The sequence below is a fragment of the Acomys russatus genome, chromosome 6, assembly GCF_903995435.1.
Source record: "Acomys russatus chromosome 6, mAcoRus1.1, whole genome shotgun sequence".
In the NCBI taxonomy this organism is placed as follows: domain Eukaryota; kingdom Metazoa; phylum Chordata; class Mammalia; order Rodentia; family Muridae; genus Acomys; species Acomys russatus.
The window spans coordinates 85,566,044-85,710,222 of NC_067142.1; the positions used below are offsets into that span (position 1 = coordinate 85,566,044).

The 144,179-nt window shown below is 45.8% G+C and overlaps 1 protein-coding gene across 2 annotated transcripts; it reads left to right on the forward strand.

Annotated features, from left to right (window-relative positions):
* Positions 1-40,517: 40,517 nt before the first annotated feature.
* Lpgat1 (lysophosphatidylglycerol acyltransferase 1) lies at positions 40,518-101,362 on the forward strand. 2 transcript variants are annotated; one of them, XM_051148150.1, is made up of 8 exons: positions 40,518-40,664; positions 41,787-42,051; positions 79,544-79,662; positions 82,740-82,835; positions 85,994-86,267; positions 89,524-89,650; positions 97,054-97,160; positions 99,288-101,362. In XM_051148150.1, exons 2-8 carry the CDS (start codon positions 41,814-41,816, stop codon positions 99,437-99,439), a joined length of 1,113 nt encoding a protein of 370 aa, XP_051004107.1. In that variant the 5' UTR covers positions 40,518-40,664; positions 41,787-41,813; the 3' UTR covers positions 99,440-101,362. The 2 variants fall into 2 exon arrangements, with proteins under 2 accessions (XP_051004107.1, XP_051004105.1); XM_051148148.1 differs by lacking the exon at positions 40,518-40,664 and adding an exon at positions 40,923-41,027.
* Positions 101,363-144,179: the final 42,817 nt, after the last annotated feature.

The window sequence follows — 144,179 nt, forward strand, 5'->3', positions numbered from 1 at the left end:
TCAAAGGAAGGGAGGAGAGGTGACCAGTTTGCTGTTGACTTAGGTCCCAAGCATGAAGCCTTAGACCTGCCATTCCATGCACTGAAAAGGCAGTGGTGCTTTGTGTGTCCAAGCTTACCTTACACACACTCACATACACAAACACATACTCATTTACCCTTCTCACCCTTCTCAGTGGTGTGCATGCAACCCAGAACTGGCAAATCGGATCCCTCCCCCTGGCCTTGAATACATATGGATACTGGAAAAGAGAAACCTTCTTTCCCTGAAGGTTGCTAAGCTCAAGTTATTCGCAACCATCGCCACCCCTTGTACAGAGGAGTTTATATGTCTGTCTGTATCTGGCACCTTTATTATCTTCTGGATTGTCATGTTTACTTGTGGCTAGAAATACTGCTGTGAACCAATTTGTGTGTGGAGTGTGTAAGAATACTTGTTTGAGTTGAGTCCTCCTGGACTCCTTCAGTGCTCCTGAGAATCCTATGGGGCTGCTGAGGCACAGAGTGGCATGGGCTGCACAGAGGAGCAAGAGCTCCCAGCAGACCCCTCTGATCCTCAAGATCTGCAGCAAGTCCCTCTTACAAGCTGCGTCTCAAAGATGGCAGCCCTGGTCCTGCCCAGAGAAGCACAGCTTGCAAGCAAAGCTAGAGCTTTGTGTTGTAAAGGCAGCACAACGCTGTCACAGGCACAAGTCAGTCAGGCTCCCCTGGGGAGAATAATTTTATACCAAATTGTAACTTAGTTGCCCCAGCCCAATTTGGGGGATTCCAATTTCCCGGGATGCCAAAGGAAATGCCAAAGTGACCAGCCCCCCAAAGGCACTTCAAGCTGTTAGGGGCACTGGCCATGGTATAGCCAGCAGCTTTCACAACCTTCAGTAGAAATAGTTGCACCCTGTAGCCCCCTTCTGCAAAGCTGGATGCTGTGTGCTCATATCTGTAGTTGCTCTGGAACCTTTGAAGGGATTCCCTCTCAGATCCTGGAGTAGGCAAACCACAGCCAAGCACTTGTTTTCACAGAGGGAGACAAATTAAAGTGGCTGCTTTTTGACTCAGGCAGAAAAACAGCAGCCAATGACCTTACAGGTGTCATTTTTAATAAGAGAAATAGGGAGGTCTGTGTTAGAATGGGCTCTAGGGTGAATGGTATATTTTGATTGGGCATGTTGATTATGGTAGCCAAAAGGGGGATTTGATTGCTAGACTTCAATACTTTGATAGCTGGGCCTTGGTAACCAGCCTCAGGAGGAGGAAGTGGCCAAATAAAGGAATAGAACTTGGTGGCTAGCTTCAGGAATGCAACCTGACGGTTTTTAGCAAGGCAGAGGGAATGGGAGAGAAGGACAAGGTGTGCAGAGCCAAACGCTTGCCAGGCCCGAGCTGGCTAGAGTCCTTTCACCTTTGCTCCCAGGAGCAACCACCTCATCCCTGTTGATTCCCAGTCACTATTCTACGTGTTCATTGGAGCCCATTGCTTCCTGCCAGAGCCAAAGTGAGCCTGCAGCTGAGTAGGAGATGGAAAAAGTAAATATGTATTTTTATTATCCAAACATCTGCTGAGAGAAATTAATTTGAACATGTCACTTGGAAGCCATCTGCAAAGGTGTACAACACACTCTGTTGTTTTAGCTTGGTTTTCAAACTTTTCTTTCTTTCTTTTTTTTTTAATTTTTTGAGACAGGGTTTCTCTCTGTAGCCTTGGCTGTCCTGGGCTTGTTTTGTAGACCAGCCTTGAACTCACAGCGATCTGCCTGCCTCTGCCTCTGCCTTCCTAGTGCTGGGATTAAAGGCGTGCGCCACCACGCCCGGCTCCTCTGACTGTCTTTCGAAGGTTCTCGTGCTCAGAGTTTGTTTCCCAGTGAAGCACTGCTGAGCCTTTGGGGAAGTGACTGGATCAGGAGAGCTCTGACCTCATTCATGATTAGTCTACTGATGGGTTCAATAGTGTGATGGGCAGGCTCTTAGGAGGGGGAGGCCTAGTTTAAGGAAGTCAGGCTTGGCAGGGGTCCTATCCTGTCCTCTATACTTACCATAGACCCACGGAACCACACCACCGCAGACTATACCTTGTCAGTGTCAGCCAGAACAACTCTTTTCTCCTTTAAGTTGGTTTGTTCTTGGGCATTTTGTCATAGTACTGAATAGCTGACGAGCACATAGGGTACATGGTTTCCAAATACTTTAGCTCAAAGATTATGGAGAAGATTTGCTTTTTCCTGAGTCACCTTCTAGGTCATATGGGCCTGGGTAGAAGGTGCTGGGACACTAAGTCATTCTCAGGAATTTCAGACAAGACACTTAGACCAGAGAGGTTTGTCACTTGCTTTCCTCTCTAAGAGTTATTGCAGGACCTCAGGCACTAACTGAACCTTCCAGCCTGGCAGCTTATTGCATAGGTTTAATGTGTCTTGGAAGGTTGCATCCTTGCTAATTTAAAAAACATTAAGTATCTCAGAGCAATGAAGATTGAGATTGGCAACTCACAAAAGACTTGAACTATTTTAGTTGTGGCTTAAAAATTAACCGGGGGAAAAATGTTAGAGAGTAGTTTGGCCTCAGAAGGTCACTGTGCCTGGGCATTTCTACCTTAGAAAATAACACTTTGCCACTATCGCTTAACACGTCAACTCGAGAAGCACATTTGCAGGTATTGCTGAGTGTGCAGAGAGCAGGTGTGACTTCTGGGGTGAGCTGGGGTAATTCACGACTCGTTGACCTCCTTTCCCTCCTTCCTTTGCCCCTCTCCTCCTGTCTCCTGGGGTTTGTATCCCCTAGTGTTGCCATTTCTCTCTTGTTCACTTTGCTGTTTCTTGGTTTCTATTTTAATAGCTCTCTTAGCTTTCGGCCAGCCTCAGAACAAGCCGACAGACCTTTTCAGGGTTAATCAGAGTCCAAGAAGCTGCAGATCCTGTTCTAATCCAATCTAGACTTTTTGGGTCTGTTCAAAAATTTCTCTTTCCAAATGAGCTAGGCAGCCTTCCATGGAAAGCCCTTTGTTTCTAGACACATCCTCAAATAGTGAGTGGGTTTGTGCATTGAAAGCCAGTGGTATAGCCGGGCGTGGTGGCGCACACCTTTAATCCCAGCACTAGGGAGGCAGAGGCAGGCGGATCTCTGTGAGTTCGAGGCTGACCTGGTCTACAAAGCCAGTCCAGGACAGCCAAGGCTACACAGAGAAACCCTGTCTCAAAAAACCAAAACCAAACCAAAACAAAAAAGCCAATGGTGTGTGAGGTATGCCATCTACCTGTCTAGCCTCGATGTGCCAGCCAGCACACGCTGCACAGTCTAAGGCTTGAGTAACTGGAAGCTTCTTACGGGCTTCCTTGTGCCCCCCTCTCCAGATTCACATCTGAAGTGCTGACTCCTCATTAGGAACATGACCTTAGACTAGGCAAACAGCCACGTAACATTGAAATGAAGTTAAAATGAAGTCATACAAGTGAACCCTCATCTAAATGTTGCCTATCTTTCTATAAAGGGGGGACTCAGGACACAGCCACACACAGAGGGAAGGAAGACGGATCATGTGAAGGTACAGAGAGAGGACAGCTACCTAACAGGCAAGGAGGGAGGCCTGGGGCACATCTTTACCTCACGCTCTCTGAAGGAGTCTATCTGCATTTTCATCTCTGACTCCTGGACTCCAAGATGTGAAAAAATGTAACTCTATTGTTTGTCGCGATGGATATCTTATGCCACAGCACAAGCTAGCACAGCGAGCAGCAGGGCACAGCAGTTTTCTACCTTGTCACAGGATTGTTCTAAGAACGACACAGTCTAAGAGGGATAACAAAGTTCAGAAATAAAGATGTAGTGAAGATGAAAGAGACTGATACTTGTTTTGGAAAGACTCAGTGTATAAGAGCTACCTGGGGGAAAAGAGCTACCTGAAAGGGAAGGTGTCAAGACCCTATAAAGAAAGGCAGACAAGCCCCAGACTGCACAGAGTGCATGCAGCAGAGACTTATGGGTGAAAATGTGTCTTGAGCAACAGCAGGATTCCCACATCTCAAAGAAAGAAGAGACTTGCACGCTAAGTTGGACAAAGGTGGAATGTGGCCAATTGGAATGTGCGCAGGCTTTCTTGGGTCCGGGTACAGCATGAAGCACTGGGCTCTGTCAATGACTGCATTTTATCCTTCAGGTTTGGAGTACATGTCAGGGTCACCTGATGTCAAGCAATAATGGCTGGCACGATGATTTAGTGGTGAAGGCACCTCCCACCAAACCCGAGCTCAATCCCCAGGACTCCCGAAGGCTGTCCTCTCACTCCACATGGGTTCCATGCCACATGCACAGCACCACAGACATAAACTAAAAGTATAATTTTGAAATGGCAGTCATATCCAAGATGCCTATGGTTTGCTCGAGCCAGGTTCCTACTGTGCTAGCAGAGTGCCCTTTGGCACCATGCTCGAAGTTTCTCTATTTAAAACGACTTCTATTCAGCAGCCACACCTTAATGCCTTTCCACGGTTTTTGTTGGTCTGTTTTTTCTCTGTATAGCATATCATCCTTTAACAGGCTGTATGCCGGGCGGTGGTGGTGCACGCCTTTAATCCCAGCACTCGGGAGGCAGAGGCAGGCGGATCGCTGTGAGTCCGAGGCCAGCCTGGTCTACAAAGCGAATCCAGGACAGCCAAGGCTACACAGAGAAACCCTGTCTCAAAAAACAAAAACACAAAACAAAACAAAGAAGCATCCTCTAACAGGCTCTGTTGTTTGTTACTTGTCTCTTTCCACTAGAAAGTAAGGTCAGTGAGGTCAAGGCCTTTGGGTTTGTTTGCTGCTGTCTCCTCAGCACTTGCCTGGCCCGTGGAGGGTCTGTACTGGCCAGGGTGGACTCCACATTGACCTGCTCTCACCTTCAACCAGCCATACACACTTACTGATCCTTTCAGACCTGTTCCACCTATCTCCTCCCAGGCCCTGCCCCACCCTAGTTTAGAACTCTTCTTTCTTTCCAAGGACATTCCCATCGTCCCACTGAGCACACTGCATTTCCATAGTGTCTGCTTTCTCTCTGGCTCTCACCCCACCCCCCAAACTCCCAATCACTTCTCTCTCTCTCTCCCTTCCTTCCCTCTTTCCTCCCTCCCTCCTTCTTTTTCTTTGTGGAGACTGAACCCAGGGCCTCATGCAGGCTAGATAAGTGACCTACATCTCTAGCTCCTGTTTCTTCACTAAAGTACCCAAGGCTGCGCAATTCTATAAAGAAAAAAATGTGTGCTTATCTCCGAGTACTGGGGGCTCAAGAGCATGGTTCCAGTATCAGTTCAGCTCTGCTGAGGGCGCAGCAGGAATGCATCACAACAGAAAGTGGGTGGTGGAAAAACTCCATCACTAGATAAGGTAGGAACCAGAGTACTCCAGGGTCAAGTTTGGACTTTCATAAGAACTCACACTGGCAAGAAAACTACTAATTATAGGGGCCTCACGAGAATTTAATCCCTTCAGGAAGCATAACTCCAATGGCCTCAAGACTTCCCAATAGGCTCCACCTCTTGCGGGTCCCAATGCTTCTTATACTGTCACGTGTGCACCAAGCTTTAAACCACAGCAACTGGTAACTGGGGAGCAAGCAGAAGGCGGGGATCGAACAGGGCTCTCTGTGAGGTACTGGCCTTATTACATAGGTCAAGCCCACGAGCTGAAGCAGCCACACTTGAGCATGTGAAAGGGAAGCCTGAGTGGTCCTTAGAGCAGGACACTGGCTAACTCGGACCACGTGGAGTCAATAAATCAGAGCAGAGACTGCAAAGCCCCCTATCAGATGGAAATGAAGGTCTCCTGATAATGTAAAGCAGGGCGTCACCTGACGTACATGTGAACACCTGGGACTGTGATGTGGCACGGCAACTGTCCCTTCAGAAACCTTGCTAGGAAAGGGAGCAAAGTAGCTGGCCTTGGGTCAGGCTGATGGGAACTAAACCCCAAAGCTGGGGGAAGCGTCCACTGGACAATGGAAGTGCTGGGAGGCAGGTGGTTTGGAGGTGGTTCTTGGCTGAACCTTTCTCTGCTCCTTGAATCACGATGCTGTTCACATTTTAAAGAGAAGAAATCACAGGAGAGACAAAGCTGTGAGTGTCTCTGTTCTGGGGGAAGAAGTAACGCTCTCTGGCTGATGTTTCTGATATGGCGAGAATGAGGACAGGCTAGGCTTGCTTGCCAGAGCAGCAAGCCTGTGGGGTTTCATAACCCTGGGGTGGAGGTGGGGGAGGGGCAAGAGACATCATCCTGCCTGTTCATTCATTCAGTCATTCATTGAAATGTTTCTGAGCAAACACTAAATCCTGAGGATACAAAAGTAACTGTGCACAGCCAATCCTCCTGGGTCTGTGTCACCGCAGTGCTGTCAGCTGGAGCACGCGGTTCTCTGGCAGGAAGTGGTTAGGGAGCATGACCCAGCCCGCCAGGGTTCGACTAACGCTCGGGAGGAGAATTCTCCTGTATAGGGTCAGAACACAAGACATGAAGAAGGAGAGCAAGTCTTTGATCAAGCTCTCAATTTTTATTTTTCAGGTAGAAGGTTTTATAAGGCAGGGGGCAAGGAACATATTGCTATGGCAACCAGACTGCAGGCTATCTCAAGATGCAAGGAATTCCAAGCAGGTCACAACATCCTGCCACACTGAATATTTTGCTATCTTTAATCTAATTGCTAAACTACAACAAGGTGGCTCCATCCAAATCTTATCTTTAGTCTAACTGCCAAACCACGACAGGGTCAGCTGATTTCTGATAAATGACAGACTGCTGGAGAAATAGGAGCCTAAAGGTGTAGGCTCTGACAAGATGGATGAACATTGGCCATATGGCCGACCGTCCCCAACAGGAGCATCTTTCCCTCCGCAAGGCTGACCAAGCTCTAGTCCAGTGGTGCAGTCAGGAACTACAGTAACACAGGTTCTTTCTGGGGATGTTGACAGGAACTTAGAGCAGAAATACAGCTCCAATTAGGCTACAGGCACATAACAGTCACTCAGCTGAAGTTGTCATTGAGCTAAACAAGGAAGAAGACTTCATTAGACGGACCTTCTGAGAGGCCTGCAGAGGCATGAGAATTGTTCCCTGCCTGCCTACACCACTTCTCCCCTGACTGGATCACTGCCCTCCAGAAGCAGAAAGTTGAGCCCAGGCTGTGCCACAACACCTAGCTTTAAAAATACCACGAATCACTCCAGGAAGCCCTGTTGCAAGGAAATTCCCTAGGCTGTGTTCTTTGTCTATCTGGTAGGTGTTTGGCATAACAGAGATGAGAAGATGCTTGTGTTTATTTTGGATGTAAAGAAAGCACATCTTTGAGAAAAAGAGAAAGTTGTGACACATTTGATCTTTTTATTTATTCTCCGAATAACAAAACCCTCACCTTCACTGATTTCCTTGGGTTCAATATACCACGTGATAGGCTGGCCACTGGCAAATGCTGTTTTTTATCTCAGTCTTAACTACTAGTTCTCAGAGGATGCGTTACACATATACCATAATTCTATCTCTTTGTGTGTTTATATGCAGGCTTTAGAATGGCTACAAAAGGGTTGAAAAAGCTATAGTAGAGTTCAAGTTCAAGGAGGACTCCCTGGCAGAGCGGAGGACGCCTTCAATCCTGGCACTCGGGAGGCAGAGGCAAGTGGATCTCTGTGAGTTCAAGGCCAGATTGGTCTACAAAGCAAGTCTAGCACAGCCAGGGCTGTTACACAGAGAAACCCTGTCTCTAAAAACCTAAAAGACAAAACAAAACAACCTGGGAGGCAGAGGCAGGCGGATCTCTGTGAACTCGAGGACAGCCTGGTCTACAAAGCGAGTCCAGGTCAGTGAAGACTACAAGAGAAACCCTGTCTTGAAAAACCAAAACAAAAAACCAACAACAAACAAACAAAAAACCCGAACAAACAAAATCAACCAACCAAAAAACCCTGAATTACTGCAGTGTTGAGGTAAGAGAGTAAGAAGCCAGGTGCCATCGGGTGTCAGGGTCTCGGCTGAGCTGCAGAGGCTCTGGACCTGCAGAGGCAAAGTAGAGGACCAGATAGTAATTTGAGTGGGCTGCATCAAACATTGGGGGCTAAGCTGAGCTGAAGCCTAGGGAATGAACAGAAGCCTTCTGCTCATCCCTACATACGCACACAGACACACAGACACACACGCACAGAGACCCACGCACCCCCTCTCCCGCCCCGACACACATCAGGTGGTCAGTGACACTCTGCAGAACCACCACTCTCATGGTATGAGGTGTCTTCCTTCTCATGGGCAATACCAGAGCATATAGAACCCTTCAGTGATCTGCTGCTTGATAGGTTCTTTAACCTATATTCTGATTTGGTTTTAATTTACCCATCTGTTCAAGTGTTCCAAGTCTACTTTAATACATTTATAATTGGTCTTTACTTTTATGTATCAGTTATTTATTCATCTGTGCTCATGAGTGGCATGGAACAGGTGGTGGTGTCTCTATCTGCACTCAAAATGGAATCAAATGCTACTAACAAAATGGAGTCTACCAGAGCTGGGCGGTGGTGGCGCATGCCTTTAATCCCAGCACTTGGGAGGCAGAGGCAGTTGGATCACTGTGAGTTCGAGGCCAGCATGGTCTACAAAGGGAGTCCAGGACAGCCAAGACTACACAGAGAAACCCTGACTCAAAAAACAAAAAACAAAAACAAACAAACAAAAAAATGGAGTCTGCCAGAGCAAGGCACAGCCTGAAAGCCACAGATCCCCAGAAATAACTCAGAGCAAGGCACAGCCTGAAAGCCACAGATCCACAGAAATAACCCAGAGCAAGGCACAGCCTGGTCTATACAACAGTCCTATTTCTTGTCCCTCTGTGCAGCACCATGCTGGACTCCAGGATGATGGAGCAAGCTGAAAGGCGAAGGCAGGCAACAGATATCACCTACATTATTGATTACACATGTGTTCCCTACCTCTGGAATGCAGCTAATTTGTTCATGACAGAAGATCTTTTTTATGTCATCTTGATTAGATTTGCAAGGGTTTTGCTGAGAACATTTGTATCTCTGCTCTTCAGGGAAACTGGTCTGTAATTTCCTTTTTGTTGTTGTATCTTCAGCTGGTTTTTGGTCTCACAGTAATACTGGCTTCACACAAAGAATCTGGAGGCCTTCCCTCCTTTATGGGATAATTTGAGTAATGTTGGTGTTAGTCTTTCTTTGATGCTCTGGTAGAATTCTGCCGTCAGTCTTTCTGGTGCTGGCTTTTTATTAGTTTGGAGACTTTCAATTATTGCTTCAATCTCATGCTGATTATAGATGTTTAAATTACTTGTTTCATCTGGCTTAATTTGTTTACCTTTTATTGTATGTGACAATGTTGGGCTCACAAGACTTGACCACCATTTCTGTATCTCAGTCTCTTGTCATCATTCCATCCCAGTTTCTTATCATATGCCTTGCTAGGTTCTCTGCCCGCAAGGACATGGTCAGACACAGGGCAGCACTAATGCAGCAACAGAAACCAGAACTTCAGTAGAGAGCCTGTTCTGTTCGTCAAAATGTCAAATATTCTCTTGGAGAAAGAATGAATTTAGAGTGAAGCTCCTGTTGCTGGATATTTGATCCCATTGTGATCTCTGAGACTCTGACCTGTAAAAACCTGTTTCTTATTTGGTGAGGTTCAGTCCTAGCACACACCTTTAATCCAAGAGCTTTCTATATACAGGATTTAATAAAATTAAGCCTAGGTCAAGAGGTGGAGCAAGAAACCAGCTGACAGGGATTAAAGAGTAGGAGGAGCCGGGCGTGGTGGCCACGCCTTTAATCCCAGCACTCAGGAGGCAGAGGCAGGCGGATCGCTGTGAGTTCGAGGCCAGCCTAGTCTACAAAGCGAGTCCAGGGCAGCCAAGGCTACACAGAGAAACTCTGTCTCAAAAAAACAAAATAAATAAACAAACAAAACCAGCAAGCTCCTGGAGGACAACGTGTGGTAGCTGCCCAATGTACTCAAGCTATAGATAGGTGCCTCTGTCCTCCTAGGAGGCCGGCACGCTACACAGACCAAGAATAAATGCCCAAGAGATGGAGATCAAGCTTGGTGTTACAGTGCTTGCCCAGCACGCGCAAGGCCCTAGGTTCAGTCCTTAGTAACCTCCCACACATGATGATTAGTCCAACATGACGTGCTTTCCCAGGGGAGTCCTGGCCCTGTTCCTTGTTCTGGTAGCAGCAGTGACTCCAGGAAACCCATTCCTTCAGCTTCTGCTCCCACCCTGCATCCAGGTAGGGCACTTCCCTCCCTTACTAAGTGAGCACTGTTCCCTCAGAGGAGGGAACATCTACTCATCTACTCCACTGAACCACCTCCCACCCCTGAGCGCATAGCAGGCTCCAACCGGTTTCTCAGAGTCCGGGGTCTCTTTGGATAGCTGTGTCTCGCCTTAGATTTCTCTAGTTGATGTTGGAAGTAGAGCCCAAATTGGCCACAGCCAGACTTGTCTGGCCTTCTCATCCTCACTTGTGTACTCTCCACTGCCCACTCTTGAGGAAGGCAAAAGTGAGATGCTGATGATGGTTGCTTTTGAGGGAATTCATATCGGCTTTTCATATTTTTTTAATGTGACTCTCCATCAATATGCTATTAATAATTAAAACAGCAATAACCCATAAATATCTATAATTGCTACCTTACAAGATTGCAGAGATGTCTAAAGATAATATGTATCAAGTCCCTGACACATCAGTGATATTTATGAAAGAGTAATTATTATTGATGTTATGAATTTGCTCCAACTCGGGTCAGACAGCCCAGAGTTGAAGCTGTAGCCCTGAGTGTGCAAGACTGAGTAAGTCAGGCAAAATATAACCCTTCAGTCTCCTCATCTCCAAATGGCAGGAGGCAGCTCCAGCCTCACATTGCTGTGATGGTCTGCTGAGAATGACCACTTAGCATTGTGCTCGGCGTCACGTGTAATGACTAGGCTGTAGTGTTGTGCTTTTGATATCTTGATGTCTTTATCGTTATGCTGGCTCTGGATGTCACACACTGTCTCCTTGCTAAGGTTATATACATCCTTTCCTCCCTTTTGAGATATGTACATTTTTTAAATTACAAAGTCTATTTGGAAGAATCCCCTTGGAGTCCTTCCCTCTGGTCCTTGGCACATTGATTTGGTTGCTAAGTTCTCTCAGTCATGATCTTTGCTTTTGTTCTAGTTCAGGCCTTTTCTGCTGCAAGCCTGTGTCTCAGATGCAGCACGGTCAGTGACATGGAAGCTCTTGTTCAGTAGCAGCCATGCCCTTGATGATGGTCACACTGCTTGATTCACGTCTGCAGCTGTTTTCTCCAGTCCACTTGCCTGCTCTGGAGCCAACATTTAGTGTTAGTGGCCACCACCTTCCTTCACACTTTCTCAACAGCATCCTTTCAGAGTACTTGGCATCCACTCACTTGTAACCTGTCGTGTCCCTGTCTGTTGCCTAAGGGTCCTTTCTTCTGCTTCTGTGCCTTCTTTTTCTCTGTAGTCTCTCTCCCTCCCCCGCCTTTCTCTTTGAAGCTGTAATAACAGGTTCTTAATTTTGTGCTATTTCTCACAATCTAGTTTCTAAAATATACTAAATGTCTTGGCCAGTAGAAATATCTAAGTATATTATTTATATACAAACATACAATGATTATGGTCTGGGAGTCTTTGTTTTTGTTTTTTCAAAACAGGGTTTATCCGTGTAGCTTTGGCTGTCCTGGACTCACTTTGTAGACACGGCTGGCCTCGAACTCACAGAGATCCACCTGCCTCTGCCTCCCTGAGTGCTGGGATTACAGGAGTGCCCCATCATGCCTGGCTCAATGATTATGTTTTTATAGCTTATAATTTGATGCCTTTGGCGCCTCCCTCTCATTTGCCTTGGTTTTATTGTTGCTTAGAGACAGGAACTCAATTTGTATCTTGACTTTGAACTTGTGATCGCTCTGCCTCAGCCTTCTGGCTACTGGGATTACCACTATACACCACTACGCTCAGGTTAGTTGAGTTTTCAGACGTTATATTTGCTTCAGACATGGCAGGAGATACTTGCTCACTAGTTTATGCCGATGAACAAAAGCATAAAGATGTTGATGCATTTGATTTATAAACCATGTGGGCTTATGATGATCAGAACTACACACTCAAAAGTAAAAAGAAATGAAAGAACTTGCAGCTTTCTGGTCCAATGCTCATGGGTTTTATGTGGCAGTGCAGGGGCTATGGGCCGCGTGTAAGGAGCAGAGCGCTTGCCTGGCACACGTGATGTTCCAGCACCACATGCCACAGCAAACACTGTAAATGCATAGGTGGAGCATATGGGAAAATACAGGTGACCTTCGGCTTGGGAAAGAATTTCTAGGCACCCTGGTTGTGGCAGTGCACGCTGGTAGCATTTGCTGAAGGAGGCAGAGGCAGGAGGATTATGAGTTTGAGGCCAGCCTGGGCTACACATTTTTTAAAAAAGAATTTTTAGGCACATCATCAAAGCCATAATTCATGAAAAAGTATTTGACAAGATAAGGTGTATTAAAGCTAAAAATGTCTGTTTTCATCTAGATATTATAAAGTAAGAAGACACTTGCAGAAAATATCTGTAGAAGACATTTGTGACAAATGCATTCAAAGCATAAAAAGAATCTTCCAATAAGAAAGCACCAGACTGATTAACAAAAGAGCAGAAGATGAGGTCTGCGGATGTAAAGGACATGGGCCATACTCAAAGTGAGCACTAGCAGCGTTAACCACCACTGTTGCAGCCACCATGGCTTGTACAACTATGGCAAATGGTGTGGCTACCATGGGAGACACCACACCCCAAGCACATGAATTCCAGTTTCACTAGCTATTACAATGGAAATGGCATTTACATTTAGTAGGCTTTAGTTAATGCCCCCCCCACAAGTTTTTCTTTGAAGCTATTGATAGTAAGTATAAAAGATTACACATTAATTTGGTTTGTTATTTATACACAGTATCGTCTTGTAAAAAACAATACTATTAAATAATAATGATCAAGTATAAAAAAATTTTTTTTAAAATTAAAAAATAATGATCAAGTAAATGATAAGTAAGTGATAAGGAGAAAAAAGAGGAGAAGACCCAGTGCCAACCTTACGTAAGAGGAGGCACATATACAGAGCATGCTCACAAAGCCACGCTCACAAAGCCACGCTCAGCACTGTAACTATCAGGGAGACCACACACTGCCGCTCCAGCTTCAGAGAGGCCATCATCCCAACCACTGATGCCACCACCACCTGAGAGAGGCCATCATCCAAACCACTGATGCCACCACCACCTGAGAGAGGCCATCATCCCAACCACTGATGCCACCACACCTGAGAGAGGCCATCATCCCAACCACTGATGCCACCACACCTGAGAGAGGCCATCATCCCAACCCCTGATGCCACCACCACCTGAGAGAGGCCATCATCCCAACCACTGATGCCACCACCACCTGAGAGAGGCCATCATCCCAACCACTGATGCACCACCCACCTGAGAGAGGCCATCATCCCAACCACTGATGCCACCACCACCTGAGAGAGGCCATCATCCCAACCACTGATGCCACCACCACCTGAGAGAGGCCATCATCCCAACCACTGATGCCACCACCACCTGAGAGAGGCCATCATCCCAACCACTGATGCCACCACCACCTAAGTGTGTGTAGAGAAAGGCACTCCTGGCTGGAAGGAGTTCGAAGACAGTCTGTCCATTTCTTGTGAAACAAAAGGCAACTTTACCATAAAATTCAGTAAATAAGCTTCTTGGCATTAGCTAAAGAAACCCAAGGTTTATACCTTTACAACACTACACAAGCATATTAACAGCAGCCTCATTCATTATTGGCAGAATCTGGAATCAACCAAGATCTCCTTCAATATGTGAATAAATAAACTGTGATATATTTAGACCATAGACTTTTATACAGCACTAAAAAGGAGTGAGTTATTAGGCCATAAAGACATATGGTGGGAGTGGAATTTAAAGGCATATTAGTATGTTTTGTAAAGAAAATCTGAACACTATAGATTCTAACTTTACAACACTTTAGAAAAGATAAAACTATAAAGACAGAGAAAAAGATCAGTAGTGTAACTTCAGACTCTGAGATCCTGATGTTCACGTCTAAGGGTCTTTTTAACGCAAATTCCAGGCCCTTGACCTGTTTGGTTTGAGAGTTTTTAGTAATGCTTTCTCAAAAGTTGAAGGTGGGCGTGGTGGCGCATGCCTTTAATCCCAGCACTCGAGAGGCAGAGGCAGGCAGATCTCTGTGAGTTCGAGGCCAGCCTGGTCTACAAAGTGAATCCAGGACAGCCAAGGCTACACAGAAAAACGCTGTCTCGAAAAAACAAAGAAAAAGAAAAGTTGGTGTTTTCCAGTCAATCCTACTTTTGCTAAGAACACACCATAAACCCAGATGACTTTCATTTAGAAAATGCACTGTAGCAATGCATCAGTTGGTATACATTGCTACAATATATGAACTAGTATATGAATGTCATATACTATTTTTCATAACAAATAGTCATGAAAACAGATGTATTTAGAGACATGTTTAGGATTCTACATTAGACCAGACGTAACTTGATATGGGGACCACAAAAAAATAAACTGTCAACAGCAAGAGGTTCCTGACCACAGTACCCTAAAATTAATTGAAAACCCAAACCACAGTGAGCCTGAGGCATTCCTACAGCACTTGCTTCTGTGGCCTCATGGGTCTCCACTGCATCCTGTGTTCTGAACGCACAGCGCCTGTGTAGCCCCTATGACTGCCGCCTGAAACGCCTGGCTCAGACCTGACACTACTTACTATACATATTTTTATTCCAAATACAAAGTGTCTGCTCTTATAGAAATAATGGTTTAATTATGGAGAACAAACACTGTTAATATTTTCTACTTTTATTTGTTAGAATGTATCAAATTAGTTTATTCTTGTATTACATTAGAATGCTTGATTTATAAAGAAAAAATATCTGGAGTTGCTGACTTGAATTTCATTTTGAATGAAATTTGAATGAATTCAATTCGAATTTTGGCTCTGGATTAGAACAGAATTTCTAACAATTTCTGAAATGGCCCTAAATACATTTCTGCTATCTTGTATTATGAATTTATGGAAAAAAAGTATTCTCTGCATTGAAGGCATAAAACCAAATATTAGTCAACTCTGAAAAACTGAAGATCCTTTGTGTCTGTATAGACTAAAATATTTGTGCAAAATGTAATTCTTGATGTAAAAGAAGCACAGTTGGCGTAACAGTTGCAGCTAAGCCTACCTCCTACTTTGGCTGCCCCCCCCACCGTATTCTGAACCACCAAGGGATTAAGTCATTGATTAGTTTAGCACCCTTGTAATTTAGCTTTTGTCTCTGGAAATGGCAATCTGATGAGGTGGGCTGCCCTGATGCCTTAGGCTTGTCTTTTTGGTTTTTTGAGACAGGATTTCTCTGTGTAGTCTTGGCTATCCTGGACTCACTTTGTAGACCAGGCTGGCCCCAAACTCACAGTGATCCCCCTGTCTCTGCCTCCCAGAGTGTTGGGATTAAAGGCGTGCGCCACCATACCAGGCTCCTTCGGCTTGTCTTAATCCAATCAAGCTGACAAATCAAAGTAACCATCCTACTAAGCATCCTTCAAAGAGAAAGGACATGAGTGTGGAGAACCTAAGCCACTATGCTATACTTTGCTGGGGTGGAGGTGAGGGTGGAATGTTAAAGAGTGTAGCACACTGTCTTGGAAAATACTCTCAACTGTTCAAGACAGAGTTACCATGTGTCCCACAATTTCACTCCTAGGCATACATTTAAAAGTATTGAAGACATAAGCCCTCAAAAAACTAGTTCACTCATGTCCACTGCAATGTTTTCATAACAGCTACAAGGCAGAAACAAGCCAAACATCTACCAGTTAATGAACTGATTAACACAATGTGGTATCTCCAGACAACAGAGTATTTAGCAATACAAATGATGACGTTCCAATGCCTTTTACAGCACAGCTAAACCCTGGACAAATATAAAAGACGGGAAACTGAGGCAAGGCGTTCACATGTCTGAGGTGAGGGGAGGCTGAGGACGGGAACGGCTGAGCGGGAGGGAAGGCAAGGGGAGACGGGAACGATGACGAATGGGGGGGGGGGGGAAAAAGACCGGAAAAGGGGGGGGGGGAGGGGGATGCGACAAACGGGCGAAAAAGCAGGGGGATGACGGAAAGGAGGGAGGGGCACGGCGAGGGACCACAGCCCAAAAGGACTGAAGACACACGGGAGAGACAGCGCGGGAGAGAGGGGGCGGGAGGGAGGACAAGGAGGGCAGGAGAAGGGAGGGGGAGAGGCGGAGGAGGGAGATAGGGGGGGAGAGACACAGGCAGAGAGGGAGGGAGGGGACGGACACAGACACACAGACAGACAAACAGAGATGACAGTGACATGACACACAGACAGACAGATAGACAGACACACAGAGACAGACACACAGACAGACACACCGAAGACACACAGACAGACACACAGACAGACACCGACAGACCGAGACAGACATGACAGATGACACACGACAGACGACAGAGAGACACACAGACAGACACACAGACGACACACAGACAGACAGACACACAGACACACACAGACAGACAACAGACAGACACACAGACAGACACACACACACAGACAGACAGACACACAGACAGACAGACATACACACAGACAGACACACAACACACACAGACAGACAGACACAGACAGACAGACAGAGAACACAGACAGACAGACAACACAGACATACAACCCACACAAACACACACACACAGCACTACAACCTAGACATACATACAGACACACACATACAGACAGACATACAGACACCACAGACAGACAACAGACCCACATTACACACATTACATACATACAACAAAAACACGACATACATACATACACACATACACACACATACATACATACTACACACACATACAACACACCACACACATACATACACACACACATACATATATACACATACATACACACACATACATACATACATACACACACATACATACATACATACACACACATACATACACACATACATACATACATACACATACACACACATACACACACACATACATACATACATACATACACACACATACATACATACACATACACACACACATACATACATACATACCACACCACGCCATGCCATACCATACCATACACACATATATATCTTTCAGGACTGGGTCTTTTCTCCTTTTTCATCAGCTGATCACCCACTGTCCTTTACTATTTAGAAATCTGATGGTGCCAGGCATGGTGGCGTATGCCTTTAATCTCAGCACTTTATGGGTTCAAGGCCAGCTAGAGTCCAGGACATACAGGGCTATTACACAGAGAAACTCTGTGTGAAAACCAAGCCAAACCAACCAACCAACCAACCAAACAAACAAACAAAAAAAACAAAAAAAAAAAAACAAAAAAAGAAAGAAAGAAAGAAAGAAAGAAAGAAAGAAAAGAAAGAAAGATGATAGTCTATCTATTTTTTCTCTCCTTTTTCATTGAGACAGGGTCTTCCTTGTTTCGCTTGCTAGCCTGGAACTCCCTGTGTAGCCCAGGCTAGCCTTGAACTTTCAGTATGCCTCCTGCCTCACTCCACCCCCACTGTGCTAGAATTAGAATCATGTGCTATGATACCCAGATATCTAATGGTATTTCTGTGGCAACACAAATTGTTTAATGTATCTAGAGAAACGTGTTATAACTTGTCTAGTTGATGAGAAGCATATAAAGATGGATATACAGAGATGCTGGGTGTAGTGGCACAGCCTTTAGTCCCAGCACTTGGGAGGCAGAGGCAGGCAGATCACTGTGAGTTCAAGGCCAGCCTGGTCTACAAAGGGAGTCCAAGACAGCCAAGGCTACACAGAGAAACCTTGTCTTGAAAAACCAAACAACTAAACAAACAAACAAAAAAGATGGATACAGAGAGATTCTATTTGGAGACAGGAAGACTGGGGTTTAAAGAACAGATGCTGATCAATCCATACATTAAGACTATCATTTGAATAAAAACACATACACTACAGTAACCTATAGAATATCATAGCTTTAGCAACACAATCTATGGTTGACTAGGGGTGCACTGACTACCCAGCATCGAGAGTATCGTGCTCCATGCCACTTGTCTAGGAAAAAGACTCAGAACTGGAAGCTGTTCCCGCCTACCACACATTCCTCTGCTGTGGATATAAAGGGCTTCCTCCAGCATTCCAGTGGAGCCTCGAGTTTCTTGTGCTCCAAGCACAGACTTCACACCTGGACATAAGCAGCATGAGACAACAATGAAGGTTTACTCTGAGCATCAAGTAAGCAGAAGCAAAGCAAACCATCCAGTGTAGAGGGCAAGTCAAGTGGCAAGGGCATGGTCTTCGGCTGACATCTGCCTGTTATGTCTTCCGCTACCATTTCTCTTCCTGTTGTGTAGTTTTGGACAATCTAGAGTAGTTTCCTGGAGTTGGCACAAGCTCTCTTAAAAAATGTCCTTATTAGCCAGGCAGTGGTGGTGCACGCCTTTAATTCCAGCACTTAGGAGGCAGAGGCAGGTGGATCCCTGAGTTTGAGCCTTGTCTACAGAGTGAGGACCAGGATAGCCATAGTTATACAGAGAAACCCTGTCTGAAAACTCAGGAAAAAAGCAAGCAAAAAGAAAAGCAAATGTCCTCACACACAATCCAGTCGGTGACAACTATTGCATTAGATGCAAGAACATGTGTAAATGTGCAGTTTCCCGTAAAGCTGAGCTTGCTAAGGAAAAGGGCGACCATGTCACGCTGCTGTTCCTCAGGTTGGGGGCTTCATAGGAGCTGGCCAGAGCTAACCAACCTTGAGCCCTGCCCTCCTTATCTGGGCAGCACGGCTGTCTTCATAGCCAGGCAGACACCTTTTTATTTGTCTTCATCACTATTCCTGCCATTTTAATCCTAATGTGTTTTTTAACCACAGCGACTTCTGCAACATTAAAATTTCTAAGCCAAATCATCATAATTTGGGGGTGTCAAAAAGACAATAAATTTGACTTGAGACATATGGTGTGAAAAGTTGGTCAGAGAGCTATAAACGAAAACCCAAGAGAAAGACTGAGCCTGGAGGCCATGTTATAATGTGTAAGGCACCTGTATCACACTGTGAGACATTCTCAGTTTGGTCCAAGAACTTCATGTTGGCATAACAGTTCTGCTGGCAAGGTACAACGTAAGAAGCAAAGAGAGGGTGCCACTTTGAGGGGGGCAATGAGAGTGATTAAAGTGGCAAGAGAGGCAGAGGGAATGGAAGGTAGAAGAAAAGAAAGTGGGGCTCAAAGCAGCAGACATGAGGGAGTGAGGGTGGGAAGAGAAGGAAGCTGTGCTCAGAGGCCAGCAACAGAGCTGGGTCTCACCATCAACGCAGTTATGGGGCAACTACCTCCCAGATGAATTTGAGAGTGGGGTGTTGGTGTGAGTGCGACACACCCCTAAATCTGCTTCCTTGGCTTCTAGACATTGAGGCAGTATTTAGGGCTTTTTTGTTGTTGTTGTTGTTGTTTGTTTGTTTGCTCATTTTTACTAAATCAGATTCCCAGGAAGGAAAGCAGGATTTAATCTACCTTTAAAGAGTGGAGAAGCTGGCTGGGCGTGATGGTACATACCTTTAATCCCAGCACTTGGGAGGCAGAGGCAGGTGGATCAATGTGAGTTCTAGGTGAGCCTGGTCTACAAGGGAGTCCAGGACAGCCAAGGCTACACAGAAAAAAAGAAAGGAAAAAAAAAATAAATAAAAGAAAAGAAAAGAAAAATAAAAAATGTTTTAAAAATTGGAGAAGCGCTAAATAAATAAATAGTGGAGCAGCTGGGCACAGTGACACACACCTGTAATTCCACAACTAGGGAGGCAGAGGCAGGAGGACTGTGTATGGGAATCTTGATCTGCATAGTGAGAGCCTTTTAAAGATCCACCTGTCTCTGCCTCCAGAGTGCTGGCATTAAAGGTGTGCACCACCACCCAGCTTTATACTAAGTATTATTTTTACAAAGAAAGCATATACACTTTAAAAATTTGTCAGTATGCCGGGTGTGGTGGTGCATGCCTTTAATCCCAGCACTTGGGAGGCAGAGGCCAGACTGGTCTACGAAGTGAGTCCAGGACAGCCAGGGCTACACAGAGAAACCCTGTCTTGAACAGCATAAACAACAAAAATTTTTTGTCAGTATATGTTCACTGTGCTGTTTTGGGTTTCATAAAGACAACATCTTTTAAGTATGTTATATGTTCCCTTTATACCTCTTAGCCTGACTTTCCTCCTGCCTCCTCTTCCCTTCCTCTTTGTACTTATTGCTAGTCTGCTTGTAATTTATTGGTCAAAAATAAAACAAAACAAAAAACACTGAAGGTTCTTGAAGGCTTATTAGAAACTTTAAATTAAATATAATCAGAGAAAAACAAACTACAAGGAGATTACATGTGCCCTTTGATTTTTTTTTTTCTCAAGACAGGGCTTCTCTTGGTGTGGTGGCACACGCCTTTAATCCCAGAACTTGGGAGGCAGAGGCAGGAGGATTGCTGTGAGTTCAAGGCCAGCTGGTCTACAAAGACATCCAAGGCTACACAGTGAAACCTTGTCGCAAAAAAACAAACTACTACTATTCCTACTGCTAAAAATAATAATAATAGTAAAATTAAATTTTTTTTAAAAAGACAGGGCTTCTCTGTGTAGCCCTGGCTGTCCTGGTACTCACTCAGTAGACCAGGGTAGCCTCATCCTTAGCGATCTGTCTCCTCTGCCTCCCAAGTGCTGTATGTAAAGGTGTGAGCCACCATGCCTGGCCCATCTTTTGAGTTTATAATATCATTATTTAGCCTTGTTTGCTTTGCTCACAACTCTAGCCTCCTACCTCTTAAGCCACACATTAGGTTTATGGCATGTAAAAGAATACATGGCAACTGAAGAGTTAGGTGAGTTGTTGTTAGACTTACTAAGAAAGTGGACTGTCTTAAAAGGGTGTTAAAAATGATCACAAACACCGATAAGCCTAAGTAAGCAATAATTTCCTTAACTTCTTCAGGACATGAGTTTTGAAGCATGACAGAAGTAAGCCGTTAGTTTGAAGCCTAGTTCTCACACCAATACAACGTAGTTAAGTAACTCACAGAAGCCACTGAAGCACTCTCCAGTGGGAGGAACAGCAGTTAGAATGATCCAGGTCAAAGAGTTTCTTGGCCTTGTTTCCAGTGAATCTGCTCGGGTTAGGTGTAGGGTCAAGCTATCAAGACTGTTTCCTTCTGGCACACACCGATCTGAGGTGGTTTAATGGCCCTTGCCCAAGGCAGCAGTTAGACAGCCACAATTATTTCCTTTATAACCTTTGACTCTTAAGCCTGGGCACAGTTTGAGATTTGCCTAGGATCTACTGTTGTGTTTTGATTATCACAACAATCTAGAGCAGCTCTGTGTGGTGGACGCAGGCTTCACTCTCCTGCCCAGTTACTCCACACGGTCTGGGAAGTGGTTTCGCCTACTCTCATCATGTCCTGCTCGATTTTACCTCCTCCACTTCTATCAAGCCATCTTCTCTGAACTCCACTGCCCCACTCCAGCATGCGCTAGTGTTCTCTCTCTTGGCTAGAAGCTCCTAAGAAACCTAACCAGTCTCATGTCTTACAAACTGCACCACAGCCTGCACGCTATTACTTTTCTACACAGTTGAAGGGGAGGGGATGATAGGAACAGGAGAGGACATCAGAGCGGTGGGACAGACCTGCAGATGGGGCAGCGACTGCATGGTTAGACTCTTAGCGCTCTGAAACTTGAGCCTGCAGGATCATTTGCTTGAGGCTAGCACTGGTTCCACCGCAAGATGCTGACAGTCTACCCAAAGTTCCCTGTCATGCTTGGAGTACAGCCGCCCTACCGGCCCCCCAGACCCCAGAGCATGCCTCTTGCCTACCCCTTCAGGCTGCTCTTGTTCCCATAATTCTGCTCTACTCTTGTTGAAGAAATGCGTGTTTGCCTCCTTTTGCTTACCTAAGCCAGGTCCTCCTCTGCCATCTGGGTTAGTCCTACCCCACTCGTTAGACCCTGCTATAGCCTCTCTGTCATTACGTAATTGTTCATCATTAGTCTAATAGCTAAACCAGGTATCTTGGTTAGAATTTCTATTGCTGTGATACGACACCATAGCCAAAAGCAACTCGGGGAGGAAAGGGTTTATTCATCATACAGGGAAGTCAGGGTAGAAATTAAAGGCAGGAGTGTGGAGTGAGGAGTGCTGCTCACAGTTTGCTCAGCCTGCTTTCACAGAGCATCCAGGACTACCAGTGCAGAGGTGACACTACCCACTGTAAGCTGGGCCCCTCCCACAACATTCATCAATCAAGAAAATACACCACAGGTCAATGTGGTGGGGCATTTTCTCAATGAAGACTCCTCTTCCCAAATGACTCTAACTTGGTTCAAAGTGAAAGAAACTGGGCAACACACCAGGCCATGAACTCTACATGACTTTTTTGTGTGTGACCTACCAACCCCTCCATCTCCTGTAAACTCTGTAAGAACTATGTATGCTTTTGTTTATCATTGTGGATTTAAGTGTGAGAATGTGCCTGGCATCCAAGGGGCTAAATAAACATCTACGCTGGTTCTACTTCAAATGCCATAAGGTTTTGTTTTTTTAAAGATTTATTTATTTATTATGTATACAATGCTCTGCCTGCATGTACACATGCATACCAGAAGAGGCACCAGATCTCATTATATATGGTTGTGAACCACCATGTGGTTGCTGTGGATTGAACTCAGGACCTCTGGATGAGCAGTCAGTGTTCTTAACCCCTGAGCCATCTCTCTAGCCCCAGATCAGAGTTTTGAAGCCTTTTCTGTTTCTAGTCTATTCACCTTCCAAACCATAACAGTCACTGCTGCCATGACAGTCTTTCAGATGTGAATGCCTTCATTGAACACAGCTGGCATCTTCTAGCCTGCTGATCTGTCCCTCCGCATAAGCAAGACGGACACTGTTTTACCTGAGAGGAGATGAAGGTTAGCGAGATTAATAATCCATTGGGGTCAAAGGCTCGTAGGAGACAGACCCAGGGTTCTTGTTAGCTTTTGACACTGAGCCCAGATAAATCAGCTTATAACGAGAAAAGGGTTGTTTTGCTTTGCATCTCTGAGAATTTCAGCCCATGGGCTTGTTACTGTGGTGAAATCATGACAGAAGGGCACACCCCTGTGACTCAACAGCCTCCTACTAGGCTGCATCACTTCCCCATAATGCTACAGATTAGGACCCTTGCCTTTATCTCATGGAGCTTCGGGCAGTGGTTCTCAACTAAAATAATTTGGTTTCCATAACTAAAGCAACTTGTTTTTCTCGATTTCCACCCTCCCTGTCCTATGCTGCTCCATCTGCCCCCATAATGGCTTCCCAGGAGAGATGTTTATCAGTCGCCTGACACTCACCCTTCCTTCCCTAACTACACTTAGAGTCTTACAGTGGCCAGCCACAGGCCAAAAAGAGAAAGTTTTAGCTGCTTTCTCACATCTCCCTTTCTTCCCTGTTTTGGTCCCAACCTGGATGTGGTTCCTGGACTGCAGTGCCCTTTGCAGGTCTTCTCCTGATGTAAGCCTGTAAGGTCATGAGTAGCTTTTCCCTCTGTCCTGCCTGCTCAGTGACCTCACAAGCCCATGCTTCATTAACAGGAAGAGAAGGTATAAGCAAAGGCATGTCTCCATCCTTTAAAGCTACGTCAGAGAAGTCATGGCCAACCTTCTGCTTATGGCTCTCGGGCAGGGACACTGTCACATGCTGTCGCTGCCAAAGAAATGCAGTCTGTTTTTCTCAGCCATGACGTCAAGGATTATTTATATTTTGTATTTATTTCTTAGTTATTCAATGATGATGATGATAATGATGACAACAACGGTGATGAGACAAGGATTCATGGCCTCCCTCCCCCTTTTATGATGAGAAGGGAAGAACAGATGTTGTTGAAAATAATCAAGCCCCACTTTCCCTTCCTTCTTGTTCCTGACTAGATCTCTCCTTCTCTTCCACAGAGGCTCCTCTGACTGTTCCAGTTTGCTTCTTCCCCTTCCTTGAAATCCAGCTGTAGGCCTGATGTGGTGGAACACACCTTTAATCCAGCTGCAAATGTCAGAGAGCCACAGAGCTAGGGGCATTTCACTAGCCCTCTGCTAGCTTTCTTCCCCCCAACCAGAATGAGAGAAGCAAAGTCTAGATACACAGCAAACACCTCCTAAGCATTTATTGATTACTATGTAGAGCATGCCTACCTCCTATACCACTTGTCTAGACCTCTGGTTGGCCCAGGAGATTCTGTCAATACACATTAGCATATGCAATGGGACTTCTGCACTCCTTCTGCTATGAAAATAGACCCACCTGACAGATACTTACTGAATGCTTGTGACAAGCTCCATCAAAAAGACTCCCCCTACGTTAGCTATACACAGCTGTCACTTGGTTCCAGTTTGTGAACTGATGACCTTAGACATCCTGGGACCACATGGGAATCTTATTAAATGGAAGGTCCTGGCCCAGGAGATCTGCAGTACAGCCTGAAGTTCTGCATTTCTAAACAAACTCCCCTGGTGACTCCATGATAGAAGAAAAAAAAAAAGCAATTCTTTGGAGATGCTACACCAGCACCTCAGGAAGATATGCCTAAAAACCAAAGCTCCATAGCTTGTCCTAGGCCCTCAGAATCAGGACCTTTGGAGTAGGGTCCCAGAATCAGGACTTAAAAAGTGTTCCCAGATAGCCACATAAACACAAAGTCTGAGTTCTGAAAGAACTGCATGTGATGCCTATGACATGGCATGGCGAGTTCTGGAAGAACCTTCTAAGATAGAGAAGCTGAAGTTATCAGCACTTGATGCAAGAACCTACACTTATAATGATTCAATTAGAATTGTAATAAGCTTTAAAAATCCGTTACTTGGGGCTGCATAAAGTCTCAGTGGTTAAGAGTGCCCACTGATCATTTGGTGCTGGGCACCCACACTGGGCGACTCACTAGCACATGTAATTCCAGCTCCTGAATCCTGTGCTCTCTAAGGGTACATGCACACACAAAGCCTGGGGTGGTGGTGTACTCAAGCACCCAGGAAACAGAAGCAAGTGAATCTCTGTAAGTTTCAGACCAGCCTCCTCTACATAGTGAGGTATTTTTCTCAGTGAATAAATAAATACATCTTTAAAACCCCCATACTTGAACCCCATACCTCTCTTTACCCAGAGCTTTAAGTCTTAGCATTTAAAATAGGAGCTGACCCAGCTCCCCAACCCTCCCAAATCCACCTCCCGGCCCAGTCCAGTTGGTAGCTTCTCAACGTCGTTGGGCTACCAGTGGCTGATTAAGTAAGTTAGATCTCTACTTTAGTTGATACTTTAAAGAGAAAGTTTGGGTTTTTGTTTTGTTTTTAGACAGGGTTTCTGTTGTTATAAAGAAAAGTCCAATCATTTAATTTTACCAATAAAGACTCACAAGGAAGATGTGGAAACATACTAGCTCAGAGAGACAGAGAAAGCACCCAGTTGGCCTTCCTACTCTACTGACACCCCAGAAGGAAAAAGCCAAAAGCGTAAAGCTAAAAACTCCAAAAGCCAAAAGGCCAGAAAGTTATTTTTTCTTCTCCACACAGTCTTAAAAATGCTTTTCTCTATTTCCCTCCTTTCTGTTTAATCCCTGTCATCTAGATTCTTGCCCTGCCTCTTGACCTAGGGCTAACTTTATTAAATCCTATGTACAGGAAACTCTCAGATTAAAGGAGTGTGCTAAGGCTGAACCACACCAAACAAGAAACAGGTTTTTACAGTTGACAATCTCAGGGTTCACAATGGGATCAAACATCCTGCAACGTTTCCCCCTTTTTGTCTAAGTAAAAGACTTTTCTTTAGCATCAACAAACTGCGTACTAACTGGTAAAATATACATTCACAATGTTCAGCCCATGTGTCTAGCAGCCTTGAAGGAAATACTCTTCTGTCTACCCTATGTTGGTGTGTTCAAAGTTTCGTACCTAACTCAATTTCCATCAACGCTTGCGTTACCAAAACAAAACAAAAAACCTTTTTAGATTTAAAACATCTTCTTAAATCCTAAACAACTTAAGCTTAATTGTAACTATTTAGTCTTCAACCCCATCAGAGAATTAAGAAAGATAAATGTTATCTGAATAAACAGGAAGTAGAGAACAAGCAGCTTCCAAAACTATAGAAATGACAGAGACTGCGGCTTGCCTGGACAGTCACCCAAGATTTCTCTATAATGTTGGAGCATTTTCTTCAGCCTTCTGACTAAGAATGATCTGACAGACTTTTCTGCGATGCAGGTAATATGAAGGACTTCCCTACCTTGTCCTTGCGAATCTCGGCAGTCAACTTTCCTGCATCCACTTTAATCCAGTATTCTGTCTGCAGCAGAAGCAAGGGCAATTCTTGCCCAGTGGCTCGCTTACCACAGTGAGGCCATCTCCTAAAGGAGAAATTTTGATGCTCATCATCTTCTTTGAAGTCAAAAAGAGGTGTTGCCAGGAGCTGACATGTCTCATTATCAAAAAATTCTTAAATTCATAAAATATCTTTAAATGCCATATTCTGTAGATGTCTGAGGTTTTTAAAGACCGTCTACCCATCTCTTGTATATTTGAATTGCTTATTTCTAGCTATATACTGATTAACTTAGAAAACCTGTGATTAACTAAACTAGTAACTAACAAAACCACAAGTTTGATTGACTATTAGTTTGCATTTCTTAATTATCCTAAACAGCTTGTAATAGTAGCTTTCAACAGGTCTAGAACTTCACACTGCATTTTAAAGAATTACATAGGTACAATACCTTAAAAAGAGTTGATCACAGTTTGCTGTAACCAAAATATAACCTTAATTTTGTATCAATATACAAAAGAGTAGATTCAATAATGCACCCTTTTTTCTTATTGTTCCTATACTATTTCTATATCTCTCTTTTTGCCTAAACAAAAAGGAAATATTTTAACTCTAATACTATAAAACTACATACAAAAATGAAGCAATTTTTGCTAAGCTGTCCACAATGCCCAGCTTGGTTGTACTGGCAGTTTTAGGATTAAGTATTTTCTGAGTTCCAAAGTTCTGTAAAATGTTCATGTTATTCTTATATGCACTCAGCAGTTTGAATGTCCTAAGCAGTCTGTAATGTGAAACTGGTCTTTGATGGTGCTTATCAGCTTAGAGGCAGAACATAGCAATCAACTCAGAGGTGTGCGCTGTGTGCAGAACCAGGCGTAAGAAATGCGGAGCAGTTTTCCCCAGTGGTTGGTGTTACATAGTCCAGGTAGAGTCATGGTTAGGGGCCCTGTCATCTTGGAAACCTAAAAGGTTACTATTAGTAGTAGTGAAAAATTTAAATGCCATGTTCAGCAGATCTCAGAAAGGTCTGAGGACCATAATCTATTAAGAGCATTCTAGGCACACCAACTTTGCTCCTTGTTACTTGCTTCAGACTTAAGCCTGGAAGCATGTACAGAAAGCTGGGTGAGGCTTATTTCTAGAGCTGGTCAATACTCTGTAAGACTACTAGTAGCATGACAAAAAGTTTATATATACATAATAATCTTATATACTTTGAGATTATATTTATACCTTAAAAGAAATTAGAGAGTCAAATGAAAACCAAAAGACTATGAGATCAGTGGCAATAGAACAGTCCCTTATGTTTTGTTTTTCCCTGTCCCATGCCAGGTGGCTCTTATGATATGAGACAGATTTTGGATTTTCCTTTAACAAGCATGCATGGGTTTAAATAAGGAGAGAGCCTCCCTCCAACCCTAAAGGAGGGGATTCCTTTGTTAGATGTTTTGGTTTGGTTTGGGTTTGGGTTTTTCAAGACAGGGTTTCTTGAGACAGGCTGTTCTGGACTTTGTAGAACAAGCTGACTTTGAACTCACAATGATCTACCTGCCTCTGCTAGGATTAAAGGTGTGTGCCACCATGCCGTGGGCTTGTTTTTATTTTCCTGAAAAGATAAAAACAAAACCTTGCTCCATCCCCAATTCTGGGGGCTTCCTTTTTTGGTGGATTATATCTTTCCTAGGGCAAATTTATTTATTTTATTTTTGTAATAGAAAGAGTATTATCTTTCAATTGAAATTTAAAAAAAATTATTTTGGCTCTTGCTTTCCCTTTCTCTTACCCCTCTCTACTCTCTCTCTTCTTCTTACCATCCCTGTCTCTGTCTCTCTTTTATCTCTCTGGGGTACCCCTCCCCCATTTCCCTCTCCACCCCCCCCCCATGCTCATTTAATAAACTCCTCTACAACATAAAAAAAAAAGAAAATTTATTTTGAATTTTTTGTTTTTTATTTTTCTTTTTTTGGTTTTTCAAGACAGGATAGTCTTGGTTGTCCTGGACTTGCTTTGTAGACCAGGCTGGCCTCGAACTCACAGAGATCTGCCTGCCTCTGCCTCCAGAGTGCTGGGATTAAAGGCATGTGCCACCACACCCAGCATTTGTTTGTTTCAAGGGAGGGTTTCTCTATGTAGCCTTGGCTGTCCTGGAATCACTCCATAGACCAGGCTGGCCTCCAACTCACAGAAATCCACTTTGAATTTCAACCTGGCTTTTTGCAAGTGGCATTTATTTATTTGTTTGTTTATTTATTTAGGTTTTTCAAGCCAGGGTTGATCTGTGTAGCCCTGGCTGTCCTGGACTGCTCCGTAGACCAGGCTGGCCTCAAGAATACTGGATTAAAGGCACGTGCCACCACACCTGGCTTGCAAGTGGCTTTTAAGTTTAATCATTGTAGGGTTTTTTTGCTTGTTTTTTTCAAGACAGGGTTTCTCTGTGTAACAGACTTGGCTGCCCTGTACTCTTGTAGACCAGGCTGGCCTCAAACTCAGAGACGTGCCTGCCTCTGCCTCCCAAGTGCTGGGATTAAAGGTGTGAACTATCACCACCCTGTTCACTGTGACCCTAGAACTTAGAAACAACTAACTTACAGAGATCACCTGTCTCTGCTGGGATTAAAGACACGGGATACCACTGCCCTGCTCAAATACTTAGCTCCAAATTATTCCAACTCTTACAGATTCAGAAAACAAGTTTGAAATTTATTAACCCTTTGAATTTACTTAAAACATTTTAAATATCATAACCTTTTAATACTAAACAACAAAAATATTCCTTTTATTTAAGAGAAAACTCAAAAGTTGATATTCAACATGGTGTGGGCCATGTGGCAATCTACAGTCTAACATTCAAACACGTGGTTTAAGAAAACCCATTGCTCATTAAGTGCTAGTGAGCAAGTGTGCCTTCAGTAAATTATCATTAAAACATTAAAAAAATTTTTTTTTCATGTTTGATTAACCATCTTAATGGTAGGGCAGTTGGTATCTTTGAAAGACCAACAGATGTTGCATCCTGTTTATGGGTAACCTGAACAGTCTGACTGTTTTTGACACTTTTTTTCTCAGAAGCATTCTTGATTTTATGGTTTGTTTCTGAGATTGGAGGAATGTTAATCTGTATTTTCCAGTGCCATAACAAATCATGTTCCCATAAATTCATGGCTATATTGGCCACATATGGCTTTAATTTTTCTATTTGTCTTTCTGGCCCTATACACATGACCCATCTTATGCTTTGCTTTACCCAAAATAAGGTTCTAATCTCTAGAAACTAGATGTTTACTTCCTGAAGAGGCTAATCTGGATGCCGAGATCTTGGTGAAATTATTGTTACATCTGGCCAAAATCTTTATTTTGTAGTCTTTCTTGAACTTTTTAATCTACTGATGCTGTTCCATCCTTGATTACATCCAGGCATTAACTCCTTCAATTGCTCTGTGGTTGAGTTTCTCCTATGATGACAAGGAACTGTGGAATCAAATTTCATGTTGGGGTCTTCGGGGGGGGGCACCTCAGGTGTTTCCTGATGGCCAAGGGTTACCTTGCCTGTCCCTTGTTGACCTGCATTCATTAGTCCAAAGCCGGCCTTTGCCACACCTCCTGAATACTCCAGAAGGCTTGGCCTTCTTTTTGGCTCATCTCTAGAAAAGCCACTGTTTCTAAGAACACTTTGCCTATAGCCCCTTTTCAAATGGCCTTGTTTACCACAATTAAAACACATGCCATTTTGATTTTTTCCTAAGGCTTTTAGAAATTATTTCTATCAGATTAGCATTATAGACACGAGTTCCAAATATCAGCTGTATCTCTAATTCATATATCTCTATTGGTGCTGATTTTGCCTTTAAAGTTCTAATCACGCTTTTGCATTCTGAATTAGCATTTCCAAAAAGCAAAGATTCAATTAGACTGTTTTAACTTCTGAATTTGATACTGTTCTATTTACAGCTGAAGTCAATCTTTGCAAAAAAAAAAAAAAAAAAATCAGTAAAGGCTTCTTTAGGCCTTATATAATTTTAGTAAATGACTCAGACCTCTTTCCTGATTCTTCAACCTTATCCCACGCATTTAAAGCTGCTAGATGGCACGGTGCCAAGGTGTGATCATCAAATTCAGGCTACCTTTGTAAAATCAGCATATTGACTTTCACCTAGCAACTGATCCCGGGAAACACCAATACCTCTGGCCTGATTTCATTGTTCTATGGCCTTCACTTCCTTTTTCCACCATGATTGCCATTGAAACTGAGGACAAAATTCCAATATTGATATTGCTAAATTCTTCTAGTCTTCGGGAACAATCCTGTTCTGAGTTGCCCATCAACTTAGAATCTGCTTCGCAGAGGACGGATGCACGTCATAGGAGATGACTGCTTCCTTCAGTCTCTTCAAATCTAATCTGTCTATAGGATTCCATTAAATTTCATTGTAACCTTGGGTGTGTCTATCATCTCCTCTATGTCTTGCATAGTAACAGGATAAACTATGGTTCATTTTCTAACAATCTTGGGCCACTCCATTTCAATTTCATTATGCAGTGGAGTGGAAGGCTCTTGTCTAAACTCCTCTGTGACTGAGGATTTTTCTTATTCTCGCTTCTCAGTCTAATTTTACTTTTAAGGCTTGTATCTTAGCAATGATACAATTTCTTTGAGTGAGTACAGAGAGCCATTATGGATATTAAGAATGAAGTATAAAATACCAAAATGATAATAATCATAATTGGTATTGGAACAATTTCAGCTAAGCTTTTCATTTTCTGCTTCTTTTTTTGAGCCATCTGGTGTAGCACTATATAGGGTTCTAAAGCCTTCTACCATGGTACTTCCTGTCTTTACCTCCATCTTTGAGGACTTCCCAGGTGACTTACCAAATCTAATGGCTTCTCAGTTTGTCTGTAGCTGGAGTGATCTCCCTTTGGGTCTTGTCAGTCCCTGGAGTGCCAAAATGTTGTTGTTAGCGTCCAGAGGAAGCCTCACAAACGACTCAGACACTGATCTCAGTTAGATATGGATGGTTTATTGAATGCAACAACCCAAGACTGACCATGGCCAATGACAGAGTGGATTTGGGATCCAAACTGTGACACTGTTTCTAAGAGTTAGTTTGTAAAAGCAAAAATCACAATTATCTCATATGGGGGGGAAGGGGGACAGTAGAACAGGGTAGTCCCCTCTGACTTAAGTTATTTTTGTTAAATAGACAAAGCAGTTCCAGCTGACCTTTAATTTTATTGGTCCCAAGTGGAGTTTATAGTTAGGGCCAGCTGTGCTTACGGTTGGGGAATTTCCAGGAATAGCAAGGCCACAGAGTATATTGAACATACATATAGATTTTGGTCAACCTGACCTTGTACAGAGAGATTTTTTTCTTTTTTGTTTTGTTTTGTTTTTTTGAGACAGGATTTCTCTGTGTAGTCTTGGCTGTCCTGGACTCTCTCTGTAGACCAGGCTGGCCTCAAGGTCATAGCAATCCCCCTGCCTGTGCCTCCTGAGTGCTGGTATTAAAGGTGTGTCCCACCACACCCAGCCCATAGAGAGATTTTTTTCTGTCTCAGCAGCAAGCTGAGATGATGTGGCTGGTAGGCCTGAAGTGAAAATGGCTATAGCTGCACTACCCAAATAGAGCAGGCCTCAACAGTTATAAAAGAAAGAAAATTCTGCCCTTACTTTTGTCTCTCTTATTCTCTCTTTCTCTCATGCACTTTCTCTGCCCTTCTGGAGCACTCCTCCCTTCCCCACTTCCTTGCTCCCACGAGTCTACAATAAAGCCATATTCATAAAAAGGAAGGAAGGAAGGAAAGAAATCCCAATTTTTCAATTTTACCAATAAAGATTCAGGAGCCAGATATGGGGGTGAAAAACCTGCTAGCTCAGAGAGGCAGAGAAAAAGCCTCCCTACTCAGCTCACTTCCCACACAAAAAAAGCCAAAATCCCAAGGCCAAAAGCTTGCTTGCTCAGCTGACAGCCCAGGAGGAAAAAGGCCCGCCAGCTCAACTCCTCAGGAGGAAAAAGCCAAAAGCCACAAGGCCAAAAAGCCAGAAGGCCAAAAAGCTCTCTTCTTCTCCACATGTCTTAAATACTCTTCTCTCAATGTCCCTTCTTTCTGTTTAATTCCTGTCAGCTGTTTTATTGCTCTACCTCTTGACCTAGTGTTAACTTTACTAAATCCTGTGCTCAGAAAGCTCTTGGATTAAAGGTGTGTGTTAGGGCTGATCCCTACCAAACAAGAAACAGGTTTTTACAGTTCACAACTTCAGGGTTCACAATGGGATCAAATATCCTTCAACAAGTTTCTCTTTGTATAGCCCTGACTGTCCTGGAACTCACTCTGTAGACCAGGCTGGCCTTGAGAGCTCAGAGATTTGCCTGCCTCTGCCTCCCAAGTGCTGAGTTTAAAGGTGTGCACCACCACCCCCTGGATGAAGAGAAAGTTTAAGAGAAATAAGGAATATGAAAGCATGTTTCATAAGCTACATCTAGAAGACATTCCAAGAACAAGCCAGGCTGAGCAGGCCATGGGGAACAAGATAGTACGCAGCACCCCCATGGCCTCTGTATCAGCTTCTGCCTCCAGGTTCCTGCTCTGCATGAGTTCCTACCCTCACTGCTTTTTGGTGATGAACTATGTTATATGGAACTGTGAGTAAAATAAATCCTTTCCTTCCCAAGTTGCTTTTCATCCTGGCATTTCATTGCCGTGATAGAACCTTAGCTATAGACAAGTCATATGGAGTCACCAACCATTGGCCAGGACTAAGGCATTTTTTTGTGTTTGAGACTTTCAATGCAAAAACTATAAAACACTGGAGAAAATCAGGATGTCTTGGTCACCATATGGTCCAATTTCAATACATTCTGTGATGATTTCGTCCCTAAGGTCTGCACACCTGAGTTCCCCATACATAAATGGCACTACTATATAAGCCAAGCATGGTGGCAGAGGCTGTCATCCTAGTGGGACAGCTGAGGTGGGAGGATGAACAGCTCGAGACCAGCTGGGCACAATGGTGCACACCTGCAACCCTAGCACTCAGGGGGCAGAGGTAGGTGGAAGTCTGTGAGTTCAAGCCCAGCTTGTTCTACATAGGTCGATCCTGTCTCATCCCTACTCTTGTCCAATTAGGATTAGCCTGTGTTCCTTAGTCAGGAACTCATTTCTATCATTAAATGCCACCAAGCCCCACTTGTGATAAAATTGGAGAGGTAGGGTACTTGTAAATACCCTCCTATGCTGAGATGAAGCATCTGAGGCCTTCTGGGGGCCAGAGTAAGAAGAATAAGGAGGGTATAAATTGGTTCAAGCCTGTTGCAGTTATTATATCAAACCAGTCAAGGAACTACTTATATAAAGGTCTGCTTTGGAAATGCCTGTGGCCAGAGTTCAGGCATATTGCCAAGTTGGAATTTAGGTGACTCTAAGAAAACTCAAGAGAACCCCGGAACTTACTAGAGCCAGCTTTCCCAGGAGCCAGGGAGATTGGCCAAGACTTGGCTTTAAGCAGGAAGGTGAAGTATGGGGTACAGGAGCAGACTGACTGGAAGGATCAAGGCACAGGAACCAGCAGATAGAGAGGCAAGATGGGGGAGGAGAACATTTAAAAAAGAGAAAAGACATGAGCCAAAAAGGAAGACGACATGGAGGAGGAAGCATAGTAGCAAAAGAGGCTAGAGAGGAAGGAGAGAGAACTGAGGCAGGGGGACAAATGGCACATGTTTTAAAATACCTCAATAAAACCCAGTGTTTTATATGCTAACATACATTTTTTTAATTAAAAAAAAAAAAAGAATTTCCAGCCAGGTCTGGTGGTGTACTCCTGATCCCAGCACTCAGGGAGGCAGAGGCAGGTGGATCACTGTGAATTTGAGGCCATTCTGGTCTACAAAGCAAGTCTAGGGCAGCCAGAACTACATAAGAAACACTGTCTCAAAAAATGAAAAAAAAAAAAAAAAGAATGAATGAATAAATAAATAAATCTATTTCTTATTCCCACACAACAGTGCTGCTCAACCTTCCTAATTCTAGTTTCTCATGTACTGGTGACCCCATCCCCCACCATAAAATTATTTTGTTGCTACTTCAAAGCTGTAATTTTACTATTGTTATAAATTCCAATGTGAATACCTGATATGGGAACTCCTTTGGAGGTTGGGACCCACAGGTGTGAACCGCTGCCATTCAAGTTATCAAAGTAGCTGGAAAAACAACAATGAAAAATGTAGGTGCTATGGAACCCTCATGGAGAACCTTAAGTTAGTCAGCAGAGCACTAAAGCAGGGAGTGTGGACAGGGTGCCGTTGACTTTAGCTGAACCATAGGGAGTGGGTGTGACTCACAGACAAGGGAAGGGAAACCCATGAGCTTCCAGATGCAGAATGCCAAGCCACACCCAGTCCTTCCATCCTCCACGACGGCGAGTATAATGGAGGGCAGAGCTGAAGGCCAGCAGGAGAAAAGAATGAAGAGGCTGGAGAGATGGTGCGAGGGGCGACGTGTTTGCTGTACAAGCGTAAGGACTTGAGTTCAGATCTCAAGCATCACACAAAAAGCTGCGTGTGGTGGGACACGGGTGTGTCCCAGGGCTCAGTGGCCAGCCAGTCTAGTCAAAAAGGTAACCTTCAGGTTCAGTGAGAGGCCACTCTCTGGCCTCCACAGTGCCCATACACAGCCACACTCCACACACATGTGCTTGTTACCCTAGGGCTAAAAGGTGGAGGTAGGAGGATACCTGGGCTTGTTAACCAGCCTTATCGACCAGGCTAGTCCTAGAGACAACACCAGATGTTGTTATCCTCTGAACACACACACACACACACACACACACACACACACACACACACACACACGAGAGAGAGAGAGAGAGAGAGAGAGAGAGAGAGAGAGAGTGAGAGAGAGAGAGAGAGAGAGGGAGGGAGGGAGGGAGGGAGGGAGGGAGGGGAGAGACGCTACAGATACACACACACTAGAGAGAGGGGGGGAGAGGGGGAGAGGGAGGGAGGGAGAGGAGAGACACTACAGAACTACAGATACACACACACACGGGGGTGGGGGGTGTGCTTGTGGTCAGGAGCACATCCTTGGAAGCAGGGAACTGAGAACTCTGCCACTTGCTAAGTGACCCAGGGTAAATTGCTGTATGGATTTGTTAATTCAGAACATGGTTCTTCTGGCAAGAGATCACATCCAAAGATCTTCCAGGCTAGGTCAGTGTGATCTGGCTGGAATACAAACGTGCCTTTAATCCAGGAGACAGACAACAGATTTAAATTCAAGGCTAGCCTGGTGTAGAGCAAGTATCAGGTAAAGAAAAGCTTAGGTCCAGGAGTGGTGATACATGCTTTTAATCCCAAACAAAAGTAAAATTAATTTGTATAAGGAAGCACCCATGTTTAAAAGTGATCTCTAATTGAGTGGCAGAAAAGGGGACAAATTAGAGAAGATTTGACAGAATAGGATACACCCAACTGTCACAAGAAGAGAGAGGAAAAGGAAGCTACTTAAGAGACAGTTTTAGCCGGGCGTGGTGGCGCACATCTATAATCCCAGCACTCGGGAGGCAGAGGCAGGTAGATCGCTGTGAGTTCGAGGCCAGCCTGGTCTACAAAGTGGGTCCAGGACAGCCAAGGTTACACAGAGAAACCCTGTCTCGGGAAAACAAAAAACAAAAAAACAAAAAACAAAACAAAACAAAACAAAACAAGAGGCAGTTTTACCAGAACAGTAATAGATGAGTTGCAGAAAGAAAGAACCCCAGGTGAAGACTGAACGAGCCAGAAAATGAGAAGAAGCCAGAAGATTAGGGCAGACTGACGAGTTAGTTTGAGGCCAAGCAGAGCAATTCTGGGTCGAGAGAAGCCAGATTGAACAAGCCAGCTGGGAGAGAGATTTGAGTCAGAACAGCTGAGTTGAACCAGCCAGCCCAGAGCTCAGAAAGAACAAGAGTGAGCTCATTAAGCAGTAAGTCTCAGAGGCTGAGAACATTCTAGGCCTAGGTTAGATTATACAGAGGCTGGAAGTTTCCAGGACTAGGCCTAGGGACAGCCTGCCAGATAACAATTGAGCGAGGAGAATAAAAGTTACTTTTACAAGTTGCTTTATCTCTGCATTTGTAAAAAGTGTGCAACAATAAACCTGAAAGCATGGTTATGAGGCTTAGCAGAATGAGTGCAGTGTGGTGACCCATGCCTGTGACCCCAGGCATACTTAACAGAGGTTTGAAGAGTGTGATTTCCAGCCCAGACTGTGCTACACAGTGAGAAGTTACCTCAACAAAAATAAGTAGCCAAGGAAACAAATGTTGAAAGAATGGGGGCCCAGTGAGATGGCTCAGCAGATAAAGTTGTTTGCTGGGCCAGAGTTTGATCCCCGGAACCTTCTTATGTGAAAGAAAAGAACCAGCTGCACAAAGTTGTCCTTCGACCTCCACAGTGCACTATGGCCTACAGGCCCTCACCCCCATCATGTGTAAATAATAAAGTTATTTTAATGAAGGAAGGAGTGCACAGAAAGCACTGAGGATGTGCCTAGGAACATCTTTTGAGTATGTTCAGTAGAGAACATTTTCACACCTAGCAGCTCTGTGTTGATGTGCCTTATCTCAGAACACAGCAACATAGTGTTGCTGGGAACAACGCAACACTGGGCAGAAGATTCTAGTTTAAGGTGCTGTTTATTGGTGGGATCAGTGTCTTACTAGGGCCCTAGGGATACTTTTAGCCTGAGGAGAAGAAAAAGGAAGCCAGATGGACAGTGAAGAACCCAGAGAGCCAGGCCTGTCTAGATCACAATATCGTTTGGGGAGAGCCCTGTTAAGGTTAGTTACTGAAACGTTGCGGTCAAGGCTCGAGGGTCTGGCCCACCTTGTCTAGACACCCTGAACATCACGGCCCAATAGGTTTTATATAAAACAACTATGGCTGTCTTCTCATCCAGTCGGAGGCTGGCTCTGACAGCAATCGTGATGCCAGACTCTGTGGGGTGGCTGACTTCTCGGTTGTCGCTGTTTCCTAGCAATCTGGGGCCTGTGCCAAGTCACTGCACAGGCACAAAACTGCTGGTGGGTTTCCCCTAGAGAGGAAATAGTTCATTGGAGCCTCACTGTAGGAACCAGCACAGGCAGGTAAAATGTTTTTATAATTGCCACTAGGAAAAAGACCGTGCCCAGGAGGGATCTTCTACCCGAGGGGCCCCTCTAGTTACAGCCTAATTTGTTGTGCATACGTGGATCATGTGGGTGGAATTTATCCTTCTGAGGTGTTAGGCTAGACTGTTTTCAAATGTGTGGAGACTTGGAGAAATGGAAGTTGTTGCATCTTCCCATTATGCTCTGTGGTTCAAATGAGACGTTTTGAGATAGAAACTAGGATACCTGTCGCTATGAGGTGGGCTCCGTTCCCTCTTTTCCCTATTGGAGCTGTACACAAAGGCTCTGCAGTTCTGGAACTGAGGTTTGTGTTTTGATAAAAGACAGCTCTAAGGTGGTAGGACAGGGAATTGGGTGCTAGCTGTCACTGAAGTTTCTACAAAGGTTCTGATCTTCCTGCTAGGACCATTCAGGGAATTTGCATGTGGTACAGTGCAAATAAACCACAGAAAAACCTCAGCAGGTTAGCGTTAAAAGGTGCCAAGACAAAAAAGTTTTCTGGCAAGAAGAAGGTATTATACGCAAGGTGAAAAAAGAATGCAACATGTACAGCTGAAATCATCTTTGAAATATAAGAAATAGGTATAAACCCCATCTGAAATGGTTTCCTGAATAAGTCAGACCTAAAAACCATTTGTCATGCTCTACAGAGGCTTGTCTTAAATGAACACAATTCTGTGGTCAGAAAGCTAAGATAAGCCCCTTCCATGTAGCCTTGGCATATTTGAACCTGTAGTGCGGTGTGGTTGCCTAAATTTCTAAATTTCAAGGAACATTTAAGGGAAGGCTAGGGCATAGCTAGAGCTGGAACGTGCCTAAGCCTGAGGCCCTGGGTTCTCTCCCCACTGACAACAACTACCAAATAAACAAAGAAATCTTCCTCGGGTGAAGCTAGTTAGCAGAATGAGATGGTGGAGGAGACTGGGCTTCTTGGTCCTTTGCTGAGGAGCTAGTAAAAGACAGGCTGTGGTGTGAACAACGGGATGGCTCAACAGCACCCCAAAATTTCTTACACTAAGCCTCAACTGCTTCCTCAGAGTGCAAATAGACCTAGGGCCTTAAGAGAGACAACTATTTTGAAATGCAGCCATTCGTGTGGACCCTGATCCAATCAGACTGGTTATCTTGTAGGAAGTCTGGCTGGGTGTGGTGGCTCATGCCTCTAACCTCAGCTTTTGGAAGGGGATAGTTCTGCAGAGCACCGTCTGAGCCAAATAACGAGTTGAAGGCCAGCCTGCTGGATGACTTAGCAGAAGAGGTTCAGACGGAGAGGAGGCAGATGTGCACAGGGAGGTGACAGTGTGAGTGCAGGGTAAGAGAGGACTCTGCAGGCCAGAAGAAACCAAACCTGTCCACACCTTGATTCCTGGCTTTAGCCCCAGAACTTAATGACAACTAGTGTCCGTTATTAGGCGCCACACAGGCATTTTGTGTGGTAACCGTTGTGGGCTAACACAGACAGAACAGATGTGATCTATAGTTGCAACTAAAAGGGACAGAAAAAGGTTGAGATCATCTCGGCTGCCTCTAGGATTCAGGTTTCTTAAAGTCTATAGACTATCAAAATCAGACTTTCCCATTAACAGTTTTGGGTTAGTTGGTTGGTTGTTTTGAGGCCGAGTCTCTACCAAGGCCCAGCTGTCTTGAAACGTGGCCCACCGCCTTTCAGTTCTTTTTTGTTGCTGGGCTTTATCATACCCTGGGCCTTGAAGATGCAAACGAGCTACATCCCTAGCATGCCCCATACAATCTGTGAAATAGATAAATGATAATAATCGCTATAAAGGCTAAACATAAATGGAAAGGATGCATATTCCATATGGGTTCTGTGTGGAATGTGAGGATGTATTTCCATATGGCTTATGGCAGCTTTTCTTTCATTTCTAAATCAGAGAGGGAGGGAGAAAAGAGGGAGGGCTGATGAAAGCATGAACATTTTGGGGGTTGTCTTTTGGACAGCTCTATGTAGCCCAGGCTGGCCCAGGATTTCTGCTTCTCCTGCCTTAGCGTCTCTAGTATTGATGTGTACCATGGGACTTGAACATTTTCACAGTAGACAAAATAACTGATACTCCTTCAAATACCACAGTCTCCTAGAGATGGGTGAAAATTGCCATCCTAGGTGGGCATTCTGGTTCAAGCCGGTAATCCCAACACTGGTGAGACTAAAGCAGGAAGCTTCCTGTGTGTTGGAGGCCAGCCTGAGCTATGTTATGAGTTCCAGATCAGCCTGGCCTGGTCTTAAAGAACAAATTGCTGCTCTATTCACGGGACTTTATTTACAAACAGGGTCTCACATTGTAACCCGGGGCGCTTAGGGAGCTACCACACCCAACAGGAGGCTCTGGGTCTGTAGGGACTCTAGGTTTTGGTGGCTTGGAGTTCCCACGGCCACGGTATTGGGTATCAGGTATGTGGCGTGTGTGTGTGTGTGTGTGTGTGTGTGTGTGTGTGTGTGTGTGTGTGTGTGTGTGTGTGTGTGTGTGTGTGTGTGTGTGTGTGTGTGTGTGTCGGGGATTGAAAACCTTGTCACTCAGGTTCAGGTGCTTTCCAGACATACTTTCTGGCACTTAGAAGAACTGATTTAAAACGCTAGACCGGTAATACCTTGGGGGAAGGTTCAGAAGAAGAGCCCTGGGCTCGAGCGGAGAAAGAGCGTGAAGGAGCCTCCACAATGCAGCGCGGCGGCCTTTCTGGCTGACAGGGGTCCCGGTGCGCCGGGAGGGCCTGCGGTCCTTCCTGACCCGCCCGGGAGTCCCGCTCGGCGAGGTCCCGGGCCTAGGCCGGCGTCCCCGGGGCGAGCGCCCTCCACACAGCGGACCGCGGGGCTCCGGGGAGGGTGAGGGGGGAGCGGGCGCGCCTTCGTTAGAGGGCGCTCGGGGGCGCCGCCGCTTCCTCCCGCCAACCCTCCCCGCCCTCGCCGCGCCCCGGGGAGGGGGGAACCGAGTCTCCTCGCCGCCCGGGACCTGGAGCCCGGAGGGCCGCGCCGCCGCCGCCTCCTTCCGCCGGCCATGCATTCTTCCGGCTCCCGCAGCCCGGGCCGGGCGCCCGCCTGCCCGAGGTAACCGGGGCGGCGCTGGGGGCGGGGAAGGGCGCCTGCCGTTGGTCGCGTGGCCTGTGCGGGCGGCGGCGGCGGCCCGAGCGCCCAGGGCGCCGTAGGCCCCGGGGAGGAGGCGGGGGCGCGGGGCAATCGCCCGCCTCCCCGGGACCCGCCCCGGTGACAGGTCCGGCCTCTGAGTCCCCGCCGCGCCTCTGTCCACAGGCAGCCGCGAGGGGACTAGGGCGCCCGCGCGCCCGCTCGAGCGCCGCGCCTCGGGCCGCCGCAGCCGCGTCCATGACCGCGACCCCCGGGCCCGGGACTCCCGCCGCCGCCGCCGCCGGCCCTGGGCCCTGTCGCCGCCGCTCGCCGCCCGCGCCCACTGAGGTGAGCCCGCTCGGGAGAGGGAGAGAGAGATTCCCGGCTGAGGCTACCTGGCTGCGGGGAGGCGAGCCGGCTGAGGCGAGCGGCTGAGGGGAGGAGAGCGGCCGAGGAGACCCCGAGGCCGCCCGGCTCCTCACCTGGGGAAACCGCTGTCCGAGCCTCAGCCGGGCGTCGCGGGCTCCGCATCCCTCGCCCCTCCGCTTCACCTTCTGGGTCCTGCTCCCCTCCATCCCCCATCCCCTCCCCGCTGGCTTCCTCTCACCTCCATCCTCCTTCCTGGGCCCCTCTTCCTTCCTTCCCCCTCAAAGACAAGGAAAAGCGAACGCCCCGCCGCCGCCGCGGACCAGCCCCTGGGCAGCCCCGGCGCAGGCATGGCCGGGGGTTGAGCAGCCGCCGCCGCGGCGGGACCCAGGGTCGCCGTGCGGAGCCGCGGACTGTGGCGGGCGGAAGCGGGTCGCGCGCGGGGCGGCCCCCCGGCTAGCGGGACGCCCTGAGCGTCGGCTAAATATACTCGGCGGTGGCCCGCGCCCCGCGGAACAGCTCCCTTGACCTTGTGCGGCTCCTCCCTCCTCCCTGTCCCCCCTCTGGAATTTGCCCTCGAGATTTGCGGCACCCGGGGAGCTTAGACCCTCGTGTCTGTCTTCTCGTATTTTCCGCGCCGGGGGTGGGGGAGTGGGGGGGGGGAATCGCTGTGCTGCCGACTGCTTTAGATGGCGTTGTATCCGTTTTTCCTTTTGAAATGATTTTTCCTTTCATCCCCAGAAAGACGGCGCCGACGCCAATGTGAGAATGGCTGTGACCGTGGAAGAAGCTCCGTGGCTGGGCTGGGTCGTAGCGAAAGCCCTGATGAGATTTGCCTTCATGGTCGCCAACAACCTGGTTGCTATCCCATCCTACATCTGCTATGTGATTATACTGCAGCCCCTCCGAGTGCTGGACAGTAAGCGCTTCTGGTATATTGAAGGACTCATGTACAAATGGCTTTTAGGAATGGTGGCTTCCTGGGGATGGTACGCTGGATACACAGGTAAGATCTACAGCGCTTTAATGCACAGGAACCAGTTTGCAATGCTGCGCCTAAGTCAGGAGCCATGATTGAATGTATGTTATGCTTTTGGTTGAGAATTGCTTGAGAGTGCTTTGGCTACCAGGAGGAAAAAGTCTTGCTGGATTTCTCATCAGAATCTCAGCTAGGAAAGCCTGATGTTTTCGGAGTACAATTTTATAATTAAGTATTGGTGATTCCTTAAATAGCGTATTTCTAATGCGATCGATACCGACATATTAAAATTGGCCTGTAAAAGCTTTCCATAGAGGAGTAGGAATGCATTCTGTAGGACTTGAGGGCTTACACAGTGCAGGTGTAAGACAGGTAGTGCGTAAACACGGGGGATTTAGACACACCTTGGAGCCATGTTCCTGCTCAAACAGTTTATTAAGGTTTTTTTTTCAAGCAGTGTAATTCTGCACTATGTTAATGTTTTAAGGCACGCTCCCCTTCCTCGTTTCTGTTAAGTATGTTTCTTTTGTTTTCTAGAATTTATATTTTATCTCATAAGTCTATTTTTATCTCATTAGTAAGTTTTTTCATGTGTTAAGCAAATTAGCCCTGAGTGCCTTAAGTGGACTTTTGTTTTTGCTTTTAAATTGCGTTGTGGGGAGACGGAACAATACTGTGGTGAAGTGGACTTTCATAGCACTCAATGAGAAGTGCTGTTCATTTTCTACCTATAAACTACATATTTTGACAACTTCCATTTCGGCTCAAATGTCCTTTATTTTCTTTCATTGACTTATTTCTTCTTTAAGATTAAAATAAGGGGTGACGTTTCTAGCACTCGTGAGACGTGGAAACTTCTATCATGGAAACAAATCTGGGGGACAGATTCCTTAGCAAGTATGCTGCCGTTCATAGCCAGAAAGAGTGGAGGGTATTTTAAGGGTCAGGCGGCAAAACGGTTCTCCATTTTAAATTCTGTCTCCCTCTTGCCTGCACTGTCTGCATCGGCATCCATACACAGCAGAAAAGGGTCTGGCAGCTGCCTGCTGTGTGAGAACATGGCCTCTGTCGCCCCAGATGAAGGCTTTTTGCGTCCACCATTGCCATCTATGTTTCTGTAAGCCCCTGGGATAGAACCTGCATTGCTTCTTTGTAGTGAGCTGTTGAGATGCCAGTTTTTTGATGCTGTGGGTAGCTTGTCCTCTTCAGTGCCTGGTAGCAATGGTAATGGCAGAGAGAAAAATGAAGTTCCTGCCTGTAGTGCTGAGTCTCAGCTGCGCTGCTGTCTTGAGTCTGGCTTTGCTTTCCCAGGTACCCTATATAGTAACTGGTGGGTTTGTTCTCCGCACAGCATGCTAAGTTTGCTTGTTCTAAATGAGCTTATAGGATTTCAATAACAGCTTCTATCTTTTTTTTCTCCTAAAGAACAATGAAATAACTGAAATATCTGTACTTGTAGATAATATATTTTTATGTGTGTCAGCCCAATTAAATAATTAGTCATTGACCTTGAGACTATGAGACTTACAGTGCTGCTGCCTGAAGTTTGTACCTGTCGTCACAGCTCAGCTGCAGTTGTCCTTTAGTTGCTTGTTTTGTTTATGTGTCCTAGGCCACCTCTGAACTCACCCTGTAACCCAGACGGGCACTGAACTCAGAGCAGAGCATGTCCCCTGCCTCAGCTTCCCTAGTGCTGACATTACGGTGCTTGCCTCCAGCTTAGTGGTCATGCTGTGACCTCTGTATTTCAGTCTCTCTGAAACATTGGCTCTTCTGGGCTACTGCATGTTAACAGTCTGACCAGTTTCTCCTCAGGTTTTAGTTTGCATATTCTTATTGAGTTTTCTCATGAGTACAATACTTGATTTCGGAGAGTCTGGTCACAATCGGATCGTAGCAGATCAGTTAAGTCAAACAAAGTAGGAATCAATTTTGTTGAAAGCCTGAGTGAGGGTTAAAGATGATAAACCTACACAGGAGTCCTGAGCTCCTGTCTTCACATTATGAACCTCATTTCTTCCCTTTCTGTCAAGAGGACAGTAGGCATTTGCTTTTCTTTCACAGATGGAAAATTGAATAATGTCAAAGGAATTCTCAGAAGATCTGCTCAGTAGCTTGGTGTTAGGACATTTGCCTAACATAAACAGATTTATGACACCAAAAACAAACAAACAGGGCTCCTTACTAGTGTACAGGAAGATTTACAGAAACTCCATAAAGAGGCAGACATCATAAAAATGGCTCCTTCAGACACGCATGGTTCTTGGCCCGTGAGCCCGTGAGCCTTGGTTTGTTTTTAGATCCTTTTGTTAGTGCACCTGTCATTATCACATCCTGTGTCTCGTGACTGTGTTCTGTTAGGGTCATACTAGCAAGTCCAGTATGTTCAAGTTTGTAACGAAAACTGCCGAAATTTTGTTGAAAATCCACTTAAAAGGAAGTTTTAAAAAAAGATTTATTTATTATTTATACAGTATTCTGCCCCCATGTGTGCTTGCACACCAGAAGAGGGCACCAGTTCTTATTATAGATGGTTGTAAGCTACCATGTGGTTGCTGGAAATTGTGACTATTAAGTACGCTGCCCTGTATGGAGCAACTAGGTGGATGTGAATTAATTAATTCACATTTCCTCACACCTACAGCGTTTCAGCTCTCAATACTGGGTTGCTTAGGGGCTGCTGACCTGGAAAGGGCAGGTATAGAGTGCATCATCAGAGAAAGCTCTGCTGGGCAGAATAATTAGTGCTTTGGCTTTTTTCCTCTCTGAGGAGAATTGCATTTATTTCTTATCAGGAGAACACCTTCTTTCTGATCTAATGGATTTCTGGGCCAGGGATCTAGCCTAGTGGTAGAACACTTGCAGCATGTATAACTAAATAAACAGGCTCCTTGGAGATATACAGGAAGATTTATTAAACTTGTGTAAAGAGGCAAACAAAGTGAATCCTTCAATTACACCTATGGTTCTTGGATGAGAGCTGATGAGGCCCGTAAGCCCCGGAGCCTGTTCTGTTCCTGTTGGTTGGTTTTGAGAGAGGGCCTCGTTATGATGACACAAAGCCCTGGGACTTGTGGGGCTGCCGCTCACAATGAGTATCTTTACACGGTTGAAGGTGCTGAGACTTTACCAAACTAGGCCGGCCTTGAACTCACGGTGACCCTCCAGCTTCACCGTCTCACATGCTGGGCTTCACGTATGAGCTACCACGGGCAGCTTCCCAGAAGTTTGTATTTGGTTTGTCTTCTCAGAAATGGACAACCACCTGTAGACACAGGAGATGGGACGGGGATTCGCTGGCCTTTCTACCTCTTCCTGACTTTGTCTTGTCAGGCGAACTCATTTCTTGAAAGGACTCTAAGGACAAGGAGGGGGTTTGTGCCGCCTCACTTGTGACTAGGAAGTGGTGAATATTGCTACCACCAGCTCCTCAAGGGCAAATAATATATAGACATTGCATACTGGGGACAAGTTCAAGTTATATTGCTTTGCCCGGATACTTTGAAGGCAATCTGAAAAAGAGACTAGCTGAACCACTGATGTACTTCTGTGTGCATTCCTTGGACCTGGAGTAAATTAGCCTATCTGTTCTCCAACTCAGTGAAGACTGACAAATCTCAGAGAGAGATTGTATTTCAAAACAAAATGTGCTTGTGTTTGACTTTGATTCACTTATTTTGGTAAAGTCATTGTTATCTGTACACATTTCATTGAAGTCTTAGTACATTAAACAGTGTAAAGATACTCATTGCATTTCTCTAGAGGACTGGGGCTTGGGGCTTTGTTGCCAGGCTCGCTTTGCTTAGCAAATGCTGGTTTCCTTAGATTGGGTGTTTACCTGTGTTGGCTGTAGGGAAAGCTGATGCAGATGAGGTTTGGTTCCCCTCAGATCCCAGGCTTTGATGGCCATATAGGTTCACCTTTGTGGCTTCTTTGACTGTTTGGTAGTGTGCGTCTGTGCCAAATCTGTGCCAAGTGGTGATGCAGAGTGTGGTGGTTTTGTTTTTTTGGTTTTTTTTCTGTTACTTTAATTTTATTTTTTACTGTGAGTACAGAGGCATGTGGGCAGCATTATTATTCTAGTGGGAAGAATACTGCAGCTTGTTCCCACCACTTGCTGGCGGGTAGGGTGCTCGTCTCTGTCTTACCACAGGCTCTTTATGAGCCTAGAGCCTGACTCATTGCCTGGTGTCCATGCGGTGCTTGGTCAGTGTTTTATATGTATATGTGAGGTAGAAGTCTCGTGTTCCAGGCTAGCCTAACTCACTGTGAAGGTGAGGACGGCCTTAACCCTCTGGCCACACTGCCTCTACCTTCCAGCTACTGGGATTATAAACGTGTGCCGCTCCCTAGGAGCTGGGGTTGGTTTTTCTCAGGAGATAGAAGTTAGGACCAGACACATGCTTTTTAAGCCCTTGAGTTACACCCCCCAGCCCAGCTGTCTCTTTCCTAAGTAACTGCTTTTCTTTCTTTCTCTCATTCTTTCTTTCTCTGTCTCTTTCTTTTTTTTGGTTTTCTGAGGATTTCTCTATGTAGTCCTGGCTGTCCTGGATTCGCTTTGTAGGTCAGGCTGGCTTTGAATTCACAGAGATCCTCCTGCCTCTGCCTCCCTGACTGCTAGAATTAGAGGTGTGTGCCACCATGCCCAGCTTCTTTCACTGAATGCCTTCCTGATACCAAGGTGGCTACAGGCTATACAATATGAACCCTGAACCAGATTATATGAAGTAAGTATTTGTTCGTTTAATATGCTTGTTTGTTCTTAAGCAGTGTTTTGCTATGTAGCTTTGGCTGGCCTGGAACTCACCGTGTAGGTTTGTTTGCCTCTGCTTCCCGAGTGTTGGGAATTAAGGTGTACAGCACCGTGCCCAGCCCTCATTTGGTGTTTTTACTGAGCTTGTACTGCGTGTAGCAGCAGGGGCCCTGGAGGAGTGATGGAGCTCACAGCAGCACAGGTAGGAAGCTAGTGCTCCCAAGAGGGAGGTGTGCTGTGTGGTGCTGGTGGAGAGGTGCTCCTGCTCCTGCCTCATGGTGGCAGCTGTGGCAGGTGCTGAGAAGGGAGTGCGCACAGTACATAGGGAAGGAGAGGGAGGCTTCAGTTTTCTGGTGCGGTGTGTGGGTGTGTGTGGGGCGTGGGAGTTGCCACTGCCCCGTTAGGGAAAGTTTTCTCTGTAGGACCTTTCCCCCCTTAATTCTATCATTGGCACTTACAGTAGACTTAGAATTTTGAATAATTTGTCAGTTAGAAATTTGCATCTTTGCGGCAACAACATTAGTTAACACATATTGGAACATAAAGTTAAGTAGCTCTGAGCACTTCCCTTTAGTGAGTGCGCCGTTTTACTCCACTTCCCTGTGTAGCCATGTCATACTCACAGCAGTTTGCTACTGTTGTTATCCCCTCTCCTTTTGTTACTGATGTTGAAACAGAAACAGGTTTTACAGTTACTTCCCCTTAAACATTAACTGAATTGATGTTTGTCACAGTTTGTTTCTGTCTTCAGAGAGCCAGTATTGATCTGTAGATCGTGTTCCTGCACTGTTTCTTAGTTTCACTGTCTTCTTTGCCCTTCCCTTCAGAGGTAAGCTCTCTGAAATCATTCCAACATCTGAAAGCAGTATTACAACTGTATTTCTGTAGAAGCTAAAATAGTGTTACTTAATGTATAATATATTGGAGATTTATAAAATCACACTTCCTCCATATTTTATATTTTCATATATATGTACATGGACCATGTACATACACAGATGGTACATGTACACATATATGTACAATTTAGGTCTTTAACTGTGCCTGTTCTTTAATTTTGTTGTTGTTGTTCAGATATTTAAGAAGCTTTGTATTTTTGTCTCATTTCTTCATATCATATTCTTAGTTCTCTATTTAATAACCCTGATGAAGAAGGGTGAAATTCTTGTTAATCCTCCTTTCTTCCTGTTTTCCATCTCCATCACTCGATTTTAGTCATTTTCATGAACTTTTTTCTTTTTTTAAACGAGACAGGGTCTCACCTTGTAGCTCAGGCTGCCCTGGAACTCACTGTATAGACCTGGTTTCCAACTCAGAGGGATCTGCTTGCCTCTGCCTCTCAAGTGTTGGGACCTACAGGTGTGTGCCACTATGGCCAGCTGATTTCATCATTTAGTGTGCAGAACTCTATGGTTATGTGTGCTTTTATGTGTACTTTGATTTGTGAGCTTTAAGGCTATTGTCTCCCAGCTGTTACATTAAGGTGTCCCTCTTGAGTTTTCTCCTCACAATTTTATTAACTTTTATGTAGTGTTATGGCTTGTAGTTTGTTCTGCTTTATCAATCTTTGTCTGTTCTTGTCTTAACTCTTCACTCACATGTACGTAATGGTCACTTAGCTATTGCGGGAGCTTTTCCCAGTCATCCTGGGTTGACAGAGACTCATCTTCTAGTACAGATTGAGCTTTCCAAATCTAAAAATCCAGAGTCCAGAATGTTCCAAGATCTAAAACTTTACACCTGATGCCACAGGGGAGAACTTCTTATCTGACTTCATGTTTTTTTCTTTTTCTTTTTCTTTTTAAAAGATTTATTTATTTATTACATATGAGTGCCTTAGCTGTAGAAGAGAGCATCAGATAACATTATAGATGGTTGTAAGCCACCGTGTGGGTGCTAGGAATCGAACTCAGGACCTCTAAAAGAGCAGGCGGTGTCCTTAACCACTGAGCCATCTCTCCAGCCCCATTCTTTTAGTTTTTCGAGACAGGGTTTCTCTGTATAGACCAGGCTGGCCTCAAACTCATAGAGATCCACCTGCCTCTGCCTCCTTGAGTGCTGGGATGACAGGTGTGTGCCACCACGACTGGCTTTCATCTGACTTCATGTAATTAGTCCATACAAAAGGTTTGGCACACTAAAAATGGTTTGTAAATCTACCTTCTTTTTTTTTTTTTTTTTCTAGACAGGGTTTCTTTGTGTAGCCCTGGCTATCCTGGACTCGCTTTTGTAGACCAGCCTGGCCTCGAACTCACAGAGATCTGCCTGCTTCTGCTCCCCGAGTGCTGGGATTACAGGCGTGTGCCACCACGCCCTGCTCAAATCTACTTTCTTATCTTCAGGCTATGCTCAGAAGGAATATATGGAAAATGAATGACTTTCCTATTAGACATGAGCCCTATTCCTCCTAAATTTCATTGTAAAAACCAAACCCAGTAAGCTGAACTCTAACTGCTTCTGATTACAGACATTTTGAATAAGTTATGATTAACCTGTTGTTTCTCAATGAGGGATCATGGGAATAAAATAAGGACATTTTCTTACAATATTTTCAGAGCTTCCTTTATGTTACTTTACTTTTAAAGGACAACTCAGCAGGTTATAAAATTCCTGGCTCACAATTTGCTGTAGGAGCTTACACTACTGTACACATGCCTTTTGCCATTTAGTAGTACTGCAGAGGTGTTGGACACTGATTTCTCATTCAAGTTAGTGATTTGGTCGTTTTGGTTTGTATGCCCAATGGAGCCTCTTTATTCTGATATGTAGTAACTTTACTAAGATTGCTGTGGTGGTTGAACCCTGTTTTTCCTATGTGATCTTTATAGATTTAAGTATTTTTGTTGTCGTTTTATTTTTTGAGATAGGGTCTCACTATGTAGACCAGGCTAGTCTTGAATGCACAGAAAGATCTGCCAGCCTCTACCTCCCAAGTGCTGGGATTAAAGGTGCTAAACTCAAATATTTTATTTCAAATTTATATCTTTAAATTTTTTAAAAATTTGTTTATTCACTTTACATCCTGGTCATAGCCCTATCCCTTCTCCCCTCCTGGTCCTCCCTCTCTTCCGTTCCCCCTCTCCTGCTCCTCAGACGAGGAGCCTCCCTCCCCTCATACCTATCAAGGCACGTCAGGACTGAGCATGCCCCTCCCCTGAGGTCTGGCAGGCAGCCCCGCCCCGCCAATCTTAATTTATTGCAATTCATTGCTTTGGTTTCCTGCAATATCTCTTTGTATGTTTTTTATATTAATTAGTTTCTACTTAATTATCTTTACTTTTTTATTGTATTGTGTGTGCATACATGTGTGTGTAGACGGTGCTGGGTGTTGGTGGCGCTCGCCTTTAATCCCAGCACTTGGGAGGCAGAGGCAAGTGGATCATTGTGACTTCAAGGCCAGCCTTGTCTACAAAGTGAGTCCACGACAGTCAAGGTTACCCAGAGAAACCCTGTCTCGAAAAACAAAACAAAACGTGTATGGTGTGTGTGTGTGTGTGTGTGTGTGTGTGTGTGTGTGTGTGTGTGTGTGTGTAGGTCAGAAAACAGCCTGAAGGATTAGTCCTTCCCTTTTACCACATGGGTCCTGGGGATCAAACTCAGGTGGTCCATCTTGGTAGCCAGTGCTTTCACCCACTGTGCCATCTCCCAGGTCTTTCTCCTTGAATTCCTTTGTTCTTATTATTTGAGACAGAGTCTCATTTAGCCTAGGCTGGCTTTGGACTGTGTGCAGCTGAGAATGGCCTTGAACTCCTGATTCTCTCAAGTGCTGAGAAGGTGTGTCACACACCACAATTAGGTTTTCTCTTTGATTTTGACACTTCTTCATTTGTTTATTTATGTTTTTAGTATTTGTTTTATGCAATATCTTTTGTTCTCCTTTATATTTCTATAATTAAAATTATTTTCCATGTCTTCGTTGAATTCTGCCAGTCCTTACTTTTCTTATTACTATAATCTGGACATTCTCCCTTGAGTTCTTGCCTTTTGTTTTGTTGTTGTTTTGTAGTCTTATTCATAGGAGTAGTAGTTTCATTGGTTGTTGCAAATCCAGGCAAGAATACTTAGTTCCAAGTTTTACTTTCTCCATTATAATTAACCTGAGGAATGCTCTCTGGTTCCCATTGTGTTGCTTCGTGCTATGCCAGGTACTTTTTTGTTCCTTATAATGCAATTGCTTGAATTTTCTGGAGTTGTTATTGTAGAAGGTTTGGATGAGGCCAGGTAGGTTTCTAGATTTCTTCCTTGTTTTGCGCATACAGCGCCTGGATGTGTTTGTCTGTATTGCTCTAAGGCTTCTCTCTTCCTAAGTCAGGCTGAGTCTGGGAAGCCTTCTACGGCCCAGTCTGTACTCCACACTCCTTCCCTTGCAGCTGTGGCTGGGTTGACAAAGCCCTTACCCAGCAGAGTCAACCCCTCCTCGGGGAGCGGGTTGCTACTCCTGCTTTCCTCCCCTGAGCTGTTTGGACTCTTGATTATTACCAATTACCATAGTTAAGACTTGTCTCTTCTGGGCTCCTGTAAGGAAATGTCGTCAGGTTGAATGGAAGAGATGGTACCTTTGATACCTCAGTAGGGGATGTGATGAGATAGGAAACTAATATTATTCTAGTTCTGGTCTGTTGTCTACCTCAAAAACTGCAAGGACCACCATTGTCCCCTAGTTTTTCGTGATTACTATTCCCAATATAAAATTCAGGTTTATTGTGTACCGTATTTTTTGGACCAGAAGACACACCAAAGTGTGTGTGTGTGTGTGGGTGCAAATTAATGTGCACCTTATGGTCTGATTGCTGTTTTTACTGTTTTTCTTGTTTTACTGCTCTAAAAACTGAGTACATCTTATAGTCTGAAAAATATGGCATGTGGCTTTTGTTTTGTCTTGGTTTTAAGTCAGGATTTCTCTGTGCAGCCCTGGCTGTCCTGGAACTCACTTCTAGGCCAGGCTGGCCTTGAACTCAGAGATTTGCTAGTCTCTACCTCCTGCGTGCTGGGATTAAAGGTGTGTAGCAGCACTGCCTGGCTGAGTACTTGGCTTTTATGAGTTCTTTGTAGTTTGTAAGCTAACATTCATATTTAGCGCTTGAAATGCTTATTTGATCTTGGCGAAACTTAAACTTAGAAAATAATTGTCAAAATTTTAAATATAGGTGTATTTCATAAAATAGTGAGCTGCTCTTAGAAACTTAGAAATTGAGCAAAGCTCTTGGCTGGAGCTGGGCAAGAGGTCTGCCCTGCATCCTCCAGTTCACCAGTGTCACTTCCTTCTTTGTCACAGTCACTGTGGTCCGTGGCTTCCCTGCCTGGGTCCTGAGACCTGGAGTGTACTCTCTGCAGAACTTAGGCTGTCATACCAACCAGGCAGCCTCTGTTAGACATGACGGTCATTTTCTATACGCCATAATATAGTAGTGTAATACTAATACCTAAGTGCTGCACCCCAAGACCAGCTCCGGGAGCAGCGAAGAGGGGAGAAGAGAGATGGATCCGCGGTAGGGAGGATTGAGCAAGTGGTAAAAGGCTGGTTAAGGGAAAACAACTTGGTTGAACAACTAGCTAGAGGAACTAGTTGTTGAGGAGAGGTTGGCGAATGGAGGAAAAAGAAATCTTCAGAGATTCAGGCTTATGCGGTACAAGCAGAAGGTCTTAAAAGCCCAGGAGAACTTTTCTTCTGGCTCTCCATCTGTCGCCGTCTCTGACTCACTTGATGTCTGATTCCTTACTTGCTGTCACCCATCTTCTCTCTCTCTTCCTGCTTGCTGCCACCCATCTTCTCTCTCTCTTCCTGCTTGCTGTCACCCATCTTCTCTCTCTCTTCCTGCTTGCTGTCACCCATCTTCTCTCTCTCTTCCTGCTTGCTGTCACCCATCTTCTCTCCTCTCTCTCTTGCTGTTACCCATCTTTCTCTAGCTTACTCTCTCATGTTTGTTATTTGTTTACCCTTGTTCTCCTTGGGCCAGCCCCAGTATTTTATTGAAATGAAGTTGAATTTTTCTTGTTACAATTACATCATGATTTTTTTCCCTTCTTTTATAATCACTAGGGCAATCAAAAGTCAACAGATTAATAAGGAAATACAAAAAGCTCTGTAACCTACAACAAAACATACAACAAAAATCAATCAATTTTCAAGCAATGGTCAGCATGACCTGATTGTTATTTTTTAAACAATACATGACAGTTTAACCATAAATTTCCCCGGGCTAAAGACAATGTGTTTACAAGATGGTCTAGCAACATAGCGTGCGCTAGACATTCTCTAAAGAAAAGACTTGACCCACTTCCAGTCCTAGACCAACAGGTGTGCTGTCCACGCCTAGGCTAACTGCCAAGGGGTCCTCTATTGTAAAATATCTGTAAAGCATGATGTTCCAAGCCCACCTTCTAGTGTGCTCAAAGCAGATCCTAGAGAAATGTTTCTACAGCTAACAGTATCTAGCCAGGTACAGTTATGTCTAGATCTTAACTTTCTTTCATGCAGTTTCTTCTTGGGTGCTCACTGTCAGCAAAAAACTCTATCGTCGAAAGCCTTTGGCCAGATGCCCTCTTTCTTTTCTTTTTCTTTCTTTCCTTTTTTTTTTTTTTAAGATTTATTTATTTATTATGTATACAATATCCTGCCTGTATATGTGCCTGCCTGCCCGGAGAGGGCACCAGATCTCCTTCTAGATGGTTATGAGCCACCATGTGGTTGCTGGGAATTGAACTCAGGACCTTTGGAAGAGCAGCCAGTGCTCTTAACCTCTGAGCCATCTCTCCAGCCCCCAAATGCCCTCTTTCAACATTCTCTGTGGGAAAAAGTTTTTCCTGTAGGCTGAGAAAGAAAGAGAAAAAACAATTTTAGGAGAAATAGCAGATTTCTAGACATTACACCTGGACCATACATAACATTTATGGGCATTGGTGATCAGCAGGAGATTTTTGGAACTTTGTCAAGCAAAGCCTCAACAGCTGCTCTGGATGTCTAGTGATCATGCTGGACAGTCAGAGGTCTCTGGAACTTTGTCAAGCAAAGCGTCTACGACTTATCATCATGACTGTGACACCTAAAACTAGAGGACTGTCATTTACAGAGGAAAGTTTGTGAGCCGATGTGCTCTCTCATAGAGGGGAGACTCAGTGAGGGCCCAGTAGCAAGCTTTGTGATCAGTTTGTCAGGCCATGAATCTTGTCAGTTCATTGAGTCTTTCCTGCTATTTGTATACTCATTGGTTCTTTTTTTTTTTTTTTTTTTTTTCTTTTATATTGATGTTTTGCCTGCATGTATGCCTGTGCGCCATATATATGCAGTGTCCACAGAGGCCAGAATAGGGTGTTGGATTTCCTGGAACTGGAGTTATAGATGGTTGTGAGCCATCATATGGATGGTTGAATTGAATCTGGGTGGTCTGGAACAGCAGCCAGTGCTCTCAAGTGCTGAGCCATCTCTTCAGACCCTCATTTGTTTTTATAAATACAGCTGGGTGATATCTAGAGCTTAAAACTTAATAATTTCTCTTTACTGTTTCTTTTTATTTCAATTTCTAAATAAAAAACTTGTTTTTTGACCAAATACATACACACACACACACACACACACACACATACACACACACACACACACATACACACACACACACATACACACACACACACACACACATACACACACACACACACATATATATAATGTATTTTGATTATATTCATTCTCATTATCCTCTCATTCCTTGTTAATCACATCTTCCTCCCAATAAGTCTCCTTTTACTTTTCTTTCTCTCTCTCTTTCTTTCTTTCTTTTCTCCCCAAGACAGAGTTTCTCTGTGTAGCCTTGGTTGTCCTGGACTTGATTTGTAGACCAGGCTGACCTTGAACTCACAAAAATCTACCTGCCTCGGCCTCTCTGAGTGCTGTGATTGCAGGCCACTGGCCCCAGCTTTTTTTTTTTAAAGCAACCTATTGAGTAGTTAGGGTTTGCTTGCGTGAGCATCGGCCTGAGCTTATTGGCTGAAGCACTTGCAACTTAACCACCAAAGGGAATGACTATCTCCTCCTAGCAGCCATCAGCTGCCAGTTAACTAAGAGTAGGCCTCCCAAGCACTGCACTGTGCAGGACAGCGTGCTGCCAGGCTTGCTCTGGTGCAGGTGACTGTACCTGCTGTGAGTTCACCAGTGCAGGCCACGCTGTACGCAGAAGATGCGCATCCTCATCTCCAGGCTCCTACCGTCCTCTGTGCCGTTTATTCCCTGAGAGAGAGGCTTGGTAGAGATTTCCTGCTTAGGGCTGAGCACTCACACACAGAGTCTCTGTATTAACTGCAGAAAGAAGCTTCTCTGACCAAGGTTGAGAGCAGCACAGATTTATGAGTAAAACATAAATATGTAGACGGCAGTGTGACAGTAGTTCCCACTGTAAGCCATTGGGTTTGGGCTGGGTTTACAGTATCAGGCATAAATGTGTTCCTATGGAGTAGGCCGCAAATCTAAGCAGAAAGTAGTTGTTGAGCCTCATAACAGTTGTGTCACTACCACACTTAATGGGCACATCTTGCCTGTGGGTAGACACTGCAGCACACGGGCTCCAACACTGGGTAGGACCACTGATGTCTTTTTCCCCTGGTGGCCTGCATAGCACTTGCTGATATGAAAACTAGGCAGTAGGGAGAAAAGCTTTCAGTTCAGCTCAGCTCCAGCTCAGTTTGATCTCTTTATGTTCTGCAACCAAAGTGTGTGGTGTCTTTAGTGGACATGGTAACAGCCTATATTATCTGGGGAGCCTCGTTCTCCATGCCTGGTACTGAGGTTTTTGTTTAATAACCAGTGGTTTCTGGAAGCAGCATTATATACTCATGCAGAGAACCTCCATTCAAACTCCTTTTTGAGAAACTATATTTTAAAAATAACCTTATAAGTACTGGCTTTCTATACAATTTCTTAAAAACTTTATTTCATGTGCATTGGTGTCAGATTCCTTGCAACTGGAATTGCAGACAGTTGTGAGCTGCCATGTGGGTACTGGGAATTGAACCTGGGTCCTTTGGAAGAGCTGATAGTGCTCTTAACCACTGGGCTCCAGCCCCTCTGTACAACTTTTAAAATACATTGCTAGCTTTTGCTTGCTGTTTGTCTGTTTGATTCTTCCTTCCTTCCTTTCTTCTGTCCTTTCATCCATCACTTATTTCTTTCTGTTTTTTTGTTTTGTTTTGTTTTTTAAGAAACAGGCTCTCACTATACATCTCTGGCTAGCCTAGAACTTACTGTGTAGACCAGGCTGACCTCAAACTTGTAGAAACCCTGCTGCCTCTGCCTCCTGATTAAAGGTGTGTGTATTCTGGGCCTCCTTAGTGGTTTTTGGTTAGTTTAGTTTTGTTTTTGAGGTAGAGTTTTGCTTTGTGTCCCTTGGGTAGCCTGATCCTCACTGTGTAGCCTACACTCCTCAGTGTAGGAGGAATATGTAGGCTACGATATCTGGCTATTTCATGCTTTTAAATATTAAGAACAAAGCAATTATTTGCTTCTGATTTTAAATTATAATAACTAAAAATAATATTAAAATGTTAGAAAGAGGTTGTAGAGATGGCTCAGTCAGTATAAGAGCACTTAGTGTTCTTGCAGGGACTGGAGTTGAGTTCCCAGCACCCGTACGCAGCTACAGCTGTCCTCAGTGCCAGCTGTCAGGAGGGGAGTGTTCTTTTCTGCCCGCTGTGGACACACGACATGTATGCAGTGTACATACACATATGCAGGCAGCTATACACATAAAATGAAAATAATAAGCATTTAAAAAAATAGTTTGGGGCTGGCCAGATGGCTTGGTGAGGAAAAGCACTTGCCATTACAAGCCTGTTGACTTCAGTCTAGTCCTTGGAGCCCGTGGTGGGAAGAGAGAACTGACTCCCGAAAGTTGGTCGCTAATCCCATCATGTGCTGCAGCACGTGTGCAATCCTCCCCCAGCAATGCCAGTAACACATCCATGAGTAAAAGGTTAGTTATATTTCCTGTCAAGGCTTACAGATGTGGTAAGATATTGTTAGCAAACACTTTTCCAAACTTTTATTTTTTATTTTTTTATTTTTCAAGACAGGATTTCTCTGTGTAGCCTTGGCTGTCCTAGGTTTGCTTTGTAGACCAGGCTGGCTTCGAACTCACAGAGATCCGCCTGCCTCTGCCTCCCAAGTGCTGGGATTAAAGGCGTGCGCCACCATGCCTTGGACACTTTTCCAAACTTTAAACGCTTCATTAACCACTAAGAAACCCTGTGAAGGGGTCTGGGGAGACGAGTCAGTGGGTAAAGCAGTTTCCACGGAAGCAGGGACAGTGGAGGCAGAGCACTCCCTGAGGGAGCTAGTTAGTTAGCCACACAAGCCAGGAGGAGAGTTGCGCTGCAGTATGTAAGGTGGTGCATGATCTACACACATGTGCATCCACATACATGTCCGCTCACATACGGGTGTTCACACATGTGAAGACATACATGTACCAGACACACATGCCAAAAAAACCCAAAAACGTATGAATCATGCATGTAATAGCATGCTGCCAATTAGAAGTTTGCTAATGAGGTAAGTAGAAGCTTGCATTGTTTGATAATTTAGGGGATAAAATATTTGTAATTTAAATATATTAAGATGTTTTTAACAGGGTAATCAAGAGGTAAAAGCAGGAAGATTATGAGTTTGAGGCAAGACTGGGCTACGTACTGAGGCTCTCTCACAAAGCAAGCTGTTACTAACTCCAAAGACAGAAAATAGATTAAGTGTAGTCTTGGTATTAAACATATCTAAATTAGTATATAACTCACAAGCCATAAAAGTAACCATTTTAAAGCGTACAGTTCAGTGATGGGGAGGTTTGAATAAGAGTGGCCCCAGAGGCTCGTGGGCTTGGATAGTGGCCCCAGAGGCTCGTGGGCTTGGACATGTTTAGGAAGGAGGAGGAGGTTTCAAAAGCCCACGAGGCCTCGTCTCCTTCCCACTTGCTCTTTGACTCTGTCCTTCGGCTCAGATGCAGGCTCTCAGCTGAGAAGCTGCCATCCCTGCTGCCTGCCTCCCACCATGCTGCCTGCCACGCCGATCATGGAGGAGCCCCCACTGAAACGCTTCCTTTTGTAACTCGCCTTGGTCGTGTGTCTCCACAGCAATAGAACAGTAACTAAGGCAAGTGATGTCAGCATGATCACGTGCTGTTCATCACCAATGAAGGGAAATTCCAAACCTACTAGCCCTCACTCACTATTCCTTCCTCATTGTAGCTGGCAGCTACTAATCCATGTTATGTCTCTATGGATTCTTTTATTTGGAACAGTTCTTATAAATGAAATCATATATGACATGTGATCTTTTGCATCTAGCTTCTTATGCTTAACATAGTGTTCCCATGTCCATCTATCTGTGTGGTAACATGTGCCAGTCCTTCTGCCTTTGTGTAGCTGAGTAGTGTTCCATGGTACAGATGGACCACACTCTGTTTATACATTTACCAGGTGATAAATGTTCGGTTTGCTTCCATGGTTTGGTTATTCTGAATAATGCTGCTTTGAACGCTCATGCAAGTTTTGTACTGACATATGCTTTCAAGTCTTTTGGACCTAGGAGTCTAATTTCTGGATCTCATGATAATTCTATGTTTAACTTTTAAGGAGCTGCCAAACTGTTTTCCATAGAAGCTCTGCTGATAGACATTTATATAGCAATGAAGGAAGGTTCCAGTTTCTTTCCTCCTTGCTCATCATAGTTTTTTGTTTTTGTTTTGTTTTGTTTTGTTTTGTTGGTTGTTGTTTTTGGTTTAATTCTTTCCATGCAGGTGACTAGGGAGTGGTTTAGAACTGTTTCTTACTGACTGATGCTGTTTCCATGCACTAGTGGCCGTTTTGGTTCTTCTCTGAAGAAATCTCCCTTCATATCTTCTGCCCATTTTAAATAGATTGCTATGGTTTGGATGTTGTTTCTCTCTCCACAGATTCATGTTTTGGGAGCTTGGATCCCAGAGTTAGTTAGTTGGAGGCACTCTTGTCCTGAATGGGGGCCTCAGAGTCCACCTTTGGAGAGGCTGATGCTTAGTAGGACACTATCATTGTTTTGGAAGGGTTGCTTTGAAAGCCTGAACTGGCTCCACCCTGCCCCTCTCACACTCTGCTTGCTGAAGTGATTGCTTTCTCCTGCTGTTGCAGCCTGTCATGAGGTAGCGCAGGGAAGGTGAGAGACTTGCCTATACCATGCCGCTTGCATCTTCAGACTCCAAAATAGTCAACATTTCCTTAATAAAGTGAGCCTGCCTCTAGTATTTTTTATATTGATACAAAACTGATGAATGCAAATTATAAGAATCCTTGGGCCAGGCATGGTGGCAAATGCCTTTAATCCTAGCACGCAGGAGGCAGAGGCAGACAGACCTCTGTGAGCCAGCCTGGTGTACACAGCAAGTTCTAGGCCAGAGCTACACAATGAGACCCTGTCTTTAAAAAAAGAAAACAAAAACCAAGATAATAACAAAACAAAAACTATAAATCTGGATACCTCATCTATTTTTCAGTGCTTTATTATAGTTTAGTATTATGAAAACTTATTTCTTTTCTGTAAAGAATTTAGCTTTCATATTTAGTTTTGCAAACCATTTTGAGTTAATTTTTCTATGTTCAGTGAGGTAATGGAACATACTTTTTTTTACTGTCTATCTTGACTATGCATGTGTGGTGTGCATGGGTGTGGGTGGGTGTTTGCATGTGTGGTGTGCATGGGTGTGGGTGGGTGTTTGCATGTGTGGTGTACATGGGTGTGGGTGGGTGTTTGCATGTGTGGTGTGCATGGGTGTGGGTGGGTGTTTGCATGTGTGGTGTGTGCATGGGTGTGGGTGGGTGTTTGCATGTGTGGTGTGCATGGGTGTGGGTGGGTGTTTGCATGTGTGGTGTGCATGGGTGTGGGTGGGTGTTTGCATGTGTGGTGTGCATGGGTGTGGGTGGGTGTTTGCATGTGTGGTGTGCATGGGTGTGGGTGGGTGTTTGCATGTGTGGTGTGCATGGGTGTGGGTGGGTGTTTGCATGTGTGGTGTGCATGGGTGTGGGTGGGTGTTTGCATGTGTGGTGTGCATGGGTGTGGGTGGGTGTTTGCATGTGTGGTGTGTGCATGGGTGTGGGTGGGTGTTTGCATGTGTGAGGGAGTGCATATGAGGGTTGACTTCAGGTGTCTTTTTGGTTGTTTTCTACTTTATTTACTGAGGCAGAGTCAGCTGTTGAACCTGGAACTCAATGATTCAACAAGTCTAGCTAGCCAGCTTGTCCTAGGGATTTTTCAGTCTCCACCTCCCAAGAGTGCTAAGATTGCAGGTAGGCCACCACACCTACCTAGCTTTTATGTGGATGCCGGGGCACCTGAGCCCCGGTCTTCATGCTTGGATGGCTGCTCCCCAGCACTCACTGTTTAGCTGGTTTCCTCTCATGGCTGCTCCCCAGCACTCACTGTTTAGCTGGCTTCCTCTCACCATTTCCTAGAGTGAGTGATCTTGACGTCTTATGAAAGATCAATTGATGATAGAGAAGTGGATTGATTTATCTTTGGATTCTCAGTTCTGTTCTGTGCTTCTGTCATTTTGCCTTGATTGCTGTGGCTGTAGAGCTAAGTTGGAGTATTAAATAGGTTTTGTTGGTGGTGGTTTGGTTTGGTTTGGTTTGGTTTTTGAAACAGGGTCTTACTGTTGTGAGGTATTCCCCAGAGAAGATTGCTCGGACAAGGGTTTAAGCAAATAGGAAGTCTCTATTAGCTGGCCAGCAACTATACTGGGTGTTCAGATTCCCACTGTAGCCCTGAGCTTTTAAGCACAAAAAACATGTCTGGGTTGACATAGTTCAGTTAACAAGAGCAGTTAGCAGAAGTGGAACTACAGAAACAAAAAAGCAAGGTTAGTAAATTTGGATAATTTCCCAGAACTATGTATGGGCTTTGATGTTTTTAATTTTTGGCAAGTGGTGCTGTATATGTTCTGAGTTTTATAGCCTGAATATCACTTCCATCATGGAGTCAGTTGTGCTAAGGTCTGGGGTCCTGTTACACTATATAACTCTGGCTGTCCTAGAACTCACTGTATAGACCAGGCTGGCTTTGAACTCACAGAGATTTGCTTGCAGCTGTCCCCTGGGATGAAAGGTGTGTTCCACCCATATCTTTCTTGGTTTGGTTTTGGTTTTTTGGGACAGGGTCTCACTATGTAGCTCTCTGGTATTCCTGGAAGTGTCTTAATTCTACAATGCACAATCGCTCTGGATAACACATACTAATTACGCCAGCACCAGGAGGCTAAAGCCAGGCTGTATAATGAGACCTAAGTCCTGGCATCTTGTTCATGGCAAATGCTGGACCAAACATAAACGGTTCCCGGTTTTTTGGTTTGTTTTCAAGACAGGGTTTCTCTGTTTAACAGCTCTGGCTGTCCTGGAACTTGCTTTGTAGACCAGGCTAGCTTTGAACTCACAGAGATCCTCCTACATTGGGATTAAAGGTATGCCACCACGCCTGGCTGGCTCTTAGTTTTTTATCTGCACTGCCAAGACTGAGTGGCTGGATGGCTGGATGTGGTCTTTGGGAAGGTGAAGGAAGGCATGAGCGTCGTGGAAGCCATGGAGCGCTTTGGGTGCAGGAATGGCAAGACCAGCAAGAAAATCACCATTTCCGACTGTGGGCAACCCTAATTCTTTTGGCTTGCAGGCATCTTACCCACCGTACCATTCCTTCTGTAGCTCAGGAGAGCGCCCCCCCCCCCAATCTGCTCGCAGCTCGCAGTGTCCTGTAACCTCTGCTCTCACTGGAGTTCTTTGGGTTGCATATTGTCCTCATGCCCTGCAAGCTTAGCTGGATTACAGAGTTAAAATTGTGATTATGAATAAAAAGTATAAATAGGAAGAAAAAAGAAAAAAAGAACCCACCTTTTCCCTTATGTATTAGCGGTAAGGCTAATGGCGCATGCTTTTAACCCTAGCACTTGGGACACAGAGGCAGGTAGATGTCTGAACCAGTCTGGTCTAAAGAGCAAGTTCCAGGACAGCCAGAGCTATACAGAGAAACCCTATCTTGAAAACTAAAAGCCGAACCAAAACACACACACACACACACCATTTGATGAGTTAGAATATTGAGGGGTTTTTTTGGGAGTTAATATAGGTAATTGGGTTAAATGACCTCTTCCTGTTCTCCTGAATGCAGTTGGGAACTGGAAAAGGAGTTACCTTCAGAAGACAGCTTTGGAGTTGGCTTTTGCCAAGATTTGAACACAGATGGTCAGGCTCATGTGGCAAACACTTTCTTCCACTGAGCCAGCTTGCCAGCTTGAATTAGACTGATTTCTGCTAAAAATAATTTTGAGAGATGTGGTGGTTTGAATAGGAATGGCCCCCAAGACTCACTTGTTGGAGTGGTGGCCCATAGGGAGTGGCACTGTTAGGAGGCATGGCCTTGCTGGGTGTGGTGGCACTCGAGAGGTAGAGGCAGGTAGGTCATTGTGGAGAGGCCAGCCTGGTCTACAAAGCAAGTCCAGGACAGCCAGGACTACAAGAAAAACCCTGTCTGGGGGGTTGGGGGGGGAGGTGTGGCCTTGTTGGAAGAAGTGTGTCACTGTGGGTGTGACACAGTGTATATGAGTCTCATACACTCAAGCTAGGCCTAGTATGGCATTCCTCAGCTCCTTCTCAAGCCCTGTTTGCCTGCACGCCGCCATGCTTCCCCACAAGCTGATAATGGACTAAACCTCTGAACTATAAGCCAGCCCCCAAGTTGTATGTCTCTTCACAGCAATAGAACTGACTAAGACGAGAGAATGGATGGCTTTGAAAATCATTTAGTATGAATTCTGTGTTTAAGAAGTTCCTGGGTTTCTTTTTTTCTTTTTTCTTTTCTTTTTTTTTTTCTTTCTTTTTTTTTTTTTTTTTTTTTTTTTTTTTTTTTTTGAGAGAGAGAGAAGTGAGTGCATAAGGTTGGGTAGAGACGGGAGAAGCTGGCTTTTCTTTTCTTTTTTTCTTAAAGAGAGAAAACAAAGTGGAGTGCATAGAGAGAGGTGGGAGGAGATCTGGGAGGAGTTTGGGGGGGGGGGGGAACATGACCAGAATGTATTGCATAAAAAGTTGTTTAAGCCAGGCACGATGGCACACGCCTGTAATCCCAGGACTCAAGGAGGCAGAGGCAGGTGGGTCACTTTGAGTTCTAGGCCAGCCTGGTCTACAAGGCGAGTCTAGGACAGTCAGGGCTACATAGAGAAACCCTGTCTTAAGGGAAAAAAAAGTTGTTTAACAACAACAAAATTATAAAAAGTTTTCTGAAAAGCAAAGGTCAGGCTGAAAAGATGGCTCAGAGGTTAAGAGCACTGCTTGCTCTTACAATGGTCCTAAGTTCAATTCCCAGCAGCCACATGGTGGCTCACTACTATCTATAATAAGATCTGGTGCCCATACATTCAGACAAAGTACTATGTACATAATAAATAATTCTTTAAAAAAAAAGAAAGAAAAGCAACAGTCGGTATAAACATATTAAGCCATTACATGGTTCCATCTTTGAAAGTTGCTGACTCAGTAGTTAGGAACACTTCCTGATTTCTTCAAAGGACATGGCAGCTCACAGCCGTCCATAACTGCAGTCCACAATTCTGGTTGGTAGTAGGGGCTCCAACCTTCTTGGGCACCAGGCACTCAGACAATACACAGACATACATGTCAGTAAGCGTTCAAACATACACGTAAAATAAATAAATCTTAAAGAGATGAAAAGAAATCTAAATGAGTTTCTTGCAAAGAACAGGGTTAACTGGAATTAAATTTATTTGGCAGAATGAGGCACGTATTTTATGAGTATGAAACAGATGTCATTTGGAATGTGTTAGGGCTGTGCAGATAGGATAGAATTTTGTTTTGTATGTGAGAGATGGAGCTCAATGGCCCCTTTAAAGTTTAATAATGACCTCAAGGCTGAAATGCTTGATACTACCAATATTAATTATAAACATTATTCATCTATGGCAATGTAATGTCTATTTTAAGTAATAATCACTGTTATAAATAAATATTATATAAAGCATAGCATATGTGTTGAGAAAAATTGCCTTTTGAGTTAATATGAATTTGGATCCCATTACACACACTTCCTTATATTATTTTAAGTTAATCGTTAATTTCTCTGAGCTTGAGTTTGGTCGTCTGTGAAAATGGAGGTTGTGATATTTGTTTCTTGTGAAACTTAAATATACAGTGAATAGCATGTTTAGTACTTCATTAATGAAAACTTTTTATTAACTTTATTTATACCTACAGTTACCTTTGGGGAAACGAATATTTAAGTGAAATAGTTTTAAAAATCATTTTTTAGGGCTGGAGAGATGGCTCAGAGGTTAAGAGCACTAATGCCCTTCTAGAGGTCAGTTCCCAGCAACCATGTGGAGGCTCACAGCCGTCTATAATGTGATCTAATGCCCTCTTCTGACATGCAGGCATACATGTAAGCAGAATACTGTATACATAATAATAAATAAATCTTTTTTAAAAAGTATATTTTAGGATACTCAAGCTTAGTTAATAGTACATAGTGTAATAGAGGGCTTACTTAAATATAATAAGCTGTCGTCCTTCAGTGATTTAAGTCTGTGTTTGTAAATTCTCAGACACTTGAAGGCACTTTATGTTTAATTGTATTTTAGTTCATTTATTTGTCCTGCTGTATCACGTAGTGGCTTCGAGCGCAAGCAACTCCAGCCCTCGAGCTTACACACTAGTGTGGGAGGTAGCAGCAGTTAAAACAACTAGCTAATCCTGGCTACGGAGGGGCTCTAAAGCCAGCAGAGGGCTGTGAAGTATGCCATCGAGAACATGGGGCTTAGTGGGGTCAGAAGGACATAACGTTGACAGTCTCGTTTGGAATGTGCCACAGACTATATGGGTGGTATAGAATTTGTGTGGAGTAAGTAAGAGAAAGTAGATGCTGGTCCACTGAAGCCAGGAGAAAGGTGTGTGTGTGAGGCGGAAAATGTTTGAGTGCAGGGACGCCAGGCTAGCTGCACTGTGGAGGAGGGGCGGGGGGCTGGAGAAGCTGAGTCCTCAAGCCTTAGAGTGCCTGCAAGACTTGGGAACTTCTCTCCAAGAACTGTAGCGGAAGGATGAGATTGGAGTCTTATTGTTCTTGTATACTCTGCTTGTTCTGTGGGGACGGAGTAGAGAAATGAGAGAAAGTGTAGGAGGAGGCAGGGCTCTCCAAAAGAGCCTTGCCATATCCAAGCGGAAGTGGCAGCTGATTGGGGGTGGCAGGGGAGTTGGAAACCGTGAACTAGTTGGGGAGTTTACAGGAGGGGATTGTCAGAACACAAAGGCGTGGCGTGAGTGAGGTAGAGGGATAGGTAACAGGGGTGCCTGTGAGGTTTCTAGTGGGAGCAGCTGCATGGGTGGAGAGGCCCAGGGGAGGTGGAACTGAGAGGAAGATTAAAGCCTCCTCAGGCGCAGATGGCGCAGCTCCAGTGGGGCAGTGGCATAGGCGTGGGTGTGCACTTTGGGACTCAAAAGGACGGTTGAGCCAGAGAGTAAAGTTGGGGAATTGTGAGGTATTTAGCATTGTGGAACTGGGTAGGTCACCTAGGGCAGTGGTTCTCAGCGGTCCTAATGCAGCTGCTCCTGTTGTGCTGACCCCAACCATAAAATTATTTTCATTGCTACTTCATAGCTGTAGTTTCGCTACTGTTATGAATCTTAATATAAATATCTGTGTTTTCTGGTGGTCCTAGGTGACCCCCCTGTGAAAAGGTTGTTCAGCCCCCCTCTCCCCCTCAAGACCCACAGCTTGAGGACTGCTGACCTAGGGAAACTGAGTATTAAGGGAGGGAGAGTCTGGGAACACAGCTCAGGATGGATAGGTGCCTAGAGACTGGGGAGAAGGCAGCAGAGCAGCAGTAGAAGGAAGTGTGGATTGAGAGTACAAGGGCCCAGTCAGCGAGAGAGGGAGTGGGGGGTGGGGGGGGGGATGGGGGAGTGGGGGGGTGGGGGTGCTGCTGAACATGTCTGTCGAGTTTCTGTCTATAAGGTGAGCCTAATATCTTTCACTGCACTGGGCAAGAACAGTTTCATTGGTGTGGTGGAATTGGAAAGTAGATTGGGCTGTGTTGGAGATGAGCAGGGTGGGGGTGGAGGGGGCTGGGGGGGCCTGGGGGATGGGGATGGGGGATCTGGGGGATGGGGGTGGGGGGGCCTGGGGGGGCCTGGGGGATGGGGATGGGGGACCTGGGGGGGGGGGGTGAGGGAGTGGAAGGGATGAATGGAAACAAGCAGTTTGGCTGTGAAACACTCAGCGGTGACAGCTGCAGAAGGGCACTCAGGGGCAGGAGAAGGCTCCTTGGCTGGCTTCCTTTCTTTCTATCTTAATTTCTTTTCCTTTCTTTATCTCCAGACAAGGTTTCTCTATGTAGTCCTGACTGTCCTAGAATTTGCTCTGTAGACCAGGTTGGCCAAGAACTCAGAGATCTGCCTGCCTCTGCTTCCTGAGTGCTGGTATTAAAGGCATGCGCCACCATGCCTGACTCTTTTTTCCATTTTGAAATGGAAAATTCTATATTCCAACTGACTTTGGGTTATGCTTGATAGAACAAGGCCATTTACTCATACAAGACACTACCCTTGGTGGAAGGTTCACTGAGAGTGTTAAGTAGCAAAGCAGAGCTGTCTGGAGCTTTGGGCTGTGCTCCTGCTCCAGGCTGCAAAGTGGTAAAGCTCCTCTCCCGCAGCACCCTGCATCTCCGCAGATGCGGTCCTGCACTTGCCTCTCCAGGCTGCTGTCATGGGCTTGCTGAGCCTCTCTGCCATCTTCTCTGTAACTGCTTCCTAAGCATTGGGCTGCGTCTCTGTAAGCATCACTTGCAGACCTAATGACCTTGTAACTGTGTGTTAATGTTCCTCAGTATTTGTAGCTCCTTTTTTAAAAAAAAGATTTATTTATTTATTATGTATACCGTGCTCTGCCTGCCTGTATACGGAGTGGGTTGGTGGAGTTCAAAGGGTTGGAACTGGGCTTTGAGTGAAGCCCATGACGCCATAAAGACACAGCACACTTCAGCTTTAGTTAAGTGGCTAGTACTGTAATTACATGAGTGATCTTTGCTTTCGTTTGAGGGGTCTATATATAGACTTGAGTTTTGGTCAGATTTGTGATATTTGTTTATGCTATTTTCTCTCAGGAGCAGTGTGTCTGATCGTTAGGTGTAAATAAAATTAACATGTGACTTGTGTCTTTTGGGCCTGTTTTAGACATTGAGAGAATATGGATGAAAGTGGTTCCAAATAGGAAAATTTTGCTAATATTCATTAGAACACAATTTTTCATTTGGTCCTGGCCTAAAACTCAGTATGCAGACCAGGATGGTCTCAAACTCATGGAGATCTGCACCACCATGCTTTGCTCTTTTTTTTTTTTTTAATATTTATTTTTTTATGTATACAATATTCTGCCTGCATGCTAGAAGAGTGCACCAGATCTCATTATAGGTAGTTGTGAGCCACCATGTGGTTGCTAGGAATTGAACTCAGAACTTTTAGAAGAGCAGTCAGTGCTCTCAACCTCTGAGCCATTTCTCCAGCTCCTCCATGTAGCTTTTGCTGTCCTGTACTTTTTTGTTTTGTTTTGTCTTTTGAGACAGGATTTCTCTATGTAGCCTTCGTTGTCCTGGACTCGCTTTGTAGACCAGGTTGGCCTCGAACTCACAGCGATCCACCTGCCTCTGCCTCCCCAGTGCTGGTATTAAAGGCATGCGCCACCACACCCAGCTTATGCTTTGCTCTTTATTTGGTCATATTCTTACTATGTTTTTTTTTTTTTTTCCTTTCCTATGATTCAGTTTTGGAGAATGTGATCAAAGCTTCAAACCAGAAATACACTAACTCCAACTATGAATTTTTTTGTGTAGAATCTCTTAGGTATTTAGCTGGTGTGATTACACATGGTTTGCTGTCTGCTCTTTAATTTTAATGGCCTTCCCTAACTTGTCTAATTCAGAAATTGTACTCTTCCATACCACTTGGTCTCTTCCCTTCTGTTGTTCTCTTGTCTGTTGCTTCCTGTAGTTCATGACCTGGTGTTGAGGATGTTCATGTCTAGTAAGGCTGCTCCCAAGCCCACCCTTCCTCTCTCTGCTGCTGTAGTGCGGGACACCCCTTCCTCTCTCTGCTGCTGTAGTGTGGGACACCCCTTCTATCAAAGCCACTTCCTTTGTCTGAGTTCCATTCCTTCCTGTTTTTCCAGGAGCCTTCCTTTGTCATTAATCTCGTCTTTAACTTTCATAAAAAGTCTTAAATTTCTAATAATAATTCTGGGTTGCTTAGTGATGGAAAAGCTTGTTGATACACAAGAAACTTTGAGACATTAGTGACACACAAACCTGTATCACCTGAGCCAGTGGTCCTCAGCCTTCCTAACGCTGCAACCCTATAGGTGACACACAAGCCTGTATCACCTACGCAGTGGTCCTCAACCTTCCTAACGCTGCAACCCTATAGGTGACACACAGGTCTGTATCACCTACGCAGTGGTCCTCAGCCTTCCTAACGCTGCAACCCTATAGGTGACACACAGGTCTGTATCACCTACGCAGTGGTCCTCAACCTTCCTAACGCTGCAATCCTACACAGTTCCTCATGTCGTGGTGACCCCCAACCATAAAATCATTTTTGTTGCTACTTCATAACTGTCATTTTGTTACTGTTAAGAATTGTAATATACATATTTTTGGAGATAAAGGTTTGCCGAAGGGGGTCAGGATCCACAGGTCGAGAACTGCTGACCTAAGCTATATAATAATAAAACTTCTTCATATATATGACTCAGGATTGGCTGAACTTCATTATATAAAACATAACTATCCTCTTTTTTAAAGCGTGTATATGTTCATGCCTGCTTGCCTGTATATGCACCACATGTGTGCAAGTGCCTGGGCAAGCCAAAAGAGAATATCAGGTCCCCTGACACTGGAAATACAAATGGTTGTGAGCTGTGTGATGAGGACGCTGGGAATTAAGCTTAGGTGCTCTGCAAGAGCAGCCAGTGCTCTTAAATACTGAGCCATCTCTCTAGCCCCATAACTTACTCTGAAAGAAGTAAGCATCTAAGCCAAGCGGCAGTCAAGATGGCATTTCTAGTCCTCCTGTAGCCTGGGTCCTGGTGACCAGGAATATAGCTATAGAGCTGGGAGCTGGAAAAACACTCCAAAACAGCCATACCCAGACCACGAGGCCAGAACAGTCCTGGCTACTGGAGTCAACCCGAAGGAGGAGCAAGTTGAGACCTCCTGTTCCCACCTGTGCCACTCTACCCCACACAACGCCCTATCTTGTGTCCCCCACGAGGCCCACTGCTGCCAGCCACAAAGCTAGGCTCAGGTTCATCAATCCCTCTGTCTTCTACCAGCTGTGAGCACAACTGGTGACCCTGCCACTAGGCTCGGGTAATGGCAGTGGAGGAGGTGGAAGTGGTTGTAGAAAATATAAAATATCTAATATTGTTTATTATTAAATATCTATAATTATTATCTAATTCACTGTCATAATCAATAGAGACACAGACACCTGTAGTGTTTTAGAATAGTCTTGTTTTATCTGGGACTGGGCAGATATTAACTCTCTGAGCTATCCTTAGCACTTCCAGCCCCCATCCCAGGCCATCTGCTTTAGTCATTCTAGTCTGGACTACGTCCCTCCAAGACATAGTAATTTTTTTGCTGTGCTTACTTTGCATGTGTATGTACACAGTCATGTGCACGCATAACCACTCCCTTGCTTGACCTTCTTTCCTTACCAGTCTGCTGTCCTACCGTGTTTTTTGTTTTTTTGAGACAGGGTTTCTCTTGTAGTCCTGGCTGTCTTGGACTCGTTTTGTAGACCAGGCTGGCCTCAAACTCAGAGATCACCTGCCTCTGCCGAGTGCCGGGATTAAAGGCGTGTGCCACCATGCCCGGCCCTCTGTGTATTTTTGTTTGCGTGTTTGTCTGAATGTCTGCCTGTGCAGCATGTGTATACAGTACCCTCAAAGGCCAAAGAATGTCTCAGATCTACTGGAAATGGAGTTATAGACAGTTGTGAGCAGTCATGTGGGTGCTAGGAATTGAACCCAGGTCCTCTGGAAGAACAGCAGTGCTCTTACCTGCCACCTCTCCAGCCTAGGTTACTGAGTTACTGAGCTGCTTTCCACAGCTACCCCTGATGACCGTGTTCTCGTGTCCTATCTGTTCCACCTGTACCTGTATTCGGATGTGAGCCATGGAGCTATGCCACACCACACAGCAGACCCACTTAGCAGGCTGTTATGGAAGTGCAGAGACAGTCTCTCTGGAGACACAGGAGAGAAAGAGAGGGAATGGGAGGCGTCCCTTTACATGCGGCCTAGCCCAGGCTGTGCACGTGGCTTAGGGGCCTGAGGCCTGCTGGCGGGCAGTGCCGTGTTTCCAATGACATGCTTCTGGAATGGCTTTAGTGTTGCCTGCTTTCCCACCGTCATCAGGGCCGCTAGGGGTGGCTGTATTTCTGCCTCTTTACGAACAACCTGAGCTGCTGAGAACGGGTCTTCCATGCTTGGTTAATAACAATTCTTAGGGTTTCCGTTGCTGTGAAGGAACGCCATGCAACCAAAAAACCAAGCTGGGGAGGAAAGGGTTTATTTGGCTTACACGTCTACATTACTGCTCATCACTAAAGGAAGTCAGGACAGGAACTCAAGCGACGCAGGAGCTGATACAGAAGCCATGGGGAGGAGTTACTTACTGGCTTGCACAGCCTGCTTTCTCATAGAACGCAGGGTTGGCACCACCCACAATGGGCTGGGCCCTCCGCATGGATAGCTAATTGAGAAAAATGCCTTACAGCTGGATCTCATGGAGGCATTTCCTCAGCTGAGGCTCCTTCCTCTCTGATGACTCTAGCCTGTGTCAGGCTGACACACACAGCCAGCCAGTGCAGACTCCCAAAGTGATGTGTCCAATTATCTCAATGGAACAATCAATTATATCTCATTATTTTTTACAATATGTTTGAGCATTATTAATGACTAAAGTACAGGGTGGTAAGTGAGTGTGTAGTGTCAGTGTCCTGGTTGTTGTTTTGTTTTGTTTTTTGTTAGCCTGGCACAATCTTTGACAAATCTTGGAAAAAGAAATCTTGATTGAGAAAATGCCTCCTAAACACTGGCCTGGAGGCAACTCTGTATGTTGTTGTCTTAATGATTGATTCGATGGCCTAGTTCACTGTGGGATGTGCCGCCCCTGCAGGATGAGGGCTGGAGAGATGGCTCAGCACGTAAGAGCGCTGCCCCTCTTCCAGGGAACCTGGGTTTGAATCCCAGCACCACATATTGGCTCCCACTCATTCATAACTTCAATTCCAGGGAATTTGACAGCCTCCTCGGGCCTCTGCTGGCACTTACATCACAAGTGTGTACACACGCGCGCGCGTGCACACACATACACACACACACACACACACACACACGAAGAAAGCAACTGAGGAAGCCAGGAATACGCCAGAAGCAGCGCCCTCCATGCTTCTGCTTCCTTTCCTGCCCTGACTTCCCTCAGCAACGGAGTGAGAGTTGTGAACTGAAATGTCTTTCTTCTCAGGTTAGCAGCTGACACCCTAAGGCAGACACTCAGCCAGCAGGTCCAGGCCTTCTGAAGGGTGCTTCAGAATGCACAGCAAGCAGCCATGCTAAGTCCACTTTGCCAGTCAGAACAGTGGCTCCAGAGTCCTTGGTTTTCTGGGTGTTCTTTGTTGTTTGCTGATGTCGGACCGGATCTGGCTATGAAGGGAAGCGGGGGTGGGGTCTTGTTGATCTTCAGCTTGTTCTTAAAACTAAACCAGTTCTGTCCAGTTTTTAATTCAGTTAACCTTCATTTTCTTTGGAAACACTGGGCTGTCCCTAGTCTCTGTTTTTTGCTGTGAAAAACAAAAATCACCATGACCAAGGCAACTCTTATAGAAGAAAGCATTCAATGAGGGGAAGGGGCACTGAGTTTCGGGGGGAGGGGGGCCTCAACCCTTTATCATCACAGCAGGGGCGTGGCAGCAGGCTTGGTACTGAAGGAGGAGCTGAGAGTTTACATCTGCAGGCAGCAGAAAGAGCAAACTGGGCCTAGTTTTGAGACCTTAGAGCCCACTCCCAGTGATACACTTCCTCCAAGAAGGCCACACCTCTTCATCCTTCTCAAATAGTGTGGCTCCTCGGTGACTAAGTGTGCAACACAGGGTCCATTCTTAATTAGACAACCATATGGCCCTTGTCCAATTTCTTTTTGAAAATTCATTTCGCTAAACAATAATATTAGAGTATTTTTCTTTAAATTAAAATTTAAGAACTGGCAAATATATGTAGCTTCTGTATAATTCTGTCCCTTGGTGAAGGTACTATCTATTATATTGTTGGCCTTAGGATAGTGAAAACATAGCTGTGTCCAACATAAAATAGAATACACAAATGAATAGAATAAATAGATAAATAATAGAAATAAAGCAATTTTTATCTTGAGTTTGTTAGTCACTTAATTTTCCAACAGTGATTTTTTAAAAGATTTATTTATTTATTATGTATACAGTGTTTGGCCTGCATGTACACCTGCACACCAGAAAAGGACACCGGATCTCATATAGATGGTTGTGAGCCATCATGTGATTGCTGGGAATCGAACTCAGGACCTTTGGAAGAGCAGCCAGTGCTCTTAACCTCTGAGCCATCTTTCCAGCCCCTCCAACAGTGACTCTTGGAAAGTATATTCTAAAAGAAATTACTGTTAGCCATGCACAGTAGCACACACCTTTAATCCCATCATTCTGGAGGCAGAGGCAGGCAGATCTCTGTGAGTGCAACGTTGCACCAGTTTCTTGATACAAAGGTAAGGCAGCCACATTTTCCTCTTGCCTTGGCGTGCGCGTCTTGGCAGGTTGACACGCAGTCTAAAAGTGCTCTCGCCATATGTCTAAAGATGCCTGTGAAGTCCTGACCTCCCTGGCTCGGCCTCCCAACAGCTTGGATTGTAAGTGTGTGGCTGTCTTAACTGTTTTTTAAGATTTATTCAATTTTATTATTTATATATATCGAGTTTTAATCTTGTATGTGTGTATTTTTGTATGTGTGTGCGCTATTTGCATGCCTGGTGCCTATAGAAGCCAGAAGAGGGTGTTGGATCCCCTCAAACTGAAATTACAGCCAGTTTTTAGTCATCGTGTAAGGTCTATGAACCAAATCCAGATTCTCGGCAAGGACACCAAATGTGCTTAACCCCTGAGCCATCTCTTCAGCCCCATCTTCACTTTTAAGAGTGCTCTTTGAGGCCATTGAGCTGGCTTAGTGAGTAAGGCCCCTGCTACTAAACCTGACAGTTCCCAGGGCCCATACAGTAGAAGGCAGGAACTAATCCCTACACCATGGTATGTGTGTGTACACACACACATTAAGTATATTTAGGGCTGGAGAGATGTCTCAGCCATTAAGAGCACTGGTTGCTCTTTGAGAGGTCCTGAGTTCAATTCCCAGCATCCACATGGTGGCTCACAACCATCTGTAATGTGATCTGATGCCCTCTTCTGGCCTGCAGATTGAGCACTCAAATACATAAAATAAATAATTAATCTTTAAAAAAATAAACATGACCCCTGCCCAGATCTAGCCAATGGTCAGAACATTCTCCACAGTTGAGTGGAGAGTGGGATATGACTTTCTCACGTACTCTGGTGCCTCACATTTGGCCATGTCCCGTGGAGGGGGAGACCTGATGGCACTCAGAGGAAGGACAGCAGGTTACCAAGAAGAGACTTGATACCCTATGAGCATATACAGGGGGAGGTAATCACCCTCAGGAACAGTCATAGGGGAGGGGAATAATGGGAAAATGGGAGGGAGGGAAGAATGGGAGGATACAAGGGATGGAATAACCATTGAGATGTAACAAGAATAAATTAATTTTAAAAAAGAGGAAAAATATAAATATGTAAATAGTTCTTAAAAGTAAAAGAAAAACTAAAGAGTATATTTTGATGTTATTAAGTGTATTCACATTGGTGTGTAAGCAAGTCTCCAATATTTTTTATCTTGAAAAACTGAAGCTGTATAATTGGCCTCCTTATCTGTAGGTTTTCTGTCTCCAGGTTAAGTCAACTTCTGTCTTTTTATTTCTCCTGAACAGTACAGTACATAGCATTGTATGGCTTATATATTATGTTGTCTAGAAATGACTTAGAGTGTATATGAGGACATGGAAGTCATATGCAAGTACCACATAACTTTTATAATGAACTGGAGCACCTACAGACTTCAAAACCCTTCTGCAGCCAATCTGCCATAGATAAGGAGGGTCAGCCATGTCCTTTAAAGAACAGTTTCTCTTGGCTCAGTCCCTAGCAACCACAAATATACTTCCTGTTTGTTCAAGTCTAAAGTTTGCAATGTAAGCAAAAGTGAGTGTTTTAGTCACTGTTCTATTGCTGTGAAGAGACATTATAGCCAAGGCAACTCTTCCAAGAGAAAGCACTTAATTGGGGGGTTGCTTACAGTTTTAGAGGTCTAGTCCATTTTCATGATGGCAGGGAGCATGGCGGCACACACGGCACTGAGCAGTGCCCGGGAGAGCTACACCCATGCACTGACCAAGAGGGAAAGCTAGAGACACTGAGCCTGTCGTGGGCTTCTGCAACGTTAAAGCCCACCCTCAGTGACACACTTCCTCCAACAAGGCCACAACTTTCTACTCTTTAACCCTTCTCAAGCAGCACCACTCCCTGATGGTGAAGCATTTAAATATATGAGCCTATGGGGACCATTCTTTCTCAAATAAGCCACCACATATGTGGGTTTTGTGGTTTTGTGGCGGGGGGGTTGTTTTTGTTTTTAAAGAGTACCACGCTGGGGAAATGGCTCAGTGGATAAAGCACTTGCTGGACAAGCATGAAGACTAGAGTTCAGGTCTCTAGAAACACATGGAAAAAGCCAGACAGATAAGAGGGTCCCTGGGACAAGATGGCCACTTAGACTGGCTAGATTTAGAGAGCTCCAGGTTCAGGGGAGACCCTGCCTCAATAAATAAAATAGGGAATGATCGGGGAAGACAGCCAATGAGTTCATGTTCACACCCACACCAGACGGATTCATGCACACATGCACGTGATGTGTGCCCACACCTCCTCCCAGCGGTGAATCAGCCAGTGAGCTGTCACCTGGGCTGAGCTGGGAGCTGGAGCTCCTGAAGTTTTTAAGAGGCGGGGCTTTTTGGATTCCACCTCTCTTTTAAAGAAACAAATGACATCATCTCCTAATGTAGCTTCTCTAGTACGTTAATTAAAAGCTTAAATAAAAACATATAATTATAGACACTAAGCTATTTTTATATGAATAATAGCATCTGATAGAATAATGGCAACATCTTAATTCAGTGGGTACCACAACTTAGTGTACGCTGGCCCTGTTGGAAATTTCTTTAGCATAGAAGTTGTAACATTGCTAATATGAAAGGAAAGGTACCTTGCTTGACTGGTTTCATTAGGAGAAAAAAAATAATAGCACCTTTTTCTCAAATGAACACATATGAAGAAATCTACCATACTATAAGAACTTTGAGTGTGCTGGAGTAATAGGAAGTGGTGAATGAAAGAGAGGGAAGCCAGGCATATGAAAAGGATACCTCCGGCCTCCTCTTCCTGTGTCACCTGGGCATGTGACCCATAACAGGTGTCAAGTCCTTGTAATGGAGATGGTGAAAGTGAGCAGTCAGCTTCTGCCTGTTCTCACTAACATCTGAGGGACGTGGGAGCCTCTCTGTGGAATTCTGATTGTTGAAAAGTGATGCTCAATTCTATTGTTTTCTGTAAACCTACCTTTCCTTATAATGTACAAGTGAATTCTGATGCAATGCTTTTCTACCCAGTCATTTTACACTAATGTAATTTGATTTCTTCCTTTAAAATGAAAATATATAGTTTTGAGATACTTAGAGATTTTCTTGTACAGTAAAATGAAAGAGACTAGGAGTTCTAATAATGACTGGTATTAATAGTCTAGAATTCAGTGTGTTAAGTAACATGCAATAAGCCGGGCCTGGTGGTGCATACCTTTAATCCCAACACTCGGGAGGCAGAGGCAGGCAAATCTCTGTGAGTTTGAGGCCAGCCTGGTCTGCAAAAGCGAGTCCAGGACTGCCAAGGCTACACAGAGAAACCCTGTCTCAGGGGGAAAAAAAAGTAACATGCAACTTTATTCCTTCTTTAGTTGATTCAAAGATATAGTAGAGAGCCTCTAACTTAAGGGCTGGGAGTGTAGCTTAGTGTTAATTCACTTCCTACCGTGCAGAAAGCGTGGGTTCTATTACCGGGGCCGTGAACATCTCAAGCTTTCTGCACTATGTTCTTTAAACACTGATCAATCGCCTTTAATGCCTAATGGGTGAGGTTTTTTTCCTTTCACACACTAAGCAAGAAAGCAGTTCCTCAGTGGGAGCCAGCTGGGTGTCCCCTAAGTTCCAACGCCCTTTATTTGGAAGTAGCATCAGATGTTATGGATCAGGAAATCAATTAATCCCCAAGATTGCCTGCCCTACAGATGTTGGTCATAGGTGTATTGTTTTGTTTTGTTCTTTTGTTTTCTGTTATTTATTTGATCTGTTTACAGCCTGATCCCAGCCCCCTCCCAGTTCTCCCTCCCCTCATTCCTTACTCTTTTTCTTAGAGAAGGGGAGGCCCCCAAGGATCAACCCACCAGGAGCCCTCGAGTCACTGCAGGACTAAGCACGTCCTCTCCCACTGAGGCCTGACAAGGCATCCCAGCTAGGGGAAAGGGATCCAAAGGCAGGCAACAGAGTCAAAGACAGCTCCAGCTCCCATTATTAGGGGACCCACATGTTGAACACACTGCATAGCTGCTACATATGTGTAGGGGGTCTAGGTCCAGTCTATGCATGCTCTTTGGTTGGTGGTTCAGTCTCTGTGAGGCCCCATGGGCCCAGGTTAGTTACTCTGTAGGTCTTCTTGTGGTGTCCTTGACCCCTCTGACACCCTACATCCTTCCTCCTACTCTTCCACAGAAGTCCCTGAGCTCCACCTGTTGTTTTGCTCTGGGTCTCTACATCTGTTTCCATCAGCTGCTGGATGAATCCTCTCAGAAGACAGTTGTGCTAGGCTCCTGTTTGTATCATTAATAGTGACAGGGGTTTCCTCTCTCCCACAGGGTGGGTCTCAAGTTGGGACAGTCATTGGTTTGCCATTCCCTCAATCTCTGCTCCATCTTTACCTCTGCACTTGTTGCAGGCAAGACAAATTTTGGGTCTAAGGTTTTATGCGTGTGTCCCCCTCTCTCCACCACAAGTCCCATGTGGCTACAGGAGGTGGCCCCTTCAGGCTCTTAACCCCCACTGCTAGAAGTCTCAGCTAGGGTCACCTCCCATGGACTTCCAGGGACCTCCCCTAACCCAGAGATGCCCCACCACCACCAATTTCTGTTCTTTCTCCTGGTTCCCCCACCCTCCCCTGCTCTCCACACACCTGATCCCTACCGCATTTTCCTCCTCACCCCCTTACCCACCCAGTTCCCTTCCTCCATCTACTTCAGATGTCTGTTTCCTGTTCTGAGTGAAACTCAGCATCTTCCCTTGGGCCCTCCTTGGCAGCTTTGTGTCTGTGGACTGTAGTGTGACTATCCTGTAGTTTATGGCTAATATCCACTTATGAGTGAGTACACATCATGACTGTCTTTCTGGGTCTGGGTTACATCACTTAGGACAATCTTTTCTAGTTCCATCCATTTGCCTGCAAATTGCATAGTTTCCTTGTGTTTAATAGCTGAGTAGTAGTCCATTGTATAAAAGTACCACAGTTTCTTTATCCATTCTTGAGTTGAGGGACATCTAGCTTACTTCCAGATTCTGGCTATTACAAATAAAGCTGCTGTGAACATAGTTGAACAAATGTCCTTGTTGTATGGTGGAGCATCTTTTGTGTATATGTCCAGGAGTGGTATAGCTGTGTCTTGTCCTGGACTCGCTCTGTAGACCAGGCTGGCCTTGAACTCACAGAGATCCACCTGCCTCTGCCTCCCGAGTGCTGGGATTAAAGGCATGCACCACCCCACCCGGCTAGTTCCAGCTTTCTGAGAAATCTCCAGCTGTATTTCCACAGTGGTTGTACAAGTTTGCATTCCCACCAGCAATGGAGGAGTGTTTGCCTTCCTCCATATCCTCTCCGGCAGGTGCTGGCACTTGAATATTTTTATCTTAGCCATTCTGGTGCAAGATGGAATCTCAGAGTCGTTTTGAGTTGCATTTCCCTGATAACTAGGGACATTGAGCATTTCTTTAAGTGTTTCTTGGCCATTTGAGATTCCTCTGTTGAGAATTTTCTGTTTAGCTCTGTGCCCCATTTTTAAATTGGGTTATTTGTTTGTTAGTGTTTAATTTCTTGAGTTCTTTATATATTTTGTATATTAGCCTTTTGTTAGATGTAGGGTTGGTGAAGATCTTTTCCCAGTTCTGTTAGCTGTTGTTTTGTTCTATTGACAGTGTCCTTGGCCTTACAGAAGCCTTCCAGTGTTATGAGGTCCCATTTATTAATTGTTGATATTAGTGTCTAAGCTGTTGGTGTTCTGTTCAGGAAGTTGTCTCCTGTACCAATGAGCTTCAAGGCTTTCCCCCAGTTTCTCTTCTATTAGATTTAGTACATCTGGTTTTATGTTGAGATCTTTTGTCTACTTGGACTTGAGTTTTGTGTAAGGTGATAAATATGGATCTATTCACGTTCTTGTACAAGTAGACATTCAGTTAGACCAGCACCATTTGTTAAAGATGCTTTCTTTATCCGCGCCCCCCCCCCATTATATAGTTTTGGCATCTTTGTCAAAAATCAGATGTCTGTAGGTCTGTGGATTTACTTCTGGGTCTTCTATTTGACTCCGTTGATCAACTTGTCTCAGGCCATTTCCCTTGTCTGTTTTTATGCCAATACCATGTGATTTTTATTACTATTGCTCTTTGTAACCTGACTGGTTGCTCTAAATCAGGATCCCACAACACTTTTCTCAGGGTCAGTTAATTTGCTCAAGTGGCTCACAGAACTCAGGAGAGTTTATTGTAGAGGATATTACAAAGGATCCAGATGAAGAGAAAGGCAGGACAAGGTCGAGGGGGAAGAGCCTAGAGCCCCCTAAGAACTTCCCCATGTGCAGCCCTCACAACCCAGTCCTTTTATGACCATAAAGAGACTGTTGCATGCCAGATGTTAGCAGGGTGGGTGGTGAAGCCCTGAGAGGCTTGTCTGTGCAGCTGCGGGCCAAGGCCTCTTCTGAAGCGTCTTACTGTCTGTTAGACAAGGTTCTGTCACCTGCCCTAGGGATGCAGGTTCTGAGTGAAAGACCTTACACAATAACCATAGTCTTACACCATAATAGCTCTGTTGGTAATGTAGTTTAGGGGATTTGTAAATAGCGATACTCTAAATGTTTTTGCCATGAATGTTTATCTTTGTATCAGAATTTTAAAATCTATTTTCCTGTTGGTAAATATCTAAGTTGTAATAAACATCTTTTGTACCTATATTTTTAATTATTTGGACAATGTAGGACAAATTAAAAATATCACTTAATATTTTAGTGGCTATATTGGGACTCTAAAATGTTGTCAACATTGGGAGTTTTACAGGAAATAAACCTAGTTTCAAATGTATTAGCTAGGAGACAGTGTTAATGTTTACTCTTTTTTTTCTAATAAAAAGTTTCTAGTCACGTAAACATCTTTAAAATGACAATTTTGAAATGTTTTGTTCTTACAGTGATGGAGTGGGGGGAAGATATTAAAGCAATCTCTAAAGATGAAGCAGTGATGTTGGTGAACCACCAAGCAACTGGAGATGTGTGCACACTGATGATGTGTCTGCAGGACAAAGGGCCGGTAGGTATCCTCAGTGCCCAGGTGGAGACTCTGCAGGGATGGACGTAGAAGCATCGATCCAAGTATCTCACTGTCTTTTAAAACATCACTGTAGATTTAATATGAAAAATTTTATGATTCTTGGTCATCCCAGGAAACGAACTTAAAGACTTTAAAACATAAATTAGTAGGATTGTAAGTGGCTACTGTTGATAAGCCAGTGATTTAAAAAAAAAAAAAAAGGCCACGGGAGGAAAGTTAGGGGACTACGGGAACAGAGGGAGCCTGACCATGTTTGCTGCAGTGTACTCTTGACCAGACAGGCAGGGAAGTCCCTGGGAACAGACGCTAAGACAAGGAACTGGCTTTCACATGAGTGCTGAGAATCAAACTCAAGTCCTCATGGTTGCATGATGTCTGAGTCACTGTTCCAATGCTGTGAAGAGACAGCATAACCAAGGCGACATTATAAGAGAAAACTGTTAGCTGGGGCTTGTTTACAGCCTCAGAGGTTTAGTTCGTTATCATGGTGGGATGCATAGGGCATGCAACAGGCACCGGAGCAGTAGCTGAGAGTTGAAAGTGCTCAGAGACACACTTCCTCCAACAAGGCCACACCTCCCAGTCCTTCTAATCCTTCAAATAGTGCCTCTTTCCGGTGACTAAGAATTCACATATGGAGACAGAGGCCATTCATATTTAAATTGTCACACATGGTGTACTGGCTTGTTGTGTGTGTCAGGTTGACACAAGCTAGAGCCATTAGACAGGGAGGAGCCTCAGTTGAGGAAACGCCTCCATGAGATCCAGCTGTGAGGCATTGTCTCAACCTGTGATCAGTGGGAACCATTGTGAGTGGGGCCATCCCTGGGCAGGCTGAGCTAGCCAGTAAGCAGCACCTCCATGGCCGCTGCATCAGCCCTGCCTCCAGGGTCCCATGCTGTTTGAGTTCCTGCTGTTAATAATGAACAACAATACAGAGGTGTGAGCCAAGTAAGCGCTTCCCTCCCCACTTTCTTTAGGTTATGGTGTTTCATCACAGCCATAGAAACTCTGAGACCCTGCATTGTCTGCCTGCACAGCTTTCTCAGTTTTTATTTATACATATGTACTTTTTAATTTTTTAAACAATTCAGTCTAGTAGAGATAATGGTTGTTTCACTGAAAAATTATGGCAGGAACTGTTTTCTTTGGGCTTTTATGTTCTTGCCTTTATAAATGCAGTGGTAAGTATTAATGTCTGGGGTTTTTTTCTTTATATATACGTTTACATAATTTAATATTTGGAGTTTTTTATATTTGTCATTTTCCTTTTAAAAATTTTTTTCTATTTCTTTTTCTTTTTAAGGTTTATTTATTTTGCAGGCAGTATTTTGCCTGCATGTACACCAGAAGAGGGCACCAGATCTCATTATAGATGGTTCTGAGCCATCATGTGGTTACTGGGAATTGAACTCAGGACCTTTGGAAGAGCAGGCTGTGCTTTTAGCCTCTGACCCATCTCTCCAGCCCAACATTTGTCATTTTCTTAATTGAGACTGTAACCTTCATTTTATTTAAGGTTTATAGCAAGAAATGCTTATTTCCTTAGTAGGAAAGAACAGTTAAGCAGTTCATTAATTAGATACTATTTATATTAATCTTAGAATTTTAAATTTGGTAAAAAGTCTTCTCTCAATATGAGAATTAACTTGTCAGCAATGAATAATGGCGTTTCTTGTGATTAAAGACTGAGATAGAGCTGAGCATGGTGGCGCACACCTGTAATCCCAGCACTTGAGAGGCAGAGGCAGGAGGACTGCTGTGAGTTCGAGCCCAGCCTGGTCTACAAAGCGAGTCCAGGACAGCCAAGGCTACACAGAGAAACCCTGTCTTGAAAAACTAGGAGAAAAAAAAAAAAGACTAAATTATCTTAAATATAATGCTAGCAGAGAATATGGACTTGCACAAACTATCAGTCTTAATAACAGAATATATGTCATTGTATTACACTATTTTATGAATATTTTAATGGTTTTATTGTTTTAGTCCAGTATAATTTTATGAGTTAGAAGAATTACCAGAGAACTCCTTTAGATAGAAAAGTATTTGAAATCATTAGGTGGATGTTGCAAAAATTTCTTCTCAGAGGAGACTTAAGAACATTTACCCCTCCCTTTAAGGTCTCAGTGACAGAGACATGATTCCACAAAGTCTGAGGAACCAAGGAATTTTGGGGGCATACTTACAAAACATAGGTGTGGGGGGGCTACTTAAAGGGGTACTGCTGTTTCCCAAATAAGCCACTTCTAAACAGCCTCTATCCAGGAGGGATGGTAGCCAGACAGAAGAAAGTAGCTACTTGCAATTAAGGAAGAGTTGCTTACAATACCTTGTGACCCTCTTTGCCTCTCTATGAGGGGATGTCTACATTCAGCAAGCCCAGTGGGATGGTAACCCTTTTCCAAGGGACCACAGCTGAACTTACCAAGATGGCTTGCCTCAGTGGACAGTAACTCAGAGCAATGGATCATGGGTAAAAACATTGTCCATGCAAACCTGACAAGCCCAAGTTTGACCCCTGGAACCCACAGCAGAAAAGAAAGCCTGCTCTTAGTCATTACACTATGAATTCTCTCTGTGTGTGTACATGGAGTAACAGTAATTAAAATAGTTAACAATTAAAAGAAGAAATCCTTGAGTCCAGATTTAATAAACCAATTCAGCTTCGTTTTTTATGTATACTTATGACTTAGGGTTCTAACATTAGGAATCAAGACTTACAATTTTTTATGTAAAATATTAGTAACTGTGCTGAATTTGTAGAAATAACATTATTTTTAAAATATATACAACACTAAATGGACTTAGCAGGCTGGATTTGTGTGTGTGTGTGTGTGTAACAACAGTAACTAAGGAAGAGGTCATGAACTTGAGAGGGAATAGGAAATTGGAAGGGTAGAAATTATGTAAATACAATATTCATATGGAATTATCAAAAGAATAAAAAATAAATTTTAAAATATGCTTGCATGATTATATGGAAAGTATGGAGACGTGGCTAGAGTGTACAAGTGTCTCCAACTCTGAAATGACTGTGTCTGCATTAAATGCCTCAGGTTGTCGCTCAGATGATGTGGCTGATGGATCACATCTTCAAGTACACAAACTTTGGAATTGTTTCTCTGATTCACGGAGACTTCTTTATAAGGCAGGTGAGTGGTGCCAACTGGCCAAGTAGGCCCTGTTCTCCAGCCTTGGCTCTTCCTCTGAATCTTCGTTCTGTAAACATCTATTTCAACCTCGAGTTAAATATGCATGATCAAGCACCTGTCACACTCCGTAGCTAAGTGACTGGCAAATTAAATGCTCAGTTTCCTAATTTTTCACGTGAGAACAGTAGACACTCCCCCTCAGACTGTCGTGGGTGAAGTTAAACATGTAAAGCAGAAAGCACTGTCCTACCACGAGCACCCCGCCCTTACCTAGCTTCTACTGTCTGTTGTCTCAGTTACCAGTTGGAGATTATTAATAAGTAACTATCTAGGATGATGATGATGATGATGATGATGAGAAATGATGAGGGAGTTCATAGTTAGACAAGCGAGCACATCAGATTTCTGTAAATCCGGAAACTTTCAGAGGAGACTGCAGTCTGGGATATGGATGCGATGGAGGCGGGATAGGAAGGGCTGTCGGCTCAAGGAGCAGTTTCCTGTAGGCAGGAGAAGTATGGCCTCTTCCCAGTCAGCACCGCCCTGACTGCAGCATTCTTCTCAGCCACAGGAGTATCACAGTTCCTTCTTCATAGCGGGGACCACCGTGTATAGCGTGCCTGTGGACGACAGCGCTGTGACTCTCTGCTGTCCGTGTACTTGACAACTTTAATCCTGGGCCAGGCACAGTGGCGCACGCCTGTCATCCCAGCACTGGGGAGGCAGGCAGAGCTTTGCAAGTTCGAGGCCAGCTTGGTCTACAAAGTGAGTCCAGAACTGACAAGGCTATTAACACAGAGAAACCCTGTCTCAAAAAACAAAAACAAACAAACAACTATTTTAATCTTGATTGTATGTTCTATGCATAAAAGCACTTAATGAATGTCTGACAGAGCCACACATAAAGACAAGCCAGCAGTAAGCAGGAAGCGCAGAAGCACGCAGCAGGAAAGTCAGCAGCGTGTGCTGCCGTGGGAGAGCCAGACAATCTCTTACGCAGTGGAGTCTGAGCAGATGACTGATGCATAAAATGGCGTGGCAGTTGACGTTAGTGGTGTGCCCTGGGTGTAAAAGTGTACACTCAGACCTTTTCCATTTAATGGCAGTCAAGGTTGTGAATGCATACAGACTATTTCAGAGTAAGTGAAAATTAATTTCTAAAAGAGCAACATTTTCACCACAGAGATTAGTAGTAAAAATTCTATAACATGTGAATGAATGGTATAGGAAAGGTGGTAATTTAGCCAAATGTGTCAGTGCATGGCTGTACTCCCAGGACTTAGAGACAGAGGTAGGTGGGAGCACAGAGAATTCAAGGTCGTTCTACATAGCAAATTCAAGGCCAGATTGGGACACGTGAGACCCTCTCTCAAAAGCAAGGAGGAAAGTTGTTAATTTTCTAATAAAAATCTTGATTCAATAAATGGTTTGAGCCGGGCGTGGTGGCGCACGCCTTTAATCGCAGCATTCGGGAGGCAGAGGCAGGCGGATCGCTGTGAGTTCGAGGCCAGCCTGGTTCACAAAGGGAGTCCAGGACAGCCAAGGCTACACAGAGAAACCCTGTCTCAAAACAAACAAACAAACAAACAACAAAAAAAAAACAAAGACAAAATAAATGGTTTGTTTCGTTTTGGTTTGGTTTGGTTTGGTTTGGTTTTGGTTTTTCGAGACAGGGTTTCCCTGTGTAGCCTTGGCTGTCCTGGACTCGCTTTGTAGGCCAGGCTGGCCTCGAACTCACAGTGATCCACCTGCCTCTGCGTCCCGAGTGCTGGGATTAAAGGTGTGCGCCACCATGCCCGGCTCCAGTGGTTTTAAGTCTTTTTTTTTTTTTTTTTTTTTAACTTGTTATATATTTGACCTGAAGACTGAAAGTGCCCTGGCTACATTAAGCAGCTGTGTAACCACACTGACAGGAGGGTGGCTTCTTATCCTGGCTGGGGCTTAGGGCTTTGTCCTGTCGCTGTTCTCCGCCTCCTCTGCTCTGCTCCATCCTGCCGCCCTGCTGTCTGCTTCCAGGGATTTCCCTGCCGGTGTCTGTTCTTCCTGAGTCCTGCAGCAAACATGATCAGGCTCTCTCTCGGCTCCTGCCTTAGATCCCTCACTTTCCTCCAGTGGGCTTTTTTTTTTTTAGTCATGGAAGTCAGCACAACTTGGCTGCTGCACACATAGAGCTGGGCTTGCTTGTAGCATAAGTAAGGTTATGATGTTTCCTTGCTCAAAACAACCCAGTGCTGTTTGCAGTTGACGCGTCTCACGGTGGCAGCTGGAGTTCAGTTACGAGTCCTCACTGCTCTTGTGGAGGACCTGGGATTGGTTCCCAGAACTGAGATCAGACAGATCACAGCCACCTATAATCCAGTCGCAGGACATGCAAAACCGGCAGGCTTCTCTGAGCATTTGTAGATAAGCAGTGTACATAAGCACAGTGTGCACACACACAAGAGAGCAGATAGTACAGCGCAGCACCACGCACAAAGCCCTTTCTACTTTGTCACCTGCCACCGTTGTCCCCTCCATGTTGGCGAGGGCTCTGTTCTCTCTTCTTGTTGTTTGTTTTTAAGGCGTAGTCCCACTGTGTAGTCCTGGTTTGAAACTCACAAGATAAACTAGGCTAGTCTTGAACTCATAGAGCTCCACCTGCCTCTGCCTACAGGACAGGGATGTGCAGCCCCCTCCAGGCCCCAACAGACCACGCATGTCCCCACCCTGGGCCTGTGTCTTTTACTCCTATCCTTTGGAGTATCTGCCTTTCATCTCTGTGTGGCTTATTCCTCTCATATTATCTATCAGTTCTTTGTCTGTCACCTCTTTGCATCAACTCGCCTTGCTCATCCTGAATCTTTGTGTCCCTCTTGTTCCTTTCTTCCTAAAGCATATCACCAGTGGAATGAACGCGCCGCACACAGAGCTTTTCTAGATGGTCTCCTGTTTACTGCCCTGTTTCTGGTATTGGACTATACTTGGCGACTAGTAGCCACTACATGGAGTTCTTTCGTATAAGTCTGAATAGTTCTCCTGCTTTACCACTCCATTCAAGGAGAGAAATAGCCCAGAGAGCACCGTTCTCTCCTGTGATTGGGTCTCAGTTTTGTTTGTATATGATCGTGGGGCAATTTAACCTCAGCTGTTCCTGTCCTTGCTGTGTGTCTGCCTCCTAGGGAAGAGCCCATCGTGACCAACAGCTGCTCGTTCTCAAGAGGCACCTAGAACAAAATTACAGGAGCAGAGACCGAAAGTGGATTGTTCTGTTTCCTGAAGGGGGCTTCCTCAGGAAAAGGAGAGAAACAAGCCAGGCATTTGCCAAGAAAAATAACTTGCCATTTCTTACACATGTCACTTTGCCAAGGTTTGGGGCAACAAACATTATCCTGAATGCACTTGTGGCACCGCAGGAAAATGGAAGCCCAGCAGGAGGAGATGCTCGAGGCTTAGGTGGGTGCCTTAGCATGTCTCGTCTTATTTGAGCTGAAATGTTTCTAGAGTTCTAATTCTTTTTCGCTTTTTAAAATTTATTTTCATTTCACGTGTGTTGTTTGTTTTGCCTGTGTGAGGGAGTTAGATCCTCTAGAACTGGGGTTAACAGTTGTGAGCAGCCAGTGTTCTTAATCACTGAGCCGTCTTTCCATTTGGGTTTTTTGTTTGCTTAGTTGCTTTGGGGTTTTGGAGACAGAATCTCTTTATGTAGTCTTGGGCTGTCCTGGAACTATATAAACCAGGCTGGTCTCAAACTCAAAGAGATATGTCTGCCTCATCTTCCCAGTGCTGGGATCAAAGTCTTTTTTGTTTGGTTGGGGTTTTTTGTTTGTTTGTTTTGTGGTGTTTTTGAGTGTGTGTGTGTGTGTGTGTGTGTGTGTGTGTGTGTGTGTGTGTGTGTATTTGTTTGTTGTTTGAGACAGGGTCTCTTTGTGTATCCTTAGCTGTTCTGGACTTTGTAGACCAGGCTGGCCTCGCACTAACAGCGATCCGCCTGCCTCTGCCTTTCGAGCGCTGGGATGGATTGAAGGCGTGCACCACCATGCCCAGCAGGATTAAAGTCTTACACTACCAAGCCTGGCCCAGTTCTTTTTAAATAACTTGACAATTAGAATTAATAGTCAGGGAGAGGATGAAGTTATGATTCCTTCATATTTCTTTTTAAAGTAGTCAACACTCACAATAATGTACATAATAATTACAGGTGTGTACTCAAAGATGTCTTCCCTGCCTACCTGACCTGACTTAGGGTGATTTCCACCACTAATGATGCAAGTTACATTTTACTTATTAAATCTAGAAGGTTTTGCTTGCTTTTAACAGACAACAAAGTTAATGTAATTTGTCAGCATTTATTAAGACCCTTAAAGACTCAGTCATCCTCTTACAAATACTTATCAAAAGGAGAAAATAAATTAGGCACAATGGCTCATGCCAGTAATTCTAATACTGGTGAATCTGAGGAGAAGGAAGAGGATTGCCTTTGAGTTGAAGGCCAGTCTGGGATGCATAGTAAATTCTAGGTCAGCCTAGGCTGCAAAATGAGACTTTATGTCCAAAATAAATAATCATAATCTGCATATAGGTGATGACACTTGTCACACGTTTGTTTATATTAAACTAGCCAGAGGGTACATGGTTCCATGTGTCCATGTACCATATTTTTCAGGCTATAAGACGCACCTGACCATAAGACGCACCCAGTTTTTAGAGCAGTAAAACAAGAAAAACAGTAAAAACAGCAATCAGACCATAAGGCGCACCCTAATTTCCCCCTCACTTTTGGAAGCATAAAAGTGGGTCTTATGGTCCAAAAAATGTGGTAACACGGTGATACAAATGGTGCATGTGGAGAGGTAGGTTGTCTGGCAAAGTTCTTATGTTGCAGGTGTGGTGGAGAGAGACAACATACAGATCTCCTGAAAATAATGTGAGCTTCAGCTAAACCATCAGGGCAGGGAACAAGTGACAGGAAGACACCAGCATGCTGGCAGAGATGCCCCAGAGCTGTGACACTGTGGCTCATTCTCTGGAGTTTTAGAATAACAGTCCCTACTTTTGAAATTACCAAGAAAGAGTGAGCAGCACTCCGTGATGCAGCGCCTGAGGAGCAGACAGCAACTCAGGAAGCTGTGTGGGCAGCAGCAGGAGCAGCCCCATCCAAGCACTTGTGCTGCAAACACCTTCTGAGGAACAGCTCAGAGAGGCTCAGGAGGCCTGTTCCTTCCATAGCAGTTTTTAATTCTTTTAGTATTATTTAAGGAAATGTTGATGTGATTGGCTCTCAGAAAAGCTTTCAGATTCTGTACAGAGCAGATGTAGAAATAATGCCCATGAAATTGCATTGCATTTTCCTTTTCATTTGCTTTCTTCAAGTAGCTACTTGGCAGTCAGCTTTCTTAGTCTTTTATCGTCTATTAAAAAGGCAAACTGAAAGAGTCTTTTAGTAGAAAAACAAAGTTGAGAGCAGCATCACTGGGAGACACTGTGGCAACACCTTCCAGACAGTCCACTAAAGAGACTGCTGTCTGCACAGCCCACCAGGCAGTGCCCAGTGGAGGTCTAGATCAGAAGGATAGCTGTGTAACAGTTGCCTAGTAACGAGAAAAGCGACCTCGCTCAGATAGCCACAGCTTCTATTTATAAGAAAGCTTAAACCGCGTGTGTTCGTACACACCTTTAATCCCAGATCCAGAAAGGCAGAGGCAAGAGGATCGCTGTGAGTTCAAGGCCAACCTGGTCTACAAAGCAAGTCCAGGACAGCCAAGGCTACACAAAGAGACCCTGTCTTGAAAAACCAAACCAAAAAAGAAAGAAGAAGAAGAAAGTTTATTACTTATCCTTAGTTAATATATTTAAATTTCAGGTTGTCACAACATGTGAAAAGTATTTTACTGTTTTCTTGTTTTGATATTTTTCACTGTTCTCTTTGTTTTTCATATTCACTAGTATTTTATACTCTGTGATGTAAATCCTTCTGTGGTTTTGTTTTTGTTTTGTGCTTTTTCAAGGCAGGCGGATCGCTTTGCGTTCAAGGCCAGCCTGATCTACAAAGCGAGTCCAGCACAGCCAAGGCTACACAAAGAAACCCTGTCTCGAAAAAACAAAACACAAAACAAAACAAAAAGCCAGAAACAGACTAAACAATTTTCCCATCTCCTCTCACAATGGTGTCTACCGGTCATTGCTTCTGAAGGGCAGGGCAGTAAGATTGCTTTATTTTTTTGTAACTCTTGCTGAAACTGAGGAAGCTTCTACCCTCACGCCCCAAATAAGAACAGTACCCAATACTAATGTATGTCTAAGTGCTTGATTTTATTTCCATTTTTTCTGAATTTGTTAATGTCCCCTAAGTACTAACATTGTAAATCATGACTTGTTTTCATTTACTGGTTTGGTTTTGCTGTGTGCTTTGCCTTCTGATCTTCACAGGCTGTTTCATTTAGGAGTGATAATCTATACCAAGACCTTATACTGAAGACTTGAATGAGCTGCGTATAGTAATTAATAGTGTTCCATTGTTTGTTTTGAAGTTAATCCACTTTATAGTAAGAAGCCTTCATTTTGTGCTAAGTGCACCGTGTGAGCAGGAATAGAGTTCACCTTTTATCTCAAAACCAAGGCACATTAGTGTGCCTCAGCTGCAGGCGTGTTCTGTTCTGCATGCAGGCACAGAAAACCTCACCCAACTCAAGGCACCATTTTTTTTTTTCAGAATGCAAATCAAGAGGACTCCAGTGGATAATAGATACAACTATAGCTTATCCCAAAGCTGAACCAATAGATATTCAGACCTGGATCCTTGGATACAGGAGACCAACGGTCACGCATGTTCACTACAGGTCAGTGTTGTAACTCAGTGAGTGTCTAGCAGAGCTACCTCAGGACACTCTGAGAGCTTTGATACCGAACTTAACCAGACGGTGGGAATAGTGACATGGTTCATGTTTATAGGAAATAAAAATCATTCTTATGTTGAATTTTTAATAATGGAAATATGTTTGAAGTAGTTATTTTCACTGATGATAAAGATTTCTAAAACCAGTGTTCCATGGCATTGTGATTATTCAGTTATCTGACATACTTGAGTAAAAGTACTGTAAAGAGTAAGCATCAAGGATAGATATATTCATGGGTGTTAAGTAAGCATTAATAGAAATTAATTTTTTCAAAAGAATTAATTGTTATACTATTTCTGAATGCTGTTCTTGATAACTCAGGTCCATTGTACCTATAAAAAATTTTTTCAAGATTGATTTATTTATTATTATGTATACAGTGCTCTACCTGCATGTACACCTGCAGGCCAGAAGAGGGCATCAGATCACATTATAGATGCTTGTCAGCCACCATGTGGTTGCTGGGAACTGAACTCAGGACCTCTGGAAGAGCAGCCAATGCTCTCAACCACTGAGCCATCTCTCCAGCCCCAAATTTTTTTTTAATTTTCTTTTTAAAGTGTGTGTGTAGCTGGGTGGCACACGCCTTTAATCTCAGCACTTGGGAGGCAGAGATTGATCGTTGTTAGTTCGAGGCCAACCTGGTCTACAAAGTGAGTCTAGGATAGCCAGATCTATTGCACAGAAAAACTATCTCAAAACAGCAACAACAACAACAAAAAACTCTCTGTTCCCCGCTCTTACCCCTCTACCTCCTTCTCCCCCCTCTCTCTCTACTCTCTTCCTCTTCCTCTGTCTCCATCTCTGTCTGTCTCTTTCTCTCTGGGGTACCCCTCCCCCCTTTTCTCCCCATACTAACTTAAAAAAAAAAAAAAATATATATATATATATATATATAAGTATGTGTGTGTGTGTGTGCACGCGCACACCTGCAGGTGCTGGTAAACGTCAGTGATTGTGAGCTACCCATTGTGGGTGCAAAGAATGGAACCCAGGTCCTCTGAAAGAATAGCAAGTGTTTTTAACCTGTGAACCATCTCTTCAGCCCCTACATTTAAACTTTTTAGTTTTACTATGCTGATGTCTATTGCATAAAAACAGCAAAGCATTTAGTGAATATTCTTAAGATTTATGTTATATAAATCTATACAATTTCTTAATATACTTCTATATACACTTTTTGAATTTTATGTAAATGTATGAAGATGCTTGTCTGATGTATAATTTGTATAATTTGTATAATTTGGCCACTTTATAAGCTATTTAGCTTAACTCTGCTCAAAGACTTTAGCACATGTCAGCAGACTTTGAGATATAAGCAGTCGAGCCTCAGGAGGGGTGCAGCTACCACAAAACCCCTCGGAGCAAGAGGAGAACTGCTCAGAGTTTACACTCAGCAGCAGCAGGTGCATGTCTGCTTGTGGGTTTCGCACTATTGTATCAGTATTCTTTAAATGTAGATGGGAGAATTTGAAGCTTAAATTTTACAACCAAGATGTTACAGTTTTTAGTTTTTGATGGGGGAGGAGTAACTAAAATTTAGGTGAGTATAGTGTGTGACCTAAAGAGTTCATGTACAAGGTAAAGTGTAAATGTTTGTTATTTTTATTCCATTTTACAAAGGTGTTTGTTTGTCTGTTTGTTTTGCTTTTTGGTCTTTTGGTTTTTTGAGACAAGGTCTTTCTACATACCCCTGGCTGTCGTGGAACTCACTATTCAGAGCAGGCTGGCCTTGAACTCAGAGAGATCTACCATCTCTATCTCCTGAGTGCTGGGATTAAAGGTGGGCTCCACCATGCCTGGCAATTGTGTATTTTATTTAAGGTAATGAATGCTTAATATATACACAGGAAGAGGCTCTGTTAACCATAGCCTGACTCCTTCACTGAAGGGCAGTAAGACATCATTCGAGGCTAAAGAAAGGCTAGATTTAGTTTAGTTTTTTTAAAAATTTGGTTATATTTTTAAATTTTAAACAAGGGTGAGATATTTCTGATTAGAATCAAAGTTTCAAAAAGCAACATTCAAAACGTACATGCATGTGTGTTGGGGGCCTTATGTACGTGCTTGTGTGTTGGGGGTGTTGCGTGCATGCGTGTGCATGTGTGTGTGTGTGAATGGTAGAGACTGATGGGATTAGGCCCCTTTCTCTTTTATAATGCGAAGAGATTACTAGGGAATCAAACTGAAAAAGAAGGAAAGACACTGAAGGCTCTAAAGTCACATGGTTTTTGCCTCTGCCTCGGGAGTGCTGGCACATGTACCATCGCACCTTGCAACATGGACTGAGTAGAGTGTTCACAAGAGTAAAAGCAAAAACAATCATGTACCCAGTATAAACAAATGTCTGCTTTATTCCAAAATGGGACAGTGTGTTAGAGACAGTGATCCTTTTATTCAAAATTAGCTTATATTTTAATTTTTTTTAGATCTTGAGAAAAACTGAAGCTTTAAGAATATTGACATGAGAGATACTGAATTCTGAGTCATTACTGGAGAGAGAATATGAAAATATCAGGAAAGTGCAAAATAAGGCAAAATGATATTATTTTATTCACCAGACTCAATTATCAGTGAAGCTGGGCCTGCAGACGGAGGATGCCCTGTCAGTTCCTGGTGCCTCTGCGGTGGCTCCAATTCCAGGGACCCCAGTGCCCTCTTCTTACTCTGAAGGCACCGTTCACGCATGCAGTACAAAGACACACATTCAGGAAAACACGTATATACATACAAATAAATCTAACCTAAAAAGGTCTTTAAAAATCAGTGAGGTTATAGAGACATTAATACACAGTCATTGCATCTAATTTGAAGAGCAATTTGTCAGTATTCTTTAAAACCTCTATGATCCAGCCACTTTATTAGGGTGTCAGTTTTCAGACACTTAGAAATTACATGGAAGTGACAGTGAAAGAAATAGCTGGAAGAGGCTGTACCTGGGAGCAGGGGTCTGAGAAGGGCAAGTAGAGGGATTTTTTTTTTTTTTTTTTTTTTTTATGTTTGTTGTCTAATTCACATTTGCTTTAACTTTTGAAAACTCGGCTTGTGTTACTTAGACTAAACATTGTTTAAGTTCTGGATCTTAGTCTTCTAGACAGCACCCAAGTGATAACTTTCCCATGAGCAAACATTCATTCCCTCATTTCAGCTCAGTCAAATGCTTACGTATTTAGCTTGCTTGCTTTGCTCATCTCTCGGCTATGTAATCAGCTTCATATAGTCAGGGGGGGGCTGTTTATCTCAGACCCTCTCTCCAGGGTTAGTTTCCTCCATGTAGTTGACTGAATTGAGGGGTCAATCATGAGTTTGTTGCTTAGATTCAAATGTATGAACTCAGATGTAGCGTGCCATCTTCTGAGCTAAGCATTATTTTATATCTTTGTTAAAGTGTAATTTCTTTTTCTTTTTTGTTTTGTTTTTTGTTTGTTTTGGGGGGGGGTTGGTTTTGGTTTTTCAAGACAGTGTTTATCTGTGTAACAGTCCTGGCTATCCTGGGCTCACTTTTGTAGACCAGGTTGACCTCGAACTCACAGTGAGTTCTGCCTGCATGCGCCACCACGCTTGGCTTGTTAAAGTATAATTTCATGTAGTGCGCTTAGATAGGATTTTGTAGATTTGTAGAAAATATTTTAAGTGTACTCAAGACTACAGATAATAAGAATTTGTAATGCTTGGGCAGTGAGAAGCTTTCCTATTAGGGACGCTAGCTACTGGGATCGTAAAGGCTTACATCTGGCAGGACTGCTTATTTTCTTAAGTCTCCCCAGAGCTCCTTACTTTGCTATGAGAGAGCTGGTGCTGAGTATGTTTGATGCCTTACTGTAGTAGAGGGGTACTTGTGTTGGCATCTCATCCCACGACACCTGACAACCAGGGTGAAGAAGGAGACTGCTTGAGAGAGAGCATTTGGCCTGCCCTCCTGCCTGTGTTTTAGTCCAGGAAGCTCTGGGCAGATAAAGTGTGTGTCCAAATACTGCCTGCTGTCCTTGCTAATCCCCATTTAAAGTGCCAGAGACAATTCAACAACCACTGTTCTTTCAAGAGTTCATCTGTTAAACCCAAATCAGTCATCTTTTTTTTAATGTTAGCTCTTTCCTCATAAGGATATAATGACTGCTTAAGATCTTTGACCTTGCCGGGTGTGGTGGCTCACGCCTTTAATCCCAGCACTCGGGAGGCAGAAGCAGACAGATCGATGTGAGTTCGAAGCCAGCCTGGTCTACAAAGTGAGTCTAGGACAGCCAGGGATACACAGAGAAACCTTGTGTCGAAAAAAACAAAAATAACAACAAAAGAGATCTTTGACCTTATGGTGCCTGCTAACACATCCTTGAGTTAGTTAGGTCTGGTATTAAATCATCAAAAATTAAATTAATCTTATATAATACCGTACACATACTGCAAATGTTAGCTGGTGTGATTTAACAATTCTTTTTAATCTTTTTTCTAAAGAATACCTATTCTGTGATGATCACTCCGCATATGGTCTTCATAGAACAGAGAACACTGACTAATTTGTGCTGGGTCTTAAAGGAAAGTGGGTAAATTTAGCTAGGGAGACATGGAGAGGGCAGGCAATGGAGAGGGCAGGCAATGGAGAGGGCAGGCAGTGGAGAGGGCAGGCAGGGGAGAGGGCAGGCAGTGGAAAGGGCAGGCAGTGGCATCTGTGAAGTGGTGACCGTGAGCAAGGACGGCTGAAGTAGAGTGCACACATTAAGAAGTCTATAACACAGCACAAAGAGAAGTTGTAAGAAATAAAGTCGTAAAGTTAAAATAATATATTGGAGCATCCAGAGCTGCATGGATGCTCTCTTGACTAAAACACATCCAGGAGGGCAAAGTGCTCTCTCTCAAGGATAGTCTACTCTTGACTCTGGCTGTCAGGTACCACGAGATAAACACACTTAAGTTACTTTCTGTTGCTGTGATAAAACATTCTGTCCAAAAGCATTTTGAGGAAGAACGGTTTTCTTTTGTTGTTGTTGTTTTTTGTTTTTTGTTTTTGTTTTGTTTTGTTTTGTTTTCAGATTTCAGTTTCAGGTCTTATTCCATCACTGAGGGAAGTCAGGGCAGGAACCTGAGGCAGAACTGCTCGCTCTTCTGTACAGCATCACCTCCAGCCGGGATATGAACTCATAGCCATGAAAACTGCTTGCTAGCTGGCTCACTCTCTGGATCCATGCTCAGCTGGCTTTCTTATATATTCTAGGCCCACCTGCCTTAGGAATGGCGCTGCCCACAGTGGGCAGTCTTCTCCCCACAGCATCAGCCTTCAAGACAGTCCTTTACAGACATGCCCACCAGCCAGTCTGATGGAGGCAGTCCCTCCATTGAGGGTCCCTCTTCCTGTGTGACTATGTCTTGTATCAGGCTGACACTGAAAACTAAGCTGCGCATACACCTTAAAAGTTAGGCCAAATATTTCTATCTCTAAGTAATGAAGGCCCATTCAACAGAATTATCTTCTACTAATCAGGAAATCGGCTCACATAACTGACATCCATCCAGAACAGCACAGGTTTTGTGATATGGCTACCCTGATGGCTCAGGCTTCCTGTGTCAGTGCTGCCCTCCTCCATGAGACCTCACTGATCTCTTCCTTACCAGAGCTGGGTGGCCCAGGAGTCCATGAGAGACAAAGACAAGTGACAAAGTAGATTTGATTTTTCCAAGAAGCTCTCTTAAGCTTTCCCTTATGCCATAATATATAACTCCCATTAGCGTGTCCTGACAGGTAGTGTGTGAGGGGAGGGCCGGCTCCTGTGGCTTCACAGCACTAGGCCTGCATTTGGTGAGCAGTAGCACTTTTGCTTTGAGTGGCTTATTTTTTTAAGCTAGAAAACCCTTTTCTACCCTATTAAACATTGAGGTTGAACAAGGTAGAAATAGTATACTTTAGAGGTGAAAAAGTAATGTAAGGGGGCTAGAGAGATGGCTCAGAGGTTAAGAGCACCATCTGCTCTTCTGCAGGTCCTGAGTTCAATTCCCAGCAACCGCATGGTGGCTTACAACCACCTGTGATGAGATCTGGTACCTTCTTGTGGTGGGCAGGCACACATGTGGGCAGAATACTGTGTAAATAATGAATAAATCTTAAAAATAAATAAATAAAAAGTAATGTAAATATTTGTATTACTTGCAATAAAAGTAAACATTTTAAAAAGTACTACTAATGCTGCAGAATTGTGTCAAAGGAATATTATGTCATCTGTAAGCTAAATCTCAGAAATGTATAGCACCCCTCACTTAAAAGTAAAGCCTTTTAGTGAAACTAACCTTAGTACAAAGACAAAGTTCATGGACATTTTAAGGGCATTTAAGTTGGAAGAAAGGAAAAGAACAAATGATTGAATTCCCTGTGCCTGGAACCATTGCTAGCTAAGAATTGTAGAATGATTCTGCTTGGAGTCTGCCACATTGACACAGGTGTGGTTGGGCCCGCCCCCCCCCCCCCCACCATGGGGATCCTTCTCCATGCTGAGCTGGGCATGCTCTGTAGAGGTTCGGCCCTCTGCATTGCTAACTGAGAGAGCTGTGCTCAGTGAGAGGCCTCTCAGAAGAGAGCGCCTGCTTTTAGTCCCTCCTGCTCCCATCTCATAGTTTATCACAGTGAACCACACTGCTATTATAAAAGCAAACACAAAGTCAGAGGGACACACAGCTAACTGCTGAACTTTGTCTACTTTTCTCTGAAGTGTGCACTGTTCACTCCTCTGGCCTTTTACTTTTACTACATGCACCACAGGGATTGTAGTACAGACGCCAGAATCATATTGTCTCGGTCAATAAGGATTATCTTTTTTACGCTGAGTACTTTTATTAAGATTAATGTTAAAATAAAGCACAAGATTACTAAACACTAACAGGACTCTTGGGTTTGATCCCCAGTATCAGAAACAAGGAGGGGCTCGGAGAGAAGACTGATCAGTTAGGAACACTTGTTTTTGCAGAGGACCCAGGTGTGATACCCAACATTCACATGGCAGCCTACAGCTATCTATAATTCCAGGTCCAGGGCACCCAGTGCCCTCTTCTGATCTTCCTAGGCACACATAGGATATAGATAGACATTTGATCAAAGCTTTCATGCATATAAAATAAAATAAATTTAAGAAAACAAACAAACAACTTACCTGTTCATAAGGCCAGTATTCTAATGTGCTTAGTGACAAGCCACCAGTGTGGGCAGGTTCTGTCTGGCTTCCAGTTTCTCATAGAGCAACATTCTTTGCCTGGCATTTAAATCACTTTGTGTGTGTGATTCATTAATACAGCTAAGTTAGAGTTCCAAGTGGTTTTCACTTCTGAATTAAAGCAGTTCTTTTTATCTTTCTGAATCCTAATAGGATTTTCCCAATTGGAGACGTGCCCTTGGAGACTGAGGACCTCACCAGCTGGCTCTACCAGCGCTTTATTGAAAAGGAGGCCCTCCTGTCCCACTTTTATAAAACAGGTAATGGCACCTCCGTTATACACGCTTCTGGAGTTATCAGCGATTCTGAGCATGTGCTTTAGAGGAGATAAACATTTTTCAATTGTTTACCTTTATTTTTAAAAAATCTAGTTTTATTATTTTTAATTACGCATGTGTGGGTGTGTCTGCATGTGGATATGTGCACGAGTGCGGCGCCCAGAGGCCTCTGGATCTCTGGAGCTGGAGTTAGAAATGGTTGTGAGCCTCCTTGTATGGGTGCTGAGAACAGAACCCAGGCCCTCTGAGGAACAGCAGATGCTCTCTAGCTCCCTTTCAGTTATTTAGATTAGAAAGCAAAGGCATTCTTTATTTAAGAATTTCAACTTAGAGTTTATGGAAAGAAAATTTTGTGTTGATGCATTCAGGTTCTTACTTCATTAGCCCACATACAAAGTGGAGTGAGCAGCACAACGCCTAGTGACATAACTCAACTGCAGAGGAAACAGTGGCTGTAGGCAAGCGTGCAGCCATTGGAGGAGGGCCGAACAGCAAGTAACAGTCATGGTTTGACATGGCAGTCATTTGAAGTCATTTTAAGCTGCATTTTGACAAGTTTTTCCCTGCCTTTCAAGGAGAGAGTTATTCTGTTGCATGATTCTAGTTCATAATCCTGTGCCCCATTGCTTTGGGCCTGTGTCAAAGCAGAGAGTGGTGTCAGCAGGCACCCTTCTCGCAACAGGAAGCAGAAGAGTTGAGATTACTTTTGCTTATTAGAAAGGGTCCAGTTTACTGTTTTCAAGGGTACAAAGTTATTTATCCTTGTGAGGGAAAGGAAATCTATCCTTAGCTCCTCCACATTATCAGGGCTCTATTGTGCTCGGTAAGAACTACAGGTCCTGGTAGCACAGGCCTGGGAGACTGAGGTTCTAAGCCTTCCTTAGTAACTTCCTGCGACCTTGTCTCAGGATAAAAATTACAACTCAGGCCCCAAGTATGGCTCAATGGTGGAGTACTTGCCTAGTCCATGTGTGGACCTAGATTGATTCCCAAGCACAAAAAAAAGAAAAAAAGAAAAAAAACACACAGAAAATGTAAGGAGAAAAACATGACAAGGAAGAAGAAATGAATTGGAAGGAAAAAAATTAACATTGATTGGCACAACCAACATGCTCCACAGATTGCTGTGCGGTAGGCCTGAACAGTGATCAAGGAATAGGAAGTCCTAGCCTCCTGCCCTTGTTGTCTTCTTATATTTACCCTAAATTGTAGCAACAGTGGTGAGTGAGCCTCTTGAAAAAGGCCACCTGCATACCAGACCTTGAGACTGGAGAATGCCCCTGGGAATTGCTTGAGCAGAAAATCCCCTTATGAGCCAGCTTACCCTAGGGATTACCAGCAAGGACAAAGACAGAATGCTAGAAGTAGGTAGATGATCTTGATAAACTGCACCAAAGCCATGCAGCTTTCCTTCACAGGAAAAATAAAAACAGGCCAGGCGTGGAGGTGCATGCCTTTAATCCCAGCACTTGGGAGGCAGAGGCAGGCGTGTCGCTGTGAGTTAGAGACCAGCCTGGTCTACAAAAGCAAGTCCAGGAGAGCCAAGGCTACACAGAGAAACCCTGTCTGGAAAAACCCAAAATAAATAAATAAATAATAAAAACAACAAACAAAATAAAAAGCCAGACATGTTTACACTTGTATCCTCTTTCTCATTGTAAAGACATAGTCTGTAAAACTTGCTGTAATTTTGACACTGCCAGAGTAACATAACCACTTTGGAGAAAAAAAAAAAAAGACAAAATACTATTTCAGAAATTACTTCATATCAATTTCATAGACCCTGTGTCTGACCACTATGGAAATGTAGCTATCCAGTGGGAAGCAAGGCAACCAAAGTGCCTGTTGCCACAGAGTTGACTCCAGTGGAGATGGACCACTGAAGGCTGGAAGACAGGGAGCAGAGACTAGAGGGTGGGGCATGCTTCTGACCAAGGATGGACGCTGATGGTGGAGTCGGTCACCTGGTGGGTAGAGGAGTGTTTAGCAAAGGCTGGCTTGCTGGACAGGCTGGGCAGCTCACAGAAAACCTAACTGTGGGTAAACTCAGCTTTTATTTCAGACCTGTACTGCAGGGAAGCACATCACCATTTCTGTCTTGTTTTCTAGGAGCCTTTCCTCCTCTCCAGGGCCAGAAGGAAGCTGTTTCCAGGGAGATGACCCTCAGCAACATGTGGATATTCCTCATTCAGTCCTTTGCATTTTTGTCAGGCTATCTGTGGTACCACGTCATTCAGTATTTTTACCACTGTCTATTTTAGGAACTGACTTGGACTTGCTACTAGGAGTTCAGACTTCATACATGTGCATTATTTTACATGTGCAAATCAAAATATACAAATCAAAATATATAAAAAGCAAAGGAAATTCAATGGATGGATTAATGTTTATCCCCCTTTGGGATATTTTAAAACTCTACTACAGTGAGGATCAGTAATACAATGATGTGCTAATATATTTTAAGAACTTTTCGTGTTTTAAAGAGATACACTCTACCATGCATTTACACAAGCATCACATTGGGAGAAGAGGAAATCATAAAATCATCCTAGAAGACTCCGAAAGAAATTATCGCCACCAAATGCCCTTGGCCATGCCCCTGTGACTTGCTGTGAGCTTTAGTTCAGGGTCAGAAGCTACGCTCCTCTTTCCCAGGGCAGAGCTCCACAACATTAATGTGTTCACCCTTCATGCTGAGGTACTGTAGCCTGGAGAGCTGGCGGGCACACCCTGAGGAGTGGGGTCCTTGTCTAGCAACCCTGGCAAAGGTACAGCATTGGCCTTCTCTGTGGGGGGCAGTGTCCACTGTACACCTGACATCACTGTGTCCCTTGTAAGGCTAGCTCAGCCCAGCACCATGTTTACATGTGCTAATTGCTTTCCCTTCTGTGGGACTGGGGCACCCACTTTCTCTTTATGTACAGAAGGCATATCGTAGAATGATAATTGTATTTTACAAAATGCACTTTTATCAGATGCAAATATAGAAAGGATAGTAACATAGCCTGAAACAAAGGGAAGCCTCATCCGAGAGCAGGCTCCCAGGAGGCTTCCTGTCTTCGTGCTTGCCCATGATGCACTCGAGCACCGTCTTCATTGGCCGCTTTCCTGACCCCATCCCCCTACTGGTAGCTGGATCTCCTCCCCCAATTTTGACATTGTAGCACCAAATGTGTTTGGGGGCAGTTAAAGCAAATTAGTGTAAAACATTTAAATGACCAGTTTCAGGGAAATAGACTAGCTTATTAGGAAATATGAGGTAGAACCAGGCCTTGGCTTGCAGTATTGACAAGGCCTCCTGTGGCCCCAGAATCTGTGCAGACATCAGTGTGTTCTGTCATTTCGTGAAACAGCTGCTCCTCTCAGGGGCAGGACCGGGAAACAGCAGCCCAGAAACACTTCCCAGTCTCAGCAGGGTTCTGTTCATTCTCAAAAACTTCTGTAAAATTTGTCATTATGTTTGTGTGATTTACCTCATAGAAGAACTGAACTTTGCAAAAAGTGCAGGCACTGCATCAGTGTTGAGAGGGGGTGGGTTTGGTTTAGGATAGTAAACTCCTAACCTTGAAAAATAATAAGTCAGCAGTAGTTTTCTGTGGCATGAACACTGTAGAGTCCCCTATTGTTACTAACAAACACAAATAACAATTCTGAGAAATAGGCTGTAAAACAGAAATAAAGACTAATGTTTTCTGTTTTCAAGTAAACCAAAAAAAGAAAAAGGAAAAGATGTCAGTTCCCCACAGTTGTGCGGGAAAGGTTGACCAACACCAAATAAAAGCCCTTAGCAGCTTCACCTTCAGGAAACCCAGAGCATGTGTGGAAGAGAAGGACATGTTACTGAAATACCTCAGTGCTCCCACACCACTGCTGCTAACTGCAGGGCACGCTTGGTTTGTTAGTGGTTGTTATAAAGCATAACTGACATTGAGTAGTGGAACCAGTCTCCATCTGGAAATGATGGGAAGCCAGAGAGAAGCTTTTCGGTGCCTCTGTTTGAGGTCAGGGAAGACTTTTCAGTTGCAGGATGAATTGGATTGAGACATTTCTGGGGGAGAAGTTGCTCACTGTCAAGTATAGCATGCAGTCCTAGCTAGCAGACCATTTCCTCACTTCAAAGTAAGCCACAGAAAATACTGACAGGTTCCTATACAGAAATGTATACATAATGCATACAGAAACGTGACTGGCCCACTTCACCACTGCTGTGCTCCGCAGGAACGTGACTGTTAAGTAGACTGTACATGTTACAACATTCACTCTCCTCAGATGCGTCACTTCAAATGCAGTTTCATTTTCACAGTCTCTAAAGTGGCAGTAACTATAGATGTGTGGGCTAACTTTCAATAATAGAGATGAGCTATAAATAGATGTGTATTCAGTCTGTCCTACACCTCTTCAGTTCTTTCAACATGTCTTCTGTGTGCAAAACATGTTTGCTTGAGAGTATTGACAGCACTTCCTCGTCAGTGACTGGAGTCCACCTGCTTGTACTAGGGAACCTGAAGAGAGGATGGGTGCTGTTGCCACAGTACACCAACTGCACAGAGCTCCATAAAACTCCCCATCTGTACTCGGTGTGTACAGTGGGATGAAAGGAGGTTAATGTGTTAAGTCCAGGGGCAGTTTACACTGTGACTGTTTGCCCTCAGCTGGGTTGCCTGGCTTCCTGCTACAGACAGGCTGGTGACTCAGTGCTGGAGTCCCTGGACCACAGGGGGGACCAAGTAGCAGCTCGCCGCCCCTTGGTTCAGAAATGGCTGGTGTTAAAACACACATGTGACAGAGAAGCCGGTAAGCAGAGGGAGCAAAGAACACACCAAGATGGAAGAAACTTAATGGGTAAACGAGTTAGATGAAAATTTAATAGAAAGTTTGAAAATGATAGCTGTGGGTTCAGGACTGTCATGTTATTAGTTTTTAGAATTACAACTCTTAATCTCCTACAGAAAAAAAAAAGTCCTCAGAAATGCTGGAGAAGTAGTCAATTACAGGGTGGCTAATCCAGGATAAAGACACAGGGAGGCAAAAATTTAATTTGTGTAGGAATTTCTGATTTTTTACTTTCATCAAACATTTTCCCTTCTAGGGATGCTCACTACTCTAAAAAAGTGACTTTAGTTCTTCCACTGACTAATTTCTGTCTGTGTATTTATGAGCCTGTTAATGTGTGGTGAAATAACAGGAAGTGAAGACAACCAGCAGGAAGAGAAAGCACCAAAACTGGCATAACGCATGGTCTGGAAAAGGCATCCCTGATAGGAAAGGTTGGTGCAGCTGCAATCGTTCATAGGTGGTGTCTTAGGTCACCCCCTGTGGCCCTCAGATGTGGCTATCATGTTGCCTCCGGCCAGTGTTGAGCCACGCGTTTGTCTTAGTGATGTGTTTTGATAATCAGTCCCCTAAAGGCCTGAGCACCTAGTGATTCCTGGCTATACTCACAGAAAACAGTCTTTGATCATACGCAGTTTGTCTTCTGTTTATGTTTAAAAACAAGTGTTCCCCTTGCACTGAATAGGAAGGGTTAACTGATCTTTTTTGTGGCTTTTCATCTTTTCTCTGAAGTCACTACAGGACAGTGAGCGCAGGATTTCACTCCAGAATTATCACTGTAAGAAGTATGTTCAGCTCTGATCCACAAAGGATGGATGGTGATGATGTCTTCTGTGGGGTTTTGCCCTGTAAGTGCTCTGAGCCTTGTGCCGCAGGAGCAAGCCAAAGGAGCACAGGCAACAGGTGTGCTAGCTCACGCCATGAGAGGTAGAGACTAATGTCTTTGGGACCAAAACCACCTAAGTTGGAAATTTCTAGATCACAGAAGAGCACGGCATGCTCTGGAGCAGTCACTGGTCAGTGCTATATGGTAGGCGTTTGGTGCCGGCCCTCCCTCAGTAAGTACAGATGACGGAGAATGTGCTGCAGGTTCCAAACTGCTGAGGAGAATGCCAGTCACACGAAAGATGCCGTCTGGGGTTATCTGCAGAACTTCCATCTGAGGGGTTTTACATGTAATATTTTTTTTAAAACAGTCTAAAGAGAAAAGAATTTACATGTATTCTAGTTGCAAAGTATGCAAACACTCTGAATGATTTTATTTTTATTGTGTAAAACTGTTGAACACAACTGTTGTGCACAAGTTCTTTACATGTAAGGAGTCTGTGCGTTTTATAGGAACATATCTTATGATTGAGTACTGAGACAGTTCTATACATCAACTGCATTTCTTAAGTGCTTTCACTTTCTTTACAGTTGTTACAAAATTATGTTTATTTTCTACAGATGGATTTTTGTTCTCACAATGCTGTAATGTTTACTTCAGCCTGTTGAGCTTTCTCTGTGATCTGCATGTCACAGTGTGTGTTTTAAGAATGGCTGTAAAGGCTGTGGCAACTGTAATTCACTTTTGTAAAGGGCTGGTCACATGTGGATCTGGTTTCTGAATGCATCAGGTATGATTTTACCAGATCACCTTTTCAGAAATTTAGATGTTGTGAACACCAAAAACAGTTTCTCAGCAAAAATTAATAGCTGGTTCTATTTTTTTTTAATGTAGAGAAAATAAAGTCGATTTTTTTTTTTTCAAAAACAATGCTTTTAATTCTTAATAGTGGGGTGGGTGTCTGTGCTGTCCTGAGCTCCTCGGCACTAACCGCTGCAGTACGTGCCTGGAGCTCAGCACTCAGTGGCCGGTGAGAAACCCACCAGGTTTCCCTGGTCTTCTCACTTGGTGTGTGCTGGCAAATGTTTAGCAGTCCTCTCTCTTGGAAAAAAGTATTATGTAAGTGCACATACATGTGTAGTAGATATTTCTGATAACAGATACTTAATGCAATTAGCAAATAATTGATCTTTATAATATAATGTTATTGCTCAGCCCTCAGAGCCTACCTGTGACAGCATCAACCCTCATCTGACTGATAGACTATCTCCAGATCAAGTCTTTCAGTCTAGAGCATGGCTTACATTAAAGTCTAGCCCTTGTACAGAACCTCCTTTTAGCTTCAGCATTAATTGGAAGTTCAGATAATTTAATTTTAACTATATTAAACCCTACATTTAAATTATCAGCTTTTAGAGACAAGTTGGAGCTTCCTTCATCACACTACTGCCCTGGTCTTTCTGTGTTTTTTATTATTTTAATTACTAGTGTTGAATAAGATTCACAGAATTGATTTACTCACTAGTCCAAGAAAAATCCTGTCGTTGGCCCCTGCAGGTTTAAGATGTGGGAAAAGCACTGAGCAAGGAGCTTCCGGTTCTGGAGAGCCTGGGAAAACAGCTGCTCAGGGCGCACGGGGGCTGCGTGCTGCGTCTCTCGAGGCTGAGTTAAAGTGGTACACCTGTCACTGAGATGGTTGTTTTTACATTAAGAATGTTGAGGGTCTAGTCGCTTGTTTGTAGAATGTTTGACCCCATTGAAAGCATTTAATGTATTGAAATATCTTGCATAATCTTACCAAATAAGTTAAAGGGTTACAGTTGAGTCTACCTCTTCTTTTCTTGGCTGGACTTAAGATGCTGGTTGGGTGAGGCTGCAGTTTTATTTCCCTTCTGATGTACTTTATGTGGAAGACAACAGATTGGGGGCCAAGGCCTGAAAGTACATTTGAGGCTCTTTGAGATCTGTTGCTGACCAGCCCTATTCCCCATGAATTGGGGGAAAGCCATTGTTTTTAATGCCCACTTAATATGAAAATGTTTGTTTTAAGAAAATGTTTCTTGCTGGTAAAAAATGTATTTTTAAAAGGAAAAACCAAATCCTCTTTTGGTCTGAGAAGTCAGCTGTATGAGCAGGTGTGACCGTATCATAACATGCTGATGTCATAGAAATCAATAAATTTTTACCTCTCAGGGGTTGGGTGACCTTGTTCTTGACTCTTAGAGGCTGGGAACACAGACTAGAGCTGTCCACAGGTCAGGCTGCACAGAAGCTAACAGACAGAGGGAAGATGGGGAGGGCTGGCTGGCCACAGAGCTGTGGGCTGCTTTCATGGTCAGTGGGTCCAGCTGAGCCAGCGTACAAAGAAGAGGCTTAAGTGCTGTTCTCTCTGGGTAACCAAGGAGCAAGACACAGTACCCGTGCACTCCACACTCTCGGGGCTGAGGCAGGAGAAGTGTTGTGGACGGGCGGCTGTGCCTAGGTGTGTGACTGTGTCATGCTGTGCAGAAGGCCATCCAGTCTCTGGGACTAGGACTTGTGAGCTGCCATGTGGGGACTGGGAATTGAGCCTGGGTCCTCTGGAAGACAAGGCAGGGGTGTGTGTGTGTTTGTACACATGGTTTCTCTGTGAAGCCCTGGCTGTCTTAAGCTCACTATGTAGACCAGTATGGCCTTGAACTCAGAGATCCTTATGCCTCTGCCTCTGCCTCTGCCTCTGCCTCCTGAGTGCTCGGATTAAAGGGCTGCACTACTCTCCAGCCCCGCTTTGTGTTATTGAGAAAATGTGGAACTGAGTGAAAGACCATGAAGATACCAATTACTTGTTTGGCTCGGTTTCTCTTTGGGTACAAAGCATCAAGTCTTAGCTACAATTCTCTATTGTCAGTTATTCTGTGTCAGGGTCAGCTGGTGGTCAGTTGAGGTAAAGAAGATAGGTACCCAAAAAGAGAGCGCTGAGAAGAAGAGGAACCCATGCTATTTGGGGTAATAAAGGGAAGAAACCAGGCACTGTGCATACTTCAGACACACAGACTGCAATGAAACCAAGTGTAAGAAAGCCCGTGTCTCCTAAAGACTGCCACTCAGTATGCCTACCTCCCATTTCAGATGACTGTCCCCTGAACAGGAGAAAGGCATACCTAAGTCATTAAAAATCTTTCTCCAGGCGCTCAAAAAAGGGACAGTCCACAGTGCTGGTGAGTCCCCAATACTTAAAGGATGGTTAAATCTGTCATCTGGCCACTTGTTCATCTAAGTCATGTTAGTCAAGTGAATGCCAGCTAAAAGGTTTTGACTCATGCCTAACATGCACATGGTCCTCAGAACTGTGGAAATAGAAAGATTGTTTTTACCAAACATTGTGGGGCATATCTTAATCCCTAAACTCAGGAGGTAGCCAAAGCAGGCGGGATAGATAGTGCAGGCCTAGTCTGGACTGCATATGGTGAGCTGGAGACCAACCTAGGCTACAAAGTAAGACAGTCTCAGAACAGATTTTGTTAGAGGGTGGTCTGTGCACGGTTTGTGGCACCGATCAGTACACGGCTTGTGGCCTTTGAGGTTTCAGAGTTAGTGGGAACTTGGTCGTGGCCCTCTTTGGGGTGATGGGCTACCTGGTGCCGTTTCACCGTTGCCAGTAGAGTTGAACAGCTGCTTAGAGAACTGAGGATTTAGCTGGCTCTCAGTCCCCAAATCGGAAGGTGGCTTCTGTGGGCGTCTCTGCTTTCAGTAAATAAAAAACGTCAGAGCTGGAGAGATGACGCAGCACTTAAGAGCACATACTGTTCTTGCAGAGGACCCAAGTTCAATTCTCAGCACCCTTAGTTGAGTAGCTTACAACCACCTCTATCTCCAGGATATGGGATCCTATACTCTCTTCTGACCTCAGTAGCACCTACACTCACACAGACACATATGTGTAATTTGTTTGGTTTGGTTTGGTTTGGTTTGGTTTTTTTGAAACAGGGTTTCTCCATGTTAGCCTTGGCTGTCCTGGACTCGCTTTGTAGACCAGGCTGGCCTCGAACTCACAGCAAACCGCCTGCCTCTGCTTCTGAGTGCTGGGATTAAAGGTCTGGTGGATTTCAAAATTCTACAGTTTCATTTTTCTCAATTAGGAGGTAAACATAATAGTCTCAAGCTCAAAAAAAACTTGAGGTCTGTGGCCTTTATCTTTACTCCATGTGGAGGTGAGATGTGTTTTTCCCTATTTCGTGGGAGATATAAAGAACACTTTCATTTCAGACTGAAGGAAAGAGATTCTGTCCATCCCATAATATTTCTTGTTCTTTCTGAATTCTAGGTGGGACTGGAGAGGGCAATTGTTGGAGTTCTCGGGGTAACTATGTGATAGATATGCAAATCACACCATGCACAGACCCACGTAGGACACTTTATTGGAAGGATATACAGAGATGGTCTCTGGGGAGATGTGAGGAAGAGAGAGAGGATAGGGTGAGTCCCCTTTATAAAGTAACCTGGCACAGGCACATAAAGTGCACACGTGACTTAGGGGGACCTGAATCTTGGCACCTGGTGGTGGCATGCTTCTGATGACAGTGACTTATTTTAGGGTGGCTCTGAGCTTTCCTGTTTCTCCATGGTCCTTGGGGCCTTTGGGATGGCTGTGCCGCTGCCTAACTGCTAACAGCAACTACGAGCATCAGGGCCCACAGATGAGAACCAGGATCTGGGACTTTACCCTGGAGTGGAACCCCAACTCTACCGATTGAGAAATTTATTTTCCTCTCGATTTTACTCATTGTATGTCAAGTGGGAATCTCCAGACAGGGCTTCTCTGTGTAACCTTGGCTGTCCTGGACTCGCTTTGTAGACCAGGCTGGCCTCAAACTCACAGAGATTTGCCTGCCTCTGCCTCCCAAGTCCTGGGATTAAAGGTGTGTGCCACCATGCCCGGCTCAATCTCCATCGTTAAGAGACTATTGTTGTACGAGGCACAGAGGGAGCGTGTGCTCTGTGTTGAAGGCTCAAGGATGTTTTTCTGCCTAAGGCCAGCTCAACAGAGGAAGTCTTCCTGTGTATCTCTACTACAACTGTCCCATCTTGTGCACAGACTGTCTCATTGCTGCAGAGGCTGTCGATACCCACTAGCGTCCTGTCCAGAGCCTCCAGCAGACAATCCTAATGAGCGTGGCTGTGCTACTGACCCCACCTAGACTGCAGCAGGAAAGAGCTGTGACGTTACAGAAGCAATTAGGAAAGCAAGGAGACCAGAGCAGAGAGGGAAACCGGATCTGCTAGACAGAAGACATTACATACTCTCCATAGAGACCTATTTTTGCTTCTGAGACATGATGTCACCTGTGGTGAGGACCTAGAACTAATTATCAGAAGGGAGAAATATATACTTTCTGGTGTCTGGAAGCTCTTCTCCCGCCATGGTCCGTCTGCATAGTTCATGTAATGTAAGCATGGTGTTGAGCGCCCCTGAGCTTCAGGGGGTTAGCACAGTTCTGAGAAGCCTCCTCCTGTCTAGCTCCACAAGCTCCTGTGGTTGCCTTAGGATTAGACACTTTGCACTATGAGCTGCTCTGCTGGGTGCTCAGTTCTAAGGACCTGGGCCACCACAGGGTGTCGGCAGGGCCCAGTTCTTACTAGGGTGGCCTGGGGCAGCAGGTGTGAAGAGCTGGCATTTCAAGCTGCTCTCACACGTTGGAATAGGTGAAGAGTGCCATGTTCTGGTTGATCCTGTTTCCTCCAGTGTGGGTCTGGGGTAAACACCACACGGTTCTGGACATTTCTGTACCCTCGTTCTTTGCCTGGCATTTTCCATAGCCACCTGGGCCCTCTTCCTACCTGTGACTACTGGTGCTGTTGAAGCAGTTGTTACTGCTTTTGTTTTATTTGCAGTTTCTGCAACCTACTTAGGCCGCTGTTGGGGGAGGGAGGCTCCGGGCCTGACTTGGTTCTTCCTCCTTTAAATAGATGGCTATACACACATGAACAATCCACTTTAGCCAGGCATGGTGGCACATACCTATAATCCCAGCACTGGGGAGGCAGAGGCAGGTGGATCTCTGTGAGTTCGAGGCCAGCCTGGTCTACAAAGCAAGTTCCAGGACAGCCAGGGCTATACAGAGAAACCCTGTCTTGAAAAACCAAAAACAACAAAACAAAACCTCTTCAGCTCCTATCATCTTAGGACTGTGATTCAAAGTGAAGTACAGGTGAGAGAAAAAGGTGCTCCACTGTCCACAGGTGAGAGAGAAAGGTGCTCCACTGCCCACAGCTTGGGGGTGGGGGGGGGGGAGCTGTGAGTACAGGGAAGTGCAGTCAAAACCAGATGGGGGTGCGAGAGAAGGCTGCTCTGGCAGGTTTGATGGTTTCCTTGGAGAATACCCACCGTGCTGCCTAGAGGAGAGAACACAGGCGATCACTTGAGCCTTAAAAGGGCTTGGGGAGTCCACGGGGACAGTCACTCTCTTGTCACTAGAAGAGGTCACACAGAGTCTGGGCTAGTTGGTGCCAGGGTGAGCATGGGTGGGAGACTCCAGCTGGGGAGGGTGAGAAGAGCTGGTGCCGTTCCCTGCCCTTCCCCCATTCCTGTGTACCCTTGTCACAGGGAGCCTGATCAAATCCTCCACTGTCCGGGTTTTTCTGTTGCTCCCAGGGGAGGGGGGGCAGTGAGCTCAGCCTAATGCTAGCACAGTCATTTTTGCTCCAATCACTGTACAGGTCTCTCCCAGCTTAGCTCACCAGGAACAGCCATCATTGCTGTGACCCAGTGCAAAGTAAAATTGCCCAGGGTCCTTCTTGAAAGCATTAAGAATTACAACATTCAGAACACTAAAACAAGGGGAGGTCACACTCTCAAAATGTCAGCCTTCAGAGTCCCTGCATTGAGAGGTGAAGTGGACACAGGGTCCCACCCTAACCCAGAAGCTACCTGAAATTGATGCCTGTGGGAAAGGGAAGTCAGTTCTCTCCGAGGGCGGGTCAGTGGGTGGATCACTGCCTTCAGGGCATGCCCCGCCCAGAAGGAGTTGGCCAACACAAAGCAAACTCCGTGTTGTTGGGGGGGGGGGGGTTGTTGTTGTTTTTTTTATCTTACTGGGCTTTTGTCTTATTAGGGTTGTTTGTTTATTTGAGAATGAGAGAGCATGAAGTTGGGAAGTAGGGAGCTGGGAAGAGTTGGGGGAGGAGAAAACATGATCAGGGTCTCTCTGTGTAGCCTTGGCTGTCCTGGACTCACCTCGTAGACCAGGCTGGCCTCAAACTCACAGCAATACACCTGCCTCTGCCTCCCGAGTGCTGGGATTAAAGCGTGTGCCACCACCGCCTGGCTGAAAATTTTTAAATTAAAAATAATACAGGCTTTTAAAAAAGAATACAGATGTATAGATGTCAGACCTGCCACAAGGACCACCAAGGAGGAAATGAGGAACAGGGAGAAGCCAGGTCCCTGGGGCAGGAGTCGGATCCCTCAAGTGGGGAGCCCGACCTCTCAGGAGGCAAGAAAGAGGGATGGCGATCGCTTGGGGGAGACCTCAGTGTTTGCTCTCTGATGCTCCTCCTATGCAGTGTACAAGGTGCCCCTGGACATTAAAAGTAAGGATGGATTGCACAACTGTAAATGCCCCAGAACTCCCCCACCCCAGGTGGGTGCAAAGGTTCTCCTGGTACAGCAGAAGCTTCTAGGTCCAAAGCACAAAGGTCTGAGGTGGGAGCTGCCCAAGGTAAGTCCCTTATGACCGACCACACACCTGTTGTCACGGAGGGAATTGAGAGCCAAGGGAGTACAGTGGCACCCAGACATCTGTACTAGGGCCTCTGGGTATCCTGGGTGTAGCCTCCCAGCAGCGTGTGGGCAGATATTACAAGATCTGTATCTCCTCTCTCCCGTGCCTGCATTACAAGGACCAACACAGAAGCACAATTGTGGAGCAGTGGGGTGGGACCAGTGAGCTGTTGTTTATTGAGTGTGTTTATTGAAAAGAGACAAAAAAGGAATCAGGCCATGTCAATCTTAACAGCTGCTGTAGACAGCTCAGGTGGCATTCTTAACATCGCGGGGTCTTCATAGGGTTCATTTTCTCTGCCAAGTAAAGAATTAAAAAGCAGGAAAAACCTCATACACAGCAAGTAACAACAACAAACAGCCACAAGTGAAGAAGCTTGCACATCACACACAGACACGCACATAACCCAGCATGCATAAGCATATATGTAAATAACACATGCAGAGCAAAGCACACACACATAGAGAGAGCAGAAGACACACAAACATACATCCACATCCAGCAACACACACACACACAGAGCAAAGTACATACACACAGGAAAGCATACACACAGAGCAAAGCACACATGTGCGCATGCACACATAGATCAAAGCATGTACACATGCATACATAGGGCAGAGCACATATACAAACACAGAGCAAAGTGCACACACATACACAAAATACAGCAAAGCATGCACACACATATACATAGAGCAGAGCACAGAGAGAGAGAGAGAGAGAGAGAGAGAGAGAGAGAGAGAGAGAGAGAGACCCACAGAAAGACTTTCCAGAGCAGAGAGAAGATAAGGTCCATTTTCTCTCTGGAAGACTGGAGGTGTTGGAGTGACTTAGGATGGGTCCCCTTTCCCTAATTTTGGGCCAGTCAGCTTAAGCAAAGGAACAGAAACTTACATACCTATACAGCTTCATGTAAATGTGTTTAGGACTAGCCTTGAACTTTAACCAGCCTGGACCAGTCAGCTGGAATAGGGGGCCTGTAGATGGGAGAAAAATTTTCTCTTTTATTTCATTTATTTATTTATTTATTTAGTTAGTTAGTTAGTTATTTAAGCTTTGGCTGTTTTGGAACTCAATAGACCAGGCTAGCATCAAACTGAGAGATCCATCTGACTCCGCTTCCTGAGTGCTGGGATTAAAGGTGTGTGCCACCGTGCCCAGCTGGGATTAAAGGTGTGTGCCACCGTGCCCAGCTGGGATTAAAGGTGTGTGCCGCCATGCCCAGCTGGTTGCTGTTATTGTTTTAAATCAGCAATCTGTCTAGCTCCTCATCAAGCCCTCACTGGGTTGAAGGGTGGAGATCAGTCACCCTTAAAGGCTTCCTAAAGAAGGAAGGATCCAGAGCCTCAGCTGTGACAGATCAATGCCTTAGGCCCGGTGGTGCCTGATTCCCCTCAGGCTCTGGCCTGCACTCAGCAGCCGGCCTACAGAGCGGTTCTCCTTTGGCCACATTTCCTAGAAAACACTTCCTATACCATGGTTGCCTCTGGGATTGTTCGAAGGAATGGTTGGCAATTTGTCCAGCCCAGAGCTGAGTAGCCAGCTCCCACAGACCAGCTCCAGGAGCCAGTGAAGAGAAGAGAGTCTTGGTGGATCCGAGGAAGGGAGAATTGAGCAGGTGGTGAACTGTTGGCTAAGGGAAAACAGCCATTGGTTGAACAACTAGTTAAAGGAACTAGTTGTTGAGAAATTGAACGAGGAGGAGAAAAAAATACTGAGACCAGGCTTATGTGATGCAAACGGAAAGGTCTTGTAGCCCAGGAGAAATTTATTTTTCTTTTGCTTTCCTTGTCTCTGTCTCTTCCTTGGGCGAACCCCAGTACTTTATTGAAAGTGAAATTCAGTTGTTTTTTTTTTTCATTACGGATTACATCATGATTTTCTCATCTTTTATAATCAATGGGGCATTTAAAAATCAACAGAGCAAGAAAACAATCTACCAGACAGTTTTGTATAACCTACAATAAAGCATACACCAAAAGTTAACTTCCAAGCAGTGGTCAGCATGACCTGGTTATTATTTCTTAAACAATACTCAGGAAAGTTTAACCATAAATTTCCTTGGGCTGTTGGGCATGGTGGCTCATGCCTTTAATCCCAGTACTTGGGAGGCAGAGGCAGAGGCAGGCGGATCGCTTTGAGTTGGAGGCCAGCCTGGTCTACAAAGCGAGTCCAGGGTACTCAAGGCTACACAGAGAAACCCTGTATGGAAAAAAAAATTTCCCCGGGGTTAAGCCATTGTGTTTACATGGTTGTCATAGCAACATAGCTTGAAACTAAATGTTCTCTAACAAAGAAAAAACTTGATTTACTCCTAGTACCAAATCAACAGGTGAGCTATCCAAGTCTAGGCTAACTGCCAAGGGGTCCTCTGTTGTATCTGTAAAGCATGATGTTCCAAGCTCACCTTCTAGTGCTCTCAAAGCAGATTCTAAGGAAATGTTTCTACAGCTAACAGTATCTAGCCAGGTACTGTTATGTCCAGGTCCTAACTTACTTTCAAGCAGTTTCTGCTTGGGTGCTCATAGTCAGAGCAAAAAACTCTAATATTGTCCCAAGCCTTTGGCTAGATGCCCTCTTTCAACATTCTCTATGGGACGAAGTTTTCTAGTGTAAATTTTATTAGGACTGAGAAGAGGAGAGAAAGACAGTTTTAGGAGAAAAAGTAGTTTTTAGGGGGCTGGAGAGATGGCTCAGAGGTTAAAACCATTGTCTGCTCTCCCAAAGGTCCTGAGTTCAATTCCCAGTAACCACATGGTGACTCACAACCATTTGTACTGAGATCCAGTACCTTCTTGTGTTGTGCAGACCCACATGTGGGCAGAATACTGTACAAATAATAAATGAATCTTTTTTTAAAAAGTAGTTTTTAGGCAAACTTATACCTGGACCATATTTAGGGGCAGTGGTGATCAGCCAGAAATCTTTGGAACTGTGTCAAGCAAAGCCTTAACAGCTGTTCTGGATGCCTAAGGATCATGCTGGACAGTCAGAGGACTCTGGGACTTTGTCAAGCAAAGCCTCTATGGCTTGTCCTCGTGTCTCTGACACCCAGCAGAGGAGCAAACCTGTGAGCCTCCTTATCTGTGAGAAAAGAACAAGGGCAAAGGAATACAGCCTGAGACTGCAGCTTCCACATCTGCAGGCAGGGGCAGCCTGCCAAGCTCACCTCAGATGAACAGATGCCTGTGAGAGGAATGCCCACAGCTAAATGAAGTTAAGTGTACTCCTTCCCGCCTTCACCCCCCCCCCCCCACACACACACACTTGCTCTTTGCCTATTTCCAAGGCTTTCTTGGCACACCCACACTTTGTTTCTCAGAACTTGTTGGATTGACAAACTGTCTGGAATCTTAACTGCTGGAACAAGCCAACTGCAAGTAAGAGTGATGGGGACACTTGATCCCAAGACACAGCCAGAAAGTCTCCTTCCAGCTCCACGTTGCAAGTCCTGGGGCATGGCTTGGGTTTTCTGAACTTGTGACTTATCTGGCAGAAGGGTTATTATGCCTGCTGTGTCTGCCTGCTGGGTTCCCTGGGGTTCATCTAAAAGGGAATGTGTGTACACAGGGTGAGACTGGTGGTCACGGGTAGCGTAACATACTCAATAGAAAAATAAGCTTCCTCCCTGGGCTTGGCGCTATCCACCCATCCGCTGGGCCTGATGTCGGCTTGGATCTGAGCGGATTGTTCCCTAGGATATCTGAGAGTCAGAGAATGCTTGTCCAGTTGCCACAGCAGGGAAGGGACCCTAGAGTCTGCATACTGGAAAATCTGCCCACAGAGTAAAGGTGTGGAGAGGTGGGCCCATGGGAGGGGGCGGGGCTAGGAAGGTACTGGCCTCGAAAGGGATAGAGAATGCTGGGTCCGCGGTCAGTCATCGTGGGTCTGGGTTCCTGAGAAAAGGCTGAGCCCCCTTTCCTCTTGTTCCAGTGTGCTGTAGCAGAGTCTCCCCTAGAGCTCACTGTGGAGCCCAGGCTGGCCTTGAGCTGGGGAGGATCAGCCTGTTCTCAGAATCGGGTGGGAACCCAGCTTCTCCAAGGAGCCCGTCTTGGTATTAAATCATTTGAGCTTCAAGGCACTCGGTTCATGTCCCCAGCTAGAGTATTTCTCTATGTAAAGGACTCTGCTACTGAGGAGACCAAAGCTGAGGACTAGAGACTGCAGACTTTAGAGCCACTAGCAGCTGCGATTGCGGAATGCAGAGGAACATGCAGCACCTGCTTACAGAACACTCCCTCCGGTGTGCTCCGAGGCACTACCGGCCAGCATCCGGGAAGTGCCTGCAGCCGGTATGGCACTTTTGTTACCTTGCAGCAGTGTGTTCAGTGAGGACCTCAGAACTTTTGGTCACACATGCACAGAGGCAGGGTGACTGCTGGTTGGGCTCTCACACTGTGGTTTTGTGGTTAGAATGCCTCCCTAGAAATCCCACGTGGAGGGGTGGGGCCTAATGTCCCTAAATTTGAGAACATAATCAGGACAGATAGATGGGGGGGGGGGGGGGGGGGGAGCTTGCACAAGTGTAATTGCTATGCTGCTTATAATGACACCCCGTGGTTCTGATAATTTTCTTATCTTCACCTTTCCTAATATGTTCATCTCTTGGGGCTGCCATAATCAATTGATACGAACAGGACTGCTTCAAACAATAGAAATGTATTAGCACAAATTAGGATGCTAAACTAGGCCTTTAATCCCAGCACTCTGGAGGCAGAGGCTGGTGGATCACTGTGAGTTTGAGGCCAGCCTGGTCTACAAAGTGAGGCCAGGACAGCCAAGGCTACACAGAGAAACCCTGTCTCAAAAAACAAACAAACAAAAAACAAATTAGGATGCCAGAAGTCCTAAGGCATGGTGCTAGCAAGACTCGCTCCTCCTCTCCCCTGCTTCTGGCGCACAGAGGTCTCGGTGTGTCGCTCCACCCTCAGTTATATTTTCTCCCCAGTCTCTCTGTGCCCTCTCCTTAGGACATTGGTCATTGGACTAAGAGGCCCCAACAGAGGATGGCTTCTTCCTGACAGAGTTTTGTCTTCTGAGGCAACAAGGCAGGGTGACTGGAGTCCAGAACTGTCAGTAGTCACACAACTCCTGCTCCTGGAACACTGAGGAAGTTGTGTTGGCCACAAGAGCACGTGGAGGCTGCCGAGAGGGTGAGGACGGAGGACCCCATGCTGAGTGTGGGTCTGAAGCCAGATGCCCGAGGCATCCAGGCTTGTAGTTCTCTGGGTCGGTTAACCTTGTCTGAGCTGAGTGTTTCTCACAAGAGTTCTAAGGCTGGGAATGGGACTTATCTATTTGGTAGAATGCGTGAGGCCCTGGATTTGATTCCAACCGTGGTGGCACAAGCCTGCAATCCCAGCACTTGGGCAGTGGGGGCAGGAGGACCAGAGGCCATAGCTATCTTCTGCGGGGATTGTCTTAATTATTAACTGAGGTGGAGGGGCCCCACCTACTGTGAGTGGCACCATTCCCCGGGCAGTAAGGAAGCTGACCATGAGCCTGACCCCAGCCAGTAGCTCCCCTCGGTCCTGTTGTGTTTTAAAGGGAGTTTGCTTGGTGTCAGGCAATGCTGTGCGGGATAGAGAGCAAGCTTGTGTTCAGGTTCCCTCCTTCACTCTGTCTTGACTTCCCTTAGTAAGTCTGGGTGTGCAACCCAAATAATACCTTTCTTCCTGGAATTGCTGGGTGAGGATATGTTACCACAGCAACAGAAATGGTTCACCTGCCTTTTTATAAAAAATCCTATTAACCCTCTAAAACCCAGTTCCAGCCCAGTGCCTCCAGAAAACCCTCACTCACCAGAGCTTCCTACCATCTCAGTTTGATGTTTTTCCCTTGGTTCCCCATACAGTGGGCAAATCTCTTTTATATCCTGAGGCAGCCATGCCAGAACCTTTTGGTCTGTGTCCCTTAGGCTCCAGGGGAGAGCTCCTGCCTCCTTGCTTCTATCGATGATAAGAAGTGTATTTGCGGTTTGCCTCTGCTGGGGTGTTTAGGGCCTGAATATCACCAGTTGAGGCCATGGACAGTGCGGGGTGAGGAAGCAAGCTGTGCACCTGGTGCCTCTCCAGTGTCTTCTCCCAGGAGGGAAGGGCTGGGCGGGAAGAGGGACGGCAAAGAGGGACTTAGAATTAATCCAAAGCCCAAGTGTGTTTTGAGAAAACAGAGCCTGTGGAGAGAGAAGGGGCAAAAGGGCAGCAGAACCCAGGCTGTGGGGCGGGGCAAGCAAGAGCCCAGGCAGAAGGAAGGAATGGGAGTTACCAACAGCAGCCCCTGTGCAGACACCCCAGCCTCACTCCTGCAGAGACACCGTGGGGGGGACACCCCAGCCTCACTCCTCCAGAGATACCATGGGGGAGGGACACCCCAGCCTCACTCCTCCAGAGACACCATGGGGTGATACCCCAGCCTCACTCCTTCAGAGATACCATGGGGGAGGGACATCCCAGCCTCACTCCTCCAACACCCCTTGAGCTACACAGGCCTCTACAGCCCTAGTTCCCAGACCTCTGGTTTTCTGTTTTTTGGGTTTTTGGGGTTTTGTTTGTTTGGTTGGTTTTTTGGTTTTTGTTTTGTTTTGTTTTGTTTTGTTTTGGGCTTGCTTATCTTCCACCTCCCTGCAGTGGAACTCATTGCAGGCTTCTGTGGCCTCCCAGGTCATTGGCCTTCAGTTAGGCCCAGTCTCCCAGGGTGCTGGCCAGAGTCCAGTGTAATCCTTGCACGCTCACTCTGAGTGTTGGTAAATGGCGCAGGAGGTTAGGTCACTGCGGGGCACTGTTCACCGCCTTTGTTCACGGCCACTTGATACTGCAGGGGGAGAAGCACGGGTTATGAATTATTGAGGAAACCTCGGTTCTCACTGCTTCCCTCGTGATTCTGATATGGCCCGAAACCTGAGAGGACGTGACCCTTGGGTGCTGCTGCAGCTCGGATTGAGCTGGACTCAGAGCTGGCCACAGAGTGAGATTAAATAGTCTAACGGTTCGTCAGAGGCCCATGTGAGAAGCCCTGGCCAGCTAGGAGTTCCCAAAGATCTGCAGAGAGGAAAGAATGACCCACAGATAGAAACCCAGCTGAGAACTCTCTCTAGCTGCAGGCCTTGTGAAGACAAAGAGGAGGCAGGCCTGCCTCCTGCGGGAAGAGCTCAGGGAGAGAGGCATGGTCACTCCTAAAAAGACACTCAGTCTGTTGTGGAAGGTCCGATAACAGGGTGCAGGCAAGACAGAAATACCAAGAAGGACTGAACTAGCCAGACTGCTGTAGGGCACTGGCCCAGGGTTAGTACCCAGGTAGCCCCACTCCCCCGAAGCCTCTCTATAATCCAAAGCAGAGCTTTGCAAAGCATTCTGGGAACTAACTTGATCCCTGCTCCCTCACTGTACCCTAGGCTTGCTGTGGGAAGCAATGGCTCCAAGGATCTTGCTTGCCTAGCTCCTTAAGTCCTGAAAGAGATGAGAGAGAAGGAGAGGCCGGCAGCTCGGTGACCATAGTTTCCTTGGCTTCTGTGGAGGCAGCTCACACGTTTGCTCAGGCTTCTGGCCACCTGCCTGTTGACTCAAACTATTGCAGACAGGCATGCTGTAAAATGTGTGTGTGTGTGTGTGTGTGTGTGTAACTACCAAGTCTAAGGTGCAGCTCTACAAGCCTGGTACCTGCCCATTGGGGCATGGCCGCCTGTGATAACTCCTGTTTTTTCCCAGGTGGTCCCTTGCTTATGACCTGCTGTTGCCTGCATGCTCTGGACTTTAGCAAACACACTGAACATGTGCTCTCCAGGGTTAAAGTTCAGAGCTTGGTGGCCTCAGTTTAGTATACTGGTCATTGAACCGAGTGTAACCACCTCCCTAGCTTTGTCCAGAGATGTTATATGTCCCCTGACAGCCAAACTGCCCCCTTCCTATTAGTAGGCCACATGTCACTGAAGAGAGATCCTGTCATTTTGTCACATGTATGAGTATATGTGCATGCAGGTAGAGAATACCTTGGGTTTTGTTGAGATACAGGCTCTCACTGGCCTGGAGTTTGCCACCTAGGACCCACCCTCCTCCACCTCGCTGGTGCTGGAATTGCATGCACCACAGCATGCTCTCATCCCTTTCAACTTTCTCATGATGGCCAAAGCCTTTCCCAGCTGGGCGGATGGTGCCTTCTCTTCTGCCCATTCCCTGCTGTGTCTCCCGAACCATGATCGGGTAAGAAGCAGAGCTGAGAAAGACATGGTTTCTGTCTTCATGAAATGCACACTTGTCATGGACAAAGGCCTCGGCTCTGCGCAGAGCTCAGAGGCAGATTGATAAAGCAGACACGGTGAAGGAGCTGCATCTTGCCCTGCTCCCAGGAACCCGGGAGCCTTCCTGCATGTCACACTTCTGCTTCCAAAACTAAGAAAGAATTTAGTTTCTCCTAAGAAACTAGGCCTGTTCCTTAGGCCACCAAGCTTGTGGATATTTGTCACTGTGGCTAGAGGAGACGAAAGTGACAATGTCCACTCGAGTGTTTACAGAGGTTCAAGTGCAGTTCAGTCCAGAAGGTGATGAGCAAACAGGCAGCTAGGCACCCATGTGCGGATAAACGTGTTCTTCCACAGCCTCTGACATACACAGCCAACTCAAAATGGGCCAAACCCTAAGTGTAATCAGAGTGTCCTGCAACCCGGACTCTCAGAGGCAGACAGGAGATCTGAATCATGAATTCAAGGCCAGCCTGGGCTACATACTAACCACTGTCTCACACAAATAGCCAACCAAGCACAAAACAAGAAAAAAAAATATCGAATGCAAAGCCAAAGCCCTGGCTGGGAATGGCAGTGCCCACCTGGAACCCAGGCACTGAGGAGAGTAAGACAGGGGGAGTACAGAGAGTTCAAGGCCAGCCTGGGCCACAAAGTTAATAGCATGCCAGCCACAGCTCAAACAAATAAGCAAGCAAAAAGCAAACCAAAAATACTAAGTATAAAAACAAAGCCATGAAAAACCTTGCAGAACCAAGAAAACCCAGTGCCCTCCTGTTAAGCCAGGCTTTCTCAGCTATGGGGACAGAACAGGAGCCACTCAATTTAACCCTTAACAACCTGACGACTTAAAATAAAAAGTCTCTGTTTTGCCAGGCATGGTGGCACACGCCTTTAATCCCAGCACTTGGGAGGCAGAGGCAGGTGGATCGCTGTGAGTTCGAGGCTAGCCTGGTCTACAAAGTGAGTCCAGGGCAGCCAAGGTTAGACAGAGAAACCCTGTCTCGAAAAACCCCGAAACAAAAGTCTCTGTTTCTTGTAAGTCACTGCTGAGAGAATAAAAATGCAATTCACAGATGAAGGTGTGGGCAGCAACAACGAGGTTGTATTTTGATTATATTTCAAAAAACTCTCAGCTCAATAATAATTAACCCTTTAAAATCAGCAAAATTAAATTTGATTATTTGTGTATTTATTTACTTGAGACAGGGGATAACCTTGTAACCCTAGCTGACCTCCATCTCACAGAGATCTTCCTATTTCCACCTCCCAAGTGATGAAATTAAAGTTAGATGCCATCTAGCTGTTTATTTTTAAATATATGTATATGTGTGTGCCTGGGTGTGTGTGTGTGTACACGTGAGTGCAGCATCCAAGAGGCAGAAAAGAGTATCAGATCCCCTAAAGCTGGAGTTTAAGCAGGCCATGAGCTACTAGATATGGGTGCTGGGGACCAAACTTGGGTCCTTCATAAGAGCAACAAGCACTTTGGTTTTGGTTTTGGAGACAGGGTTTCTCTGTGTAGCGTTGGCTGTCCTGGACTGACTTTGTAGACCAGGCTGGCCTCAAACTCACAGAGATCCACCTGCCTCTGAGCCTTCCTGAGTGCTGGGATTAAAGGTGAGGACCACGGAGCCCAGCTTGCAACAAGCACTTTTGACAGCTAAGCCATTGCTTTAGCCCCAGGCAAAAAGATTTTAACAAAGTCTTCGTGGACTAAGACAGGCCATAGACAGGGAAATGGAAATCAAAACCCCAGTTAGAACATTCACATCAAAGCCAGCGATGTGGAGACTGGTGAGGGCACAGAGCAGCCTTCTCTCTTAAAGCCAGCGAATTTTGACTTCCTGCCTCACCCTCTGTCCCGCCCCACCCATTAGAGCAATGTTTCACATGCAGCACACGGGAAAACATCTTCTCAAAAAAGAAATCTTCTCTCAGCAGTGGCATGGGAAAATTGCTTAAGAGGCATTTTAACAGAGGGAGTTTTAGACCCTTGGGTGATCTACCCTGTGGCTGTGGGCACCTGCATTGCAGAAGGAAAAGCTGTGAAAGCAGCCCTACACATTTGATGACCTTGGTGTGCAATGTCAGAAAGCTGGAGCCAGGCGTGGTGGTGGCACACGCCTTTAATCCCAGCACTCGGGAGGCAGAGGCAGGTGGATCACTGTGAGTTCGAGGCCAGCCTGGTCTACAGAGTGAGTCCAGGACAGCCAGGGTGACAAAGAGAAACCCTGTCTTGAAAAACCAAAAAAAGAAAAAAAGAAAAGAAAGCTGGTGTTCTCATTGGCAGAATAAGACAAAAGACAAGGAAGCTTGGGGCGCAGGAAAACTACAAAGACGATTCCAGCGAAGCCTGCTCCAGCTGTCCTGGGCACCACCCTGATGGCTCATCTTGTCAATTTGACTACACCTGGAGTCAACTAAAACCCAAGCTGCTGGGCACACCTGTGAGGGTTTTCTTAGACTATTTGAAACAGAAAAACCCACCCTACGCCTGGCCCACACCTTCAGATGCAGCCCAGGTAAAAGGTCTTAGAAGAAGGAAGCTTTGCCCTTGCTGTTAACTTCATCCATCCTGTGATACAGCAGTGTCGAACCCAATTCCCTTAGGATTCCAGACGCTTTAATCCCAGCACTTGGGAGGCAGTGGACGAGGCCAGCCTGGTGTACAAAGTGAGTCCAGGAGGACAGCCAGGGCTGTTATACAGAGAAACCCTGTCTTAAAAAAAAAAAAAAAAAAAAAGACACCCAGACTTGAGGAATGGACAATGCTCAGCCTTTCTGTTACACAACAGCCATTGTTAGACTATCCAAATTATATCCTACAAGCCAGGCTCATAAATCCCTTTATATATATAAAACCCACTGATGCTCTCACAGCCAGTAGTCCCATGCCCAGGAAGGGAGGCAGACAGAGATGGATGGAAAGCTCAGCTGGACTGTCTTCATGTTTAGGGACCAAAACAATCACACCCACCAGATGGCCCAGATACGGCATGCTGAGGGGTCTGTCCCAGAGAGATAAGCATATGGCCACTCAAAGGCTCAAATACACTCAGAGAGGCTTGGTCAGGAATGACAAGCAGCCCACATGTCCACCGTCCTTGAATGGACGAGCTATAGCCTGTGGTGGAATAATATACAGACAAGCATTGCCTGCATGAGTCTCAGAATGCTCATACCAGCCCCAGAGGGCCATCCTGTACCACTGCTCATGTGTGGCCCTCTACAGAACTTGAGTCATGAGCATCAGAGGGCAGATCAGTGGCCTGAGGGCAGGACTCAGACTGGGTATTGGAGGGGGAGGAAAGAATTACAGGCTGGTAGAGGAAGAGCACAGATTCTCTGTCACATGCCAGCTTCAAGGGCGTGTTCAGAGGTCAAGCCTTCTCAAAGCATGTATTTGAAATGTCTGCTTATCTTGTATCAGCATACCTCAACAAAGTCATAAAGCCAAAAGCTAAAACCACAGCTGATGGCTTCAGTGTTTCCAGCATTGGTGTGGTGGCTCCACGCACTGGAAGGGGCAGACATGAATCTGGGAGCAATATACTTCTGGTCCTCAGTCCGGATCAGCCTGGGATCCCGCCCCTGCACACCCCTTATGGCTGGGATGGGTGTGCAGGCTCCCTTCCATCCCTCCTGTTCTGTGTGTCTGGAGGAGGGTCTGTGCTTGCCTTGCAGGCGTCTGTAAAGGAATTGCAGGGGACGTGGCTGCAGAGCCTCCCGAGAAAATCCCTGATTCTCAGTACAAGTGGCAGAGAACATCAGGCTCAGGGGATCTGTGGCCTTCTCAAAGCAGTCTTCTTCCCTCGTGTTTTAGAGGACTTTTTGTTTTGTTTTGTTTTTCAAGACAGGGTTTCTCTGTTACACAGAACCCTGGCGGTCCTGGACTCTCCTTGTAGACCAGGCTGGCCCCCAACACGCAGAGATCAGCTTGCCTCCCAAGTGCAGGGCCTAAAGGCATGCAGTACTACCGCCTGGAGTGTTTTAGAGTGTTTATTGCTGTGATGAAACACCATGGCCAAAATCAATTTGTGGAGGAAAGGATTTATTTCAGCTTACAGCTCTCTGGTCACACTCCATAAGTCGGGGGAGTCAGGGCAGGAGGTGAAGCAAAGACCACGGGGAGTGCGGCTCACTGGCTTGCTCTTGTGGCTTGTTCAGTCTAGTCTGCTTTCTTATACAACTCAGGACAAGCTAACAAGGGGTGGCACTTTCCACAGTGAGCTGGGCCCTCCCACTTCAATCCTTGATCAAGGCAGTACCCCACAGACTTGCCTATTCTTACAGAAACATTTTCTCAAGAGTCCCCTTCCTAGATAGGTTTCAGTTTATGTCAAGTTGACAAAGACAACCCAGCACAATTGTCCTCCTGCCAACTTGACACAAAACAGATCACTTATTAAGCTACAACCCTTTTTGTTCATCCCCAAGGTCGCATATTAATATTGATATCACAAAATAAAACATTCTGACTTTTTCATGTTCCATAGTCTTTCTTTAATAGTTCAAACACTTTAAAAGGTCAGTATCTTTGGCCAGGGGCCTTGTTGACATCTGTGGGCCATGTTCCCACCACCATAGCCACACAGATGCTCATGGTCTGTGCTGCCACCTGAAGCCATGTTAATGTCTGGGGGTGAGGGAGAGCTGGCCCTACCCCTCCCCGGCCACAGCTTGGCTGTCCTCAGTCAGCGCCTTCTGGCATGGATGAAGACTCATCTTCCTTTGGCAGGGAGTAGAGAGTGGGGGTTGGAGGGGTTTAGGGAGGTCGCTGTCCACTAGGAATTTGACCGTGCTCCAGTGAGTATAGACACAGAATGGACTTGCTTTCCCCTTCTTTAGGAGGAGGGAGCTACAGGGAAGGGGCCAACAAAGAGGGGAAGACTAGGAGCTGAGCTCAATTGCCTGATATGAGATTCCCAAATGATTACAAAATAAAATATCCCTCAAATTAAAAAAAAAAAAAGTTCAGTATCTTTAAAACATCTAAAATCTCTCTAAAATTACAAGGTCCCTGATTGTCGGCTCCTTAAAAATAAAAAATAAGTTACATATTTTCTTACTCCAAAAGGGAAAAACCAGGACACAGTTACTTTCAAGTCAAAGCAAAACCAAAGTCCGACAATGCGAAGCTAAGTGTCACACTCGCAATGTTGTAGGCTCCTAAGAGCGCGACACAGCACACACAGCACGCCTCCTAGGCTCAGGCCAGCTCCACTCCACAGCTGCCGCTGTTCGTGACAACCACTCCATGCTATTTCCAAAATGCTGGAGTCTGCATTGCCACTGGGCTGCATCTTTGACACCAGCCACTCCTGGCCTCTTACTGCTGTCCTCAACTGCTCTCCACGTACCCTTCCTGCCTTCAAAATCAGCACCACGTGGGAGATACTTACATACAACCAAATCCCCAAAGCCCATCACCACAGCTCCCCTGTCTGATCTCAGCAGGAGGTGCGTAAGTGGTACATTTTTTGTGTATCATCTGACCCAGAGATTCCTGTGGGGTGACTTTAATGATTTTTGTTTTATGAATGAGGAGTAAAAAGAGGGTGTTGTAAAAATGGGGCTTCTCGTTTCACATCTTACACATACTAGACAAGTGATCCACCCCTCAGGTGGTTAAAAAATGTTTGCTTGTGGAAAAATAAGCATAATATACAGTTTGTTAACCTAACAACTCTTAGTGTAGAGTGGACAGTGCTAAGTGCTCAATTGTGGCTCTGATATGCCGTCCCATTTCATCTTCCGGTATGAAAATCTACCCACAGTGACTCTCCATCCCTCGCCTCTGTGCTCTGGCAATCACCAGTGCAGTCCATCCTCATGAATTTGACAAATCTAGATACTTCCTGTGAGTGAAATCATGTTTATCTGTCCTCCCTCCTCCTCTCCCTCCCTCTCTCTCTCAATATCTCTGCCAGGATTTTGTGCATCCCAAGCTGGCCTTGAACTTGCTTTGTAGCCAGGGATGACCTTGAACTTGTGCTCCTCCACCTCTTGAGTGTTGGGGCTACAGGATAGTACCGCCATATTTGGTTTACGGAGTGCTGGGGATTGAGCCCAGGCTCTGTGCTTGCTAGGCACACACTCTGACAAGTTAGCTACTCCCTTATTTGCCCTTTTATGACTGGCCATTTTCCATAGTTCCTTGAGGTTCATGGATATTGGGGCATGTGTCAGCATTTCTCAAGGTTTCCTTTTTATAAGACATCTACAGACAGGTGGCTATACAGACAGGTGGCTATGATTCATATAGTGTTGTGAAGGTCCCCTGTGCCTCAAAAGCACCACCACACCTGAAATTCTATCTCCTAGGAGGATTCAGGCAGGATTGTGAATCCAGGGCCAGCCTGGGTACATAGCTATAGCCTTTCTCAAACATTCTCTGCAAGATCTCCCAGAAGCAACCAAACATAAAAGAGATTCCCCCCTCCCACCTTGCTGGGCGCGGTGGCACATGCCTTTAATCCCAGTGCTTGGGAGGCAGAGGCAGACGGATCTCTGTGAGTTCAAGGCCATCCTGGTCTACTGAGCGAGGTCCAGGACAGCTAGAGCTGTCCTGTCTTGAAGAACCAAAAAAAAAAAAAAAAAAAAAAAAAAAAAAAAGAGGAAGAGAGAGAGATTCACCACCACCACCCTACCCCTGCCAAGCACCTAGAATAAGTGAGAGCAGACTCAAGTGTGTAGGCAGTGGACCCCTGGGCTGGCTGTCAACACTGTTCTGATCTGATAGGCCCTCCATACCCAGAGATTTGGCCAGCCCTTGACAGAAACTTTATTACATGTCATACATTGATATGTACTGTATAGTTACTCCGGAACCATCTTCTTTCTTATGATTGCTCCCTAGACTGTTAATGTAGATTTACATTGCACAGGCATTGTGAGGAGGAGAGGAGGAGAAGGAGGGAAGGGATGCACACAGGCCCAGGACCTGGGAAGACCACTTTGTCCCTTACTGCCCAGGGCCTTATCCTAAAATGCAAAGTCTCCACACTGGCCTGTGTTTCTTCCTTTGGGAGAGCTTGGGTCTGAGGCCAGCCACTCAGAAGCCCCCCTACCTGCCGGGGCACTTCTTGAAAGGAGGTGAGGAAACCCTGCTGTGTATCCTCTGTGGAGGTTGTGCCTGGCCCTGTGTAGGAGCCTGCAGACTGCTGGTGCAGCTGCCCCTTGGAAGCCTTAATGACGGGAGGTTCCCTGCAGTATCACACTCTGAGAGTTACCGGCAGGGGAGTAGGTCAGGACACACAAGTTCTGGAAATGAGCTCATTTGGCTTTGCAAATCTCCCTTGGCTTGTCTGACCTGCTCAGGCAGCTGTCCCCAGCACTGGCAGAGCTCATGCAGGCTGAGGCGGCATTATGTTTAAAACAACCATTTATTTGGAGAGACAAGTTGGGGGAGCTTGACAACAGGGTGCATTCAGGTTACAGCCATGCTATTCCCTGCCCAGGAAGACCTTGGTGAGGCAAACTCTGCTCTGGAAAAGCATGGGCCCTCGCTTTCACAGACACCGGTTTATCCCTTCACCCCCAGAGTCCCTCTCCTCTGACCTTGCCCCCCCCCCAACCCTTTCTCCATTCAGCTCAGTCGAGAATAGTGACCTCCTGTCTGGCGTCTGATGGCAACTTGCTAAGCCTGTGCAAGTTGACTTATAGGCTGCTGCTCCCAGACTGAGTTGAAGTCCAGGTTCCTGACAGCCTTTGCCCTATACCCCTCCCATCCAGACAGGCAGGCAGCAGTAAGGCCTCCCAGATTCTGCTGTGTGCGCAGGGCACCATTTACCAGGAGACTTAATCTCTGAAGAATCCGATGCCTTGGATAGGGAGGGTCGCTCTTCTAGTAAAACTCTAACTGGCCTGTGTTTGTGGTTCTTGCTCCGGGGCCCCAGCACTTGGCACGCACTACCAAGTGTCATCTCCATAGTTTTTAGAAGTTAGTACTGAGATTTGGGCTACTTTTACCCCTTTATTAAAGAGAACCAAGCCTCAAACATATCTGCTTGTCCCCAACCCATGCCTCTGACTGCTAGTGTTCTCAGCCTCCAGGGACATCCTCTTTCCCAGGGCGGTGTGTAGAAATGGAACCCTGGGCCAGGCCACAGAGTTTCAGATTTAGTAGGTCTGGATGTGGCCAGAGCCTGCAGGGGTTTTTTTGTTTTGGTTTGTTTTGGTTTTTATGTTTTGGTCTTTCGAGACAGGGTCTCTCTGTGTAGCCTTGGCTGTCCTGGACTCCCTTTGTAGACCAGGCCGGCCTCAAACTCACAGCAATCTGCCTGCCTCTGTCTCCCGAGTGCTGGGATTAAAGGCGTGCGCCACCACATCAGGATCTCAGAGCCTGCAGTTCTTAAAAGCTGTCTTGCATAACTGCTGTCCCAGGGCTTGTATAGTACCGTGCACGGTCCACGGGTGCTCCAACCCTAGCAGGACGCCTGGGTCTTTCACACGTCTCTGTTATATTCATCTCTTGGTCTTAACCCAGGAGATCAAGGCAGGGAGCTCTCCAAAGGTGGCAAACATCAGCCCCACAGCCACAGCTTCCAGGATGGCACACACTTAAGAGCATATTAAATCACTCCAGGCTTCACTTGAGCCAAGCCGGCCTCACTGGGGTCAGGGCTGAGCAGGAATAAGACCCCACTGGTGGTCCTTACACTTTTCCCAACATGGCAGCTCTTGCCACCTCATGGTTTTGACTCTGGTTTCAGCTGTGTTCAATGACTGGATGACTTCTGTTCCCACCCTGGAGACCAAGACCCTGTTGTCTGTTTCAATCTCCCGCTGTGTGTCCAACATCTAGAATGGTGTCCGGCACCTATGATGGGAATAGGATAAAACACAAGCAGGGGATGAGCAGATAAGGAAGAGATGAGCAGCCGGGTGAGGTGTCAGCACCTTCAGCCCCTGCACTCAGGAGGCAGAGGCAGGCGAAGGTCGAGGCCAGCCTGGCCCGTACAGAGAAACCCTGTCTTGGAAAACTAAGAAGGAAGAGGAGGAGGCTGAGGCATGACGAAGGAGACCGCTTGACTGGAGCTGGGGTAACTTGGCAGATGGTCCCTGGGAGAAGGTGTCGCCTGTGGGTCCCCACCTCGAGCTCATCTGCAGAGAGGCGCACTCCACTGCTTGTTAGGGTTACTCTAGCAGCGCTGCAGATGTGGTGGGGCGTCTCACATGACAGAATTATGTGGCTGCAAACTCAGGGCCCACAGGATGGACAAGGGCAGTGAGGGAGACTCCTAGCCCTCTCCCTGGCCTGCTGGACGTCTCTGGTATGCTGGTAAATAGTCATCTGGACAGCACTTTGAGTTACTCAGAAGACAAACCTCCGGGCGTGTCTGATTAATTGACTCAGGAAGACTCAGCTGAATGTGGGCAGCAGCATTCCATGGGCAGAGGTCCTGGGCTGAAAAAAGGATACAGGAAGCTGAGCATCAGCGTTCCTCTCTGTCTCTGTCTCTGTCTCTGGTTCCTGACTGCAGTGCCTGTGACATGTCTCCTCCCACCACCACGGACTGTGCTCTCAAACTGTGAGCCAGCCAGACCCTTCCATACTTAGAGTCACTTTTGTCAGATGTTTTCTGGCAGCACAGGAGTAACCAATACACCTGGCCCACAGCTACATCACAGTCTATCTTCCTGTGTGTGACAGTCACTGGACGGGAGCCCACCAATGGCCTTATCTGACCACACACACTTAAGTGCGGTCATCCTGGTGGTCTGTGTCTGGTCATGTGCTGAGGTCCTGGGGTCAGGACTCCAGTACATCTTTTTTGGTTGACAAGACATTTACATGCAGAGGGAAGTGTTGGAAGCCAGTGAAGGGGGCACCCAGAGAGATGTCCTGAGGAGGGGTCCTTCAGGCTGGGGAAGGAAGAAGTCAGGTGCTTGGGGCAGTGGGTTTCCACACCTTGGGATCCCTGAGGCTGGGAGAAAAGAGCTGAGAGCCTAAGAGGCTGGAGTGAGGCCCTCCCCCGCCCCAAGGCAGATGCCACAGGTGAGGGGCCCGGTTCTTCACGGAGGGCTGTGTAGATGGACCCTGAATGCTGTACCTCTGAGAAGATCCAAAGCTGCCAGGGAAGGAAGCCACGCTCAAATTCCAGACTTCCCTTTCTGGAACTTCTTATCATGGGTAAGATTACAAAACTCTTGCCACCTCCTCTCTGAGGTGCAGGAAGAGAAGGGGTCATCCCGGGGCCACCGAGCTCACTGGGCCAGGCCGGGCAGGGCCACTACTCAAGTTCCAGCTCAGGCCTCCCCTTTATTTTCCTCCACCTTTGTTTCTTCTCATTTAACAAAAGTATTTATTTAAATATGTATGCATGTCCTGCATGTCCTGCATGTCCTACCTGTCGATGTGCGCCATCTGCCTGCAATGCCAAAGAGGCCAGAAGAGGGTATTAGAAACTGAAGATGGTGACCAGAGCCTGGGTCCTCTATAGGAGTGGACAGTGCTATTAACTGCTGAGCCATTTCTCCAGCCCTCTTTTCACCTTTTAAGAATGTGGGGGTTTGTTTTTGTTTTGAGATAAGGTCTGTGTAAGCCAGCTAGCTTCCCGCACACTGCCAGGCCTTGAATATTTCGCCCTCCCACTTCCACCTCCCAAGTGCTGGAATTGCAGTCTGAGTCACCAAGCCTGCTTTGTGTGACACCGGCGATGGAACACTTCATGCAAGCTAGGCAAGCAGTTTGTCAATCCTTCTAGACCCTTCAGCCCCACATGGTGACCTCCAGGAAGGGACCAGGAAGCTCTGTAAACAGGAGGAAAGACTTGAACCTGACACCTGTGGGCCTGGGTCCTCAGCCTGCCTCATTTTTGGGTCTGAGCATGGACGGGGTGAGGTGACCAGAGGGGACAAGGCGATTCTGGCCTCCCACCCTGCCCATGCTTCTTGTCCATCTGCCTTTACCCTTGACAGTGAGCCAGGGACCCTGGGTCAGTCCCCTGAAGGGAAGTGCCGTCATCAGCTGGCTGGCCAAGACATTATGTCTAGACTTTTCACAGCCTCAAAATGGCACCGTGGCCACAAGGCTTCAAGAAACCTGCCACCCATGAGGTTTTGGAAAGTTTCCAACCCCTGCACCTGCCCTGCAGCCCTGAGGTCACAAGAGACTAGTGACTCATCCCCGACCCTGCAGTTTATCAAAAGAAAAAAGAAACGCAATCCTCAGTCTGGTGAAGCCAGGCGCTCCCCACTCCCAACCCCTTGCTACAAAAGCTGACTTGACTCTCAGAGCCAGCATTCATTCCCCCATGCCCTCTGAGCCACAGGCTTTGGGAAGCCGGCCTCTCAGACCAATGAAGCCTGCTCTTGCCATTTTGAGATCATCTTCCTCCTCTGACATATTTCTTACAGCTCCTACTTGACCTTCGCCTCCCAGAATGCCTCCCCTAGGTGCTAGGGGTGCTCACTGCCCCACCAGCATGAGGCCTTAACTCTATCCAAGCACTTAAGATATTTAGCTAGGGTCTCACTCCATAGTCCAGACTGGCCTGGAATCCGTAGTGATCCTCCGGTCTCAGCCTCATGTGTGCTGGGATTGCAGTTATGAGCCACCATGCCGGGCTGAGATCTATTAATTCTCAATGTGTTGTGAACTATGTGGTGACAGGACCAATGTTGAAGCTAATTGTCACTGTGATAAATAAGACACATTGGGTCTGTCAAGCATCGGTCCCAATGGGAACTCATGACCTGCCTGTCTCCTGCCCTCTGCCATAGTGACGAAAGCAGAAACGTCCTGGCCAGATAGGGTTCCCAGCCTTGTACCTCCATACTGTGGTATTCTGTATTCACCTCAGGGAACAGACCAAGGCAAACCATTCAGCGGGAGATCTGGTAGGCTTAAATAAAACGTTGGTGTGCAAATGTATGAGGTGAGGGCTACCTTCATTCCACAGTGTGTGTGGAGGTCAGAGGTCAAAGAGCTGAAATCAGTTCTCTTTCACCATATGGGTCCTAGGAACTGAACTCAAGTCATCAGGCTCAGCCACAAGTGCCTTTCTTCACTGAACCATCTCACAGGCACAGAGAGAACTGAAGATGACGTTAACATTTCTGCTAAAGCAGCACAAACCAGCTGGGTTTAATACTACCTCTTCCCAGGATGAGACAATGGTGGCAGGCATGTAGGTGACAGTCTCATTTCCTAGGGCAGGGCCCATTGCTTTTTGAAGGGCACCTGGGTCCTCCGCCAGGGGAGGAGGCAAAGGGCCTTGGTAAGAGTGGCCTGTGTGACTCTGTCAGGGCGTGAGGTGTGCAGTAACCTCAGGCACACACCCCTCAGACAGTGACCTCAGGCACACACCCCTCAGAGCATTCTGGCTTTGTGAAGGTGGGGAGCACTGCAGAGCACAGAGCAGAAAAAGAACTGAGGTCAGAGATGGGCAGGGATGCCTGGGTTACAGGGAGGGCCTGGGCTAAAACAGGGGACGCCTGGGTTAGGAGGAGGGCCTCCTAACTTGTCCCCACTCTCAGGCCATGACCATCCTGAGCAGTCGGCTCTCCTTAGGTGTGCTTCCTTCAGCATAAAGTGATTCGGGCTCACTGCTAGCACCTCCCTAAGCTCTGGTGAAGCCCCTAAGGGAACGCTGGGGACAGTTCTATCTGCAGTGTGTCTAGGAGGAACCTTCAAGCCTGAGTCCCATGGTCTTGGGCTCCAGCTTTGTCTTTCTGGGATCATCTCAAAGTCATGGTGGGTGAGGGGGAAGAAAAAAGAGCACTCAGAACGACCCAAGCCCCCCACCCCCACCCCCGCCAGGTTATCCAACCTACGAATCGCAAAGCCCCTTCTGGAAAAGCTCTGTCCACGAAAAGCAGCCTTCATGGACTGTTCCAGAAATGGGGTCAGCCTTTCTATATTCAGACATCAACCAGCCTCAGAGCCTCCTGAGGGCTTTTCCCTCTACAGGCTTTCATAATCCATATCTCAGTCCTCACGTGTACGTACACACACACACACACACACACACACACACACACACACACACACTCACCAGCCCACTGAAACAACTCTGAACCATTTCTAATCTCCTCCTTCAGGGCCTGGAAGATGCAAGTGCCCCCATGTGATCACACAGAAAGCCAGTTGGGCTGAGCAAGGTCACAAGGTCCTCTTCTATACAAATGGTCTTGTCCCTGGGTGTTCTAACCCACCCAAGGGAGCCTCCCCAAATTGTTTGTTTGTTTGCTTGCTTGCTTGTTTGTTTGTTTTTTGAGACAGGATCTCTCTGTGTAGCCTTGGCTGTCCTGGACTAGCTTTGTAGACTAGGCTGGCCTCGAACTCACATCGATCTGCCTGGCTCTGCCTCATGAGAGCTGGGATTAAAGGTGTGCGCCACCACACCCACTGCCTCCCCAAATTAAAGAAGCCCCAACATCACCATTGGCCCCAAATGAGAAGGTGGCTGGCATAGCCCAGACTTTTCCTTTCCTTTTTCCCCCCTAATCTAACCTTCAGGCTATCATTGGAGTGGAGGTGAGCTGTTGAAAATAACTTCTCACTGGGCGGTGGTGGCGCACACCTTTAATCCCAGCACTCAGGACGCAGAGGCAGGCGGATTGCTGTGAGTTCAAGACCAGCCTGGTCTACAAAGCGAGTCCAGAACAGCCAAGGCTACACAGAGAAACTCTGTCTTGAAAAACAAACAAACAAACAAACAAAACAAAAAAAGAAAAGAACAACTTCTCTTCTTTTTTCTTTCTTATCTATCTAGCCATCCATCTATTTATTTATTTATTTATTTATTCATTCATTTATTTTTGAGACAGGGTTTCTCTCTGTAGCCCTGGCTGTCCTGGAACTCAGAGATCTGTCTGCCTCTGCCTCCTAAGAGCTGTAACCAAGTGTTTGCGCCAACCTCCGCCCCCCCCCCCACCGCCACCTCCCGGGCTAAATAACTTCTCGATAATTATGCTCCAAATGTCAACATCTGCAACATTTGTCTCTTTAACAAGCAGATCCGACTAGGTTTTAGGCTTATCAATCTCTCTCCTGGTCCTCAGAGAAGAAGGGCTGTGCAGTTGCTTTGCCTGGTGCTCTTCAAATCTGCTGCCCCCAGAGCCTTCCCCACAGCCAAGGCTGGCGTCTGCTCACAGCCGGGACCACGTCCAAATGGCCTCCCCAAACACCAAATGTTAAAGAGGGGTGAGTTTTAAAGAAAAAAAGGTTTGTTTTGGCTCACAGTCTTGGGCCAAGCTGAAGGAGTCGCATCTGGTGACAGCCTTCTTGCTGGCTGAGCCCCAAGGCAGGCAAGGCATTGGGAGGCCAAGCTGAAGAGGGTGTCCTTCAGAAGTCTCAACAGAAGATGGAGCCCACATCCGTACCTTGGCAGGAAGCCACCTCTCCTGAGTGACTGACTGACTGGCAGGGAAATCCCCAAGACCACACTGAGGACCAGACTTTGGTGGAGGACAGCCAGAGCAGGCCCGAGCTGCTTTTCTGAAAGGAGCCCAGGCACCGCTGAAGGGGTGACACACCAGCTGCCCACAGACATGCCAGCGCAGGCTGGTGGGTATGTCAGGCTGAAGAACTCGGGCGACTCCACTCACAGAAAGGCCTGGTTTGCCCGTTCTTTCCTACATGTAGCCAGCCATGCCTATCCCTTTGTGAAGCTCACTGCCTGAGCCAGCACCGAACATATCCCTCCCACCCAGCCACACCCTTCACCGATCCCCAGCACTCCTGGGAGAAGTGTTGTCTCGACACCCCTACCACCACCAAAAAAAAAAAAAAAAAAAAAAAAGCCTTCTAGTTTTCACTCACTTTTGAGGATCTCCATGCACTTACAAAATTAGATTATTTTGTGTATATAAACGATTTGCCCACATCCAAACGGGAATTATGGATGGTTGTAAGGGCCATGCAGATTCTGGGAACAAAACCCAGCTCCTCTGCAAGAGCAGTAAGTGCTCTTAACTGCTGCGCCATCTCTTCACTCCCCTCACACATATTGTTTGTTTGTTTTTCGAGACAGAGTTTCTATGTGTAACTATGGCTGTCCTGGAACTCACTCTGTAGACCAGGCTGGCCTTGAACTCAGAGATCTGCCTGCCTGCGCCTCCTCAGTACTGGGATTAAGGGTGTGCGCCACCACTGCCGGTTCCCTCACGAGTACTGACGCATATATTTTTCCTGCTAATGTGCCTTGTGTCAATTTGGCTCTGTGGTCCAGCCCAGGATCCTAAGAACTATACTGCTGGTGTGGTGTGTGCTCCTGTCATCCCGTGAACTCCAGGCGGAGGCAGGAGGATCCTGAGCTCACGGCCAGCCTGGATGTCTAGCAGGACCCTCTCTGGGAGCCAAACAGCACATTGCTACCACTAGGTGCACTTTAAAGGAAAGTTTTAGTTTGGCTCAAGGTTAAAGATCATCAGCTGGTGATGACTGCCTTGCTTCCAGAGTCCCAAGCCAGGAAAGGGCATCCCTGTGGGGAAAAGAGGAGACTGTATGGGTGCACATGCGTGCATGTGGCTGTGGGTATGTGTGTGTGCTCCCATTCAAGCCTGCACATGAACATGTGTCCTCTGGTCTGTCTGTCCACCTCAGTGACCTCATTAAATCTTGGTCATCACACAAACCACCACTGCCCTCAGCAAACACTGGATTAAGTTTCCAGCCTCTGAACATACTTTGTACCTAGAATTCATCTCAGCTTCTCAGAGAGGACAAAGCATATTCGAGCCCCAGAAAGCACAGGGTGGGTGGGTGGATTTCCAGCCTTCTCCTTCTGCTCTCCCAGGACCACATGGGAAGGAAGGCTGGCACAAGGCAACAGCCAGCAGCGCTCTCCTGTGACAGGGTCGGGAGCTTACGCAGCAGAGCCTCTCTTTTACGTGGACACAGGCTTCCTGGAATGCAAATTCTAGTGTGGCAATGTGGGGCAGTCCCAAAGAAAGGAGGACACTTGATCACTGTGCACAGCCGTGTCCCATTGAGTCGAAATCTTGAAACAGACGGCTGGAAAAGCATCAAGGGTGCTTATAAAGGAGCAACAAGTGTTCAAGCTCTACTTGTCTGTCAAAGCACCCAGGGCCGCTGGACTAAGAGCGCATGCTCATGGCGCCCAGGGCACACAGAGTAAGTTCATGGGGATGTGCTTTCAGAGCACCAAGGGCCCTATAGACTAAATTCATGGTCAACTGAAGTGGAGTTCTAGTTGGTGAGCTGTGAGCTGGATGGGAAAGGCAGGGATCAGAGAAGCCCTGAAGACGGATGACAGACAGACAGACATCTGAAGACAGCTTCCCACGCGAGCATAGTGTGCTCATGTGTTTATATTACACACCTATTTGTTGTAGTTTCCTTCTTCCTTTCCTCCTCTTCAGTGTTGTTTTGTTTTGTTTTGTTTGATCCTTTCCATGCTGGTAATGAAAGCCCAGACCTCACCCAAGCCAGGCAGGTGCGCTTATCACTGAGCCACCTCCCCGGCGCTTTTAAGCCACGTTATTTCCTTGTCAATTGTTTTAGGCCAGCACTCAGGTTGCCCTAGCCTTCCTGTCCAGGTGGCCTGTAGAGAATATTACACAATGCCATGGTCTAAGTGCCTCACTAAGTGACATTGTCCTGAGATGGGCTTTGTCCTGCCTCCATCCTGCACGTGCTGTGGGTACGAGTCTAACAGGTTGGGCAAGCTTTCCAGCTGTACCACAAGGGCCCGTCACATCAGAAATGGCACGCAGACACGTGCTCCAGAGTGCAGCTACACTCTGCCCGGCTCTGGTTTGATTCTGAGAACTCCTGCATTGGCCAAGAGGCAGAGTCCTCTGGGGATGGAGCCCAGGGAAGCTTTTGACCTGTAAAATCAGATGGAGAAATGCACAATCCTTCATTTTTTTTAGCAGTGATTTGAGCACTGTGGTCTGGGCAAGCTGAGAGCCAGCCCGGCTCTTCCATGTCCGGTCCCACCTGCTCAGTTTCCTTGTTGCAGCTGTGAACCTGGGGCAGCCCAGGGGTCATGTCAGCATTTCTATTCTAGCTTAGCCTGCAGGAGGAAGGTGGCCTGGCAGGAGGTCTGCAGGTCCTCTTGTATGGGTACCAGCCGTCACAAACACACTGACAGCCATCAGAGGCTCGCAGGATGAAGAGATATGTGCCAGAGCGCAGCATGACCTTCATCTCACAAACTTTACATGGAGGCTGTGGATGCAGTCCCTCCTCCTTTATGTATTTGGGTGCTCAGCATGAAGTCAGCTGTTACCACTTAGCTGCACCCCAAGTCCCCCTGCTTTGTTTAATCTGTCTCTCGCTGTGTGTATGTGTGTGAGTGGGTGTGTGTGTGTGTGTGTGTGTGGTGTGCTGTGTAAGGGTGAGAGCACACCACAATGTCTGTGTGAAGGTTAGAGGATAACTCTGGTGTTCAGTTGTCTTTTTCCACCAGCTTTACCTGTGTTCCGGGCCTCAAACTCAGGTTGCCAGGCTTGAGAGACAAGGGCTTTATCCACAGAGCCGTCTCTAAGCACCCTGCGTGCTTTGTTTTTGAGTTTTACATTTATAAGAAAGTTGTGAAGAGAGCATAGAGTTTTCATTTCTTGAGGTGAGTCCTGCCTGGCTTCCTGATGGGTGCCACCCCCACCCCCACCCCCGATGTGGTACATCAGTTTGTTTTTTTGTCTGGCTTCCCTTTTTCAGTGGTACACAGTCACACTAAAAGCGGTCTATGAGGTTACAGCTTTTGTCCAAATGACCCTGGTTGTCACCTGCATCCTTCCCTGTGTGCACACAGGCCATCTGCAGCCTCCATGAGGAGCATGACCCCCTGAGCCAGGCTCAGGCCCCTTGGTTTGTCTCTTTGGAGGCTGAGTGGCTTGGGACGAGACTAGGAAGACAGGGCAAACTTCCAGAAAACGTGGCATGTGCTTCCTCTGTTTCCTTTGAGAGACAATATAGGGCCCAGAAGGGTGAGCATTAACCGTGTGCAGCCTTGGTTTTCTTTCCCGGCAGAGGGAACAAGTGACGACCATGATTCGTGGTGGGGAGTATGAGCTAGCACCGTCTACTGCTCTTACATCCAGCTCCACAGGCCTCACCAGCCACGTCACAAATGCCTGTGGGCCCAGCTCTCTGGGCACCTCAGCCCTCTTGCTGCCCAGGATGGTGAGAAAAACTCCTTGCTGCCACTGTCTATTGAGGCCTGAAAAGTTATATTTGACAGTCACAGCCGGGTATGGTGGCGCACGCCTTTAATCCCAGCACTCGGGAGGCAGAGGCAGGTGAATCTCTATGAGTTCGAGGCCAGCCTGGTCTACAAAGCAAGTCCAGGACAGTCAAGGCTACACAGAGAAACCCTGTCTTGAAAAACCAAAAACGGAAACCAAAAAACTATTTATTATTTCTTGAGAGTTGGAGAGATGGCTCGGAGGTTAAAAGCACTGACCACTCTTGCAAAGGTCATGAGTTCAATTCCTAGCAACCACATGGTGGCTCACAACCATCTAAATGAGATCCGGTGCCCTCTTCTGGCCTGTAGGTGTACATGCAGGCAAAACATTGTATACATAATAAATAAATACATAAATATTAAAAAACTATTACTTCTTAAAATTTTACATGTGTGTATATGTACACACTCATGTGCACACGGGTGCCACAGAGTTCAGAAAAGCTTAAGAGATCCCTCAGATCTGCAATGACAGGGATGTAGCCTCCTCATGTGGGTTCCGGGAACCAAGCTTGGAGTCTCTTGAAGGACAGTGAGGTCTCCTAACTAGACATGTTTCTAGCCTGCTGTGCTGTCACACGTCTGTAACCCCAAACATGGATGACTGAAGCAGGAGGAACAGTGGTCAGCTTAGACTACAGTGAGGTCAAGCTCAGCCTGGGCCCATAAAAGGACTGTGTCAAAGCTGTTTTTTAAAGATATATTTATTAATGTATATTAGCACTCTGTTGCCTGTATGCTTGCATGGCAGAAGAGCATCAGACAGAAGAGGCATCAGATCTCATTATAGATGGCTGTGAGCCACCATGTAATTGCTGAGAATTGAACTCAGGACCTTTGGATGAGCAGCCAATACTCTTAACCACTGAGCCATCTCTCTGGCCCATTACTGTATCAAAGTTTTAAGTGCACTTTTGAAGAATGGCATTGTTTTGTGCCCAGGTAGTTCCTTCCCCAGTTACTCTGTGTGTTCCATCCTGGTTTCTTTGTGTTTTATGTTTGAGCTGTGGATTTGAGAAAGGAAGAGGGAGGGAAAGGGAGGGGGAGAGGGGAGGGAGAGGGGTGGGGGAGGGAGAGGGGAGTAGGAAAAGTGGGAGAGAGAGAGAGAATGAGAACAAAAAAGTGGAGGCTTGAGTCCAAGTTCTCTGGAGGCTTTGAGGCAGATCTCCTCCAAGGACTTTCTAGATCTTTCCTGTAAGAGAGGAAAGGGTGTACTCTGGTTGTGAGAGGCCAGTCATGAGTCCTGGAGACCGTGAAGAGAAGAGCTGGGTCCTGCGCTCTAACACCTCTTCACAGCCTCTGACCTCCACAAACAGTTGAGAGGTGAAGACTGGAGGGGGGGAGGAGAGGAAGGTGCGAGGACAGGAGAGAGCGCTCACATGACCGGCATTGTGGATGTACTGACACCTGTTCCTTGGTGAGGAAATGGACCCTTACTTTGAGGGTGAGGAATAGAAATAGAAAAGAGAGAAGCCGGGCATGGTGGCGCATGCTTTTCATCCCAGCACTCAGGGAGGCAGAGGCAGGTAGATTGCTGTGAGTTTGAGGCCAGCCTGGTCTAGAAAGTGAGTCCAGGACAGCCAAGGCTACACGGAGAAACCCTGTCTCGAAAACCCACAGACAAAGAAAGAAAGAAAAAAAAGAAAAGTGAGAAAGAGGTGTCACTCTTCTGGGCCCGTTGAGCTGAGGCTGGCAGGAGAGCTCTACAGTCCAGTACAGGCTCAAGCCAAACAGAAGCAGGATGACAAGCAAGGGCAGCTGGGGACATGGGCCCTGAGAGATGCTTGCTGGGGCAGTCGGGCTGGAGGAAATAAAACGTGCCTCAGAGAGACACCAGGCCCGAGGAACACCTGGGTGCTGTCTTTGGTCTTGGCCTGTGGAACAGGGGTGAGTGGCAGCCTGGGGTCTGTGTGGCTTGGAGGAGGAGCGCGGAAGCCTGGGGCCCCACAGAGCCCCATGAGAATGGTGAGGTCCCTCGGAGTGCACATGCCTGGCCTCTTGGCATCTCTGCTAACAGGAAAGTTGGTTTGTTGCTGGATTTTGTTGGAAAGCGCAGAGCACACCAGCCAGCTTTCTTCCCCCCGGCCTTCAGCTGGGAAGGTCTGCTTCCGCCATTCACGCCTGTATCCACCATTTGACATCTTCTGGGTCCTGTTTCACTGAATGCCAAAGCTTCTCTGCCAAGGAGTGACACTCATCCAGGAAGTGGCTTCTGAGCCTGGCACTTAAGAGCCACAGGCTGCAGCTTCAGGCTTTCTGTCACCTTTGCCCCCAAAATGCTTTGTCTAAAGGCTACTGAGGCTGTCCTGTGAGTCTGCATCAAAAGTGTCACCCTCATCAGCCCCAGCGACTTACGAGTACTTCCAGAGAACCCAGGTTAGGCTAACAGCGCCCACATGGTGACTCACAACCATCTAAAACTCCAGTTCCAGAGGATCTGGTGTGACCACCACGCATGCATACATTCACACATATGAAATAAAAATAAATCTTAAAACAAAACAAAAAAAACCCTCCACCCTGAGAAGGAACAAGAGAGTGTGCAACTTCTGAAGGGCTCTACATGCAACTCACCTACCTGGAAACTTTGGTTCCACCCACTGATGCCAAAACAAGTTCCCTGTTCAACTTTTCTGAGCCCTCTCTTCAATGTGTGCTGTGCTTCCTACACCACTTCCCTCCCGGCTGCCTTCTCACTCATTCGGCCCTGTTCATGTAGCTCAGCAGGTGTGTGCTGCCTCACTGGGTGCATATGCCAGTGTATAACATGAAATCTCTTGCAGATTAATGCTATGGGAGGGCACCAATCAGGGCAGGTCTCCAGAGCAGGGCGATATGCAAACAGGTGGCCAGGTAGGTCCTACAGCTGCCCTGGGAGGCAGCCAGGGTGTCTGGCAGGTCAGCCGTCCCTTACCACCTGACCTTGCTGTGACCCCTGCGTCCAGCTGCTGCCCCATCCCACTTGAAGGAGAGAGGCCTGTGCTCTCAGAATGTACCCAGTGTTTATGTATCCGCACTTCCGATCTGCTCTGGCATCCATATCTGGCCCCATCCTATGCCAGTGACCCTCTCTCCTGAGGGAGCCTAGGCTATGCATACTGCACACACACACACACACACTTCCCTTGGTCTCCTTCACTGACTTCTCTTCTGCCCACCCTGCCACTGGCCGGCCTCCCACATGCCTTTAAGCCCAGCCTTGCCCTCCACACCTCTGCCCATGCCACCACCATCTCTGGTCACCTAAGGCAGCACTTGTCTTCCTTGCTTACCCATCGCACAGCTGGTCAGCACGTCACATCTGACCCATCTCCCAAGCTGTCCTGGACTCGTGGCCTCATCCCCTGAGCTGTTGCTTCCTTGTCTGGCATTGTGTCTCCTGTAGCTGCTGGGCTCTTTAGCTGCACTGCACAGGCCTCTCCAGAACACACATCTGGTCATGCTCCCAGCTTCCAGCTTCCCCTGGGCTCCACTCCTTCTCAGGGGCGCCTCAGCGGAGGGCCTGCCTGTGCACTGTGCTACCTGACTCACTGAGTGGCGAGCCCTGTGCAGCCAGCTGTCCACACCAATTCACAGGGCCCTGCAGAGCTCCCTGCCTCCACACACACTTCCTTCTCATTCTCGCTCACTTTCAGATTAGCTAAGTGTCACCCCCCCCCCCCCCAGGGACATCTCCCCGACTAGAACATCTGCCATCCTTTAGCAGAGTCTGTTTCTGCTGGGTGGCCCAGCTGAGCCACTGTCACGCTGCAGAGAAGGAAGGGACTTAACTGCACTCACCTTGTCACTCGCCCCTTCTGGGTCAGCGCTGCCTTCTCTTTCTTCTCCAGCCCGTCATTGACCTGTAGCCACGAGCACTGGTGATAACAGTCAAACTGAGGAAGAAAGCGGGTCCTCTTCCTGAGTGCCCAGCTTCATTTCCCAGCACCCACTTGGAGGCTCACAACTCTGGTTCCAAAGGAACCAAGTACATATGCACATGGTGCACAGACACGTGTGCAAACAAAACACCTACACACATAAAACAAATTGACAAAAACCAGTTTTTTTGGGGGGCTTGTTTATTTTTGAGACAGGGTCTCTCTATGTAGCTCTGGTTGTCCTGGAATTTGCTCTGTAGACCAGATTGGCCTCAATCCTACAGGGACCCAACTGCCTCTGCTAGGGTTAAAGCTGTGTTCCATCACAGCAGCTTTGGAGGGGGGGGGAGATGAGAATGGAGGCAGAGAGCCCAGCTGCCCTGTGCTTGGACTCTGTGGCAGCTGTGCAGAGCTTCCTTGTGCAAGCATTTAAAGCTGGAACGGTCATTTAAGGTCTTGCAGCTTAAAGCCTTTATTTTCGCAGAGCTCAGGCATGGGTTGCCAGAGCCACACAGCTCCTGGTTCCTGGGCCTGCAGTCCCTGCTCATGTGATTTCACAATGGCTCCTCCTAAAAGCCCTGGACAGTCCCCAGAACACAGTAGCTGTTACCTAGAGTCTGGACCACTGTAACAAGCTGCCCAGGACTGGGTGGTTCGTAATCTACACCTCCCTGTTACAGGGCTGAGAAATCGGGTGCTGGCAAATCAACATGAGGCTGGCCTCCTTGATGAGCCTTTGGGACCCAGTTCTCCTAAAGGCCCAGCGTCTGTACCTTCCCAGGTTTCAACATGTGACTCTGGGGTGGAGAGTCCTAATACTCAGAGCACAGCAGCCCTGCCCATCTGCCTGTAATTAGCTGGGTGTTCGCAGCCAACTGATATGATTAATACTTAGAAACAGTCTGGAGACGTGGTTCGTGGTTGAGTGGGTCTGCTGCTCTTGGAGAGCATCCGTGTGTGGCTCCCAGCACCCAAGCTGAGTGGTCACGGCTGCCTGTAACTGCAGCCTGAGGGGATCTGCACCCCCCCAACCCCCAACACAATTGAAAAAATATTTTTAAAAGCTATAGTATTATAAATAACATAAAAACATGTATGAAAGCCTAGGTTTATCCATGTGTTAAACAAAAACTTGTTTTTCCTTGCAAGTCTGAAACTCCCTGCTTAAAACACTGTGGGGCTCCAGCCACACACAAGGGTCCCAGCCCACTTTCCTCACGTTCTTCTGTAGCTGCCTGTCACTCTGCCCCAGTCTGCGTTCTGTGCTGTCCACAGACCTGCAGTCATTGTCACTATCAACTTGTCTCCCCAGTATTCCTTTCTCCCAGTTATATACTGAACACACACTATGCTTTTGTTTTAATTTATAAAATTTTCTTAATTGAAATAGAATTATATCACTTTTCCCTTTTACCTTCCCATTCCCCACTTTCAAGTTGATAGACCCTTTTCCTTCGATTATTGTACATGCGTATGTATGTATGTATGTATGTATGTGTGTATAAAACATATAAATACAACCTGTCGAATATGATTTTGTTGTGTATATGGCGCCAAGGCTGAGCACCCTGTACCAGACAACCATCTAAGGGGGCTCATTCCTGTGAGGCCGATTCTCCCAGCCGGCATTAGTTGCCTGCAGGTCTTTGGTTAGAGGGGACCCTGGGGAAACTCTTGCCTCTTCCATGTGAACGTGTCCATTCATGCAGCCATTGTTCTGGACTTTTCTTCTTTATGCAGCCATTTCTAGGAGAGACTGACTCACAGCAGGTGTCTTGGTACCCTGGCCCTTGCAGCTTTCTGCTCACTCTTCTTCAGTGTTTCCTGAGCCACACATGAAGGAGCTGTGGTGTACACGTATCCACTGGGGCTGGGCTCCCCATGACCTGTTGACCTCTGCATTGTGTCCAGTTGCGGTTTTCCGCCATTAGCCTCTTTGATGAGGATGAGCACTACATGTACCCAGGAAAGGTGGGTTGAGACAGTGTGTCATCATGTTGTGCAGGCTAACCTTGAATTTGGAATCCTCAACCTCTCGCACCACTACTCTTGGCTCCTTTTTTCCCCTTTAATCTTTTTGTTTGTTTGTTTGTTTTTTGTTTGAGACAGGGTTTCTCTGTGTAGCCCTGGCTGTCCTGGACTCAATTTGCAGACAGGCTGGCCTTGAACTCACAGAGATTCTTCTTCCTCTGCCTCCCAGAGTGCTGGGATTGATGGGGTTTGCCACCATGCCCGGCTTTCCTTTAATCTTACAGTTTCTGACTTTGTTTGTTTGTTGAGACAGGGTTTCTCAGTGTAGCCCTGACTGTCCTGAACTCCCTTTGTAGGCCAGGTTGGCCTCAAACTCAGAGATCCTCCTGCCTCTGCCTCCCGAGTGCTGGGATTAAAGGCGTGTGCAACCAAGCCCGGCCAGTTTCTGATTGTTACAGAGAATCTCCATGTACATATGTACATATGTATGTATGTATTTCACTAATAACTTTAAAGCATTGTCTGTAAACCCAGATTTCAAATTGCCCCAAGTAATCCCCAAGACAAGATCCACTCACAAAATGTCTTGGTTTAGTGCTGTTCCTCATTTTGCAGTGGTGTACAGCCCCCTAGTGGGCATTTTGTGTCAGTACACTGAGGGCTGCCCAGCAGGGGAGGCTCTGCTCTCTCTTCCCTGTTGATTTCTGCCCCCTCCCCGTGCTTGCCAGGTGAACGCACTTTGGTGGTTAGGCTGTGTCATGCTAACCCCTCACCACCCTTTTTATTATTGTGGCCTCGCGGCTGAACACACTTTCCTGGAGCCTCTGTGCCAGGACGGCTCCCCCAGGATAAGCAGGCTCAGCCTCAGACGAATATGCTTGATGGCTGAATACTTCAGGGACCACCACACATCTCCGTGCAGGTCTTAGTAACAGGCCTTCCTGGGCCTTTGTTTAACGCATCTTTTTTGCTTCTCTATGCCTCCTCTATGCCAGGACCAATGCAACGGCCACATATAATGGCCTCAGATGATTTGAGGTTCAGCTGGGAAGCAATCACAGATGCCAGCCAGAACTGATTTACAAGCACAGTGGTCTCTGAAGCCTTGGGTGAGGCCCTTCAGAGCAGAGGTGGCTAAGGGGGAGTTCAATCTTGTAGGACAAGTTGTGTCCTCTGGATGAACATAATGGAGGAGCCTCCTGCTGCCTTGACCCACCCAGGTGATTCCAGACCCTGTCCAGTCGGCACGCAACAGTGCCCACGATGGGGTAAGGCATGAGGGGCCACAGATGGAATTCTCACAGCCGATGCCAAGCTGGCACTGAGGAGCTGAGGAAGGATGCTGGGT

Bases quoted from the DNA above. Each gene is read 5' to 3' on its own strand.
- Lpgat1 (XM_051148148.1), top strand. From the start codon at position 40,938: ATGACCGCGACCCCCGGGCCCGGGACTCCCGCCGCCGCCGCCGCCGGC. The intron at 86,268-89,523 runs GTGGGTGCCTTA...TTTTTTTTTCAG, and splicing joins AGGAGATGCTCGAGGCTTAG to AATGCAAATCAAGAGGACTC. The intron at 97,161-99,287 runs GTAATGGCACCT...CTTGTTTTCTAG, and splicing joins GTCCCACTTTTATAAAACAG to GAGCCTTTCCTCCTCTCCAG.